Source organism: Onychostruthus taczanowskii, unplaced genomic scaffold (assembly GCF_017590055.1).
Source record: "Onychostruthus taczanowskii isolate IOZ18803 unplaced genomic scaffold, ASM1759005v1 scaffold23, whole genome shotgun sequence".
Classification (NCBI taxonomy): Eukaryota; Metazoa; Chordata; class Aves; order Passeriformes; family Passeridae; genus Onychostruthus; species Onychostruthus taczanowskii.
In genome coordinates, this window is record NW_024499573.1 from 5,692,491 (window position 1) to 5,835,921 (window position 143,431).

General features: G+C 42.3%; 2 protein-coding genes across 7 annotated transcripts; one reads left to right on the forward strand and one right to left on the reverse strand.

Annotated features, from left to right (window-relative positions):
- Positions 1 to 11,862: 11,862 nt before the first annotated feature.
- On the reverse strand, positions 11,863 to 31,743 carry LOC121336319 (histone H2B 5-like). Of its 2 annotated transcripts, none has more exons than XM_041405341.1 (2): positions 31,190 to 31,743; positions 11,863 to 16,448 (listed from the first exon to the last, which is right to left on the reverse strand). In XM_041405341.1, exons 1-2 carry the CDS (start codon positions 31,596 to 31,598, stop codon positions 16,039 to 16,041), a joined length of 819 nt encoding a protein of 272 aa, XP_041261275.1. In that variant the 5' UTR covers positions 31,599 to 31,743; the 3' UTR covers positions 11,863 to 16,038. The 2 variants fall into 2 exon arrangements, with proteins under 2 accessions (XP_041261275.1, XP_041261276.1); XM_041405342.1 differs by lacking the exon at positions 31,190 to 31,743 and adding an exon at positions 30,660 to 30,788.
- Positions 30,793 to 106,567, forward strand: GRAMD4 (GRAM domain containing 4). Of its 5 annotated transcripts, none has more exons than XM_041405336.1 (20): positions 30,797 to 30,927; positions 53,595 to 53,682; positions 54,709 to 54,919; positions 63,170 to 63,290; positions 76,281 to 76,401; positions 83,852 to 83,913; positions 85,815 to 85,947; positions 86,456 to 86,481; positions 88,294 to 88,385; positions 89,929 to 90,020; positions 90,953 to 91,001; positions 91,824 to 91,895; positions 93,187 to 93,230; positions 93,329 to 93,438; positions 94,655 to 94,809; positions 98,540 to 98,687; positions 99,156 to 99,249; positions 100,316 to 100,400; positions 102,082 to 102,150; positions 102,668 to 106,567. In XM_041405336.1, the coding sequence occupies exons 2-20, from the start codon at positions 53,645 to 53,647 to the stop codon at positions 102,767 to 102,769; spliced, it is 1,824 nt and encodes a 607-aa protein (XP_041261270.1). In that variant the 5' UTR covers positions 30,797 to 30,927; positions 53,595 to 53,644; the 3' UTR covers positions 102,770 to 106,567. The 5 variants fall into 5 exon arrangements, with proteins under 5 accessions (XP_041261271.1, XP_041261270.1, XP_041261269.1 ...); XM_041405335.1 differs by lacking the exon at positions 53,595 to 53,682 and adding an exon at positions 32,003 to 32,181 and having other exon boundaries at positions 30,854 to 30,927; XM_041405337.1 differs by lacking the exon at positions 53,595 to 53,682 and having other exon boundaries at positions 30,793 to 30,927.
- Positions 106,568 to 143,431: the final 36,864 nt, after the last annotated feature.

Here is a 143,431-nt window from a genome sequence, read left to right on the forward strand (position 1 = left end):
TAAATTTTGTCCTTGTTATTTTGGACAGTTGCCTATAGTTGACTGACTTTACTCAATATCCCAGAAGGTCTATTTTTCCTATAATAGGTCTATTAAACCTTCCTTTGTGGGTTTTGTAGAAACTGGCTGCTCAGAGGAGCTGCAGCATATGTCAGTGTAGGACTCCAGCTGGGACTCCCCTTCCCTGTGAGCAATGCTGGTGTATTCCTGGGTTTTGCCAATTGCTTGCTCACATGAAAACACTCTCTCTTAATCCCTGGCAACTATTTCACAAGTTGCTGTGGCAGGATTTACCCAATGCCTTTTGAAAATCGAATAGACTGTATCTTTTGGGTTTTGCTTGTCTGTTAACACCAGTTTGTTGATGGTTTCAAAGGAATCTTATGTAAGCCATGACTGCTGATGCTGAGATGAATGTGCCTTATTTATTCACATATCCACATGACCACTCCGCTCCAATAGTTACTTGACCCAGCTGTGAGGTGTGGAAAAAGATAAGTCCTCAAATCGTAAAACCTTAGGGTGCTTTTCATGTTTATATATATTCTCATCCAAAAATACTGCCCGCCTTCAACCAAAACCACCCCTGAGAATCATGCAATTCATCTTCCAGCCACCAGGTAGAGGCAGAAGCCGCTGCAAAAGAACCACCCTGGTGATAAAACGCCCATTTCCAAAATAGCAGCCTGATTGACATCAAAAGAAAGCTTCTGACCAATCTGTCTTCATGGTTCCTAAAATAGGTCTGGACAAATTCATATATAAAAATTAATTTTGAATCTCATTAGCTCTGAAGTCATCTACTTAATTAGAAAGCCATTGCAGTCAATCGCATGAAGCACACTCTAATTATCCCCTTCTACTCAATACATGAAAAATTAATCATGCTAGAGTTGCTCTACCTTTTAATACAATTATAACAACATTTGAATAACTGTTTGATCTCTCAAACAGAGTATCCAATGAAGAGTATCCAATGAAGATCTTTAGAAGGAGGGTCTTTTTTGGAGTTTTTTTTTTTTTTTTTTTGTAGGAAAATTTAATAATTTGCCTGTAAAACATTTTCTAAATCATAGATTTTATAAGTGTGCCCCTACAAAAAGAGTCATTAAAAAGGGTCTAAATCCTGGCACCAATATTCAAAGGTGTTAAACCTTAGATATCCACAACAGTCTATATATTATACTCATTATCTTTTCATGAGTTTTTATCAGTTTTTACTTACACGGAGCAGAAACATTAGCAAATATAAGTTAATGGAAAACTGAGGACAAAGTTTACATAGATCATTTATTCTCTGTACAGGAGCAGCATCAATCCTGAGCTTTCAAAGACATGAATTTTTTGAACCTTACATATTACCTGTACCCATTATCATTCATATTGCAGCAGCTCACTGGTCCTCATGTGGATCAGGACCCCATTATACCACAGACCATGCACACACAAGCTGGAATGAGAGCACTGATAATACATATCTGTCTTGGCAGAGCAAGGCTGTAGATGTTCAGCTGTCCCCAAATTACAGCATAAAGAACTGCTCGTTCACCACTGGAGGAAAAAAAAAAAAAAAAAAAAAGGCAAAGCAACCCAAAAACTGAAATCTTCACGGAATCTTCATGGAATCAAAACTCTGCTGCAAAATATGCCCATGGGAGATATGAGCACCATGGATTTGACCAGTGCTGTTAGGCACAAGAAACACTGGAGGGAAGCCCTGGAACCCAAAGGTGTAAATGCTGGGCCTACGTCTGGAGGTGCTGTGGACACCCTGGGGTGGGGATGTGGGAGGTGACTGCACCAGCCAGGTGCTGCTGCGGGGGTCCAGCGTGGCCACACGAGAGCATCTCTGCCACCCCAGCACAGCGGGCAGCTGGCAGGGGCACATGGCTCAGCAGCACACTGGTGGCACTCAGCAGGGTGACACTGCTATTGAAAAGACTCCTCTGGGTTTCTTTTCATGCTATTCCCCCTTCCACCATAGATCCCTGGGAGCCTGGGATCTGCTCACCTCTCTGGACCAGATGGTGTTTCAGTCTGAAGCCCGAGGGCTGCAAATGCATCTTGTTCCCTCAGCTGGTGATCACTCTGACTGTGCCTGGCAGGGTGAGAGCAGCTGGCCAGTCAGGCTTCCCAGTGTCCTCACTGGGAGGTGCTTGCACCTGTGATGTTCTGCGTTGAAACTTTTCCTAATCTGAAAGCTGCACAAGAAAAGCAGAAACTTATTCTTCATCTGATTCGTTAGTGGGAACAGACCAGAGAAGGGCAGGATGATCCAGCACTCACAGGCTTTGGCAAAAGAAGACACAGGCTATATCTGTCTTTACAGATGAAGGAGAGGGGTGAGCACATGATGATGAGGAGGAGGACAAGGAGGAGAAGAGCTGCTGGGGAGTAGGAACCATTTTTGGGACAGCCTGGGAGGCAGAGGAGAGTGCTCAAGGTCCTTGACAGCTGAGGAGTGAGGTGAAGCAGTGGGAGCCTGTGAGGCTGGTCCTGGCTCCCAGGGAATTTGAACAATGACCCTTGTGAGGGGTGAGGTCGTGGAGGAAAGATGGTAGAATAATAGCAATGTACAGGAAAGGCAGCCTGGTGAAAAGACCTAAATGTTTTCTTCTTAGATTTTCTGAAACTTTGAAATCTTATCTAAGTGATTAAAGGGATTGATTGCACATGTAAAGTCCTTTACATATAAATCATTGACCAATTTTGAGACTAAGTCTGGATCCAGCCGTCCCTAAACTCTCCTCAAAGTAGGAGTTTAGAATGCAAGAGGGTCTTTCTGAAACTCAGGACTCAAAGGGAGTCTCCCTGACACTTTTGTGTTACTCTGTCCTCTATGCATCAAATCACCAAGTGCACCTTGCCATCAAACTCATTACATCACTCTTGCATTTACTATCAAATGTTTTAAAACTCATGTTTTATATCAACAAGAATATTGATACTTTGCTTCAGTGAAGTGCATCACTCCATCTGCAACAAGGTATGCCCAAGTTCTTCACTGTACTTAAAAATAAAGTGCATGTTCTCACATTACAAGCCTGTATTGCCTGCCTGTCCAAAAATCAGCATAGATTTTATTTCTGTGCCCACTTTGCTCTAAGAGCAGGTGGTGTTGAAGCTGTCAGAGGGATGGAGGAGGAAAGCTGGAAGGAGCTGGGCACTCCTCCCTTGGTACACATATTAGAGAGAACAAATATTTGTCATTAACTTGTGACTCTTCAGCCTGAGTACGAGGAAGATTTATTCTACTCAAAGAACTGTGTGATTAAGTGCTACTAATCCCCCAAACTTCCACTGCAGTAGGATCATGTTGGTTTTAAGGAGAGACACAGCATGTCAGATTCTGTTCCCTCATGAAGTAAGTAGCAAAGCATTTGATTTCATTTGCAAGAAGAATTGAAGGGACCCAGATCTCTGGGATCTAAACACAGCTTGCTCTGCTGCATGAGGAAAGCACTATGCTCTGCTAGCTGGAACTGACTCCTTCAGCATCAGGAGAACAGACACAGCTTCAAAAATCTGTGTCCAGTCCCCCTGCTGCCTCTGTGTGAGTGTATAGGTTTGTCTGCCTCAGGGCATCTCCAAATCAGGGCAGAGAAGGGAACCTGCAGTCCCACCTTCAAAATTATTCACACTGGATGAAGCTAACACCCACTTCATGGAACCAAAACTGCTGCAAAATATGCCCATGGGAGAAATGAGCACCATGGATTTGACCAGTGCTGCTAGACACAAGAAACACTGGAGGGAGAGCAGGGATGGCTGGTTACAATGCTTGGTCAGTCTGTGACAATATTTAACCCTCTCCATAAGCGTCAGGAACCTCTGCTCTCCTTTACTCCATTTCTTATGGGAGGCAGGGTAAGAGGAAGGATAATTTTCCTGTTTTGTTTCTAACTAGAAGATGAAAGGGTGTATGTAGGCCATTCCATGACCACTGGCACTAGATAAAGCTGAGTACCTGAGAAGCTGTTGGTTGAATTTGTCCAGCTTTGTGCTGCTTGTGCAGCCCAGTGCAGGAGAGACCCAGCCAGGCAGCTCTGACTTCCTTGTGGTGACAGCCTGATGCAGTACCCAGGTAAAGCTGAAGCTCCTGAGGTACAAGACTGTTCTCAAGCTGCTGCTGCTGCTGCCCACAATCTCCAAACAGCAGAGAGAACTTCTTCCAGGACAGACATGGGAATGGCAAAAAACTTCTGGCAGCAGCTGCAGGCAGGACAGATGGGGGCAGCTGATGTCAGGTGCCTGTAAAAGCTGTCTGCAGAACTTGCACACTTTGGTGTTTTTTTTTTTTTTTTAATTTTTTTTTTTCCCTGAAGTTGTATGTTTCTTGCACTCTGTGGGATTCAGAAAGCAGCACTGAGATTTCTCTTTCAGTGGAAAGGCTTCCTATGGGGAAGGCAAGGCCACTATGCCAGTTGAGCAGGTGAGTAGAACAGATCTGCAGGATAATCTTCTCAAGGGGCTCTCTACTTTTCCAAAAGGGCATGACCCAAGTCCCTGACATCCTGCTTTCAGATAAACCCTGCTGAGAGGTGACTTAGGCAGAATTTCTGCCTAAAATACACAAAGATGGTAAATGGATGCCTGGATGGGCTGTAACTCTGGAAGGGCTTTTGGCTGTCCCTGTGAGCATCAGGTCTGTGGAGAGGACGTGTCTATGCCAGCCTGAGCTGAATGAGCTTCATACTGAGCTGAATCAGATGTTGTTCAGCATCTCTCAGCCCAGCAGCTCCCCATGGCAAACAATTAATAGCTTACACACAGCTGTGGGGGAAGGTCAGGAATGTGACATTCTGGGGGATACACAGCCACCAGACGCTGCTGGATGGACTTTTCATGGATCTTTGTTCCCCCTCAGCTAGGTCTTACCTACTACAGCCTTGCCTAATTCCAGATATTGCTCTTCAAGGAAGGTTTTCAGGCTCCTTCCATGGCAAAATGAGAGAAGTGTGCCCTCCTGGGTATAGGTCACTTTCTGCTAGTGCATGTCAGTCAGCTCACAGAATGGAAATTGCTCTTAACTCCAGTGATGAGAGATACCAGCAAATCAGATACCTGTCATCCAGGCAGAGAGGAGTAAAGCAAAATGGTGTTCCTTTATCCATGCTGGGTTTTTGCAGCGTGTGTGGGGACTACAACTCCTCCCTCAACAGGAGTGTAAGAACTTACCTCCTCCATGCAGTGGCATGATGAGTAATCCTTTGAGGCCTTTTCACCTTTAGATTGTTGTTGGGCGACTTTGAAATGGATAACCCTTTCATTTCTTCAAATTTAATCTACTTCTGGAGACAGGAGCTCAGAGGGAGAGGAGCTGGTACCTCCTTGCCTGTTAGGGAAGAGCCAAAGCCACGTGCAGCGAGGAGCAGAGAAACACTTGGGGGACACTTGAGCAAAGTGCTGGAGAGGGGAGGGCAGCAGAGCCAGGAACAAACCCTTGTCTACAGCACCCCTGGCACCTGGCAGCATCCCCCCTTGGCACTGCCATCCTGCCAGCCTGTCCTGTGCCTGGCAGCAGTCTCTCTGGAAGAGAAGCTTTTTTCTTTGGTGTTAAGACTTGCTCTCCTTTTAATCATTTTAGCTAAAATAAAAATAAAATGTTTGCAATGAAATCTTTCAGGTTTATTTCAGCCCTGACACAAGTTGGCTGAGTTTCAATTAACTGATTTATACCAAATACTGCTCTGCCATACCCACAGCTTACATTTATCTATGAGAATGAAAATAACTGTCAGCAGCAGGTTCAAGCCAGCTTATACAGGAGCTGCTGAAGGAGCTCTGTGTGTGCGTGTTGCCTTTCAGGCTCAAGGCTCTGGACTGGATTGCTGGAGAGTATTTTTGCTGTGTCCAAGGCCTCTTCCCCTCTGGCTCAGTGACTTGGCTTGTCAGTATGTCACAGGTGCTGTTTCAGCTCAGGGCTCAAAACCCAGATGATATCACACTCATTCCTGCAAGGACAAGGTGGTACCATCTTCAGCTGTGTGACTCAGCACCCTGCTGGAAGTGTCTTGGCTGGCTGACTTGAAGGAGAGAATTTAATCACAGATGATGAAATCTTCTTGCTAAACAAGAATCCACCTTGCTAAAAATGTTTAAATTCTTAATGAAATCTCACTTAATTATAGCCTGAGAATCCAACTAGGATCTTTCACTGGAGCTCACTGAGCACAGCAACTGAGCATCTAGCAAGACACACAGGATAGAACACATGATATGGTTTAGACTGTGCATGTCCACAGCCAAAATCTCAGTTGTGAGGGCTCACTGGCAAAGCCAGGGAGATACCAGCACAGGAGAAGAACAGCCCTGCACAGAGAAATGCAGCCTGATGTGCTGTGCCATGAAATCCCACAAGTGAGCAGAGATGTCAGCTCAGCCACATGTCTTCCAATAAATTTTTTATAGCACCCAGTCAAACCTTATCCCTGGCTGACTCCAGGGGCAGAGAAGTCTGTCTGGTATGGCTCTTGCCAATTCTGGGTCATCATCTGATCAGTGCAGGAATGTGACACAACCACGAAATAGAGAGAACACCATTTTCAGTGCTGGAAAGAATTTCACTCTCAAACTGCCTTCAAGGACAGGAAAAGACCTTTTATGAAGGTTGGTAACAGCAGCAACAGATGCTAGTACTGCTAGCAGTACTTGGATCATCAGACCCAGCTAACATACCTGTTTTGAAACTAGAATGAGAAGCAGAGGTTGGATTTTTCTCCATAGCAGACACTGAACTGTGATAAAGAGATGTGTGAGAGATTTAAATAATAGTACTACTGTGTCTAATTTCCATGGAGTTCTCACCCTTGTCTGCCTCCTAAAATTGATCTCTTGTCCAAAAATATAAGTAAGAAAAAGTACTCATGGTGGGGAGCCTGGAAGAGATGGCACTCAGTGGGGAATGGATTTCTGCTCCAAGTCACACACACTTCCTCACTAATCATTAACTTTGTAAAAACAGTTTCTAGGGTACTGCTCTGTTATTCTTTGCTTCAGAAATGCTTGCTTCTTCCTACACTTGTTTTACTTGATTTCTTTTTCCCAAATAGCTGTCCAGGCTCAGCAGTGGGGTAGAAAGATGTGCCCCAGGTTAGGAATAGGAATAATGGCAGGGCCAGGGGTCATGTGTTGGGAAGCAGCTGGCTGCAGCCAGCATTTCCTCAGATGCTAGCAGGTAAGAGTCTTGTTTCCCACACAGCCAACCAGATGGAAGAAATCAGAGTGCTTTTTTTTCCCCTGAGCTATAGCACTGAGTGAGCAAGCAGTGGCTCCTTGCTCTTGCGTTTCTTAAGACAGCTTGATAGAGACAAACAGAGAGAACATCAGCAGAAAGCTGTTCAGCCCTGTACAGGCACAGATGCTTTGGCATCTTTGTTCCCAGAAGCAAAACTGCTGATAGTGGGGTTGCCTTCACATTTTCCCCACCACTTTCAGAGCTGTTGCCTGCTCCTTGACAGTTGTGTAGCTGCGCGTCAAAGCTACCCACAGCCAGGTTAAAGCTCAAAGAAAACATGAACAATTTTATCAAAATGGTAAATTATAAACAAAGCAAAACAAACAAAAACAAAAGCAAAAGAAACAGAAAAACCAAAACAGAAACAAACAAACAAAAAAAGATGAAAAATTTCCAAAATCTGAGTATTTCTTTCAGAACAGTCTGAACTGACTCTTCGTTTGCATGAGTAGGGCAGCTAGGGCATGACCTCCTGTTCTGCCTTTGCCTAGGGAGGGCTCCTTGCCTGGACCAGCAGGTCTGGGCTGTTTCTGAGGATGCTGCAAGCCCCACAGCAGCTGGCAGGGTGGGATAAGATTTCTTCCTGCGGTTTCTTTGTATCTAGTGTAACTTTCCCATAAAGCAGAGAGCTACTGCTGCTTGCAAACTTGCATCTATTCAATCTTTTGTTATGAAAATCCTTCTTGCCATCTATGCACGTCTAATCCCTTTAAAACACGGCTGAGCTTCCCTGGGGCAGGGAGGCCCCTGCTCACCCTGCATGCACATGGCTGCTGGCCCCGGCCCTGCTGCAGCTCAGGGCGCTCAGCATCCTCCTGCAGCTGCATCCTCCTGCAGCTGCATCCTCCTGCAGCCAGCAGGTACCGCAGGAGGTGACCCATCAGCCAAGCCGGCTCTGAAAGTGATGGTGCGTGCAATCCTGAGCTCTCTCTTTTCCATCCAAAGACACTGAAATGCCAGAAAGAGCATTTCAGGCCTTTGTTCAGGGGATTGACAGAATCAGGGGTTTGTAGGGACTTTTTTCCCCTTGTATTTAAAACCTGAGGAGAGGCGTGATGCCAGAGGAGCGAGATGCCTGCTGCTGAGCTGGGAACGCTTCTTTGTGCCGAACCATCCCTGCTAAGGGAGCTTGGGCTCCCTCCTGCTCAGTGACTGCCGGTGGATGCTGGCAGACCCGCTGGGACAGCTTTTGTTGGCCAAGATCAGCTGCAGCGTGAGGTGTCTCGGTCCTTTCACTACAAAACAAGCTGCAAGAGGCACTGGGGGATGAATTCTGATTTTATGCTTTTGCTTCTACTTGAAGCTCCACTTCAAGCGGCAGTTGTTTGGCTCTGACCCAGGGCCAGAGTGCAAGTCAGCAGGAAAGCAGCGTGGACTCAGTGTGAGCACAGTGGATGTAGCATTTGCAGGGTGTTTGTGGAAGAGATGGGCAGATCCTGCATCTCTGAAGTCAATAGTCAGACTTTTTATTACCTTGATGACAGGAGAAATTAGTTGTGAGATACATGCTCGTCCCAAAAAAGCAACCTCCCAACAAAGCAACCATCTTCCTCTCAGCATGCTCAGGCAGCCCTTACTGTCACAGGCTTCCCACTTTGCTATAACTTAGTCATGCCTCAGAAAGCTTTGTGCAAGGGCAGGTTTTATTGGGATGGAGCAGTTCAACAGCCTCTTTCCATCTCTGCCTGCAAGACCAGGCTTCCTTGAATCCCTTGAATACTATGGTAATCCAAACAAACCAAAAGCCTACCAAAAAAAAAAAAAATACCCTCACATTTCCTTCACATTGAATACCCTCACATTTCCTTCACTTTAGTGAAATTCAGTGTGGTGCACTTATGTTCCCTCCTTTTTTGTTTTTTACTTCCAGGCAGTGTCAGGCAAAGATTGCACACTGGGTGCTTGTATCAGCTGTGCTCGTAGCTCTCCTGCCCAGAGTGAGTTTTTCAGAGGCAGGCATGGTATTCATCAGAATGTGTGGAATCCATGGGGCAGATCAGGTCTGAAACACCTCCTGGTTTATTTGAAAAGTGGTGCTGGACATTTTTCTAAGTCTTGGCAAATAGGGCTGTACTTTGTATAAAGAATTCTCTCCACACCTGATTACAAGGAGGTTTAATGGCCCATAAATGGGAGCAGTGCCCAGAAGATGAGAAGGTTTTCCTGACCCAAGGCTGGATGTACCCAAAAGATTGATGAGCAGCCACAGTGTAGCAAACTGAACACAAATCCCTATAGGAGGTGACTTTGTCTCCATGTAGGCAGACACAGTTATTTTACAGCAGCAGCACCCTCATGAGATGGCTGTATCCAAGCTGTCTGACCAGCAGGCAGGATATGCGTGCCCAACTTTGCGATCTGAGCATGAGGGATGATGCCCTCATGTCTGCATCACATTTCCTGTGCTGCTCTTGAATTGGTGACATGTGCTGGCTCTGGATGTGCCTTTTGTACCTTTTCTGGTACCAGCTACACCGTCCATCCTGCCCCAACCCTGGGAGCTACCAGGATTCACTCCCTGTCCTTCATTTCCTGTCTCCAGACAGCAGCACACTGTGTGTGCTGGCATCTTGGGAAGATCCTCAAAGGGTTCCCACCAGCATCTGCCAATCCTGCAGCATTCACCTACAGTCTCCTGCCTTTGGTCCCTTCTGGTGCCTCACACCCACCCATTGCCATTCCTTTCTCATTCCCACCAACCTTCCCATTTCTATTGCTATTGGATTATTCTTCTTTTATTAGAAGACAATTAAATCTGTGAGAATTTTTTTTTCTAAATAAATTTCTGTAAGAGATTTTTTTTTTGACAGGGGATGGAACTAGCATTATGGACATTAAAAGGCAGAAAATGGTGTATTTTTTGTTCAATCAAGTACTTCAAGGGAGAAAATGAGAAATGTTTCTGAGAACAGCTTTCCATTATATGAGAAAGCAGAAGCTCCATTCCTCATTCCCACAAATCTGTGTTTATTAATCCTAACTATTTTAGAAACAAAACATCTCTTACATCTTTCATGTAAGCCAGGGTAACAGAATCACATAACCATCAAAGCAAGTGCAGGAGCCACACAGAAAATTGAGGTAAAAAACTTTCTTTCATGCTTAGATCTAAGCTCCATAGACCTAAGAAAACTGCCTGAAACTCTTTACAGTTCATGTGTGTATGGACCAGCCCTTTGGTGCATCCAACCAAGGATCTTGTTTCCAAAAATTTTGTCACCGCTGTGGCTGTGACAGGATAGGCAAGAAAGACTGTGGGAATATGGCAGACACATACAGTCACTTCCTTTCTATATTCTCTTAGCCTATAATATTTTTCAGCACAGTTTATGTCTTTAGCAAGACTTAAAAGACTTTTTCTCCCAGTAGTTTGTCCTTGAGCCAGTTCTAGCATCTTCAACAGCCATTGACAAAGGCTCTACAGTGGACTACTCATTGCATGAAGGGCTGCTTCTCCTAATTCAAACCTCATCCTCTCATCACTTCTTTTGATGTTCCTGAGTCCTTCTACTTGGTTCTCCCAACATTCATCTGGCACCTGAGTCCTCTTAATGGTCTTTGAATAACCAGTTAGTAATTAGATAATAACTGGATATTTTAAAAAAAGTTACCTCCCAGCATCCTGGAGAAGCATGACCATAGAGTTATGCTGTGCCTTTTATAACCTGGTTTGGGTCTTTGTGATACCTTGGCATCAGTCTGATTTGAAAGTGTGCTGTGGGTGTGTCTCTGGAAAGGAGTATGAAAATGGAAATCAGTACAAGTAGCAAAATTTATTTCCTTGGAAATAAATACTTCAGATCAACTAGTTTTAAGTTGGGATTTTTTCTCTAAATAGTGATTTTCTCAATTATGTTAAGCTTGTATTTCTTTAGAGACACCAGAAACATTTTTAGCTCTGATTTCTGTTATATGCCATATCTGAAGTCTAACTTGTTTCTCTAGTAGACAGTGTCCAGCATGGCACATGCATTTCCCACTCCAGTGGATGCATTATGATGCTGATGTCCAGCAGGTAAGTGTTTCACTGGAGTGTATTCACCAATCATTCTTTAAAGGGAAGATCTTTTTCTTTCTGGTGTTTTCAGATGCTACATCTCATCACATGGTTGTTGCCTATAAACTTCTCAGAGTCCAAGAAAAGATGTTTCTAGTGTTAGCAGTTGTTAATTCAGATCAACAGAAATTCTGAATGTGCATAAAACACTTCAGCCCCAGAATCTCACATTGTTCAGTCCAGACTGTTCCTGCTTGGGGGTAAATGATGGGTGCAGGGCAGAGCACACCCCAAGCAGGAGTGTGGCAAAGACAGATTGCAGGCTCTGCTCTGCTTGGGACAAGATCATTGGAAGGGCTTGAGAAAAACAGATGTTTATGTTGCACTCATGTTTGGGTTGAGTGACACCCCGTGAGGACTCCAGGGGCAGCCTGTGACATCCCTTCAGTGAGGGGCTCCTCTGGTTTTTGTCTGACCCTCTTGTCAGGATCAGCTGTGCTCCATCTCTGCTGGAAGGGTGGTTGCTGTCACCCCAGGTCTGGAGGAAATACCATGGAGAAGGAGAAATGCAGGGCTTGGGGGAACATTAGTGATAAGGCAGAAGCAAAGACACCCCAACAGCTGGGTACCATTGACTTCCAACAGGTTGGAAGTTACATTTTATTTAGACACTTAACAGAAAGCAGGTAATTAGCACGAAAGTCATAACCCAGCAGCAATAGAACATGGATCATACTTGATGTAACACTCATTGTCAGAAAAACTCTGTGTACAGAGATACCATGCATGGAGTAAGCATGAAAGATTGCTCCCCAAGTGGTGGTCCCAGGAAACTCTCCAAATCCTGTCAGTAATTTTATTATTCAGCTCCTATTCTTCCTTTCCCTGTAAACAATTTGATCTGGATGTAAACTGTCAGGAAATGCTATGATGGAACAGATGCTCAGGGCTATGCAGAGGTCATGCCAAACTCTACTCCAGGGGTGGCAGGACTTGGGGCTACCCACAGGGCTGCTTCTCACCAGAGTGAAGAGTGCACAGGCCACACAGCTCCTCTGGGAAGGACTCTTTAGTGTCCCTTTGTGGGGCACACAGTTGTGTCCAGGACAGGCACTCATCCTCCACACTTGTTTTTGCTCCTTTTCCCCATGCCTGACTAAAAACCTGTCTGTCCTGAGCAGGAGCAAGCCTCCCTGCAGGTGGCCACTCAGCTCCTCTGTAGGCTGAACTCTGCTGTGAAAGGCAGATGGACTTTAGGCCCTTCTGGGGAAGCAGGGTGGAAAATCAGAAGATCTACAGCAGCTTGTTTTCTCTTTTAAATTGTACATTGAAACAAATAACAAATAACAAAGACAGTGATATCCTTGGGGTTAATATGAGGTTAGTATCAAGGCTGTATTACCTTTCTCATCTTCCTTTCCAACTTTCTATCTGTAGTTGATTTACTTCAATTGGCAAAACACAGGCATGGCCCAGAGATGCTTTTGGGACTGCAGTAGGAATCAGGTAGGGACAGTGGGGCTTGGTACATTATCTTCAGTTTTAAAACATTTTCTCAATTCCAGAGCTGGAAATATGTATTCTTTAAAAACACTGATCCTGTAGTGCAGAATCCATCTTCTGCAGCAAACCTTCTTACCAGGAAACTGTGAAGCATGTCACACCTCAGATTACTTAGTGGACAATCAATCCTTGAACTTTTAGACCACCTTGTGTTGCCTCTAATACTAAGGCTCAGCCCAAGCTCACCAGATGAAAACTAATTCCCATTTAACTGCTGTGGATGGTGTCCTGTACATTAACTTCCCAAATGTTTTCTGTGTCAGTCCTAGCTTATACCAGCCTTGCCTTTCCTGGATCATCCCTTCCCTTTGCTGGCACAAATATCTGTACAACAGAGCAGCCACCAGAACAGGGTTAAAACAAAGCTTGAAAGAAAGGAAAAAAATAAAAAGGTTTGTTTTAAAATTGATCAGTTCCTCAATCCTCCATTGTCAGGAGTGAGTGAAAAAGAAAAATACAAATGGACAGTGAAGTGGAAATGATGCGTAAAAAGACAACCTAAACTATAAATGCATGGACATGATCAGTCTCAGTCACTTGGCTTTAGACAATATAAAAATCTTCTTTAAGCCTTCAAGTATTTTTGTAGCTCTAAATCACTGGTTCTCCTCTCTCTGAAACAATCTCCAAAAATGGAGAATGACAACAGTGGCAGAAGAAAACGGACCAGTACTCTGAGTATGGAGTTATGGAGTGAGGAGTTCTCATCTGCGTGCCCAGCCTCATTCCTGGCTCCCTGAGCTGCCCAGGAGACCCTGGAGGGCCAATACCTCATTTTATTTTCCTGATTTCTTGCAGCCTGTAGAGACTCAAGTGGGACTCTGCTCTGCTCTTAGAGGCTGTGCCAGGTGATCCTGGGAGATGTGTGTCCTGGCTCAAACACACTGCTTGGACTGCAGTGGGTTCATTCCACTCTCAATTCCTGCCTTCAATAGAACTCCCCACAGGGATGAGTTCTGACCTGCAGCTCATAGGGACAGAAGAAGAGAGCTCCAGCAAAGCCATCCAGCCCTTCACTCCCAACAGTCCCCCTGATGCACCATCCACTGCCCGGATTTCTTGTGGCAGAGGTGCCAAGGATGGTGGCTCTAGGTCCACTGCAGGTCCATGTTAATCTTTGGTGTCTGATTTTGACTATTTGATTGGAAACAAAAGGAAGTACTGAGCTGTCACCTGCAAAGTGTCCTGGCCAAGAGGCCCAGGTTACCAATGGTACTGATACGGAATACAGGTGCTGCTGCTGGGAGCTGCTCCCTGTGGGTGCTGGCACCCAGGGAGCTGGGCTTTGCTCTTTCTGAGAGCTGTCAGCAGAGATTCCTTCTGGCACTGGGCTGTGAGACACAGCTGTGGGGTATCTCAGGGCAGAGGGTGGGAGGAAAGCCCCCTCTCCAGTGTGGGGTGCTCACACCCAGAGCAGGGGTGTGTGAGCAGCCCAGAAGCAAACTGGCCAAAAACACTCCTGCACACAGACCACACAAGAGCCAGGCTGCTCTCAGGCTTCCGAGCCCGCTGTGCCTCAGACCAACTGGAAAAATGACTGCAGTGTGAATCCTCTGGAGCTGCAGAGCCCCACAGCTCCAAAAACAACATAAATTTGCCAAAGGTCCCAATCACTCTCAAAAGTGTAAAGAAACAGGATAGAGATAAATGCAGGGGAAAGCTAGAAATGTACTGCATGGCTGCTATTTTGGGATATGAATTTACCTTTTAATTAAAAACAAGGTCCTGAAGCTCAGGGAGAATCTGCACATGGTTCTGGATCCTATTTCCTTGCTGCTCCTTTTATTTACAGAGTAAGTTGCAGAAAGCTGTCGTTATTTTAGACATGAATCTTTTTTATTTCAGTGTTACTGCCTACCAGAGGCTTTGATTTTTTTTTAATGTTGGCTAATTTTGTGTTTTGAGTAGGAAGCTTCAACTTCACACCAGTTCTACACAGGCCCTTCTGCTATCCAGCAGTCTGGGCAAGATAAACCTGTAACAAAGGCATTCCTCCCTTAACCTCTATGGCTTTATCATGATTTTATTATTGCTCACCTTACTGTGGACTTTGAAAAGATATGGGGAGTATCTGAAGTAGTTTAAAACTATTTAATCTTTTAAATGTCTGGGATGCAGGCAAGTGTCCCTATACATCCACCCAGCCCCCAATTTTGCTTTTGCTTTCTAACTGCTGAATGAATTAGGGAGGACAGGGCCAGGCAAGCTGCCTGCAGTGATCTCTGTGGGGAGCCAGCTTCCTCCCACCCCTCAAAATGCACTAACCACTGTGCTCCCACACCAGATGCCTTCCCAAATCCTCAGTCCCTGCCCAAAACGTCTGTGCTGTTTGCCCTGTACCACTCTATTGCTCACAGGAGAGGGGACCCCCTTGGGCACCACCCCATCTTGCCCACACTTATGGTGGAAGGGAAAACCCAGGCAGCATCAAGGCAGGAAAAGTCTCTGAAAAGCAGCAGAATTAGCAATGTCTTGCATGCTAAAGCAAGTCCTAAGGCAGGCAAAGCAGCAGCCAGGAAAGACAGAGACCCACTCCCAGCATCCCACCTTGTTCATCCCTCCACCTCAGCACAAGGTGGGAGGCAGCTCCAGCACCAGCACCCTCATCCTGCTCCATGGCTCATCCATCAGGAGCAAGGAGGAGGATTAGTGCTTGGTATCAACGTGGGCATCTGCCTGCCTGCCAGGCTTGCTCTTTAAAACAGGCTGTCAAGCAGATAGCTGTTGAATCAATATGTGCCTGGTAGCTGTTGATGCCACTTCTGCCAGCACAGGGTGGGCTAAGCCACTGCACACCAGGAGGGATTCAGGCTCTGAGAGAGAGGATGCAGCGCTGACTCTTCAGTACCCATATCAGATGACTGTGAGAAAGCAGTCAAACAGGAAGACTTCAGTGATGGTGTCTCTGTGTTGCTGCTGCCAGTCCCCCCTCCCAGTGCCAAACATGAATGCTTGCCAAGCACAGAGGAGAGGATATACCACGGCTGGTCAGTCCTTTGAATGAGATGTAAAATAAAAGCAGGGGCCTCCACTACCAACCTTGGCAAATCCTTCCCACATCCTGAACAGATGATGAAAATCAGCCGACATCCAGATTGCTGTCTCCTCTTCCTCTGGGCCATGCCCAGGCTGCGAATTGCTGTGGATAATAGCTGTGACCATTCACCCAGACCATGGCTGCCTACCCGTGCTGGCGTGCAGGGCCCGGAGCTCGACGGTCCCGCTGCACAGGGGACGTTGGCTATTTGGAGCTGGTGTACTTGGTGACAGCCTTGGTGCCCTCTGAGACCGCGTGCTTGGCCAGCTCCCCGGGCAGCAGCAGGCGCACGGCCGTCTGGATCTCCCGGGATGTGATGGTGGAACGCTTGTTGTAATGGGCCAGGCGGGAGGCTTCCCCAGCAATGCGCTCAAAGATGTCATTGACAAAGGAGTTCATGATGCCCATGGCCTTGGAGGAGATGCCCGTGTCAGGATGGACCTGCTTCAGCACCTTGTAGACATAGATGGAGTAGCTCTCTTTCCTGCTTTTGTGACGCTTCTTATCACCCTTCTTCTGGGTCTTTGTCACGGCTTTCTTGGAGCCCTTTTTGGGAGCTGAGGTTGACTTTGCTGGCTCTGGCATCCTGAGAGCTCTTTCGCCACGTCTTGGAGCTGCTTGGAGAGAACAGAAAAAAAATCTAATTCTTTTTTTGACCTTCTACAGAATAATTGCACTGCAAGATGAGAGATCTGAGTTGGAGGCAAGTAACAGCTCAGAATCTGAGACAAACACGCCATGACCCTGAGCGAGCATTTCTGAACTGCCAGCAAGAACTTCTCTGGCTTGTGTTTTTTTTTGGTTGTTTTCTGTTTAAATACCTACAACACTGGCCTTGTCAACATCTCTGAACAAAAGCCTAATTGGCATCTACTCAGTAAATATGAGATGGAACCTGAACATCTTTCTGAGAAGAACACTGCAGTTCCAAGGAAAACACTAACTGCAGCATGGATTAAATCAAATCTTGCTGGAATGGGCCCAAGACTGTTGCAAGGTATCACTCCAGGCACCTTTACATGAGACCGGTCAAAATTATTTTATGTAGTTTGCAATCTCCAATAAACTCTTATTTGCATGTAGATAGAAGTTCATTTGAGGGTGCTTGCATTTCTGTGGCTATTGTTTGACACCATGTTTTCCAGTGAAATACAAAAAATAATACAGTTTTAAGCTAGATGGCTGAGCTACAGGAATATATCAGTATTCACATTTGCTGTCAAAAAATACCAGAGAGTAGAAAAGCTTAGAGGAGGTGGCAGGAAATCACCTGGCCGAGAAACAGAAATGTGGATAGGAGTCAAAAAGAAAAGTGCTTTCAGGCTACATGTTGATGGAAAAAATGATTTCCTGTTATTTGATGCTTTTTGCTTTCGAGAGAGCACGCCTTTGCTGGACAGTTTACACCAAAGATGCCTGATCCTCCCTCTGAGTTTTTCTTCATTAGGTCACAACGTGCAGAGCCATGACCTGCAGCTGACTGCTCTCATCCAGAAGTGCAGTAACAAAAAACCAGTATGTTAACCCATGAAAAAACTGTGTCCCTCCCCTACACTACAAATTTACATGTGCTTTACTTCATGGACCAAGGGGAATAGCTGTGTTGCAACCTGGTAAATGGTTTTGTGTTTCAAAGAACACTTCAAATGCTGCCTTGAAAGACAAGGCTCCTCCAGGTTTTGCTGGAGGATAAGCTTACAGCATCACCCCAGGGCTTGGATTTTACTGCTCTGCATCTCCTTTGAAGATGACCTAGGAATTACAGTCTGCTGGCCAAGAGAGACTAGCAGAGAAAAAAGAGCTTCAGGGCTGATGGCACATGGGAAAATGGATAGAAGTAAACAGAAGAGAGAAAGCTGGGATGTAACATATGGTCTGCACACTCTGAGTATCTGAGAAGGACCTAAACAGTGCCTGTGCCAAGGCAAGGGCTGCATGCTCAGCCCTGCCTCTCCTCCTTGGGAAAGAGTGAGTGAGATGTTTGATTTCCCCATCTGCATTCACAGGCAGATGCAGCAGCACTGCTGCAAACAAGCCTACACGGAGTTCCCGGTTGCTCCCTGTGGGAGGAGACACCTTTGATCCTGAGGCTGGATTTATGTGCCCACCTACACCTCAGTGGGTACGTGGGTACCAGCTCCTGCTTCCCAATCACCTCCATGGCTCCAAATCAGCCTGTGTGATGCTGCCTCCTGCCTGCAGCGAGCACCAGGGCTGGGCTCCGGCACCCACTGGCATTGCTTGGGATGCTGTGGAGAGGGGAAGGGAGGTCTCCACCACAGCCCTCCAAAACACCCTCCTGTCTAGAAGCTGAAGTCAGCACTAGTGTCCTTAGAGCTGGGTTTCTGCTCCAGAAAAGCAGTTCCTTCTCCAAAGGCATGATTTTCACGTGCTAAGTTTTTGACTCTGCCCCTCATGTCCCTTCTTAATTTTTTCTGGCATTCTTCCCAGTGGTGGCATTTAGAATGGCAAGTGCTGGACTGCCCCAAAAGTTTTGGACACCTTTCAAAACTGACACCTGCGTCCTTAAACACAACATTTTCTTCCTCTGGTGAAATCACAAGTTTTCTTCCTTTTTTTACCTATTTGGGAAACAGTATCGGGAAAAGAAATCCCCTGTTTGTAGACTTGAAAGTATGCCTTTTCAATGGAAAATGATTTTTCTACAGGAACACATAACTGTGCACTTGCTCCTTTTTCTTTTAAGCTCATTTTGCTGACTGAAAAACACCACAACTGAAAAATGCAAATGAGTATTTCTTAAGCATTTTGAAAAGTATGTCCTTCTGAAAAAAATATTAATTCTTAAGTGCACTTCTACTGCAGCTTTAAAAAAAATGAATAGAGAACCCAACGGGGACCAGAGTGATTTCATAGGGCTCCAGAACAGGTCACATCTACAGGACATCTCTGTCCATTTGATCAGCCAATACCCTTGGGTAGCACAGCCCAGATCTCACTCCCCTCCCATGTACAGATGCAATGGGGGAAGCAATGATGCTGAAGTTCAGAGATCAGCACAAAAGCTTGTGCTCCTCTCCCTCCATTTCTTTGCAGCTGACTGTTTAACAGGTAAATAACACCTTCTTTGAAGACAGGTTGTGTTCTTTGTGGTTTATTTGGGCAGTGCCCAGCAGGCAGAGCCTGAGTGCATTTGCCAGGTGCTAAACAAATAGTTAATAATGGTCAACAGTATCACCAATCCTTCTGTCAACAGTGCAATGCAACCCACAGCAGCTGCTGCACTGGCACAAAGACAGAAGCAGTGGGACTATTCCCAAAGTGTCCTTGTAGAGAGTTTGAGGAGGAAAACAAAAAAGTGACCTTTAAAAGAATGGTTTATTTTTATAAAAAAAAGTTGCATATCTTTCTTTCCTTAAGAAAAAAAAAAGAAAAGAAAAAAAAAAGAGAGAAAGAGAGGGAGAGTTGGAGGGAGAACGTGAAGAGGTTAATAATTCTTGGTTTTTATTTTAGAAGTGTTGTCAGCATGACTGGCTTCTCTACTGTGAGGCAGACCAAGCATTGGATACAGGTAGCTCAGAGAGGTTGTAGGATCTCCATCCTTGGAGCTACTCAAAATCTGACTGGACACGGCTCTGAGAAACCCACAGTGGCTGACTCTGCTCTGAGCATGGACTGGACTGATGTTTGCCAGAAGCACCTCCAACCTCATCCATTCTGTGACTTCTGGAGACTGAAACTGGGTAGAACACACTTTATGAGCTGTGTACCCTTGACTGACATCTCCCATGGTGCATCCCAAGATTCCCACATGGACCTCTAAGAAGAGATGGTGTTCATCTCCAGGTCCAGGCCACTGAGGTCCCTGGGATGCAGGGTACAGCCAGGCAAGAGAAGGCACTTTCAAGCAGCACATTTGGAAAGTTTCAGGTTTTTGAGAAAAATCTCTGGGAACATTTTTTTCTTTATGGCTTTGTGTGCTCTGAGTTACATCAGATATCAGTGCTGGCAGTTTTTTCCTTCCTCAGAAAACCAACAAGAAAACCAACCACAGTAATTTTTCCAGCCAGCTCCAAGCAGCAGCCTGACTGCTGCCAGAAACCAGAGCGGTGCCGAGTGACAGATACATCTTCCTTTGTGTTGACACTCCTTTCTTCAGCATCATTAAAAGGAAAGTGAAGGGAAAAACACATTCAAAGATACAAATCACCACAGTCTCTCAGATCTGAAATGGGAGAGGAGCCCTGCTGAGAAATCCCACGTGGAACCTGATGCTGTCTCTTATCTCCAGCCTTGATATATCAGTGGAGAGAGACAAGCAGGGAAGCTCCTGCAAGATTTTTGTTCATTTTTGGCATTGCTGCTGAGTCTATAGGACCAGTGCCAAGCTGCTGCCAGCAGTGTGCATGGGTAATGGTGGGTGGACTATGAGCTGGCCTTTTGGACCTCTCCTCATGCAGGGCTGGAAACAGCACTTGGATTTTTTAAACTTTTTTTTCTTTTTGAAAGCTGTCCTTGCTATGATGAGCTCTGGGGCATCCATGTATCCCCATGCCCTTTCTGCAATTTCCTAAACAGCCATAAAAGTTACATTTCTAGAATCAGCATTTTGTTCTTAGAAGGTTTTGGTAACAAGTTAATATTTGTATTATCCTACAAAGCTTTCATCTTTTGCACATCTGAAATTCTGATATTTGTTAATCTTCTGATGTTCTACTTTAATCCTTGCTAGAGCAAATGAGAGCCAACGGGCACCTGCTGATAATTCTGCCCCTTAAATAAGAATGTTCTGTCCATTCTGTCCAATTATTGCCCGTTTCCTCATTTTCTCCTACTATGTAAAGGAAAGAATGCTTGGATTTATTTCTGCATGCCAAGAAATACTAAATGAAATTTGCTGTTGTTTTTTGTTTAATTTTCTTTGAGACACAAAGGGTAAAAAACTAGGGAATGTTTCCACAAAAAGGAAAAGGCTTTCTAATGGATTCACCTGCTCTGAAATACTTCTGAGATCTCATAAATATAGCTAACAAATTACAGTGTGTCAACAAATGACTGTTATTGGAAAAGATAATTTCTGCAAACTGCAAATCCTCTTCCTTTTATTATGTATGGCCATCTACTATTATACAAGAACTTTTTCATCTTTCAGGTGTCATTATATAGTCATAGTTGAGAAAACAAACAGTATTTGTGATTATTTGGTAGCAAGCTCTGCCTCAGGTATAAAGTGGATCAGAAGCATGATGAGTCATTGTGAGACACTGGTGATGTTGCCTCGTGCAAAAACTGATAGTTGTATTTTGGTCTGAAAAGACTTTTTCCCTTGGTATGTTGTCTAGCATGTGATGATGAGGTAATATTTGCTTTGAAGTAAGGAGGAGGAGAATTTCCCAAAATAAGGTAAATTAATCTGAAATGCCTGATTTCTTGCAACGGTGGAGGGGTGCAGAAAACAGTTTTAAGATCCTAGGTTTCCTCCCAAGTAATCCAGTAACAGTATTAAGACCTCATCCTCAGTTCCACATGCTCTGCTGCACTTTATATCTCTGTTCCTGTAAGGCTTTCATTTATATGGCTACCTTTCAAAGTTGGATACACACATGCAGTTTTCTAGTGAACAGAGGGCTGTGACTATAGGTTAAAATTGAAGATGACCTCTACTCACTGACAAAGAAAGAAATGCTACAAACTCAGTCCCTGACACAGACCCATGATGCTCACATAGATCTTTAGATTTCCTTAGAACAAATACAAGCAGAACAGAGCACTGTGTCCAAGCTCTTTGCCTGATACTTATCTTGTTTGTGTTAACCCATTGCTTGGGAGTTCTGTTCAGAATACTACAGGAATCTTTTCAGTTCTTTTCTATAATTTCAATCTATGATTTTTAGAAAGCACGTTTAATCACGAGTAACAGCTGTAATCTCTTGTGCTACTTCTGCCCAAGTTGCAAGTACTTCTTGGGGCTGCAGGGGTATCCATCAGAGATTTTGTATTATTAACTACAAAGTATGGAGCAGGACCCTACATCAGAGTTCTCTGCAGAGAAGATACATTGAAATTTTAAAGAAAATAAAATCTTACCCATGAGTCAAATAGAGCAATAGAGAGACAATGCTGCAAGAACAAGTGTCAGGAGACTAAATACTGCAGTCCTTGTGCTGATTAAGAGAGTGTCTGAAGTCAATGGGGATTTAACACAGGTCTGAAAGCACATGTGAAATGTTTAGAGATGTTTAGCACCAACAGCTGACATTGATTTCCACTGGAATCCAAAAGGCTCATTACTTCACATAAATCAGATCTCATATTCTATCAAGGTTTTGTTACTGTTAATAAAGGAGTAGTTAAAAAAGCTTTATTATCTGCTCTTTGTAAGTGTACTCATTGTACACTTGCTTTGGGACAGCTCCGATCTACATGCCTGAGCAAGTATCCAATAAATACAAAAAGGAGAACGACGTTTTCTGTGGATCCATACCTGTTAAACGTATGTGGGGTTTAACCCAGTACCAGCACCTGCTACAATTACACTCCAGTCAGCTTTCCCACAGAGGGTCAGGGTTTCAGTGAAACCTGTACGAGTTAAATTTGATGATCCCTGTGGGTCCCTTCCAACTTGGAGCATCCCATGATTCTGTATTATCACAACCATCCTCAAGAAGCCCCACAGAGAACACAAGCAGGCTCACTTCCTTCCTGATGTTTTATCAATAACTCAAACCTCACACATAAAATGCAGCATGAGCTTCCTCTCCAAGTTTTAGAATCATCAGGATTTTCTGCTTCTGCAAGTGGAACCATGGTCTCTAAACTAGTAATGACAATAAGCCTAAAGAATCCTTTCCTCAAGCAACAGCCTTTTTTTCCCTTCATAGCCCACTTCAAGTCAACTGGATCCACTGGCAGCCAACCTGTCAGCAGCAACCCCATGTCCAATTGCAGGGTTTAGCTCCCATCCTCAGACTAACTCAGCAAAGTTGCTCTGGAGGTAGGGAGAGGTCAGAGCCTGCTAACCATGTAGGGGCAGCTGATGTCCAACTGACCTGGGACAATCCTGCTGGCAGAAGGAGCAAGGCATCACAGCAGCTCCACTGCTCAGAAGCATCACAAGCTCTACATATCTTTTTGGTGGTGTGCAATGTACAGACTGGTGGAGATGGGTGTGAGAACCAAAATCATAGGTGACTGGGGTATGTAATACCAATGGAAGAAAGGTGCTTTACTTATTCCATAACACCGTATGCTATTGAAAAGAAAAACTGCAGATTTGAAATAAATTGCTCTGTGCTGTATCAAAATAAAATCACTTGCTTTTTATCCACATAATTTCCATTTCTCTGGAAAAGGAGAAGAGCAAAAACTCACTAAGGCTGCTATATCTAAATAACTCCTACAGTGGAACCATGGTCTCTAAACTAGTAATGACAATAAGCCTAAAGAACTGCTATCACATTTAAGCAAACTATTTTTATACATTTTATGGAGTAATGGAGAATTATCGAAATTCTAGACTATTTTCATAAGTGCTGAAAAAGGCAACCATTAAAAATGTGCTAATTCAGCCATTCAGCCAAAAATAGGAGAGAAACTACAGCGCAACACCTGCAGGCCATAGGGAGAGAGTGGGTGGAAGAGGGAGAAAAAGCTTCACCAAGAAATGAGAGCTGCTCTGAGTTAAGGTAGGAGTTATGTGGGAACCAATGCAGACACATGCAGCACCTCTTCCTCCTACACACCCCACACCCAGGCTTTAGCAGGTTCCTGTAACCTTTTTCCAGCACCACAGATAACTGGTGTGGCAAAAAAGAAACAAAAGCTGAGATTGTACCCCAAAATGTGTAGTTTGGCCAAATCACACTGACTGAGAACAAGAATTTGGACATAAACCCATGCTGAAGTGCAAAGCTATGTGCCCATATTAGGCTGAAGACCAGACCAAGGTCATTAAGGGTTTTATGAGTGATGTGATAGGTACATCACAATGTAGTGATCTACCTGTGTAGTTACCACGTATTCTCAATGCCTTGGATAAAACAAACCCAGCAAAACCTTCAAGGTATGTATATGGGTCTAAGGCATGTATGCTCAACAGACCTGGACGTTACCACCACAAACTCTCTCCCTTCATGGGGAGAAAGTGTCAGACAAGGGCATGATGTGCGCAGCTGTAATCAGTCATGACCGACATTCCTTCTAAATGAGTCTCTCACTTCAATCATCACTTCCCAGTTACATTACCCACATTTCAGCAAGTCCTGAAAATGGTTTCAGAAAAAATAGCAGAAAGCATGCATCAAAAAAGTCAGGGATATGTGAAAGCTGCTTTGTAATGGTGGTAAAGCCTGGGAACACAGACTGTAAACGCAGGAGGTGGGGTACCAGACAGGTATATCCAACAGGACTGCATGCCATGCCACAAGCTAAAGGACAGCAAGAGGCACAGCATCTGATTTCATTTCTACAGGATACTGAAAATACTGTAATGTGTGTATTAATAATTAATTTGGCATGGTAAAAGCAATTTTACTGTAAATCAGAGATGTGTGACTATTACTGGAGCCTGCAGGGAAACAAAGATAAATGTCCTTCTCCAGATCTCGCATCATTCAATAACCAGATTGGGAACATGATCCAAGACTACTGACACTTTTTTCTGCTGCTGCCACCAGATCACATTACTACAGGCAGAGAGTCCTCTGAGCATTAGAGGTCATCTTCTGTAGGAAACAGGAAAATGGAGAGTCTGTTAGATGGAAGGAGAGGAGAGGAGAGAAGCAGGACTGGGACAGCCAGGTCTGGCAAAGGTCCCCTGAAGAGGCAAGCTGGCTTTTCACCAGAAACAGATAGGGGCAAGCACTAGAGACACAAGAGTTATTGAAGGTAAACTCTGAAACAAGAACTGACAATAAACCGTTTTAAAATGTTCATGAATAAATTTACACTGGAGATGAAAGGGAACTTCACATCCTTACTTGGAAGTGGGAGGATAAAGGCAAGGGAGGAGGGGAGAAAGACAAAGAAATCCATTCCTTCCATATTTCAAAGACAAAACTTGATTAAAAAAAAATTCTAGGAAATGGTTCCAGCATAGCAAGTAACTGCTCTACATTAACCAGGCAACACTTTCTATGGTGCTGTGCTACTGAAGAATTGTTATCAAAATGCACAGATGTCCTTCACTTTGTACTTCTCTTTCCTTTATTCTTTTATTTATTGTTCCTTCCTCCTTTTTCTCACATCCACTACAAGTGCCAGGAGGTTCAAAGCCCCAGCAGGACTGCTGCCACTTGGTCCTGTCTCACATGTGGTATTTGTAGAGACTACCACAGTACTTTGAACAGCCACAGGGTTGAAAAACTGGCAGCTCTCCAGAAACTTTAAAAGAAATGGCTGTCAAGTTAGCCCATGCCCAAATTCCACACTGTACAAATTGCTTGTGAATAGTGTTTTGATTTACCTCTAATTTGTGATAGCATCATTATTGCTATTGCATTAATTCAGTGTGCTAGTCACTATGCTGATGCAAGCTAAAAAACACCATCTCCCTTCCAGAGAAATCAAGGTATAATTCAGGATACACCAATATTTACATCAGGCAAGGATGCAAAGAGTAATATGCTGAAGACTTGGTTGCAACCACTAGACCAGCAGTGAAGAAAATGAGGGCTGCTGGACAAAATGACAGTGGTCCTGGATGGTCAGTAGCAATTAGAACAATTAAATGTAAAGTTCACTTTTCAAAACTCAGAAAGGCAGCAGGTTTAAAATGCCAGTGGAGTGCCATATTAGCTGTACAAGATTCTTATCTTTAACCATCCTTGGCTCCATCCTCCCACATCCACTTTCCCCCTGAGCTTTCCATGCCCTTCGTTTCCCCACTGCTTTAGTCCAACAGTCTCCCAAGCTGTTTCTTCCTCAGATAAAGTGCTCACTCTTTGCTCTTCTCCCTCCCTGCTGGTGTCTCTCCCAGCATACTCCCTTCACAGAGCTCATTAGTGCCTCTGCTTCCAGCAGAATATATTTGCAGGTGACTGCTAAGTCCTTTTCTTGAGCTGTGTCCCAGTTATCAGGCAGCTGCAGTCGATAAGGATGACTGGAGCTGGGCTGAGGACCCACAGTGCAGGAGAAGAGACAATATGGGGTTAATTCTGGCATGTAAGAAAAAGGAGGGTGGTACTGGAAGGTCCAGACAGCTGCAGCCTCCACATCTTCAGAGCAGAGCTGCTGCACCTGCAGTGCATTTTAGGACAAACACATCCAGAATGAAAACAGCCTATATTTATATTAAATATGGTCAGACAGCTCCTTCCTAACAGGATGTTCTCTGTCTCCCATCTTGTAGAACCCCACTTGTCACTCAGTCAATTTCCAGGTCCCCCAAAGGACCCAAAGAGGACTTCTGCCTTTCTGTCAGCGTGGAAGCAGCCTCCCTTCCCTATGCTTCCTCCTTTGATATTTACCAATGGTTCGCTTCAGCCCTTTCAATTTTCCCCTTTCCTTCCTGTTCCTTGATTCTGCCTGCCTTTGTGATAGGGAAATGAGGAGACTCTTACCAAATGCCTTCCTTGGCCTCTCTTCACACTATGTTTTATCTTTAAGTGCTGAGCTTAAAGATAGGAATACCTTGGCCTCTCTTCACACTATGTTTTATCTTTAAGTGCTGAGGAAAGGAATACCTTCCTTTCTGCCCTTCTCCCACATCATTTCAAGAATTTCTTCAGAAAAAATGTCACATGCTTTCTGCCCCAGCTTTCTAGTGTAACTCATGTCCTCTTTTTAACTCCCAACAACCTGGGGTGGTTCTGTTCTCCTACCCCTTCTTCCATTGCCTCCTGTACATACTACCCATTGCATCACCACCTCTGTGTTTTGTTTTCATTTCTACCTTGCAGTCTTCTCCCATGCAGTATTTTCTGCTTGACAAGTACAGTCTACTTCATATGATCTCTCTCCCCACAAGAGACAGTCACAGAGGTTACACAAACAGGTTATAAGGAGAGATCTGATGTTCCCAAAGGCATGTCTGTCTTTCCTGACTCTGTCTAATATAGCCACTGCCTCTGACAAACTTTGCCCACTCACATCCTTGATCATTGTGGCTAAGAGTGCCCAGTTTCCCCCTCAGCACACACCACCTGAAGTGATAACCTGGGGGATGGTCTTCCACCTTCAGCTCATGGATTTCAACTCTCCAGGTGACACATCTTGTGTCAGAGTTATGTCCTTAGCAAATGGAAACTCTCTCTTCCATCGTCCTCAGGCAAAGGTTATCTTTTAAAAAATAACACAGAAAACCTTGCTGCATTGGACCACCTATGTACTTTCACCAAATTCAGGAAAAAACCCTCACCCTGTATTATAAGAACTTTTAAGGCTGGTTTGAAAGGTAAAGAATTCCTACTCCAAGAGGGTCGATGAAATAATATGCCAAGGGTGGTGATTAAGTCTCACCACAAAGGAAAATGTTGAGTTGATGTAGGTGGCATAAAACCCCCCACTCTCTTTATGAGTCAGGTAAGCTGCCAGAAAGCGGAGGTGGAATCCGTGGGATGGAGCTGTTTTCATTCCAGCCACTTAGTAGTAAGCTCTTTGAACAACAACAAAAAAAGTAGTTTAAATAATGAATTATATTTTTTTTAAAACTGAGACTCTTATCTAAATAGCAAAATCTAACAATTGCCTTTGATTCCCAATGATTATGTTTGCAGTCAATGACAGTCAAGGGAAAAAAATATTAAACAACTCTTCCCCCCATCCTCTGAGGTTAATGTAGCATTTTTGGATTATGCATCTATTCTTCCATCTCCCACCCAATGCATATGATCCTGCAGTCACAGCTCTCTTCTCTCCCTCTGGCTCCAGAAAAAAGGAAAGCTGAGAAGCTGAAATCCCAGTCTCACCCCACACAGAACCCTTTTCAGAGGAAGAGCATAGCTCTGCTGAGGAGAAAGCATTTCTCCACTTTTTGCATTTGTTAAACCACTTTTGTGCAACTATTTCTTCTAATAGCTGCACAAAAGTGGCTTAACAAATGCATAAAGCAAAACAATTGGGGGAAAAAAAGAAAAATGTTTGGTGAGGTCTTATTTTGGGTCAGTCCAGCATCCAAGACATATTTCAAAGATATGGCAGTGTCCCTCACTTAAAATGTAAGTCTTTATTTACAAAAAAAACTCCTTGAAATGGAAAAACGTAAAAAGAATGTCATTAGGTTCTTAAGTTCAAGGGGCTTGAAGTCCTCCTCTGGTACTGTCAGTGGGAACACAACATCTGCTCTGTTCACAGTGCAGCCTCAGCAAAATGCTTTCTCAAGTACACATCTGAATTTAGGAACATTTCCCACACACTTAATTCTTCAGTCTACCCAACACATATGGGATGGGAAGGAGCAGTGTACTTCAGGTGCTAAGAAAGGGAAGAAATAGATCAGACTATCAGCACGAGTAATTTCTTGTTTTCAGCTGGAGAGTGAAAGATGTGGAGTGGAAATATAGGTGTACCTATATATGCATAATATTAAAGTAAAATATATGTAAATGTAAGGGAAGAAAAGAACAGTTACCAAAGGAACAGCTTGGAGAAGAAATGTCAAGAGGAAGGTAGAGTTAGGCAGTGGACAGAAGTGAGATGTCAGAAAGGAGAGACAGAAGGAGAGGGTTTAAAAAGAATGACACAGAGGGGAAAAAAGATGTAAGAAGAAGATATATGAACAGGAACAAAAATGAGAGAAAAGATATGACTGGACAAAAAACAGAGAGGAGGAAGGTAAAGTAATGAGCACAATGTTTGGTAAGGCAGAAATACTTAAGTATAAATAAGACACAGAAAAGAGAAACTCATAGGAAGGGTCACAAGAAGGAAAAAAGACCTTGCACAGCAGAGATGGGAAATGAGCAGTGGGGAAAAAAAATCACCTGCCAGCACAGCACTTCTCAGTCACGGGTGAGAGGTGCTGCTGGCCCAACAAGGGACAGAGGCAAACCCTAGGAAGTGACAGGCTAAACCCAAGGAGAACAAAGGACCACGCTGGGAGAAGATAATGATAGCCTTGTACTAGGCCTTTTGTCTGAAACAGAAATCACAAAGGTCATTGAAATTGCTGCTTAAATCTTACATCTGATACTTGAAAAAAACCTCTTTCCCAATACAATGATTCTTCCTTCTCTCTCAACGCTGGATTAAATTAATTACTTTACAGTTGTACCTCCCTGCTGGGGAAGTAAACCCCAGACACCATTCTGCTCAAAGTAGACCTTCGTCTCTGGCTCCCTTTGCCTATAGAGGCTTCTGTAGAAATCTTTCAGTAGACACAGGTAAATTTCCTGCAGCTCCAAAATTACCATGCTGGATTTGGCTATCATTAGTAAAATGAGGAAAGAAAGAGGAAGGAAACAGGGTAAGCACTCAGGAAAAAAAGCTTCTTTTTTCTTGTTATTATAATTAGGAAATTTACGCAGTAGAGAGGGAAAGAAAGTGCTGCCTGTAAATAAACTGTCACTCCTTTGAACATCAAATAATAGGAACAAGAGGGAGTGTGTGGGAAGTACATTCATATTATCAAATTCTTTCTGACATTAACCTGTTCAATATAATGAAAACATAATCAGGAAAATAACATATTGTAACACAAATACTATGGAGGCTATAGAGAAAAAACACCAGGAAGATCAGTGTTCCCAGGGTAGCTCCAGTCTGAGAAACCAGAGCCTTATTAGTAGTAACAGGAGCAACATATGGAGATGAATGAAACCATGTTTGTAAATGTGATATGCAATTGCACACTCTCATTTGGCTTTCCTTTTTCACGATCTGACTCAGCCTCCACACTCCCCCATCTTTTGATTCATAAATTCTTGATATCAAAAAATGAAAGAGTTACAAAGCCAGCATGCAAAGGGCATGAGATGACGCGAGATACAAGGATGCTGGTGAGCACAGAACGTGCCATCAATCACCAGACTGCAAAGGGACAAATCTGCTGGAGATAAGCAGTGGAGACAGGGCCACCCTGTCCAGGGGCTCGCTGGAGGACGCCGCGCAGCAAACCCCAGCTCATCCCCACTGTGCTAGAGGCGCATGCTGAGGTAGACAAATCTATTACAAAATTGTATAATATTGCTTGTGCTGCACAGCAGCCACTCGGTTAGGCAGCCCCTGCATCACCAAACCCGTGAGACCGGAGGTGAGAGGAATGAGAAATAAAAGGGTTTCCTACGGCATATACTCCCTGCATTTTTTATAGCTATGGAAAAAAGATCAGGGTTAACCACAAGCAACACAAAACACAACAAACAGTGCATGAGCAATGGTTTGCAGCCCTATACACTCAACAATTAACAACCTCACAGAGTGTTGACACAGTGGGGGTCTGTACACAGGATAATCCCTTCCTTCCCTGGGGCCCGGGCTCCTCAGCATGTGTGCGGGCAGGCTGCAGACGGCCAGCCCAGCCCGTGGGCACCGCTGGCCCGCTGCAGGCAGTGCCCGGCTGCGGCCCCCAGCCCTGCCACGGCCGTGCCCCGGCCCAGGCTTCGCCTTCGGCCCCCGGTGCACCGGAGCGCACTGAGCTCCGGCGATACGATTCCCACCATGGCAGCAAAGCACTGGCAAGGCTGACACCGTTTGGGTGCGTTCGCCAAGCCCGGAGAACGACGAAGCCCCGACTCTGCGGGGCTCAGGGTCGAGCAGAAGGCATGGCAGGGCAGGGCAGGGCAGGGCAGGGCTGGTCGCACACCGCATCGCGGTACAGCGGTGCGGCAGCTCGCACGCCCGGGCAGCGCAGCCCCGCTGCGGACACTGCGGCGTGCGGTGCCCACCGCTGCCGCACGGCAGGCAGCCAGCGCAGGGGAGGGTCTTGCCTGCTGGGCGTCTGGACTCCTCCGCAGGCGAGCTCCAGGCGCCGGCGTGGCGCGGGGCAGGTGCGCGCGGCGGGGCTGGGGGGCTGCTCGCTGCCGCTCCGCGCAGATCCGGCGGCCGCCGCGCCGGGGGCTGAGCTGGCCCGCCCGGCCCCGGCGGCGCCCGGCCCCGCTCAGCACAGCGGCGGCGGCTCTCGGGGCGTCGCCTGGCTCCGGCGGCCTGGGCACGGCGGGGAGCGTGAATGAGAGTTTGCTCCGATTTCCGAGCAGGGTGAGTGCCTCGCTGGCCGTCTCAGAATAATAATAGTAATAATAATAATAATAATAATAATGATAATAATAATAATAATAATAATGATAATAATAATAATAATAATAATGATAATAATAATAATAATAATAATGATAATAATAATAATAATAATAATGATAATAATAATAATAATAATAATGATAATAATAATAATAATAATAATGATAATAATAATAATAATAATAACAACAACAACAATAAATTTTTTGTGTGTCCATACCTTTAGCCCGGCGCCACCTCCCTGGGGCAGGGTTGCGTGCGGGGCGCGGTGTCTCCGCCACCCCCGGTCGGGGACCCTTGGGAGGGGGTTGATGTCCTTTGGTCCCTCCGTTCCCTTTTGTTCTACTCTCCCGGGGCTGGGGGGAAGGGGCGGACCGGGAGGTTGCGGGGGAGCCAACGGAGGTCTCGGCCGGTGGCCCGGCTGTCCGGGCGGTTGCGGCAGGCGGGACGCCGTGCCCGTGCGCGCAGGGGGTGTCCGGCTGCTCCCTCCCCGCTTCCCCGGCGGAACAGTGGCCCTCTTCTCCTCCCCGCGCCCCTCCGGCACGGAGGAGCCGCCCTGGGCTGCGGGGACAGGCGGTGGCATCGCCGCCACCAGCCAGAAGGCACCGGCTGTAGTAAACACAGCGCATGGGGCGGCGGTGAACCCGGTAAAGGTCACATCCTTGTGTGCACACGCAGCCCGACCTATCTGGGCTCCCCAGCTGCTGTCTCGGGGCCGGTGTGGTGGCTGCCGGTGGCTGTCGCTGGCAGAGCCGCGCTCCCGGCCGTTGGCCGTGCTCGGCGGGGTTCCCCGGCTGCGAGCAGGGATCTCCCTTGGCGAGGGAGCAGCAGCCAGAGCTGCGTCACACCCTCCTTTGCCTCCTCCCGCCCCCGGCCGGGGTGGCAGCTGGGTGGCATCCGATTTAGCAATAAGAGCTGGGAGTGCAGGTTCTGCTGTGAGGTTTGATTCCTGAGCGGTAGCTGTGCCTAGCCGAGTTCAGGGCTAGGCACACGTTGATGTTAAACAGCAGCCAGCAATGTACTGATTCCTCAGAGCATGCAGTGTCTGGATGCATCTTGGTGTGGAGCAGTGAGGCACGGGAGTGTTGGAGCAGTAGAAGCAGAGGAATGCTGCTGGAGAGCTTACTCCGGAGGAGACGGAGAGGATGGCATGGTAAATGGCTGTTTTGCAATTCAGGCTGTCAGCCTGGACTCCTGCAGACAGGTCAATAGGTATGCGTAGATTTGTGGCCTTCTGTGTGCTCCTGTGGGTCATCGCTCGGCTTGTGTGCACAAATGGGAAATGACAGCTTTTTGTCATGTTTTTGTGTCTTGCCTTGTTGATACAGCTCAGGAGTTTTAGATTAGTAGATGTGGTACTGTTAAGCTTGTGTGATTATGGAATGAATGATGGACAAGTTCTCGGTATCACATTTCCAGTGGTGGTTGAGATGTGGGTGGGGAGAGGAAATATTTAATAAAGTAGGGCTCTCAGGTCCCTGTGCTTTGCATTATCTGGCAGTATCCTGCCTTTACTTTTAACATGTGATAAATAGTTTCATTCCACAGAATTAGAAGTGTGAGCTTAACTACTTTTTTAATGCCATGTTTAGTTATCAAATATCACATCTAGTTGTTCAGAAAGAGAAGGCTTTTTTTAGTCCCAGTCTGTGTTCTTCAGAAGCTGACAGTTAAGTTACCATTTCTGAAACTGATAAAATACAAAATTGGTGTTGTTATGGCACTGAATTGTGCAAAATTCCATGAAAGCCTGAGTTATGTTTCACTATTTTTCATATGGTGGCCACAAGAATGTTTGGCTCATCCCTCTGCCCTAATAAAGGTGGTTTTGGGCTGAGATGCCAGACTGAACTGAAATGAGCCATGTCGTGCATCCTGCTCTGCAGGTAAGCTCTTGGAGCTGGTTTTGGATGGTGGTAGGTGGGACTAACCTGAGTTCAGATATCAGACTGACAGGTTTGGTTTTGGGTTTTTTTCTCATTTAACTGTGGCACTGTTGGGATGCGATCTGCTCACATGTCCTTGGTTGGGGGTGGCTCTCGAGCAGCCTGGGGTTGGCTGCTGCTGTTTGGATGTGTGTGTGCCCCTCCTTGGCATGGTACGGCTTCTGCTCTGGTGGAGGCATCACCCAGGCTTTGACCTGATGCCTTGCCAGCATTGCTGTGTCCTGGTGACCTGACATCAGTGCCTGGTGGGGGGGGCGAGGAATTAAGGGCAGCAGCTGGGAAAAGCCTGTCCCGGCTCTGCTCTTTCGTGGGACCCGGTTTCAAAGAGACTGGTAGAAGGGGAAATGAGGAGGCAAAAATCAGAGGGCTGACTGGCAGCCCTGCTGTCTTTCCAGCTGGAAGCTAATTCCCAGTGATTTACAGCAGAAACTGTTCCCTGCCCCTACCCCTTCTCTTCCCATGAGTGTTATTGAAAGGTTATAGGAATAGAAGTTCATTATAAGAATGAATGGCTGGAGCAGTATTACGTGCCAAAGAGATTCAGTATTTGAGACCTGGGGGGAAAAACCCCAGCTGGAATACTTTATTTTGGCAAGGGAACCCTTTTAGTGTCTGAGAAGTGATTAGTGCTGCTGTTAAAGGTCAGGTTTAGGTATTGGGTGTGGAACGTTGTCTGTGGATACCTACAAAGTACATACATGTGGTACTACATATATGTGGTATGTTTTCAGCATCATTCTGGTACTTGAGTGTTCAATCCTTAATACAGAGACTTCAAAACTAGGGAGAGGCATTAGCTGTTTAACCCCCACAGTGATGACAGATCTGTTGGAAGAATTACAAAGATCTCATTTCTCCTTATTTGTCTGCTGAAAATGCACATTTTATTTTTAACTGTATCACCACGAAATGTATAGGGACTCTTGAACACCAGTCTGTGTTTTGTGTAACACATGGTCCCATTAACAATTTTATAGTGAATAATTTTTTATTTAAGGAATAGTGGATCACATTTCCTGATGTTTTGGTTTTCATAGGTCTGGGTAATAAATACTATTCAGGAAGGCTTGAGTCAAGGGCAGCATATACTTCACTGTTTTTTTTGGGTTAAAGTTATGTAGCTATTCAATGGTTTGTTGTGGTCTCTTCCTCCCTCTCTTACCCCCAGTAAGCCTTAGCAGAAATGCTCTCTAATTTCAAAGTCTTGAAAGCCCTGGCTATAACTAAAATACTCCAGTATTATGTTCAGAGAATTCTGTCATCTTGAATTGGAGGCTCTCTTGTCCAAAACTGTGTCAGGCCCAAATAAAGTACGCAATTTTCTAGCTTTATCCTGTAACGCTGGTTCTATTTCTTTCCTACACAGACTTTTGCAGCATCCATGCTAGGAGGAGAGATCACTTTCTCTAATGTGTTATTTTTGTGACACAGAGTTTGATCAGAGGGAAAGCTTTTGACAGTAAGTGCTTAATCAGGGTTTTTCAAAACAGATTTTCTCTCTGCCCACTGCCCTTAACCTGGCAGATTAATCCATGTAATAATCTGTGCACAGAAATACAGACAACAAATGTAGTGCTTCAGTTGTAATGTTGGGTGCTTTGAGGTTATCATGTTTTGATCTTTGAAGTTTCTGAACATGCAAGTTTCCTCTTTGGACCTTGTGTTCATTGCCGTTGGTACAGGACACACGCTCCCAAACCAAAGAAATCAGGCCTTTTCCTAGAGGTCACAATTTACTAAAAGAGTTATAGTTTAGTTGTAAACTCCCCTTAAAATTTAATGACTTAGCACTGCTTTTTGTTATGACATAAGAAAAAATGAAGTCTTTGAAGCTACTTCAGACTTCATAAATATTAACAGGCTCTGCAGTCTTCAGAGAGAGTACGTTCTGGATGTTTTTCTTCACCTTAATAGTATGGTTTCATTTGCACAGTAAATCGTCTTTACTAAACTGAAAGAGCAGTTATCAGATGCAAATCAGAAATTCTGTATTTGTGGGTGGGAGCCTCTTGCTGTGTTTCACCTTCTCTCTTGAACACCCAGTCTTTCTCCTGGTGCATGCTCTGGGAGCAGTAAATTTAATTCCATGGCTTACAAGACCAGATCTTCAGAGGTACTTAAATGATTGAAAATGCAGATTTTTTCCTTCTGAGGGTAATGGAATGTAAAGATTCACAGCTTGCATTGAAAAAAATCTGTTCTATTTGCATCCTGGGTCACTATATGTGCTTAATATTTGCCTGTGTTAATGAGGAAAAAAACCCACAGGAAGTGTTCTCTAAACATGCCTTGAGTATACTCAAAATTGTCTCTAAGTTTAAAAACTAATTTGCATTTTAATAAAAACTGAAATTCTGTTTGGTTGCAGCTTCCTATAAGTTCATGGTTAAGGCAGAAAGCTTTCTGTGGTTGTCCATAAAGAACACTTCACCTGTAGATCACTTTAGATGAAGTTTGATGTATTCTTTTAAAACTTGCTCTAGGCGTCTCATCAGTAATTGAAGAGAATTAGTCTTTTTATTTCACATCATCATGGAATGACTGAGGTTAGAAGGGACCTCTGGGGATACCTGATCAAACCCTTGGCTCAAGCAAAGCCAGCTAAAGCAGGTTGCTCAGGGAAAAGTCCAGATGCTTTTGAGTATCTCCAAGGATGGACACTCCACAGCCTTCCTGGGCAGCCTGTCCAAATTCTCAGTCACCCCCACAGTAAAAAAAGTGTTTTTTGATGTTCAGAGAGAACTTCCTTTGTTTCAGTTTGAGCCCCTTAGATGTGCTTCTGTCACAGCACCACCGAGGAGAGCTCAGCTCTGTCACCTCTACACCCTCCCTCCTACTTTTTATCCACATTTATAAAATCCTTCCCTTGAGCCTTCTCTTCTTCAAGCAGAACAGACCCAGCGCTCCAGCCTCTCCTCACGGGAGAGATGCTGCAGTCCCTTTGCTGGACTGTCTCCAGTATGATCATTTATCTCTTGTGCTGGGGCCCACAGAACTGGGCACAATACTATAGTTATGGCCTCATGTTTTCCAGTATGCTTTAAAAATAAGAAACTTCTAAAGTAAATGATGCATTTTTTTTTTTTTGGATGCAGGTCCAAGAGGTCACTTCGGTGCTGTAAATCACTGATGATTTACTCTCTGAGTACACTCTGAGTACCTCTGCCCTTCCATAGGAGCTAATGTTCCTTGTCTAAAACTCTTCAGCATTTTCCTGATCCCATCAGTGCAGGCTTTGACAACTCTTTTGACCTGTGATTAAGGGATTTGTGACTAGGTTTGCTGGCTGCACATGCCTAATAAGCGTAACCATTGGATGCTGAGTCACATGGGGACATGTGTTTTTGGGGTGTGTTGGTCCTGTCTGAAACAGAGCTCATCACAGCTTATAATGAACGTGTGCTTACATTTGTGAGGGCACATTCCTGCTGTGGGCTGGTTTGGTTCTCCAGCAGCCATCCTCGTCCTGCCCTGCCCAGCCCTGGGCACTTCTGCATAGCTGCATTTCCCCGGAGATGAGCCTGCAGGCGAGCAGCTGTCTGTAGTCTAAACCCAGGGAAGTCTGGATGCTGTGTGCGTAGATGGGTGATTCTGTAGTTGATGTTAAATACAGAATTTGTAAACAGGGGCTTTATTTTTAGGTCAGCAGGGTTTCTATTTTTAGGTGAGCACTTCTAGGTGGAGAATAAAGATGTTGGTGTAATGCTGCTAACACTGGTCATGGACAGGAGGGAGAGAGAAGAACAAGAAAAACGCATAAAGCACAAAATATCACTTTATCCTTGGGTTTTGCATCAAACTCCTTGAGAGGGGATGGTCATTTCTTTGCCATTAAGTGTTCCTTCCTGTTAATGTTAGTATGTGTGGTTGGTTAAGGTAGGATTTTTTGAAGGTTCTTAAAGAATATAGGAAAATCATGTGGAAAAAACAGTTGTCAGTTGCTTGCCTGCTCTATGTCCAAATACAATGGTTAATAGGCACTTTCAAATTTTCTTAGTATCCCCCCAAAAGTAACTTCACAACATGAGAGGTCTGTACTTACCTTAATTGGAAAGAACAAAACCATACACTTCAGGCTGGCCTGATGCATGCAATTAATGACTGAGTGCATTAGTTTCCAGCTGCTAAAACTGTCTTACCACATCTCTTGACAGGACTATCAGCAGTTTGTATTGGTATCTAGCATTACTAATGCTTGGCATTTTACCATGTTGTAAAAGCCACTTGTTCCTTCAATATTCATGTCAGGTATCAGGGTTACTGACATACAGAACGCATCAAATTCACTGGTTTGGAAACTGACCAATATTCAGTGATCAAAAATTAGTACATGGCTTTTCAGTGAAGGATACACAAGCATCTTTAGATCCTCTCAAGGCAGGGTTTAATTCATAAACTAAAATTTATCATTACCTTAAATTTTGAAAACTGACTTCTTAAATTAGAAATGTGTATGAAAAAGATGACTTCTTAAGAGAATTTTAGCTTCAGAGGTACCTTCAGAAAAAAGTCCTCCAGCCTCTCACTATGTATTTTACTATCGGAGGCTCCACATTCCTTCTACATTTGGAAAATGGTTTACATGTTTTCCTTTCTTTCTCTCTGGATCTCTTCTCTGCATTCCCAGGTGTGCACAAAAACTGCTTTAAAATACCTTGCTGCACTTCTCAAGGTCAGAAGTGTGTTGTAATTCCTGGGGAAGTGTCACGGGGCTATGGAGAGGTGTGCAGATTTCTAACTGTCAGCAGTTTTCAGGAGTGTCACAGCCACAGGGGTGGGGAGACGTCAGGTGTCTGGAGAATGATCTCTTAAAATGTTTGAATTTTTTGGACTTCACTTGAGTAGTCCCTGCTGCTGTGTTAGAAGCCTGATGAGGATATCTTTTTTTTCCATGTTGTTTTTTAGAGCCAGGTGATGTCTGGAGCTGTACAGCTTCAGGGACCTGCCTAGTTATGTTAGGACTGACGAAGGTGTCTAAACCCTGTAATTTGCTGTAATTTGCTCCAGATCACAATCCAGGGAACTGTATGGTTGTGTGCTTTGGGTAAAGCTGCTTCCCATGGCACTTCCCTAGTAGTGGGACTGCTACTACTGTCAGATTTTGTTTCAGGGATAACCCAGAAAATGGGTGAGTTTACGCTTTGTGCGTTGTCTGGAGAGAATGGGATGTCCAATTTGAGCCTTAAAGATCTTTGCAGTAGAGACCAGTCTGAAAATACCTATAACCTCATTCTGGGAGTGCAGGGAACAATAGCCTGGGCTCTTGAGTGTTTTTTGAAATGCACAAGTATTGCAATGAGATACGAGGTTGGAACAGGAAAAAACAATAGCATTTTAAGCACCCAAAGATGAAATGCTGTGAACATTCAGTGTGATATTCCTTGCAGTTACATGGCCCCTGATGAACACGACCTTGACCTGCTTGAAATCAAGTGCAAGATGATGTGTGATCCATGATCCTCTGAACTCATTTTTGTATTAGGGGCTTTCTTCTTCTTCTCTCTTGCTCACCTTTTCCCTAGTGAGGGAGGGAGTAGTGCCAAAGGAGTTGCCTTCATGCACCTTGCTGTGATGTTCATGTACCTTGCTGTCTTTAGCTGAGGTGTTTGATTCCCAGCAGCTGCTGTCCTGTTTGCGTGGAGCAAAGACTGCTGTGAAGTGCGGAACTTGGGAGCAGCAAAACATCCAAAGCGTCCTCATGGGACTTAGACTAGGGTGTCTTTGCACTGATAGGATCATCAGATAATAGTAAAAACCATCTCTGAAGACTACTAAGTCTTGCATCGCCCTGCAAGGATTGATTATGTCATTGGAAGGAGTAGGAAAAAGGGCAATCTGTCTGAATATATTCTTTCAGTAGTCTGACTTTCCAAAGCATTAAATCACTTGCAGGTGTTATTACAATTAGATTAAGTTTATAATTCTTTGTACTTCTGCAGTGCTTTTATCCTATATCTCATGCTCCTTTAAAAGCTAATCTACAAAGTAACTCAGAGGATACCTCCAAGTGTCTGAGATCACTTTTTGTACAAAAATGTAGTGTGACTTGGTTTTGTGTGAAACCCTGCATGGTCTCAGTGGCTCTGTGGGATGACCTGTGGTTGTGCAGTGGGGAATGCCCTTCCCAAGAAGGTGTGAACAATATGGTTGAGCACGTTGATCCTTTAAGAGAACTGCCAGCTGCTACAAGGTGCTGTGCTTGCAAGATTTTCCTCAGATGTAAGAGCTTCCTGGAAACTTGCAGTAAATAGAACTAATGTCAAGAGTTTTCAAAACACTGTAGAAATGAGAACTCTGTTCTCTTCCAGATTATTTGGAATAATAAGCAAGCCCTTTTCTATTTGGAAGAAATGTTCGGAAAACAAAAGCTTTTGATACTTAAGAAGGGTCTCGCCCTATTTTGATAAATCTTGTCTTCCCTCCCTGGCAGAGTTACTTATGGGACTGATGATTGTACATGCATTCAACAGCTCTTTACTTTCAGTCATGGGAATAGCCTGCCAAGGTGGAATACTTCTGACTTCCCCAGAAAACTATATTAGGCAGTATTTTTTCAGCAAATACACTATTTGTAAAGCTACTTCTGCTTCTTTCCTGTTTCTTCCAGTAGCAATTCTTCCCCAGTTTGAGGGCTCTGCCAACAAAGATTCCCTCTTACGCTGGATCACTTATCCCTCTTGAAAATAAATGAGGCACAAATACCATTTCTTGGAATATTTTACAGGAGGAATGTGGAGCTTACTTTGTTAGCAGTTGGAATGTGCTTGGTGAAGCTCTCTGGCCCTTGCAGTTCTCTGTTAAAGGAGAGCAGGGACAGTATATGCTTTTTGAGTACAAAACAATGGCTGACATTTTCAGTCTGGTTTGCCTGGTGCAGTGCAAGCCTGCCTGAGTCCAGTGTCCACTCTGAGTTTCACTTGGGTGGTTGCCGCTAACCTGGTTTGGGACACCACAGGGATCTGTTAAAAATTCATTTCGTGTTTTCTTGTTAATATTTCGAAATCACATAAATTTTTTTTTTCTTTAGCAATAAGCTCTAAGTATTAAGCTGTTGTCTGTGACTCATTAGTCTGTTGTTGATGATAGTTAAATCATGGAAAATCCTTCCATGCAGTTTGTATTCCTTATTGTCTGAAGCATACTACAGCTATTTGTTTTACCCTGAAGGAGGCTTTCTTTTCATCTGGCTAAAAGTTCATAATAACATCTGAGAGCTAATATGAAAGTAAAGCAGACCTCATTCATTGAACAAAATATTTAGTGTGCAGATTTAACTGTTGAACGTCTGTGTTAGATGGGTTTTCAAAACACTGCCTAGACTGACACAAAAAACCAGTGTCTGTTTCCTTGGTTTTTTTACTTCTTCTCATTTCAAACGCTCCAGCAGAGCTAAGTGTTGGTAAGCTACACAGAGTGATGTTTTCTAGAACTTTTTAAGTCAATACTTCAGTTGCTATGGGTTAATACTGCATTCTTGTAAAAGTCAGGTGAAAAGTCAGTTAAAGACCCATTTACTTACTGGAAACACTATGAAGGGGTTTGACCTTGAAGATGACTGAACGACCACAGATTGCTCATTATCTGACATGAGCCATGGGAAACTGTTTAGGAAACAGATGCATTGCTGATGTTTCTGAACCACAGAGGAAGCACCAGACACGAGCTCTGGAGGTAGGTTAGCTACAAGCATGCAGGTTTTCTTTCACATGATTTGATAATTGGAATAGCTTATTTTTATTTTTAAATAAGGACTTACTAGTAGATTCAACTTTTACTTTAAAAGTTGTTTTGAAAAATGTAGTCATAACTAGCAGTGTGATTACAGTCCACTGTGCACCCTTGTGTAAGAATGCCTTGTGTGTGAAGTGGTCTGACCTCTTCTGGATGATTGTTAACTATATACCAAATCCAAAGACTTTTTTTAATGTACATATGTGAGCTCTTGGTCAAAGTTCTTAATGCTGGTTGTATACAAATCAGACCCAGCTTTCTCATCCCAGTGTCAGTTGTGATTCCTGGGCACTCAGAAGCCTTCACACTTACTAGAAAACAGTCTTCTCATTTGGAAAAAACTTGCTTTCATGACTCTGGGTTGTGTGCCTCCCTCTCGTGAATGAAGGGTTTTAGTAAGGAGAAGTTTTTATTTTGCTTGTTGCAGTACATCTTTCGAAAAGCCTGATGCCCTGGTATACTGTGGGGCATCAGAGCTGAGTGCAGCAATTAAAAGCTAGAACAGTCCCTGATTAAAACTGCTGTTTAGTTTCTGAAGCTTTTGCACTATCCAACAAATAGAATGGTTTGGCAGGGATATCCATAGGAGATGAACTATCTCTTCATTGTGTATTTACAGCTTTTCTTTTCGCCCTAAAGACAGCCAGTCCCTGTTACTCATCAACTCTTCTTCCAAGGCTAAGGTGTTGTTTAGAGCAGACTCCCATTTCCAGCCATCCAAGTCCCTGCTCAAGTTTAGTCTGCCTGCCTAGATCCTGCAGCTGGATGGAGGCTCCAGGTGTCTACAACAAAGAAATCCAAAGATGTCATCTTTCTTTTTCTTTCCCTTCACCAAATTTGATGTTTTGTAATTTGCTTTTGGGCATATTTTGCTCTGGAGATCCCTAACATATATATATATATATATATATATGATGTAGATTTTACTTTTCTCTTTATTTTTTTTAACTTTTATGCCAATCATGTAAGCAAATCAGAGGCTAGTGGGAGTTCAGTACTAGCTGGTGGTTCCATCATATTCTGCAGTCTTGAGTATACTTCTGACATTTATGCAAAAAGTCTCAGAATTCCAAGTTTCCATGAATTGGAGAGACTGTGTGTGTTAAAACATTTGTGTAGTGTAAATAAAAGGCTTAATATCCCTATACTGGAATTTGAGCGTGACTTGTAATTCAACTTTTGGAATCCTTCTTGAAAAATGAAATCTATGGTTTAGGTTTTAAAATTCCAAGATTTAAATATGTGAATATTATTTAAGTAATTGAATAAGTTAGAGCTGTAAGAAATCCCAGGTAAGAAACTGACAGAAGTGCCAAAAACGTTGCTCTCTGCTTTCCTTTATATCCATCCCCACATTCTTTAGAGAATTTTCATGAGGTCTTTGGAGGTTTGTGGGCTTCAGCCTGTGATGTGGCTTCTCAGTTGTAAAATGAGGCACCACTGGCTTCTCTCTGGCTTTGGCTTGGAAAAACACACTATTTTGTAGGAGTGGTTGGATAAAGAAAGGTGAGATCTCTCCAGAAATCATCTTTGTGGACTGAGGAAGCTTTGAAATGGGCACAGCTGCAGTGGTTTTAGGTGGCAGGTGGGCGGATGGCTGCAAAGGCTGTGGCTCCCTGCTCCTTCCTTCCCCACTCCAGACACGACTGCTTGGAGAGACACACTGTGTGTGTGCACATGGCTCTGAGCCTCACAGGACTTCGACCTTTGGACCTTTATTGCTGCCAGCTGAAGTGTCAGCATGGCATAAATAAGTCAGATCAAGGAGTGTAATTCTGGCCCTCATCCCAGCCTTGGAGGCAGACGTAAATGCCACCCTCCAGCTGCCTTTTAACTTGTTTGGGCTGATTGAAATGATGACTGATATAATCTTATTTCTTTTCCCTTGGTTTCTTCACTTTGTTACTAAACTCTCTCCTGCTATCTTTGTGTTAATTTAAATCTATTTTGAGTCTGAAGGCTCAACATGTGCCAGGTTGCTATTTGCTGTCATTGGCTTTGGATTATTTTAGCAGCCTGACAGGCTTTGCGTTGTATCTGTGACATTTTGAGACAAGAAAGTACTGGGGTTTTTTTATAATAGAGCATGCAAAAAGTATGGTAATTTAGAGGCTTGGTTAATAAATCAAAAAGCTGATCCATGAAGTGCAGACACCATTGGATTCATGTCTTAACCGATGTTTGGGATCAAATGGATCGATCTGGCAGAGATTTTTTTTTCCTTTTCCATGTGTTCAGTACATATCATGTTGAAATCTGGTAGAAAACTTGCTAATACTGCTGTTTCAAGAGAGGAGCTGGTTCTCTTGGGAGAAATGCCACTTAGCCTATGTGTATACTTTGATGGTGATGCTAACAGCAGACTCCCCCTTTGCAGAGAAGTGGAGCTGGTTTATTGACATGCCCTGCTTTATTTAAAGACTTGGTCTAAGATAATCGTGTTCCAGTTGTTTCAAGCAGCTTCAGAAATGTTGTTGTTAACTCCTGTGCATAACTTTTTGTCATCTGCAGTTATGAGGCAGTAGAATATAAGAGACGCCATTAAAACATTAATTTTTTACAAATACGACCAAATTAGTATGAACTGGGCAAGCTTATGGTAATTACCTCTGCTGTTTGGTTTATTGTTAGGAGGAAGAGGATTTGTATCTTCCTTACAGACTTATGTAAAGCATAATTTCTGTTTTGTTCAAATTACGGAATTTTTTCTTTAGTTTTCTTTGGCTCTGTTCTTGCTTAAGGAGGCCTCAAAATTGCTCATAGAATGTGGCCACGCATCTCCATGTTTTGTCCCTGTTCCTGTGTCAGCCACGTGTGTGCCAGGCTGCTGGAGGTGGGGAGCTGAGCTGCCCTGTGTGTGTGTGTGAAGGTGAGTGGGTTATGATCACTGCTGGAGCTCATTTCCAGCAGTGTTGAGTGTCTTGAGTGATGTGTTATTTTGGATTTGTTTGCAAAATGAAATAGGTTTTGTCAATTAATAAAATTTGGGAGAAAATACAAGCATGCATGGAGAACTTGAGTAATGTCTTTTTTTTTTTTTCTTTCCCTCCCTGACTTCTCCATCATTCTTTCCAAGGTTATCCTACTTCCTCATAGGCTATGGTCCCCATCTGTAACTGCTGGTGGGGTGAGGGGATGTACTTTGCCCAGCCTCACCTTCATACTTCTCCATCAGTTGCCTGTTTAACTCTCAATACTGCTCAGCATGTATGGCAGCCTTTTCCTGGGCTGCTCTGGTGTCCATCTTCAATCCTCTTATTGAGCAGTTAGTGGTATCACCCAAATTGGCTTTTTTGACAGCAGTTGATATTACAGGCAGAGGTTGGGAAAGATGTGGAGGAGATACCCAGACAACAGCTGCTTCTAGGAAGAATCAGATTTAATAGCAAAGATTTCTACTGAGTTTTGCTGTCCAAAGCATGTAAAATCAACATATGAAATGAAAGATCTGCAGTTATGGCAGAAGACCCAAGCAATTTACTGAACAAAAGAATTAACTTTCAGGATTGTGGTTCTGTTCTTTAGGAATCTAGTTGCTCACAGGACTGTACCCTCTGCTCCCTGGTATGGCTTTACTAGCTGGGGGTTTGGTTTGGGTTTTGTTCCTTTAAAAATTTAGGATTTCTACTGTAAGCATGGGGACAAAGAGCAGATATTCTGGCTACTGTGGAAATGATGCAGTTTGAAATGTGAGAGAATAGAGGTTTGCTCCTGTAAGGAAGATTACCTTGAGCAGCAGGGCTTTTCAATCTGGAGCCTGCCATTTCACTAGGTTAATTATTTAAACAAGGAATTGCAGTTCAGATATCAAACCCGTATTTCGGGTACAGTGATTTCTTTCCTTTTCCAGCAAATGTAACAGCGTTGCAGCTGGACTTACATAAAGGGTTGCAGTCAGAAGAAATGCAGGAGGGGTCTGTGATAACTAGAGACGAGGTTCGGTGCTTTCCTGTGTCACACAACTTCCTCTGCTATTTCCTAACTCTTCTATGTGGAGTAAAATATCTCTCTCATCTTTTGACAAGCTGCGTGGGTGGAATGAAGGAGGCTCTTTTCCAGAGTGCTGCTTTCCAGCAGAGCTGCTGTCAGTCTGGTGGGAACTTGACCTTGACTTTTTTACTCTGTGGTAAGATTTCAAGGAATAGTTTACAGGGCTTTTACAAGTGGCTGTGTAGTACAGACAGTGCCAGAAATTAAGCTGGTGTCTGAAGCCAGACTTACTGTGTAAAACTTGGTCTTTCTGTGTTACCTCTTCATTTAACTTACTCTGATAAACCCTGTCTTTGTGTGTTGTGCCTGTCCTTTTACACAATATTTGTGCAAGTTTTTACACAATATGTTATACCCCTTCATTTAGAGGCTGACATAAGTAATTATAATTCTGCAAACTTGTGTAATCTGTGGTGTGTTTAAACTTTTTTTCCCCTTTCCCTCTCTTGTGTACTTGTAGCACCAACTTCAGAAGCTTTTTCAGGTTTTTGTTGGGAGAAAGGGACAAGGAATGGAATGAGCAGCAGCTCTGCTTCTTGCATGGAAATGTCTGTGTTTTGGGGATTATACACATTCTTTGTAAACTCAGGGCCAGTATGTACGAAAGAAATAAAAGATGCTGAATTATAGTGGTGGTTGTAATTGCCATGTGCTAGCTCTGTCTTTATAGTTCTTCATGGAACGGCAGTGTTATATTTAACCACAAGGGGAGAAGTTAAAAGTCTGTAATGGATTACCATTATTTTTATAACCGTGTGGCAGTTGGAGAGCTACTGGTGTTTGGTAAAATGCTCAGTTCTTTTCCTCAGCCATGTCTGTCTTTTGATTTTTGTAGTCAGCAGAATTGGAACACTTGATTTTTTTTTTTGCAACATGCCCATTTCAGAAGGTTAATAAATTCTCAGATCAGCAGTAGGATAGTTAAAACTTTGAGAAACAAGTTACAAAGTGTTGTATACAAAATTACTGCATCTTAGGAATCTTTCACTGAAAACTTGCATCCGGATGGTTTCGTGTTAACTGGATACTCACTAAGTTCTAGTGTTGGCTGCTACTGAATTGTCTCCCTAAATTGAGGGAAGATCCTCAAAATGGACCATCTTGCTGTACTCTGGCCCTTATTCTTGTTCTCGGTGAGGTGCCTTGGTAGGTATGTGATGTGGGAGGTATGGAGCTGGGCCTGTGGTTTCCTGTCAGCAAGGTCGGGGGGTTAATTTTATCGCTGCACGTGTAACGCAGCGGTCGCAGGCCTGTGGTCTTTTGCACATTGGCTTGAGTAATTCCTTCTGTGTGGCCTTGCCCTCAGTGAAATCGCAGTGCACGGGAGGCTTGGCAGTGTGGCTCAGGCAAGCGTTTCTCAGATGTGTGAGGTGCAGAGGTGGTGAGGGCCGGGACAGGCTTCTCTTCAGCCCTGGCTCGTGCCCTCAGCTGTGCACGGCGCACACTGGTCATTGTTAGCTGTCAGCTGGGTCCTGCCTGGGTACATCTTTGTTTTTACACACAACAAACAAAAAGGAATGCACAGGCATTCTTCAAAACTAGACAATGCTATGTACCTTTGCTCTGTTTTCATAGGTTGCTGAGAGAGCTATGATCAGACACCCTGAGCTGATGAAGTACTTCCTTCTGAGAGTCTTCTCAAAGAAATACCTGCTAGGACCAAGCCAGTCTGTGTAGACCTTGGAAAGCTGTTCTCAAAGAATCTTTTTTTTAAGCTTGGATTGCAGCGCATTTCTACAGTGTCTTTTTTTCTTAGCAGTACCTTTGTTTTCTGATTTATCTGTAGTTACTCTCTGAAGATGAACATGCAGTTGAGATGATGAAAAACTTTGCATCAAAGAGGTGTCAATAACTTGTTCTTTTTTACCTTGAAGGGATATAATCAAAATTCTTCAAGGCTGGCAGGGCTCACAGTTTTTATAAACAGTCAGTGATTACCTCCTTAATAAACTTATTAGTCTGCATAAGATACTTCTGCCAGTATATGTACTTCTAACTTTAAATATTTATTTTAAAGTAGGTTGCAAAAGCCCAGCATTATTCTGAGTGTTGTGTCAAGTTAGACTTCTTACAGTTTCCATTTTAACAGTGGACGAGGAGATAAATGCAGTGATGACTTAATCTTACCCTGTGTTAGTTGTGTCCTGTCCTTCTGCCCCATTTGTCACCCCCATGTCTCTGTTTTTATAGGCAGAAGCTGTGCTTGCCTATAAGCACTTTTTGTGTGCCCCAGCTTCTTACCTGTTGGAAGCCCATCCAGTTCTGAACCTGCTTGTATGCAGAGGCTCTTGCTAAGCTGGTGATGCTCATCTTCCTCTCTTCGTCATCAGCTCTGCCCTGACTAGTAGACAAAATTCAGAGCAAGGGAGCAGAAAAAAGCCTTCTGTCAGTGCCAAACTGTGACAAACTCTTCCCTGTCCTTCAGAGTAGGGAATGAAGCTCTTGAGTCCAATTTCCGAAATGCGCCTTGTGGCAGTTTCATAAACACTGTCTTTAGGGTAAAGCTTTGCAGTTGTTTAACCTCATTTAAGTGCAGGTGGCTCCTTTAAAAGGATGCTTTCTCCTTCTGCCCACCACCACAATCGTTTTCTGTGTGGGAGTAGCAGAATCTCCAATAGTCTGTGCTTCTCTGAGTGAGACTGCATGCCTGTCTGCTCTGATTAAACTGACCTTGCCAGAAAACAAACACAAAAATTAGTTGCTCAGCAATGAGCTAATAAACTGCATGAGTGATCAAATGACACAAAGGCTGTGGCAGAAATTAATGGGGTTGCTCCCTTTGGTGTCAGCCTATGATCTAGTGGGCTTCAGGCTTGGCTGGACTCCTCTGGGATTGGGATGGGAGCACAGCAGGGGAGAAAGGAGAACCCAGTGGGTGACCTAGAAGGAAGAAGTTCACATCAGCTATAGCCTTTGTCACGACATGCTAACCCTTCTGCAGGCTGTCTGCCATGGCTTGAACTGGTGGCTCCTCCAGTCCATGAATGCTGCTGGAGATGCTCTCTGCTGGCAAAGTCTTCATGCAAGGTTTTTTTGTGCAGCTCTTCTGGTGGTATAACCAGTGTCTCACTTTTATTGTCTCCCACACAAGTATCCTGAGGAAGAATGAGTTTTATTTTCCTGTTTAGGAGTTAAAATTCTCAATTTACAGACAAATTAATTTAACAAAGTTTGTTAATTTTAGGTTTCACAATGAGAGACAGAGGTCTCACGATGACAGACAGAAGAAGTGTGTATGGTGGCTCTCTGTTAGCAGAAGAGATGTTAGGGTAAGTGGGGAGTTAAGGATAAAGTACAACTCCCTCAGATACTCAGTGGAAACAATTACTGCCTTTTGTTCCTTGACACAATGGGGTGCAACCTGGATAAGTACATGTGTGTGGTTTGGGATTTTTTTTTTGTGTACCGGTCCACCCGCAATTTTCCAGTGGTGGTCAAGTCAAGGGCCCCAGTTTGAGCTGTCTTGGACATGGAGCAGCAGCTCCCCCTTCTCCATCCTTCTGTGGAGGGTCACTGGTGCTGCTGAAGAGCTGGTCCCCAGGTGCTTGAGGGATTAAGGTCTGCAACTCTGCAGGAGCTGAGCAGCTCATTTTGGGAATGTCTGCCAAATATGTGTGAAGTACTGTTTGAGGAAGGTACAGAAGAGAGCCCTACAGCCCCAAGCCATCATGTTCTGGGTCTTCTCTCTTCCCCCAGCCCTTTTGTTTCAAGCTGCCAAGCTGAAGGTTTTGAAGACAAGTCACTTTTGCTGTGCAGTCCTGATTTGTCTCCCTGGGAGCTTCATGTTGTGAGCTGAATGACACGTTACTCCCTTTTGGGGGAAAAAAAGATAGATTTTAGCATAATGCATATTCATGAAGCTGCATTATGGTTGCTGTGACAACCTCGCCAGTGGTAGTCGAGATTTGTATGTTGAACTTCATCTCCAGTCCCCATATTGAACCATAGAACATGTTACACAGCTTTCCACTTTTTTCTTCCTCCCCTCCTCCTCCCAGTGGACAATATAAATTGTTTGAGTTGATGCTTAATTAATAGCTGCATCTGTTTAAGTCTGCAACAGCAAAGCACAGCTTCCTGTTGGTTTCCAAACTGTGAACTGAGTGTTGCTTCTGCTGGGAGTGTGTAACACAGAGGAAGTGATTCTGGTGGGATTTTTTTGTTCATCTCCCTTCAAATTTATAGGCGTAATAATCCTGAGTTACTAAGCATAATGTTTCTTCAAAGATAGCCTGATAACTTCATCTATTATGAAAAGAAACAACCCACCAGAGTCTATCCCCCTAGTCTATCCCTGTCTAGCCTAGTCTGTTCCTGGAGTTTTAAGGGTTCCTGACCCTGAAAGGAGCTTTTAATAGATGTTACTCAAAACCAGAAAGGAGTTTGTTCTGGATATGTTATGGCCCTGAAGCCAAGGGTGATGTAATTTGAAGACTTGACCAGACTATGACGCCGAGGCAGTGAGTATTATTTCAGGATGAACCTGTTGTGATGAGTGTGCAGAGAGCTCAGTTGGAAGATATTTTTGCGTGTTTGTTGATGTCAGAAATCGAGGGCACTTGCACAATCCTTGTAATTTTCAGAGAGTGTTTGTAAGCTGCTCTTGGCCAATCCAGCTGAATGTTTGGCCAAAATATTGCAGCCTTGGTTTCCAATGACAAGTGATGACATCCTGTACTGAGAACCTAAAATGTTGTGTTGTCCTGGATGAGCTCAGTCTCATGTTGGGGCTGTTCATGAAAGGGCTGTGTTGAGTGTGACTTGTGCCCCTTCTGTGTGCTAAATGTCTTTGTTGAGTTGAGCTCAATGCAAAGTTTTCTTGAAAGGTGCAGACTTCACCTTTACAAAACCACTCTCTGTTGTTCAAGAAGAACTGTGGATAAAGTTTGGCTTTCTTCACTGATGTGAGCCTTCTGGAGAGTAGTTTGAGAGAAGTCTGTACACACAGGGAAGAACAGTGTCCTTTTCTTTTATCCTTTGCTCTAGGATGACCCTGCTTGAGTAGGGAGGTTGGACCAGATGACCCACTGTGGTTCTTGCCACTGTGACCCATTCTGATTCTGTGAAAAGCTGAGCAGACAAGGAGCTCTAGTGCAATTGATCTTTCTCTAGTTAGTTTCTTAAATATTAATAAGTACAAAATGTTCGGAAAGTGACTTGAAATGACATTCCATTCATTAAAATGAAAAATTGGGGGGAATAATTCTGTAGCAGGAGGGAACTTTTTGCATAGAACATTACACAGAGGACTCTGAATCTGTATTAGGCTTCGATAGTCTCACTGTTCCTTCTAGTTTTAGTTAGACATGTCTAGAAAAGAATACACCAAGCTTAATTTTCAGTGTATGTGGATGGATTGAGTTTGTCTTGTGTTACTACTCTCCTGAAAACTCTCAGGGTTATTAAGGAGCATTTCAGTGTAGAAGTAATGAATACCAAATGCAGTCTTGATAGTTTCCACTTCCTCAGTTTGCACATCCCTTCCTTATGATAAAACCAAAATGTCCTGGTGTTGACAACAATGTCTGTATTTCTTCATCCACACACAGCCTGGCTTTTCTTAAGTACCAGGGCTCTTACACTGGACTTCTGCAGAAATGTATTTTGAGAATGAAAGGACAATATGAAGGAGATGGAATGTAAAGATGAGAACTAGGATTATGCTAGATTTGCAGGTCGTCTTCAGTTTCTGAAAAGCTATTTTTCTAGCAAAAGGAACATGGGTGCTTTGAAGATTACTGTACTGTGTCATAGTCTTGTAGGGCCTTTTTGACCTGGAATGAAATTCATCCATGATGTTTTAAGTGGTTTCTTTGTTTGTTTTCCCTCAGGCTTCAGACTAACACTTGCTGAGGCAATGCTGTTTGACTTTGTGTAGCAGGTTTGTGTTTTGTTAACAGCTAAGGAAAACTGACTGAACCCTCTGTTGTGAAGCAGAGCCCTTTCTCTGAAAAGTGCACATGAAGATTTAGCTGTTCACTCCCTGCTGGGTCTACCAGGCCACAGACTGTACTTGTGTAAAAACTAAATGCATCAACAGAAAACCAAAACCCATGAGCTACTTGTAGGAGACTCTGGGGTGAGTTAAGGCAGGTTTCAGACAGCAGTGGTGCATTGAGTGCTGCACTTCCCTGAGTTCCCTATGCCTCCCAAACTCTTCCACCTCCATGCAGGACTAGAAATGGGGTAGCAGTGGCATGAAGGGGTGGGAGGGTTATTCATTGGAACACATCTCATAAACAAGTCCCTGCAGATGGCAGGGATGGCTGTCAATATTCCCTGGAAGCTGGTTGTCTGCTTATTGAAGCGTCTCTATAAACGTAGGCTGAAAAATTTGTTGTAGATCTCCTTATGATTTTCATGTGGAAGTTTGGGAAAACTTGATTTTTCTGTTATTAGTATAAATTTGGAATGTGAGTGTATGTTGGTTTTGGTTTTTGGGTCTTGATATATTCATTTGAAATAAAGGTCTGGCAGTTGTTTGAGGGTTATTATATATTAGGTCAAAATAAAGGCATCTCTTCCCTGGCCCTCTCTAAAAGGAATAAAGCTTCTGGCTTGAAGAATTTGTGTTAGCTGGTAGATATTAATGGCAGTTAACAAGAAAAATATTTAAAGATTATTTTAGCTAGGAGGTTTTTTAAGCATAGAAAAAATAGACCTTTTTCACTTGGTTATTGTCACATGTATGACGGTGTTAGGAAATGCGTGTTTGGCAGTGTTTAAAATGCATGAAGTTAAAATACTTGTATTTTTATTAGAGTGTTATAGTATTTGTTACTGCACTCTGAGCTCCTCATGTGCACGGTTGCATGGTGGTTTTGATGTAGTGGGTATGGGGAGTTACTAGAAACAACCTGAAACTCACAGCTGAACCAGCTGAGCGCAGAATGGGTGTTTGGGTAGGGATGGGTCTAGGATAGGTAGTTGGGAGAAGGTGAGGGATTAATAGCTATGATGGTGAAGAAAGTGTTTTGATATTTAGTTGCTGTATTTTACAGTAAATCTAATTCTAGATCAGATTGTGCTCTTTCATTTTGCAAAAGCTTCCCCAAGCTTGTCTAAATTTGACTCGTCAGTTGGAATACAGAATCTCCAAGAATCTTTTTTCCTAGTGAAACTGCTGAAATGTCAGCATAAAAAAAAAGTTTCTGGTTGCAGGAACAGGCTGCTGACATAAAAAGCCTGTCTTAGATCCAGCATTTGGCTGGAGGCCAGATAATGAGTTTTCATAGGAGCTTGTTGGCAAGCTTACATTTCTGCTTAGGTTAATGTAATGTAACTGTAAGTAATTTGGGAACCTGGTACATGCAAAACAATTTTTAGACAAAATGATCTTATTATTTTTAAATTTCAGCTGAGAAGATACTTTTATGAACCAACTTCTTGTACTTTAAGCACTTCAGAAATGCCTTGGAGTATGGTTCTTTACTATGCCCTCTTTTAATTATTAACCTACTGAATAATTCTTTAAAAATATTGACCCTCGTGACATACCTGTCAAATCAGAATTTATGCTGACTTCATTCAGTGGAATGATTTAAAGAAAGGTTTGCATTTTTAAAAGGCTAGATGGTAACATACATAGGGATAAATAACCAGTTTTGTGAGTAAAAAAATACTGTAAATGTGTTACTGGGTAATCTGTTGACCCGGTTATTCTGTGAGCTTGGACTGAAATGCATGAACCATCCTAGGATGAGAAAGGAGCTCAGTTTCCCAAAATGATGCCCATCCCTGGCAGTTATGCCAGTGGGCCTCTTTACTGTCCTTGTGGCTTTTTTTAGTCTTCATTCGAAGGGTTGGAGATGTCTTTGTCTCAAGATGTTTTTGATGCTTCTTATTTCTTATGTGTGCAAGTGAATGTGAATTTATGCTAAAGGGAAAGAAAGCTGAATTCTGATCTTGAACCATCTGTGGAAGTGCTGGATATACCAGGCTATAAAAGATGTCCAGATCCAGCCCTGTCCTTTGAGGAGCAGTGGATAAATGTGATTTTAACAGGAGAATGCTGAGGACTCCTGTTTCTATCCAGGACAGCAATGTTCATCTGCAGTAACTGCTCCATCTCTAAGAGGGATAGAGAAGGCATGGGATGCATGCTTGTCCTCCATCGTTATGGGCTGCCAGACACTCCAGAAAAGGAATAACACTCTTCCATGCTCTATTATTTCCTGCACTGCTGTTATCATTAGCAGTGACAGCGTGGATGATGAACAGACTGCTGTGTACAGCTGCTTTGCTGTAGGTCTGGTACATGGTGTGTGAATCTGGTTGAAGGTAGATGGAGATCATTGTGATGGGAGAGAGAACAGTACAATTGCTGGTGCTTATCAGAGGTTTAAACGTCCCTCATACCATTTGTTCCTTAGTTGCTATTAATAGTAGGGCCTAGAGATATTTCTGGTTATGATAGCTGACAAGTTTCTTCATCAAATAGTCAATGAATGAGCAAGAAGTGTTTCTATTTTAAGCACAGCTCTGACAAGTAAAAGAACTTGAAAGAAAAGCTGTTCTTAGAAAATAACCTTGGTGTGAGTTACCACAAGTGTTTCTCTATAAGTGATAGATTAAACGCAGGGTTGAAACTTTAAGCATCTCTGATTAAGGAAGAATGTTTTGGGATTTTTTTTGCCAGCTGTACTGTAAGGGGTTTGTATTGGTTTAAAACTTCTGTGTTTAATTGAAAGGTGCTAATAAACTTTGGCAGAGGTGCAAACTAAGACATATTTGAAGGGAATGATCTGGTTTGAAATTGGTGTGAATAGTCAGTGCCAAAGCGTTAGGGTAAGTGGAGAATCCATAGGGAAAGTTGAATAGCTCTGTTGAAAAGTGGTTTGTCCTAGGAGGTGAGAATTGCCATAGGTACAAAGGCTGTGATAGCAAAAGGTTTTCTATTTTGCTCTTTATTTTTACTCCTGAAGTGATGTGTGTCTGAATTTACCTTTGTACTTTCAGCTCACACCAGTGTCTGGGACGATGTGCCATGAAGCTGAGCATGACTTCTAATGCAGAGGATGGTAGTGCTGACCATAGAGGACAAAAGGGTAGTACCAGGAACAAATGCCTCAAAATAGATTTTTTAAAATCCGTTTGTTAGAGCATGGCATCATCCTCCAGATGAATCTCTGTGTGCTGACATGATTGTGGCTGTTTTGTTATAAACTGACAGAGCAGGAGCTTGCTGGTGCGACAGGATCAAGGAACTAACTGTTTGGTTTGGCTTTTGTTTTATAAAGATGAAGCTTGGCACCTTTGGTAGTGAGTGTGATTCCTTGAATGGGACCAGTTTGGCAAGTCTGGATTAAATCAGAAATTAGGCAGTGCAGTGTCTTGAAAAGCTGCCATTACAATGAGTTGATGCACCTAAATTAAGCTTTCTTCTGTTGTCTTTTAAAAAGCAAAATGCTTCTCCTAGTATAATTTCAGGGGTATACAAGATTGTCAAGTTGTGGTAATTTTAAGGATTTTGGCAGTGTATTTGAGTATGATTTATGGTCTGTTTCAACTGTCTAATTTTTCATGAAATCTTCTGCATGGATCTGTCTGTGGCTTTTTTCAGTAAACCCTTGGTACTTTCTGCTTTGTAAGCCTGAGGTCGTAGGGAGATATGATAGCATCCTTACTCCTTTGTTTTAGTTTGTCTGGGAATTTAAAACTTGGTTGTGAAGCTTGGTGGATTTTCCTGTCTTTGATTAGAAGCATCACAAATTGAAGAATATTGACTTTTCAGCTAAACTTTTTTTTGTTTCAAGTAACCTGTTAGGGACTGGCTTCCTAATCTTGCTTTGGAGTGCAGGTTGTTGCTTTCTGCCTATTCTGACTTGCTTTAAAAACTGCCAGGAGAGAGGGGCCATGGTAGTCTGGGAAGAAGGTAAGTGATCAACTACTGCAAACTAAACCATGCATGTGTTACACTGTGCAAAAAACTCCTGTTAAGAAGCTAGGTGTGTTTTTCCTCCAGTGGCAGGAAGGCACTTGAAAGACTGTTGGGAGTAGTTAGTGATAGGAATGTGTGTATTTAGATTTATTGCAAGCTTTCTAAAATACTCTTGATTTCTTGATCTTGCAGAGACTCCAACCGTCATGTTAAGGTAAAGCAGAAAAGTGCAGTGCTGAACATGCTAAAGAAGTTGGACAAAATAAGGTTCAGAGGTCACAAGAGAGATGAGTTCCTTGATTTAGCAGAGTCTCCAAATGCTTCAGACACTGAATGTGGAGATGAAATCCCGGTGAAGATACCTCGAACGTCAGCTCGAGACAATGAAGAGTTGAGAGACCCTGTAAGTACTCGATTTAGGTATTGTTATATTATATTATTTAGTTTTCAGGCAGAAAAATAACAGAAATTACTAACTGTTTATCCTTATATTACAGTTGTAAAACTTGAAGATTGTGGGCTAGGAAGCAACTTTCCAGTAATAGGCCTTCATTTTGTGGAAAGATCAATTAATTTCTCAATACTAGAGTTCCCTGTTCCTACTTCTAATTTTAGGTGTTGTGAGTTGACAGGTTTGTTAACTTTGGATGTTCTTCTGATTGCTCTCTGGTTTTTATTTGTTTTGTTGAATTACTAATGAACATGTAAAAGAGAAAAGGTAACTTTTCAGCTCAGATGTGCTCAAATGACACTGTCCAGGACTCTTAAGGATAAGAGTTCTGGTTGCTTCATTAGTTAGAGGGTCACACCAGCTCCTCCTCCACTGCAGTGTTGTAACCAGTAGTGCTTCCATGCAATTAGAGCTAGTTTAAACCTGTGAAGGGGATGCTAAAATGTTTTGGTGCTTGAAAGCAGAAGCGCCAAAGAAGACCTGCCTTTTTCAAAGACGCTGCTTGAGGAAAAGTTAAATATTCGTTAAAAAAAGTAAAATAAAATCCTTCTTTAAGTGTTAAAAAATGGCTGTAGATCATGAGCTTGGAGTGCTGCAGTATTAGTTTTATATAGATTTGTCTGTATAATTGTATTGTGGAAGTGACTTGGAATTCAGACTTTATATCACCCTATGAAAACTTCCTGTGCAGTTTTTATCCCCAAAATGTAATCAGACTGTTGTCTGAAGGCTCATTTCTAGGAGCATGGAGCTTGCTCACAGGAAGCTGTAAACTAAAAGATTTTAAACTGTATATGCTTATGCATGTCCTTTGGGGTTGGCAGCTTGTATCTAGTTCTGTAGCTATTAGCTTTTTTAAATTTAAGTGGGCTTTCATGGTACTGCATACAGCCCTGCTTATAGAGAGCTTTTTTACCAGAATGTTTTTCCTATGATCATGGAACTAACAGGTGGTAATGACAGAGCATGTTTTGGTCACAAAAAGTCTGTTATATGTAAATCCTCAAGCTTCTCAGACAAGGAAGTCTGTTTAATGCTATTCCTTTGCTCTTATTCTACTGAAGACATTTGTCATTTGTTAAGATGTAAGTATTGTGCATACTGGGACTAATCTCTGATGCTGCCCTTCCAATGCAGTATTTCATGAGTTTTTCGTAGGTAAATAGTGGCTTATTTTCATTAAACTCCAGGCTTTTTTTCATGTTGGTATATATGCCTTTTGGAATTAATCAGAAATACCTGGATGGCAGAGCTAGAGGCTACAGAAAGATCTGCCTTAAACTCCAGGTACCATTTTCTGTATTTCTTCAGGGGAATAGTAGCTCCTGCGTGGTATGGAGGGTAGCTAAAGGCACAGCAAGGTAAACTTGTAGTTTTGAATAGTAATAAAGCCTTAAAAGCTGCACATCTGCAGTGATGGTCTCTGTTTTCTCAAAATGCTGAGCTTTGTGTGCTGAGAAGGGAACTTGGAGAAGCATTTGCTTTCTGGCTGATTACGTACTGCACTAGGCTGTTGTAGTCTAAGTCCTTGGGATACAGTTGAGGGCTGTGGTTTAAAATCAGGGAGAAAGAAAGTGAGGAAAGCAGAAATGGCATCAGACTTGTTTTGCCCCACTCCCGATGTTTGAGAGCTCCAAGCCCAGTGTGATGCTGGACCAGCCTAAGAGCAGTAGCTGTGTTACAGATATGAGCAAAATAAGCAAATTGGTATGAGGAAGAAGGTTTGACGTATAAGGGATAAAATTCAGATGGGAATTTTGAGATATTAACAGTTGGTCCTCACAGGCATCTGCGCACTCAGCGCTGTGGCCCATCTGTAAAATGAAGGGAGAAGAAATAATTCCCTGTGCTGCAGGGGTGCCAAGAGTAAAGAAAGTAATGCTTGTATATTTAAATGAATATTAAAGTAGTGGTATCTGAGAGTGTGGGAACAGTGAAATTCTGAATTATTTGTCTGTTTCTTATTGAGATTATATAGTTGAGTTGTGCCTGAATTGGTTTTAATTCAGTGTCTGAAACTCATAATTTAAATTGCTTGTACAGGGTGTTTTTCTTTTATAGGCTCTGTAAGCAACTTAGTATTATACTTCTATTACACTGATCATGGGAAAACCAAGCCTTATTGGTTTCTTCCTGTTTCATGCCTTTGGGAAACTGTAGAAAACACACAAAAACCAATGCAAGTCTTCTGTGTAAATGGAAGTTAGGCTACATGTCTTTTCAGGTAGATGTGAGCTGTACTGTGCTTCCAGTTCTGTTTCTTCATTGTTTCTGGGTACAGAACTCATGGTCTTGAAAGAGCAAGGTTGGTGGTTTGGAACTGAACATAGGCACCCAAGATTTGGGTCCTAGTCCCCTTATCTGCATCTTTGCTGTCAGCCATTCCCTAGACAAAGACTTAATCTGTGCCCCCTCTACTTCCCTCCCCCTGCCCCTGTCTGTGTATTAATCATTGTGGAGGCATTAAGGAAAGATCTCTGTCTATTAGAACAGCACAGTGCAGTCATATGAATGAAGAACCCTTCTGTGCTTCATGGGTTTACAGTGCTCTTAAAAATGTACTCTTCTTTAGGTGTGTATCTGAACTTGACAAATGGGTGCAAAAGCTTGATACAAATGGAGGTTGCAGAGTAAAAAGCCTTGTCATAAAAGCTTGTGATTGCAGAGCCCTGACCATCTGCCAGCAAGAGCATCATCCTCTGTTGCACTTCCAGCAGATGAAGTGAATGTTCAGTCCCAGGCCACAGATTGTGCAGTGGCACTTAGTCCCAACACTTCACATGCCTTACTGAAATCACACATGTAAAATTCATACCCTGTGAAAAGACAGAAAGGATGGCCAGATGAGGTCATTTCCTATTCTTTATCTTTAAACTGAGCTTTACCTATTCAGTTCAATAATAAACATCCTAACCTGTGTTTGGGTAAAGCACACAGCTAGCTCCTGGTCAGAGGACCCTAGAGGTGGAAGAATTTATATTTTCCTTTGAATTCTCAGTGGTTTCTGAGATTTTTTGTTCAAAAGGTGTCTTGATTTGAACTAGTTTGGATTCAGCTTGCTGCTTGCTTGTGTGGGTTTCCCCCTCTCATTTAAGTGCCCCAGCTACCAGATACGCCTTGAATAGGAGATACTTTCTGAGGTCCCTGTGGGTGTTTGGATTCCTTGATCAGATCATTGCCAAGACAGCAGTACTGCTTAACAAATTTAACTCTTTGCTAAATATGTCTTTCAATTTCTGAATGGCTTCCTAGATTTCTTCCTTTGTTCCCTCTTCAGCATAGCTGGTTGTTTGGGTTTTTTTAAGGCAAGGGTATTAGACACCCCATGCAGCACTGCTCTTTCTGCATAGTTTTGTAAAATCACTACAATTGCAAAATAGGTAGAGGGAGGAACCTGGTCCTTTCCAAATCAATTAGCATGTGATTTGTTGTGACGTGAGAAATTGAGGGAATGTTGCTTGCTCAGTAATTAAAGTCCCCTTTATTCCTTCCCCTTCCTATTTGTACAGAAGGGGAGACAAGATCCAGTTCTACATGCAGGTGTATGAATGAATGTGTTGCAGAGAGATCACATCCCCTTACAGAGCAGAGAAAGAACAAACTGTTTAAACCTGTAGAGGCTGGCACTAACCTGGCAGTGAGAATTACTAGTAAAGCTCTCTTGTATCTGGCATATTGTGCTGAAAGCGGTCTAATCTACTTACGCAAGTTCCCTGCCAGTATGCTAGGATTAAATCTGAGTTATTGTGGTACAGAAAACATTACTTTAATTGCTCTTGCAGTACACCTTGGTTTTCCTGACACATGTCAATTAAAACCTCAAATGCTGCTCTGTTGATCATCTCATTTACAGTGATTGGAAGGTATAAAGCATGATGCAGACATTACAGTTAAGAAGTTAAAGTCTCTGAACCTGGCTAGCACCAGATTTTAAAAAATGTATGTTAGAATATAGCTGTGGTTTAGAAGCATGCCAGTATGGGTATGCTTCCATGAATAGCTACCAAGGATTAACTATTCATGCAGATGCTTTCATCCTTAAGCAATGTTGTTGAGTTTTTCCTTTTCTTACAGCAGGTAATTGCAGTATTCATGGGGAGCCCTTTCATAATTTGAAGTAAGAAAATGCACATGAAGTGTCAGATGAAAAACTCAGGAGGCTAGAACTTCACGAGACAAGCTGTGTAGTTTGTTGTATTGCTGAAGACTTCCCCCCTCCTCTTTTTTCCTCAAATGAACGCAAGTTAAAAATTTCTATTTTAAACTACCCCTTCCCTGTGTTGTGTCCCAGCCACTTTCTGGGCTCTGAGGATTGACTTGAGTGAATATTTTTCCCCTGGCATTGGCATGTTGTGTCCTCACTGCTCCCCATCCTTTGTGTTTGAGAACTGCTCCTCTCCAAGGAAACTTGGAAATTAGGCCACCATTTTGTTAGATATTGCTAGAAAAAAAAATGATCCACATACATATGATGTTGTGGAAGGAAATCAGAAGCATAGAGTTGGGCAGTTGTGTTTCTGTGATACTGAAGAAGTGCTGTGCTGCAGGTGGAGAGGACAGATCCACGTTCCCTTAGCTGGGAAGTGACTGGGACCCTTCTTGTGCCTGTACAGCAGCAGTGGCAGCACAGAGAACAAAATCCCAGGGCTCGCAGGATGAAGGGGTTTTGGAGAGGGAGGGCAGAGAAGTCTTGGGCTGGGAAGTGCTGTTGTGAAAAGCCTGAACTGCAGATGGCTTGAAAAACACTTGTGGGGAGATGTGGGTTTTAGATCTGGAGCTGGATGGCGATTGGACAAGCAACCCTGAGCTCTGTTAATGGGTTACATGCAGTCTGTCATCATCATAAATTCATTTAACCCCTCTGTCTGTGTTCACCTCGGGCATTTCTCCGTCTTCCTAGGCACTGCCAGGCCTTCTTGCTTGTGGTCTTGGCTAAGTAATAACAATTGCCAGCTTTTTAAGAGGGCTCCTGTGTCAAATACTGTCAAAGCTAGAGAGGCAGAAGGAAAAGCAGAGATCTGTGGAAGCCTTCAAGGCTTTTACTGTGAGTCAGAAGCTAGAAAGGACATCTGTATAGTGCAGTGTAGGTAATTCAGCCTGAGTCCCAGCACTGTCCTACAGAGGCAGCTGAGAGGAGAAACCTTTACCCAGAAAAAACTGGAATTAATATAAGGATTTTGTTAACCTATGAATTGAGGCAGATATGCTAGCTTCAGACAAGGGGACTTCTTTGAATTCAGAGTCTGGCCGTTGACCGTCAGCAGATGCAGAGACCTTATTTCTTGTTTTCTTAGGTGTGTTGGTGTGGGGAAAAGCTTGGGTGACAAAGACATCTGCTTGAATGTTTCCCATATCACTGTCCTGGGTGTCCTCAGTTTTTCTGAGTGTTTTTAAATGGTACTCATAAAATGTTCTGGTGATGCTAATTTTGGAAATTGGGTGCACTGCCAAACTTGTGTCATATGTATCTTAATAAACCATTTTACTATTACATGTTAATTACAATAATTAATTGCTCCTAGTATTCTAGTGAGCAGCCTTATGTTTCAGCTCAGTGGATTTCTTTCTCTTCTTTTCTCCTCTCTAAGTTAGAAGGTAATTTTAACCTTTTGTAGCTAGTTTAAAGATGTGTGCCTTCTGATTTTTAACCTGTCTGTGGATGTCAGGCTGATTGGGTCCAATGCTTTAGCAGATAAACATATTTGGAAACTCTAAGAATGAGAGTGTTACCATGCTAACTGGTATCACTTTCCCTGGTTTTTTGCACCTCTTGGTCTTTCCTTCTTCCTTAGAGGCACAGTTAAGATATCCTGAGCTTTAATTATTGACTCAACAGCTCTGAAGAAGCAAAAGCAGAGCTGGTTCTCTAGGGATATTTCTGAAATAAATACATCTTTGGGTCGAATATCTTGAGTACCTTCAATGAGGATGAAAACTTGAATATGCTTAGGTACTTGGTAGCCCCTTCCATTTTCCTGTCCTCCCTCACCTGGGTGGGGACCAGCTGCTGTCTAAGAACAGGGCTGATGCCCAGAGTTCAGGCACGTTCCTTTTGAGTACAGCACCTTGCTCTTTGTCCTGTATGTGACTTTATTTATTTATCAATAAAATATTTATGCAGTGGCACTGCTTCTTCAGACAGGTCCCTGTGAAATCCTGCATGCTGGGAGCAGAGATTATCCCTATGTGCTGGATGTGGGTATACAATACAGAAAACCATGCTTTAACACCTGGGCAACAATCTGTATTTTAATAACACTTCCCTTGTGCCTGCCCATGGAGTGTGTTGTAAGGGTGCTGCTTTTCAGCTTCAGCCACACCATCCTCCTTGGTGTTCTCCAAATATCTGGCACGTGATAGCACTAAATCTTGCAGCATAAATAAATACAACACAGCTCTGTAGATAAGAGATCAACACAGAGGTTAATTTGCATCCTGTACTCATCTGAAAAGAGTCTCTGATAATCTTCTGCGGTGGCTGGAGCAGCTGCAAATGGCATCTCTCACTGCACGTCGCTGGCTAAAGGCAGGAGTGATGGGAGCTGTGGGCATGGCGAGGAGGATGCTGTGCTGCAGCTCCCGGTGTGAGGACTGCCCTGGGTCTGTCCCTCTCCGCTGTGGCGTGATTCGTGCCAGCTCCAAAATGGGAAGTAGCCCAAGGCTGCTGCTGAGCTAACAGCTTCTGCTCCTCATCAGGGCCAGCAGTGTTGACAGAGTGCTGTGTGGGTGGGTGCTGCTAGGGGACTGGAAATAGCATCTCTGCTTGGCACTGCATTGAGCAAGCCCAGGTGGGGAGTTGGTGCTAGGTAAATGCTGGGCAGAAACTGCCTACAGATTGCTAATATGCCTGTACAGACAAATTCTGAGGCTTAAACTCAGGATCTGTTCTTAAACTCAGGTTCAGTTCAAACAAGAAAACAGATGTTTAATAGGCATTTCCACAGTGTTTGATCTTGAAAGTGCAAATCAATCCCAACTGTGAAAGTACTTTGCTATCAGTAAGCTTTCTGCACATCTTTCCTAAGACATAGAAAATGTCTTAATTTAATGTCTCCTGTAGATTACTTGAATTCATATATGTATGTAATTTAAGCTGTCATGGTTAAATGCATGCAAACAGATGTTTGAAAGGAATACAGTTCCTGTATGTTTTCAGGGTTCAAACAAGGAGGGGGGAATAGTCAGAATATGTAAATAAATTCCTTTTTCTCTTGAGATAATTTTTGATATGTAGGTTTCTGTAATCTATCCCTTTGGTTTTGAGTATAAGCTGCTAGAGAAACTCCTGTAATTCTCATTGACAGATTTTTTCATCCCTGGTGGGGACTGTGCACCAGCACTGAGCAACCATTACCCAGGAGATGCCCTCATCCACCCTTTTCCCTGCTGTCTGAAAATGCCCACTTTATGAGAGAAAGAAGGCATCACCTGCCTTCTGCTCTGTTAGCTTGGGGGTTTTTCTGTGTTTACTTCATGGAGGTGGTGGTTGTCAGTGGTCTCACTAATCAAATTGCTTTTTAATTCCTGCTTTCTGCAGTATTTTCACTATTCTGCTGAGTTCATTCAAGGGGTGCTGGTAAATCTGGTGAGGCATGCAGTTTTCTGATTTCCCACTCTCCTAGCCTGCCAGGATGAGCTCCTGGACACCAACATCCTTCTGCAGTAACTGGGCTGTGGGAGTGGGGAACCCCTTCCCTGCTGAGAGACTGTCATCTTGAAAATTACATTCCATAGATGGATATTAAAATATACAATATGCGTTTCCCAGTAGCTCAGTAATTATCTAGAAAAGTATTACTTTTGCCAGCTTCACAATTTTATGTTTAAAGTGTGTAGCATTGACCATTCATTCTGTGGGAAGAGGAGAGGGGTAGTATGAATATGGCTTTTCAGTCAGCAGAAGAAGGCATTAAATGATGATGCAGTAGAGCTCAGGTGAGGTGAGGGTGGTGGTGGTGAAATACTTGTTTTCTGTAGCTTCCCAAGATTTGCAGAAGTGTGTTCTGTAAACTCACATTTGATTACTTTCATTCACTTATTTTGGTAATCTGATGCTGAAAGAGGCATGTAGAGTTGTTAATACTTGCATGTTTCTCACATGCTTGTTTCTTTATTGCCCCAGAAATCAGTTGATGTATTTAAATGACGTACCAAAAAAAAAAAATCCTTCTGAACTTTCAGTATGTTCTGGCTTTCTTATAGGCTGGTCCAGGGACCATCAACATGGCTTCAGGAGTCCAGGATTTTAACAGAACGGAGTCTGACAGACTGAATGAGATCAAAGGTCACCTGGAAATAGCCTTACTGGAAAAACACTTTTTACGTAAGTATGAAATGCTCTGTGGAGAGGAATAGTTTAGGACTTCTGAAATAATGTTTCTCTAACTGTAGGAGATGGCATCAGAATTTTGAGGTGTGCTGCTGTGCAGATAGTACGTGGGTTTATGCTTCCCTAAGAAGAACTTAAAAGCATTCCCACGGTTTCTGGGTCACCTGGGTATTTTTTTCCTCATTGCATTCCTCACAACATACTCACTGTGTGACAAAAGCTGCGTAGTTGGAGTCTTGATGTTGACATCTGCAGGTTGTCTTAGAACTAACAAAGTCAACCTTAATGTGCCTGCAATAGGTGTTTTTCTTTCTAGTAGTAATTGCTAAGAAGAGATTTATGAAGGGGAGACCAGTTCATTTTCATGGCAGCTGTTCCAACAAATAATGCGCCTTAAAAGACGTGTCTCTTAACATTATGTGTATTGTTGGTAAGTGGTGTAAGAAATTCAGAGAAGAGTGTCTGGAGATTTAAAGTGCTGCTTTTTTGGGTTTATGCTTATATATGTGTACATATGTGTGTATAGTAAGAAAAAGTTTTCGTTCGTGGCTAGAGGCAGCTGCAAGATTTTGGGGATTTTATCTCAGCAGGTCTGAACTGTTGATTTTTAAGACAGGATAGTTAAAACCAGAAAAACAGAAAACAAAATAACTTGATAGAAGTAGAGATCTCTGTAATAAACCAATGAGAATTCTTGCTCAGTTGCTTCCCAAAACGGCCATTTAAATATTTTGATTTTGAACTTCAGAGTATGAGGGTTGTTTTTATGTGTATGAGGGTTGTTTTTATGTGTTCAAAGCTTGTCAGATATTTTCTAAGGAGTGGAAATAACAAGACTATAGATTCTGTTCAATTTCTAGGCTATAATCCAATGACAAGACTTAGGTTTTTATCTTCAGCATGTTTTCAAGGATTTGTCATTAATTTTTTGTGACTTGTTTTTCACTTGGCAATGCTTCTTTGATATGTTTTCCCCCTGATGTGTGTAAGAGGGAGGCCTGATAAAGGAGACTGGGCAGGAATTTATAACAAGCTGCTGTCAGCTTCCACCGATACCTGGAAGAGGTATCATGGTTGAAATGTCAGGCAAAAACTGAAAGATCTGTTTGACTTACTTTGTTAGTTTCAGTGATTTACTTGATTTTTATTTAACTATTTGTTACAGAGTTACCATGCACTCCTTCCATCCCCAAAGATGCGTTGCTGAAGCTCCTGTTACACAACTGCTTTTTGGGCTAGGTTGGGCGCATGTGATTTCTCTGTGCAATCTAATGTGCAACAGAAACTGTAGGACTTAGCAGAACTGATTTCTGATTTGAAGTAGGATGTGCTTTTTGATGTAAAAACATGATAGCGCTCCCAGGCACTTCCATGGCTGGTGAATTCATTCTTCCTTGTAGTACATTCTTAAAGTAACTAAACAGGGCACACAGGTTTGTGAATATTGGTAGTATTCAGGTTCCTGCTGTAATTTGAAATCCTTCTGATCTGTTACTTGTAGCTGAATCATTTTTCCTTTGCACAGAGTTTTGTAGTGAACTCCAAGGTGAAGGATAAGGAGGATAAAGTTTAACCCTTTGTGTAAACTTTGAGCAGACATTTGGGGGTTCAGGCCAGTGGGGTGGTTCTGCTGGGTGGCTTCAGTCAGCCAGGGGTGTCTCCAGCTCTCACCTCTTCACCAGAGCCTGATGTTAGCTGTAGTTGAAATTACTGCATTGTCCTGACAAATTGGTTGTAACTCTGTTCATAAAAACAAGAGTAAGAATCATAAACTGGTTGAGAAATAAGTGAGATAAAGTTTATCCCTTATTTGGCCACTTTCCATTCAAAATTTTGGGATGAAATAGGTCACCATGTTTGGAGTGAAGTAGGAGTTCAGCTTTTGCATATGGCTCCTGAGTTCTTACCTTTCCTTTTTCCTTCTATTTTGAGTTAGTTTGATACTAGAAATGCTTCATTATTGTTTTCTTCCCAAAAGTGAACTAACGGTGTGCAGAAAAACATTTTTGAAATGTACAGTTTGTTCACTTCAGTTTGCCCTTGAAAGAAAGCCTTGTCATTATTTTTTTTAATCCTATTGCTGCAGTAGGTGTTTTTTAGGAAGGCTAGTTGCTCTGCAGTATTTCCATACTATTTTTAACTATGGAATCCCTTAAGGACACCTTGCTATGATTGTGGTTTTGTATAAACTCTTTGCCACGTCCACATACTCCATTTCCTCCAGCTGGGCATGCAAAAATCAAAGCAATTGCTAGTTGGTGAGGGAAGTATCTAAAGTTTCATGCATTTGCTTTTTAATGTGCTGTGGTTCTGCATGGTGTCAGCTTGATTCTGACTTTTTTTGGGTCTCTTCTATACTTTAGTTTGTATTGGTGTCATCAGCCAGGAGGTTTAAGGAGGAGAGATTTCCTCTCAGTTCTATGTCGTGTGTAATGTACACGTACAGTAAGTACACAGCTGTAGGTCAGTGTGGGTCTGTAATTTGAGGTGCCTGGCTAAAGTTTTTCTCTAAACTCCATTCATCTGTTAGTAGGCACCAGCAATGAGTGCGGTTTGGCTGAGTAGTACATTCAGTGAAGCACATCCAGACCTACCTGTAGCCTCTACAAGCTGCAGGGGAAATCCGGAGCAAGTAGGTATGGAGACAAACTGTTGTCTCTAAGGAGAAAATATCTTCATCTGAGATGCCAGATGAATGTCTTGTTTAGAAAAGAGGCAATCTAAACACCCGGAGATGTGAGGATGGGGAGGATTTGCTTAGCATGTGCAGAGCTGTAAATGCAAATCAAATGTGTCTGGAAACGCGAGGGATTTAAGCTCCAGATTGACAGGAGGGTGAGGCACGCAGAGAATGGGATCTTGGATAATGTCTTAAGCAAAGGGGAGAGATCATCTGATTCTCCCAGCTAAAGGGGCTAAAGTTGCTTTTCCTGTCTCTGTGGGAATGGTCTTAATCTCTTTGATCTAATGGCTCATTTTGAGCCTTATTGTAGGAATGCTGAAAATGTGCCTGTTGGGTTTGTGGTGTTGGTGTGGGTTCCTTCAGAAAAAGTCTTGGAACAGCTGAATGAAGAGTGCAAAGGGCTTAGTCTGCTGGAGTTTCCAGTGCATGTGGTTGGAAAAAGCTTTGTCTTGGAGCTGGGACAATCAGAATCATTTATTTCTATAGGACTTCCTGTTGTTACAACCCAGTTTTTAATACATGTGAACACTGCCTTGGGCTAGTTGAGGACTCAGTTTGGGAAGGCAACTACTGACCCAGGGCAGTTAGATTTATATGCTAATATTAGTAGTGATTTTAGTGTTTCCATTTCAAAATGTGGTTGTATCTTAACAAAATACGAAATTGTATTTGCTGCTGTTGCATTTGAAAGACAAAACAACCAACAAAACAATCTTTCTGCTTTTGCAGCTTTTTTGTTTGAGGTAAAACATTGCTTCCTGTTACTCCTGTGCTTGCTAATAGAGGGCAGTTTTAGAGATATCAGTGCTCTTGTCCTGGTGCCACAAGGTGCTTTGTAAGCACACACGCATCCTGTGGTTTACGTGCAGTATTAGCTAATTCTGATTCAAGGGCGTTCAAGCCTTTTGCAATGCGGAATTCAGCAGCTCAGGAAAGAGGAGTTGGTAGCAGCAGCTGAGAGTGAATAAACCAGGTGACTCTTAGAGAAGTGGGTTAGTCATGAACTGGTAAATCAAAGGAACCTCACATGAGGATGAGGAGTACTAGAAGGAAATGTAATCCTCTCCCACAAGGGTTTTTACATTCCACTCCATACAACAGTCTGTGGCAGGAGACTTTAAGGTCTTACCAAATCAGTGGTCTCAGTCATGATGTTTGTACCACATGACAAAAGAAGTTGGGATTATTTTGCTTTCCCATTGAAATTTCTGCTCTGGCAAAAATTTCCTGCCTTTTTGAACCATTTATGTGACTAACTCCACTGTATTTTCTCTGTCTCCCACTTTTTGATATAAATGGCCTGATGATTCTTTCTAAGAACAATCTGGAAGAATACTGACCTCATGGAAATAGAGCTCTAGAAAACTATACATGATTCTCAGGCAGAACTGGCATATTAGAAAGTGTTAAACCTCAGAGGCCAAACATGTACTGACCAGCAAAAGACCTATGCTGAAAAGTCCAGTTCTATGCAGAAATGCTAATACCTCCTCAAACAGTCCCAGTCATTCTATGCAACAAATAGACAGTGAGGCTGGGCCAGAGTCCAGTCACCAGCTGTGTCAGAATACTTTGGTTTAATTTCTCCTGATAGGAGGGTCACACCAGCTGCAGTAGCAGAGCTAGAGAAGAGCAGAAGAACAGATTCACTGCTTTGGTTTTGCTGTTTTCCTACTGACCTAGCAGCCTGTAATGTGAACCTTACCTTCAGAAATCTTGAAACAGAATCTAGAGCTGATTTGAGCTGATTTACATAGCAGGTGAAGACCCTGGCAAGAGAATAAGCAGCTGCTGTGTTTGTCTGAGAGACCCAAATACCAGCTGTGGGCCATAATAGCCATTCCTTGCTACATGGTCAACCCTTGGCCAAATGATGCTGATGCTGCACCATGGGCTCTGAAATAAAGTGTGCCAGTGGTGGTGAGTGCTGAGGGTGCAGTGCTTACCCTGGGTTTCTCACATCCTTTACTCCTTCCTCTAAACTTCCTTTCAGTGTAAAATCCTGGACTCCCTAGCACTAAAAATGTATCCCTGGGAGATTGACATGTCTCTTTTGAGATTGTAGAGATGAAGACTGGTTTGCCTATGATGACTTTTGGGAAATCTTTAATGTTTATCCTGGGCACCCAGAGATGACACTGTAAAAATATGTGAGTCCAGGCTTAGCTATAGTGCTGTCTCTTTACTAGAGCTGCTCTCATTTGCTTACTAACAAATTTTAAAGTTTTTCTAGGTCTGACTTCTGACTGGGAGACTTCTCAAAAACTACAGAAAGTTTCTTAAGAGGTATAGGAAAGTTTTTGCTTATACCCAAAGATACTTACATAGCGTGTTTGTCGAGTTCATTTCTAGCCTTCCTGGGCAAAAAACCCCAAACCCTCCAAAGCTCTGACTTAATTTTCTTGGAAGTGCTGTTGGAGGATGCAGTTGTGAGCAGTGTAGAGCATTTGTTAGGGGGTCAAGAGGCCTCAATACAGACTAATGAGCATTCAGATCTCCATTTCTCATCTCCAGGGACTCTGCTCTAACTGGTGGAAGGTTGGGCTTTTGCTCACTCTGAACTTGGCTTCCAAGAGCATGAGGTTTCTGAGACTAGGGGAGAGGGAAAGGATGTGTCTTCCATCCCACTACAGCCGCAAGCTGGAGTCCTGGGCTGATTCTTGGTCTGAGCCTGGTTGTGCAGTCTGCCCTTGTCATTGTACAAAGCATGTACTTGATGATGTAGGTGATGGTGCTGTACGTGAAGATGCCCAAATGCTGCAGGATCTCATGTTGTCATACTGCCTTTTCTTGAGACGGATGTACCACAAAAAATGCAGCACAGTGCTCAGAGGGATGTATTGTTAGAGCTGCTGTGGAGCCTTGAGCAGATCCCACCTACACACTGTGTTATGTGCGTGGGCTGTGCCTGTTTCTGCCTTTTTTTTGTGTGCCCAGCTTGGCAGAGATGGTGTGAAAACCCAGGAAGGGCAATGGTCAGCACTGTTGTGCCTCTCCCTTTTGTGTAACTGGAACAGAGATTTTAGGAGCCCCATGTGGAACCTGCATTTCCCTGCTCAGCTTAGTAACACAAAAGCCTTGGAAGAGCCTGCTGCTATTCCTAAGCCAGACGTTATTTCAACATTTGTAGACTGTTTCACTTCTGCCAAAACCACAGAGTGAAAACCATTCCTGCAATAATGACAACATTTTTGCAGCTCTGTTTATTTTAGGTGGGTTTTGCAACACTTCTGGCATTTTTATTCTCTGAAATTTCTGAAAATTCATAGAGGAGCAGTATTTTTCATTACTTTTAAGCTGACCTTTTAAGTATATCTAGCAATACAAAACGTTCCACTTGATGTTTTGAGAAAGGGGTCTGTCTCAGTAAGCTATATTTTCAGGAAGTGTAATTTAAAATCCTTCCCTAATGAAGGGGAAATGATCCAGGTCTGTGTCTATTACAACATGATAAAGCTCCACTGAAAGCACTACATATAAATGTGAAGTTACTAATTGGTAGTTAGCATAATGATTTTGTACAAACCTTGGCAATGGCATCTTAGTTCTTTCTAACCTCACCCACTCCAAGTAGGACATAACAGGAATGGTGAGAGGGGAGGCTGGAAGAGTTTGCACAGAGGAAGAAGACTTTGTCAAATATTATGTGTTTTGTCAATCAGTCTTCCTCACCACATGAAAGAGAACACTTTATATGAAACTCTTGCTGTTCAGGTGAGGAGAAGAGTACCAGTGAATATTAACTGACTGAGAGAGGATGGTGGTTCAGGCTCTGCCTTCCCTCCACTGTCTCTGGATCGGAGTTGGCTTATTTCTTATCAGCAGAGCAGGACCCTGTCAGCACGCTGCTCCCCATCCTGTAGGCGTATGCAGAGAGGCTCCAAAACTGGTCCTCCACAGCTCTGTTTAGTGTAAGCACTGGGGCAGGAGCTCTGTCTTTGGAAGAGCGAAGGGAAGCACAAAGGAATGATGGAAACAAAACAAAGCAAAAAGTGATTCAATGGCAGAAAAACTGCCAGACCTGTGTTAGTTTTTAAAGGGAAAAATTGGCACGACTGGTTCTGAAAATGCCAGGTCACTTCTTTGTTTTGATGTGTGCAGACTTAGCTGGAGAAAGGTCATATTGAGAGTGTGGGGTTTATATTTATCCATTTCACTTTTCCACTCTACCAAAATGCCTATATAAAACAGGGTAGAGAGGAGGGAAGGATATGCACTCAGTAAAGATACTTAATCTTTAATGATTCTGTCTGCCTTTTGGCTTTTTATGACACCAATATTCCTATTAGGAAATCTTTTTTTCTGTATGAGAGATTCATGCAAATAAGCAAGACGCCTGACCACAAGGGAAAGCCATTGAATTGACAAATCAAGGTATTCACAAATGCAAAAAAAAACCCCAAACCAAACAAAACCAACCAAAAAAGAGGAGTTCTTCCAGACCAGTTGTTGTTCATCCCTGGAAGAGCTATGGAGAGCAAGAATATTGGTATCCATTTTGACAAAGGACATTTTTAGGCTCTTCCTTCATAAAATCCTTGGAGTAATCCTCCTAAGCAGTGAGCTATGGGATTCCCAAGTGAAGTGTAGAAATCCAAGCATGAAAGATGACATGACCTTAAGAGGTGACTTAAAGAAGAAAGGACAGTTAATAAAGTGGAGCTGCTAAAGTGATGGCTTAAAAAAGCACTTCACCAAGCGTCTGGCATGCAGAGAAGTAGAACATCTCACAATGTCTGGGATCAAAAGGTAATGTTTTATCTGAAATCTTTTGGGTAGATTTATGATAAGTTCTTTGGCAGTCTCCATGGTTCTCAAGTCACTGATGGAAAAAACATATGCCCTGGAGAAGGAGAATCATGGATTAGAATAAGAACACGTAACAAATAATGCACAATTAAGCTGTATCTAGTTACAGCTATGAATCGTGAACAAATCTTCAGAGGAGTATGTAAATTGCAGAGGAAGTGTAAGCAGAAAAAAACAGGTTAGGGAATTCCATTCACTAACCTCCATCACTGCTTGTTGGTCAGGCAATCTTTGTTTGTCTTTGCTTTATCAGAAGTGATGGAGCTGTTCCATGTCTTTCACAGCACTGCCATTTGCTGCTGGTTTTTACAGCAAAGACTAAAAGCTCTTCAGTGTCTGTGATAATAAAAATATCTGATGTTTTCAGACTCCTGACATTTTGTTGGTAGTGTCATGTAGTGGTTTTATTTGGGACAAAGTTAACATATTAGCTTTCTGTAGGAGCTGGGAGTCTGGCAAAGGTGGAAGCTGCCTGCCCTGGAGACAACTCCCAGTGTGTAGCTCCATCAGTACTACTGGTGAGATCCAGATTGAAAGTGTGTGGTTGGGATTTAATGTGTTTAGTAACAATTAAATAACATACTTGAACTCCAGTAATGTTCAAAGGGTTGTAAGGAGATTTACCGTGATTAACATAGATGTAGAAGGGTTATTTTTGTCCTGTTAAGTACTGGTGTTTCCCCATGTAAATATGACAGGGTTGCACGCATGCTTTTTGCCGTTTCTAGTTTTTAAGTCAGATTAAATTCCTTAGATTTAACACTAGACTGAATTCAGGTAGCTAGAAACAGTGACTGGTGGTCTCTAGCTCTGCTCTGAAAGAGATTTTTGGTCACTTTGTCCCAGAGGGGGATTTTGCAGCATACCTGTAGGTCTAGGAAGAAATGGTATTATATAAAACAGCTACGAGGAGGCTCCCTAATCTACCTCCAATCCTGGGATTAAGGGAAACATCCGCTTTACTGCACAAGCAGTTTTGAATTAGAAATCCAACATTCTGCCACGCCTTTCTAGCCTGATGTCTCATCCTTCTTTTCTAAACACTACTCACATTCTGTTCAGTCTCACCAGAACTAAATGCTGAATACTAAATACTTGGATGTTAAAGTGCTTTCTATCAGAACATTTCTTACAGGTGAGTATTCTGAGGAGCAAACTGAATTTTCTCACTTGCTGTAGTGGCTGTAACATGAGGCAACAAACCAGTGGATGCTGCTGTCTTATAGCAGTTGCATGGTATCAGCTGAGCTTTTTGAAATGCTCAGTCTTTCAATTTCAATTGTCAAATCCTAAGAGTTCAGGTTCCATTACACTCCATAGCGGATAAAATGCTGTACAAAAACTGAAATGGATAAGTTTTTTTGTAACCTGTGAGGTATATCACTGATGATGGTCTTTACTATGGGGTCAATTCTCCTAGGGTTTGCAGTGCATTAAGAAATGTAATGATTACTGTTATTGAAACACCACTGTTGCCTTGTCTCACAGACTTTTATAGCTCATTTTAAAGGAGCAATAGCATCCAGATATTGTCCTGCTTTTCTACACAAGCTGACTTTGCTGGAGAGCTTCTAAAGCATTTTTTTCAGAGTCACACTTGCTGTCACAACCTAAACCCAGTGTGTAGGTATTTTAGCAAGCTGTGACTGGGTTCACAGGCTTCCCTAAGACTCAAGGGCATGGAGGTATTTTACTCTAAATTCTCTGCTTTATTACAGATTATGACAAAAATCATGGCTAGCAACTATACCTATGATTTATATTGCAAATATACATATATATATATATATAAATATGTATTGAGCTGTTAAAAATTCCTGGGAGCAATCAGTAGTATGGCAGCAACCAAGTAGGTGTATACTTGGTTGCTGCCATACTACTGAAATGCCTTTTCACTAATGAAGCAAACTTTCCAGTAAAACCACAGAAAATGTAAGTATGATGGATTATTTATATGCACATAAACAAATGTTTGCATTAATACCAGGATCCATCTTATTGGACAGATGTCAGAATGGGCCAAACCATCCCAGATGTTGGAGGAGACTGTCCTGGGTGAGGGTCCAAGATCTCTTAGAAAGTTTGTGTGAAGGGTTCATCCTGTTTAGGAAAGGAAAAGTATGTGCAGCATGCAAAGTTCTTGGAGTGAGAAATTGTGTTTTGGATAAAAATTAAGTCACATCAGACAGAAATAAGGAAGTGTAGGACATTACCACTTCAGCAGCCAATAGATGCTCTCAGGCCAATTATTATTTTTCTAGACCATTTTCTTTTTCCTGCAGATAAAACAGCTAATGGCAATTACCAAATCTTACTTCTTCAGGATGTTTCCCCTGTTTTTGGACTACTTTTCACCTTTTCAGATGATAAGTGGCTGCTGTGGTTCCTTGTTTTTGTGTTTATCAATGGTATTTCAGTGTGTCTCAAGTTTCTAGGTACCAGGCTGTGCTTTTCAGAGAGACCAGCTACACGTCTCAACAATGCTTCTGGTTCTCAGGTCTAGTTCCCAGGCACACCAGCATTTTCTCTGTCAGTATTTAATCAGACATTTCTTCTTTTAGTAATTTCCGCCCTCTAACCAGGTCACCTTTATGGCTGCTCACTTCACCTGAGTGTCCAGCTAAGACATGCACTGAGCCTCCAGCAATATTTTAATGTTTCTTGCCCTGGAGGAGATAGTGAGCCGTGATGGATGTGCCTGGGAAGGAAATTATGGAAACTGATTAATCTCTAACCTTGAAGCTTGACATTTTATGTTTTATCCTTTTGTATGTGTGCAGACTGGGGAGGGTGTTTGAATTTTGACTGACTGAAGATGAAATCCAAGGAGCCCTCCATTCTCACCATCATGGAGGGTACTCATCTGTAAAACTCGGCAGATAGATACCATAGTGATATATTCTTATATATTCTTCTCAGGGGTCAGTGACCTCTGCTCTTTGTAGACAGCTTCAGTCGTTCTACAGGAGGGCTCTTCAGTGACAGAGAAATTTGCTTTAAAAGTGTAGTTCAGCTTGGCCAAATGGTAGATCATTTCAGGGGAGAGAGCAAGGAAGAACTTTCCCCCCCTTCCCCTCTCTGTGGCTTCTGTTGCTTAGCAGACTTAGGAGTATTTAACTAACTGAACACGAAGGTTTTACACTGCCAGACCACACTGCTGCCAAAGTAGCAACAAATACTGCTTTAAGGACTTGATGAGGTGGATTTGAATTGCAGTCATGTATGGGAAAGTTAGGAAATGCTCTGGAATGTGAAGCTATGACAGTCCTTAAGGATTGGGTGTTGTATTTTTTTTTGTTTGTTTTACAGGAGTTCTGCCTCTTTCACTGTGCATCGTTTAACTCTGCCTCTTTCCTTAAAGAATATTTGGCACTGCTTGTCCTCTTTGGAGGACAAGAGGTAGAATTTCTGGAGGTTTTGTTTTGGTTTTAGTAGTACAAGATGTAGCGCAATCAGAACAACTGGAATTTAGGAAGCTGGAAAATCTGACTTTCAAGGACACGGAGGTTAATTTATAATGTGTGTGGTTTTCTTATGTACACAAAATGCATAGTCACTTCCTCTTTAATAAAACAAAAAATGCGTAATGAAGACATGACGAATTTTTTCCCTTTAATGGTCTTGAGAAGATAACGTCTCTGTCAAGCTTTGGAACTTTCTGTGATATCTTCATGATATTGCACAAGCTCCAGTGCATTTGAAGTGCAACAGATGTTTCCCCTCAGCTGTGTGCGGGCTCTCCTTCTGGAACAAGGCAAGCCCTTGAAAGTAGGGTAAACTAATTATAAATGTAGTTTTCTTGTTGGATTTAAAATTCCTTGTGGATGCGTAATAAGGAACAGCTCGGTGTAGAAGTCTGCCCTTAGATCCATATCTTCCCATTTATTTACAGGAGAGACACATACCTTCTGCACCAGTGACATTTCCCTAGCCCAGCCTTGGGGATTCTCAGTTTTAGTTGCTGGAGGGTAACGTGGTGGTTTCTGTGCTCTAGCTCTTCTTCCCAGGGTCGCTGTCTCTCGGTGGAGAGATGGGTAACAGCACTCCTTTCCTCTTGGTGGAGTTCAGTCTGTAGCCTCACAGTGGAAGCCATAGTGCTGTCCCCTTGACTCATGTATCTTCTTCCCATCTCTCCTAATTTTGTGCTGTGAAGCTCCTACTCTCCTGCAGGAGTGCAGACAATCAGCAGATGAAGTGACTGGACACCGTGCTCAGGGCTTCCTGCAGGGCATAGAGAGTGTCCCGTTCCTCTGGACATTTGCCATGTGGCTTCAGACCTTCTCAAGAAGCGTGGTGTCTGGAGTCAGTGAGGCTCAGATACCAAAATTCTCTGATTGTCAAAGATATAGAAGGCAGTATGTGAGAAGAAACAGAAGACATTGTGTAACAACCCTCTGGAGAGTATAACATAGTATTCCAGTCTTGTAAAACAATGTAAAAAGCCTAAACCCGCTGTGTTTGTGATGGTAGTGGAAATAGAAAGTAGTTTCTGTTCTGGTTTGCTGTAAACTTGAAATACACCTGCAGTTCTGCTGTTGATTGTTCTGATTAAAAACCATCCCAGAGAAAAAAATGTAAAGTAAATTTTGGCTTAAAAATAAAAATAAAATAAAAAAAAAGAGGGATGCCCAATTTTATTTTTGCCATGTCTTATGTATGCCTATCTGGGAAAAGTTGTCAGTAATAGTGACCCCATTTTAGCTCTAGAGTAAAATAAGGTCATGAGCAAGGACACTGCCAGTGACAAAAAGCAGGGCTAATTAGCCACAAAAAAGCCTTATGCATAGTTGATACTAACTTCTTGTGAAAAATCTTGTGAGAGTGTGTATGTGTTTGTATAAGTAAATATGTGAGTATATTTATGTATTATAATTATTACATAGAAGTTAGTAGGGCACACAATAACCTTGGAAAAGTGTAAAAATGTTAACGTAGTTTCTTGTTTCACAACCCTTTCTTAAAATTATGAGTTGCTGAGGCTCATAGAGGGACCATCTGGTTTAGTGCCAGAAATTGATGGGCATGGGTTTATATGGAATCATATAACTTCTTTTGAGTTTGTGGTTTCATGTTTTTCCACCCACAGACATGAGGGAAGAAATCAATTTTTTTTTTCTTTTTTTTTTTTTTTTATGACCACTGGATTTAGCAAGACAGTCTTTTCTGCTGATAATTTCTTTGGGGTATGAAGAGTATGTCATGTTTAAGTAAAGATAGCTTGCACCGAGGGCTTATTTTGCATCTAGAAAAGAAAACTTTGGAGTTGTTTTCCTCCTTGCTTAACAACTGTAATGAAACATTTTGTACTTGATACAGCTGTGTGCTTTTTATGAAGTCTGTCTAGCCCTTGAATGCTTGTTTTTTTTTCTGGTGAACATATTTGGTATAGCACAGCTAAAAAACCCCCCACACTGAATCTGTCGTAATTAGATTTTAAATTTCATATAGAAATACTTCAGGGTAACTAAATCTTTATCTTCTTTAATTAACAGAGGAGGAGCTCAGGAAGCTGAGAGAAGAAACAAACGCTGAAACGTTAAGGCAGGAGCTAGAAAAGGAACGGCAGAGGAGATTAGAACTAGAACAAAGAGTCAATGAAGTACTTAAAGCAAGGTAAGACAAACATCTTCACTGTAGAGCTGAAAGCCGCTTGAGATCTCTGACTGTCTCTGGAAGTGCTGGTAAATGCATATGTTTCTAGCCCAGGTGCTCTTAAAATAAATTACTGGTCACAGAGAGGGCAGCTGTCTGTGTTGTCCTGTGAAATGCCATAATTAACATCCATGGCCATGCATGCTGCTGTAGCTACAGAAGTGCCATGACACTTTCTAGCTGAGATATTTTTCTTTTCACCTCTTCTAGTGCTCTCCCTCTGGGATCTTACCTTCCTGGAGCTACTGAATGCCAGAGCCTTTGCCAAGCCATTGCATATGCTTATCCTTCTCAAAACCTGTGTCTTCTCCAGGCTGCCCAATCTTTGTTACTCTTATTCTAGCAGCAGCAAGGATGTCCCAGTGCCGCAGCAAAGGCCTAAATGTATATGAGTAACTGGAATTTGAGCCTTTCTTGCTGCTGCAGTGACAGATGGAAACACCTCTCCATGCTCCTAGGTCCTTTCAGCCTCAAGGGCATCCATCTTGATGATGCAGAGCATCACATTTGATGTTGTCTCTCCTTACTCTGCTTAACTACTGTTAAGTAGCTCTTAAGACCACAGCAGTTGCTTGGGGGCCTGGTTGTTCTAGACCCCTTGTGTATGTAGCTGCCTGTTTTATCTTCCCCAGCTGAGATCACTGGGCTGAGCAGCCAGATCTGTGGCTTGTCACCAGGCGCTGTCATCAGGAGACAGTGCAGGCTGAGTTGGTGATCACATGCTAAGCACTGCCACTTTCTTAGAGGTGACAAGCGAGAGCAGTCAGGCAAAATGTTTTGCTTGGATATGTGGTTTCCCAGTGCCATGCAAATTCTTCCTAGCCTCCGACTTCATTCTGTATTCAGGTGTAAAAATACCTTCCTTCTCAGGCCAGTCCACATCCACTGGTAGCAATGGAAGTAGGAGCTATTTATAGGAAACATGTGGGCCTAGTTTCTTTCTGTTCCCTGTCTCCCTGCTGCTCCCATGGAATCATAGAATTATTTAGTTTGGAAAACACCTTTAAGACCATCAAGTCCAACCACTGCCAAGGCCACCACTAAACCATGCAGTCCAGAGCCACATCTGCATGTCCCTTAAACACCTCCAGGGATGGTGACTCAACCACATCCCTTGGTAGCCTGTTCCAGTGCTTGAGAACCCTTTTGGTGAAGGAATTTTTCCTAATACCAAGTCTAAAACTCCCCAGTGCAATTTGAGGTCATTTCTTCTTGTCTTATAGCTTGTTACCTGGGAAAAGAGGCTGACTCCCACCTGGCTACAGCCTCCATTCAGGCAATTGTAGACAGCAATGAGATCTCCCCTGAGCCTCCTTTCTTCCAGGCTAAACAGCCCCTGTTCTCTCAACCACTTATTGTAGGCATACACACATACTTTATTTACGGGTGTCAGAAGGTATATTGTCGTCTTTCACTTCAGTCTCTGTTGGCAGACCTGTTATCCGTGAATTTATTTAACACTATGAATTGCTGGAGCTGTCTTCTTCTGGAAACTATGGAGACAACACATTACAGAAGTCCCCTCTTAACTCTAAAGAAGCATTTTATTTGCTTTCCTTTTTAACAGATTTTATAGTGCTTTCAAGAAGTGCCCCGTAGTTTCAGAATTGTAAGATTTGGTGAATTACTCTTCAGCATTCAGTTTATTTGCCATCTTTAATGAGTCCTTTCTTCTCTTACATCCTCTCCAGACTAAAGAGTTCCAGCTTTTCCACTGTCTCTTTAAGAGTACTCCATCCCCTTCATCAATTCAGTTGCCATTCTCTAACTGTTTTAAGAGTTTGAACAGTATTCAGAGTACTGGTGCACCAAGGTTTTAGATCATAAAAAATAGATTAGGACTTCTCTCTTATTCTCAGTACCCACCACAGTGGGATTTTTTTAGGTGATATTTCGTAGTGATGGTTTTCCAAAATCACTGGTTCTGTGCAGTGTTGGTCTGTGTGAAGTCTTTGGCCTGTGCTGCCAAGTCAGCTGAGAAGGACCTCTCCAAGGTCCTTGTGGAAGAGTCTGGTTCCCAAGCCACAACTGTGCAGTGGGAAGATGGCCCAGACTGCTCTGATCTGGACTTCTTTTGAGTGGCATTTTAAAGTTGCTTTTATAGCTGGGATGTGAGAGTGCATTTTCACTGCCTGTGCTGGTGGGTCTGGCTATGTGTCTGGGCTGCTGCTGCCTGTTAGAGTGGCCAGCTGAAGAGGAGAAGCTTGCATGCTGAGAGTATCAGTGGGCACAGTAACAGTTGTACAAAGCACTGAGCATTGTTTCCTGCTCCTGGTGGATGAAACTGATGCTTAGGGAAAGGATACTTTCCCACCTGTGACTTGCTATCTTGAAGTTGCTTGAGATGCAAATTCCACGTGCTTGTCTTTAGAGCTGGCACAGGCCTTCAGCTTTGACTCCAGGTCATGCACAGAGATGGGGGAGAGGGATCTCCACATGGCTGAGAGTCCTGGAGGAGGATGAGGAGCTCTCTTCTTCTGCGTGATGGCACTCGTCATTCTGCTCTGATTCAGAATAATAAGGCAGACTCAGAGTCTGATCTGGCCCACTGCAGCTTATCAGCACAGCTTTTACAGAGAAAAGAGATGGAAGGTCTTTGTTTATCAATATTTGTGTTTGACATCTGTACCTTGTTGGGCTGTGAGCAACAGCAAATCTCTAGCAGGAGTGACATGGCTAAATGAAGGTAGGATGATATGGCTCCCTGAGTGCCATTTAGATATCCTAAGGATTACATTAGTCCTGTCAGCTTGGGTATTCCACTTGGGGATTACATTCAGCCAATTATCCTCTCTACCAAAGTGTTTCTCTAACTGGTCTTACTACTATTTCAACCTCTTTGTGACAGGCAGGATGCGTAAGGTGACAACAAAATAAGACTTTGAATTTTTTTTCGGTTTTTACCCAGGAGGAGGACAATTTGTTTGTCCATGATTTTTCCTTAACTTGTGCTTCATTGTGTGAAATTCTTCTCTGCTTACTATATTTTGCACGTCATTGTGAACACGTAAAAACACTTTTATTAGGACTGTAGGGGTAATGTTGGCTTACACAGTCAGATATGTAATAGGCCATATTTATGCCTGATGGAAATTTAATTTTATTAAGCAAAGTAACTGCAGCAAGTTCTGTCTGGTTATGTCAAATTCACCCTGCTTCTGAGGTAATTAGCCTTAGCAGTTTTAAAATAGATATTCATATGTCCCCTGGTAGGGGAGAGAGCAGCTTTGTGGTACTGAGTTGAAGGCTGGGGTTTGCCTGTACTGTTCTTTTTGCTTGCAGAGGTAAACTGCTAGTGAAAATCAAACTATGCCATGGTATAAGAAAGAAATTATTTTAAAAGTTGAAGTATTCAAAAGTGTTTATGAAACAGATAATACATGTATCAATATAAAACATGATGAAAAATGTTTGGCAAGGAGAAAACAAGTTCAAAATCTAATTTTTTTTTTTTTTCTAGTGAAGAACATGGGCTTCCTTCATTGAGGTCACATTTGTGCACAGGGAAGAGGGTAGAGTGCAAGAGGAGGATTTTTGGTGCTTTTGTTTGTCATGGTGTTTATTGTTTGTTTATCTGATTATTCAGAAATACAGTGGTCTCAGCTGAAGTTTTCCACAGATACAGTTCCGAACATCCCAGCATTTGGTATGGCAGCTGAAGTTTATGACATATTGCGAGCAGAATGATGCATAAATAATCTGGAATAGTTTGTGTGAGCTGTAACTGCCATATTTTGCAAATTGTGATCTACAGTCATGCAGAAAAGAAAAATAACAAAAAGTTTTGCAACAGCACTTACCAGCAGCTTGTGACTTATGCAGCACACCCTGTTATTATTGTGAACTATTACATTATATTATTAGTATCATTGTGAACTATTTTTACAGGGACCAAATAAGCAATGCTTCTGCATAAATCACTGTTCCTTCATTGTAGATGAGAATAGCAAGGGCTTCTGAAATGTTTGGCGTATTTTAATGGAAGGAGTTGGAAAGCATGAAAATTATTTGACTTGGTTTTTTAACAGCTCTTCAGGGTAAGAAGCCATGCATATCTGAAAGATACGTTTTTAAACTGAGCTAAGAAAATACCTGCTTATTTTTGCATGTATGAGGTTGCAATGTGATTTTGATGGAAGTACACACAGGTATTTCCTGGTACTATATTCAGGTTGCTTTTAGCAGTAGGAAAAGTGTTAACAGCCTTGAATGTCTTCTGCAGCAGTGGTTGAAAAACTAGTGGTGGGTTGCTTGTGAACTTGGAGTTAGCCTGTGGGAAAATTGCTTTGAATATGTCTGAGAACATCATGGCAGTGACTGCACCTGTTGTGTCCAGCAATTTTGGTCTGTATCCAGTTTTTTGGGGCAGTCTGTTGATTCACAGATACCTCTACTTGCAGTTGTATTCAGGGCTTAATATGCACAAACAAAAATGTTTATTTTAGGGAAATGGTTTTCAGTGTCTAGGTTCCCTTAACTTTTGTGTTATGCTTGCAAATAAATAATTAAATAACACTTGGGAGCTGTTCTGTGGGGCAGCACTGAATGGGCACTGCATCAGAGTGTGCTAGTTGCTTTTGAGAGGTACGTGTGTCCTGGTCATGAACAGCTCTAATATTCATTAATATTAATGCTACCCTGACCTCTGTATATTAAAATAAAAGAGAGAAAAACAAAAAAGACAGTTTGTGTTTGTCTCCTCCATTGCCTGAGGTTGCTCTTATCTGTTTCAAACAGCCTGTGCTTTAAATGGCTGCAATCTCTAGTTGCATAAAGATGACCCAGCTTCATGTTGGGGATGTGTTGGTGTTACCATTTACACCCTTTTTCTGGGTGGAAAGTGTGTCCAAGAGGAATTAATGCAGCTTGTTCTCTTAGGTTCAGGCTGCGGTTAGGAAGCCCACATAGGAACACAGTGTTGTTCTGGGAACTGTTTATGTTTTTCAGCCTTTTAAATCATCTCTGGCATGAAGAGTGGTTCAGAAACTTGGAAAGATAATTTCTTCCTTCTGTTAGTGGTCTTGATGAACTGGATGCTTTTACATGACCTGGTTTTGGAATTGAACTTCCCAGTAGGTGTGCAAGCCCAAACAATGAATTCTGAGCTTCCTGTCACAGATCTGTCTGAAGTGGCTAATTATAACCTGATTCACAGGTGCAGTAATGAGCTGTCATTAACCTGATGATTCGTAAAGGTCAGGTTCTTCACGGGGAAGAAGTAACAGGCAGATGGCAAGTAAGATATTGCCAAAAAAATGAAACAAAAGCACCAAGAAGGGCCAAAGCCCACTGTCATGTGCTCCTGATGGAGCCCAGTAAGGCTGCTGTACAGAGCTACTTCTTGATGAGATTTTCTTGATCTTTTGCCTAAGAAACGTGGGGAGTAATGACGCTGTGCTGCTTTTGAAAATACATCCCAGCATGTCAAAGGAAGGCCCAAGCTGAAGGCTCTGACAGCTGACAGTGGTGGGATCTTGTCTTGGCTCTGTCCCGGGAGTTCTGGTGTGACACCACCCCAGTCAGTGCCTCCACACGGCTGGAATGGGTTGAGTAACTGGCTCCTGCCTGCTTTTAATGACCACATTCTTTGCACCTAAATGTGGCTGCAGCTTCCATGAAGCACAGTCCAAACAGATTTCAGTTGAAAATGCTCAATATATGGTGTAACCATCTTGTGTGTGGCTGATAGAGGAAAACAAGACACCACTGGATAAGAGTTGGTGCAGATTTGATCATGTTTATTGCTGTCTGTCTTTTGAGAGCTGGAAATGGAGGAGATGCAATAGTATGGGAGAAGAAGCAAGGATAGGAGGAGTTTTTAGGTAAGGAACCTGTGGCTTATATAGATGCTGGGGTAAAATGGCATGGAAACCAAAGTTAAAGTTTAGCTGAAGAAAATAAACTGAATTTCAGATGACTTCAGATGTATTTGCAGAGTTGCTGCAAATACAGAAGCCATGGGGAAAAGTCCTGACAAATCATGAAAGCAAGTGTCTTTCAAAGCAAAAATGATTGATTTCAGCTCATTAACACCAATAAATGTTGGGCTGTAATTCATAAATCAGTAAATTACTTCTAAATGTTCTTTTAGAAATGAAAAAGGATGTGGAAAGCTCATTAGGGATCAAGAATGCTTAGGAAGGAAGGGAGGTAACAAGTTCTGTAGTTTCTCCATCATGTTCGTTGATGTGTGGTAATGTTGAGCAGCACACAGTAGTAATGACCTTCTCCGTGTGCAGGCAGTACAGGGACATCTTTTCCTAATGTCCTTTCTAGAGGAACAGCAGGAGAGAGCTGTATGTCCAGCTGTATTGCTGCAATCTGCCCAGTGCAGTGGGATCCCTCTTCTTGCTCTTCATTTGCTAACCATGTTTCACTTGGTTCCCTTTCTGAGGAGCAAAAGATGAAAGGAACATTTGAAAGTGCTTACATTGCCTGATAAATGAGTGATCATGAAATTGCACAACTGACACATTTATTTCAAGAAGTAATCTTTTCAATCATACAACTCCCTGTGAAGTAAAGCTTGCTGTGGCTGGTGTTGTCAAAGCTCCTGTTTCATTAGAAAAATCTTTCTGTATGATATCTGCATGGATGACTGAAGACTTTGGGACTGAAGCCTGAAGTATTCTCAGCACAGGTTGGCAGTTGGAGGCTGTGTACAAATGTAATTTGAAGCCTTGCACATGTACGGAATGCCAAAAGTATTTGTGTTTCAAAAAATCTGTTCATTGTTAATGGGTGAGAATATTCTTGAGTCATTTTGAAAGGTGAGACCAATGATGCCAGCTACTTGATATATATTTTTAGAACATTTTTTGTTGCAGTTTTTCAGGCTATTTCAATTTCTCAAGTTATTTTTCAAATTGGTTGTGATCTGTGCATTTTGAGAGTTTACAACATAACATTTTAAGTAATTCTGAACACCTGTTCCTCTTGTGAAGTTGTTTGACCCTAGTAGCAATGGCAGGATTCAAGATTTGTGCATTAAATTGTGGTTTTGTTCTACTGCTGTGGTTATCAACTTGTGATATGGAATCCCTTTTAATTTATTGCTGTGGGAAAAGTCACGGCTCTGAAGAATTTTCCTGGCAGGCATTGCAATGAATATACCACACAAAGGCATAAATAATGCAAGAAATTTAATACTACTTTGTTGAGCAGTTGTAAGATGAAGTGGAGCTGTTGGTGACAGGAGTGGCTAAACCCCACCTCGCAGTGGGTGGCGTTTCCCAGGATCCCAGTGCAATGAGTATTTTGAGTCTTGTGAAAGGACGTAAGCTGGGTTTTCTTTTGTCGTGATTGTATAAGCTCAGCTATGGAAACCATGGAGGTTCTGGTGCTTCCTTTACCTAAAAGGGAATAAATTCTTCCTCTGTAACATTTCACATTGTTTCTGTTTTCTTTGTAGGGCAGAAGAGGTGCCTGCAGCTCAGCAACCTGCAAAGCCACAGGCACAAGCCAATGGAGCAGGTGAGCTTGGTCAGATCTCTAACAGTACTTCAGTTCAATTGGATTTTTTATTTTTTATTTTTTTTTAATCCTTAGAAGATCAAATCTTGCTTCTGAAGAAGCTAATTGTAAATGACAATGCGAGCAACTTCTCTCTCTGTACATGATTCTGCATTTACTTTTTGTAGTTGGCTTAGCATACCTGTTGTGCATTGTAAGGCCTTTAGGTAGAGTTAAGTAATGAAACTTGTTGGCTCACTTCATCATTCTGGCATGCCTTGCTGATCCTTGACTTACCAGAAGACTGCTATAACACATAGAAAAAATGTTCTATTTTGTTCTCAATTGCAGAAGGTCTGTTATGCCACTAACCATATTACTACTTCCTTCGTCTGAAAGAAGAGACATTCTGGAGAAGGAGTAAGATTAAGAGTTATTAATTGGTGGACGCCTACACTGCCATATACATTTCTCAAGCTGATGCTAATTATGAATTCAATAATGTACTGATGTCTGAAAGAACTAAGGCAACAGTCAAATTCTCAGTTTTTCAGTACACTTTTACATCCCTTCCTACAGCTTGTGATTGAGACTTAGGCTTTTAAATCTGTGCACTAAATCTGAAATTTCCCTCCTGTACTTCCATAGTGTCAATGCTTTCTGTTATGTGAGTGACAACCTGACAGTTTTTTCCCCTTGTCAAAATTCTTTCTCAGTATTTTCTGAAGTATTAGCATGTGGGAAGCTACTTCATATTTTTATTCTCAAATGGAAATGTTGTCCCAGCTGTAAACAGTCACTAGATTCCTTGTTTTTCTAGATTTCATTGTAAATCATTAATAAATTGTTTGATTCTATTTTCTGATCACCAGTGGCTTTTTCTCATGAGCTTAAATGCATCATTTTGACTGTTGTGATTGGCTGATGAATCTTCCATGCCTCTGTTTAATCATATATTAATTTAATGGAATTCTGTACTAAATGTGGTCATGGAGTAATTATGACCAGTATCCTCTTGCTGACATTGCTGTACTGAGTTATGTTACCAAACAGTCTGTCTGTTCCTTCTGGACCACAATTTTGTGAATTACGGGTGATTGTTTTGTTCTCACTTGCAGTGGCTTAAGACTTTTAGCCTGATTTTATTTCCATGTACCCCTATATTATGTTATATTTTTCCACTGAAACTGATGTACAAAAAGTGTGTGTCACTTCATTATTTTGCTGTGTAAGACTTCCCAGGTAGTATTATGACTGTATATTCCATATATAGAAAGTGGTATATGCAGCATAATTTCTGAAGTTTGACTTTAGAAAAAAAGAAACTGTGTGTTTTTTTTGTATAGCTCTATAAAGGTGCACACACACAATCTTTATGAACTATCAGTGGTTGGAAAGTGGAAGTAAAAATGCCTCTATCAGAATCTTGCTTATGTTTCCACCTCCCTTTCCCGTCAAATCCCTGTGGCTGCAAGGTGGTTGTCCAGCTCTCTGCTCAGGAGTGTTTTGCTTTGCATTTGCTTTTCTCAAGGTGACCCTTCAGCACAACAGGGAGCGCTGGGATTTACGTCAGCCTCGCGTTTACAGAAGTCTCTTAACTAGAAAATGTTTTTATGTGTTTGCTAAATATTACTGTTTGTTAGGATGTTTTACTCTTTGTACTTTGGGTAATAAGACACTTCCATGCACTGTCCTAAGAGCAGTGCAGGCGTCTCCTTTAGTCTTATTTTACCAGTTTAATGCAGTCAGGTTCCTGTGCAGCAGCAGAAGTAAGTTGCAAGTTTCCACAAGGAGTGTTGGTGAAGGATGAGGAAGCTGTGCAAAGTGTGCTTCCCAACAAAGCATGGTGTGTGGGAACAGGCTGGCATTGGAAAAACATGTCTTTTAGCATTATCCTGATACTTAGTGCTTCTTTTTTATAGATAAGAGCTGTCACACAGTCTCCTCAAGACTCCAAAAGTGGTTTTGTGACAAATTTGGGGAGTATGTTGAGGACTTCAGATTTCAGCCAGAAGAGAATACAGTGGAAACAGAAGAGCCACTTAGTGCTAGAAGGTAAATCCCTAATGTCATTTTGAGAAATTCGTGGTGCCTTTACAAGTTACTTTTCTCCTCACTTCTTTTTTTCTTTTTAACCAACCTTTTGTATGGTTTGAGCAAATGTTTCAATAACAAATAATAACACAAAATAGGGTTAGTAGAGAATAGTACAGAACTACCTCAAAAGTTTTTTGACTGCTTTGGACAAAACAAAAGATTTTAAGTTTATCTGCTGTCTCAAATAAAATAAGATTTGTATTATTTACCAGGTTTTGTTATATGCCTCCCAGAAACAGTGAACAACGTCTTGGTTAGGCTGGAGAGCTTTTAAACTTCAGTTTTCAGTCTGATGCAAGGTAGACTGTATTAGTTACTAGAAACACATTTTGTAACAGGCAAGAATGAAGCTTTACACACATATAGTTTATAAATGTGAATAGTATTTCTAGGATCAAATGTACACAAGTGTGCACTTATAAATAGTTGTCTATTTAACAAGTTGCTTTTATCTATTATTTTTCAGGTTGACTGAAAATATGAGAAGATTAAGTAAGTACTTGGCAGTATTTTATTCATCGTGTTTGTTCGGGTTTCATTTGGGAGAATACTTGTGATTTGTTGTTAGTGATGTACATGCATTGCCTTCAGAATACCTTTTAGAAAATAGTATTAAAGTTAAATTTTGGGTGGTTCCTAACTTTCACTAGGTTAGCCACAAAATCTAGACCCCTGTTGTCCGAGGAGCCTGACTCAGAGCTCTCCAGAAAGTTGTCACCAGTGATTTCCAGTCTTTCAGGTCTCAGTCTTCTCTGTGGGCTTGCTCTAGGCTGCTGCAGCAGAGCAGGTGGAAGCAGCACTTGAGTCCATGAGCTCTTCCAGTGCTTTCAGTGTGCCCTTACACTTACTTCATCTGCTGCTTTGGTTGTGCTGCTAATGCCTACGGAAGTCTAGTGCTAGTTGCTTAATTCTCATAGGAAGTGTGTTCAGGATACCTCAGTCTCAAGCCAAACTAACTGGGACAGCAAGTCAGAGGCTCTCTTGAAGAAAGACTGGGAAAGTTGTAGTTCTTCTGTAAAAGAGAGTGAGAGCTTCTGAGACTCTCTGTGCAGGAGGTATCATCATTCTTCTCATCAGGAAAGGCAAAACTGGTGTGGTCCAACAGGGACCTTGGTGGTCTTGCAGCAGCCCTCTCCTGTTTCCTTGTCTTCCCTGGCTAGTTTGCCCAAGAAGTGAAAGAGGGTAAAGGATAAGAGGGTTTAGGGAGCAGAGGAGAAGCCCCTCTTGCTCTTGCTGGCTGGGTGTGTCTGTGTGGGCCTCTCCCAGCACAGGTCAGTGTCCCATGCAGTGGCAGCAGGAGCACAGGTCTGCAGAGGTGGCAGACAGGGAGTCATCTGCTGGGTTGCTTGGCTTAGGAAGAGTAAGCAGCAAAGTGCTACCAATGGGTAGAGTCCTGCCAAGAGATCTAGCCTGGCTTTAATCTAGCTGGTGAAGCAGCAGCAAGGGAGGGAGGGGCTCTGGATGTTGTCTACCTAGACTGTAGTAAAGCCTTTGATGCCGTTTCCCAGAGCATTCTCCTGAAGAAAGTGGCTGATCATGGCTTGGGCAGGTGTACGCTTTGCTGGGTAGAAAACTGGCTGATGGCAGGTCCAGAGAGTGGGGAGGATGGAGCTACATCCACCTGGAACACAAGTGGTGTTCCCCAGGGCTCAGTATTGGGGTCTGTCCTGTTCAGTGTCTTTATCAATGATCTGGACAGTAGGATGGAGTGCTCTCTCAGTTTGCAGATGACACCAACTTGGATAGGAGTGTTGATCTCATGGTGGGTAGGAAGGCTCTGCAGAGGAAATCATTTAGGGGCATGGTTTAGTGGTGGATTTGGCAATGCTGAGTTAATGGTCAAATGCAATGATGATCATAAAGGTCTTTTCCCACTTAAATGATTCTGTGGTTTTAAGTTGTTCCTTGGTGGCTTGTAATTCAGTCAGGTTAATGTACATTGTTTTACAGGGAGACAAACTGACCTGTACAGTGGTCTTTGGGGTCATATGAACATGGCTGAGAACAAGCTGCTTTAAGCATCTAGGGTACCCTTATAAATGATGTTGATATTTTTCCTTTGTCTAATACCTAAGTGTTGAGACGTAATCTTTGTCTTGGGTAACACTTCATTTTTTGGAAATGCATTCTTTAATTATTCAGCTACATTGGTGGGTTTAATTTTTTTTCATTTGGATAAGCCTTTTTATCATTACATGTTGTGAATATTCCTGTAGTTTCCTAATTTGATTGTTTGTAATTTACAAGTGATTTAACCACTGCCTGCTAATTCTAATGCTGTGCTTTTTCTCAACTTCCATTTAGAGAGAGGTGCCAAACCTGTTACAAATTTTGTGAAGAATCTTTCTGCCTTATTAGACTGGTATTCTATCTACACTTCTGCTATTGCCTTTATTGTAAGTTATCCTACTCCTCCAGGAGTAGTAAGAGCTTGAAAAGATACATTGTTTGCTGAAATTCTTTGAAACTGCCATACCTGAGTAGGGGTTGTGCTACAGTTCAAGTCCATTCAAAAAGTGTAATTTCATTTGACAAAAAATGTCAGTAGTGGTCACTGCTGTAATATATAAAACCAGTTAAATTGTGTTTCCTGGGTCTCTTGTAGCATAGCTTTGTAATTGTTAAAATAACTTAGTACTCTCTGGGTATTGTTCACTCCTTTCTTGGTTTTTGTCTCCCAAACCTGGTAATTCAATGGTTACTTCAGCCTCTGTGAAGTCTCTTCTTGTCTGGGGCTGAAGTGCTGATAGTGGTTACATTTGATGAGAAGCTATTGTCCCCATCAGGGCTCTTTGCCATTTGTTAGGATCATACTGATGAGAGGCAAAATGCCTTGATTTCAGTAGGATTCAGTGTGCAAACATCAGGTCTGTGAGCTAAGTTCAAGCATTTCTATGTTATCTTAATGAGGTTTGGATGCTGCAAAGAGACATAAGTATCTAGTGGAGTTTTGATTTTTTTTTGCTTCCTCCTGTTGTTAATTCAATTATCTAAATTCTTTTGGTCATAGTGTATATGAAATGAATTTCTGCCAAAGGAATTGGCAATAGCTGTGTGGTGAAAATGTCACACACCTTTTTATTAAATAATACCTCCCTGTAAGTTATAGACCTTCTGCTATTTTGCATGGCACAGCTGTATGAATATTGAGGAGGAGACTTCCCTCCTAGTGCCCTCTGTCTGTCCCTTTTCCATATCTGCTGATTTTTCGCTTGCCTCACCTGGTAAGCCCATATTTCATATAAAAACTGAAAGAAGAAACTTGAGCTGGTTTTTTTGAAAGCTCTGGGACCTGGGAGCCAGAGCAATGTTTCACGTGGGGGTTGTCAGTAAAAACCCTAGTGTCTCTCACAGAGAGACTGTAGTCTCTGTTTTCAGAAGCTGGATACAGAACACCTTTTGAAGCTTTTTGTGTTTGTACATTTTACATAAAATAAAACCTGTTTTCCTGCAATCTTTTTAGTCTTGGTAAAAATTTGGGATTTAATTGACCTGAAATAATAGAATGAGAGTTTATCCTTTTGCCCAGTATGGGGCTAGTTGCTCTAACTCCACTTCTATACCATGGCTTCTGTGCCATTGCTGACCATATCATGGTCATGGAGCAGATTCACAGACTTGAGGGTTTACCTCTTTTTTTTTCCCTCCAACCCCTTCAAGTAATTGTAGTGTTGAAAATACCCGATACTCTCTCTGAGGTAGCTGAGAACTAGTTTAGTGTCATCTCTGGAGATGTGGTTCATTCTGAGTTTTGATTTTGCATTCCTGAGTGTGGGGCCATTGTCAATTACAGCGTGACTAAAATTTATTAATTTTTAAAAATATGAATTGCATGGTTCTGAGCCCAACAGCACAGTGGGAAGTGGTGTTTCATGTAACTCACTGTACCCCGGTTTGTAATCCGCATCTCTCTGTTTGTTTTTTCTTCTTAATCTGCAGATTTACATCAATGCTGTGTGGCATGGCTGGGCCATTCCTATGTTCTTATTTTTAGCAATTTTGAGGTTATCCCTAAATTACCTCATAGCCAGGTATTTGCATAAATACTAGCTTACTCTCTTAAGTAATGTTTTGTTTGAAAGATGTTTTGTTCTTCTTGCACTGAGTTATAAACTGATACCTTTTCTAATACTGTGAGTTACATTTAACTTAGGGAAATTCAAATATCCTAAGTGTCATTGCTCAGTTTCTGTAATCTTTTACTGTTATTGGGAATTATCTTAGTATCCTGTGTCTTGGGTTATCATAAACAATGTTTCATGCTCCCAGACAAATCCCTCAGCACACTAAAATTCTAATATTTCTAATTCTGCGATGTTGAGAATACTCGAGGAACGTCACCTTCAATATTGAAGCTTGCTGTTTTTCCCAGCAGAGAATGTTCACCTAGGCCTAAAATGGCAGTTTTGCCTTTTTCCATAGCTCTTGAAATACTTTATCCAAAGTAACTTGCAGTTGTAAAGTCAATCTCTTCTAAAAATTAAGTCTGGGTGTTGTGTTTTGTTTTTTTTAATGCACCTTAAAATGGTGTAGGAGACCTTAATGTGCATATTGTAAGCTAATTTTCTGACTTCTTAATTGATACTTTCTGTTTGACACTGTATTCCCTGGACAATGCTGGTAGCAAATAGGCTCCTGAATAAGTTGATGTCATTTTCTTCACATGAAAAAATAAGAGAAAAATATCCCTAATCCTTTACTCAATGCACACCATTAAGTTTTGTTGTAAAACCCACAAGTAGTGATTCTGTTTAGTATTTACTTAGCTAATATTATTAAAGTTGGCTGTTGTTGTCCACTTGTGCTTCTGTTACATTGTGGGTTCTTCATTAATTTGGGGATTATATTGTTTGCTTTTAAGCCATAAGTGCTTATTGCAGAAAACTGCTTTTTAACATTTTACAAATAATCCCTGTTGATGGATGGAGTTCTTGCTGTCTTTAACTATTTCCATCATTCCTAGGGGTTGGAGAATACAGTGGAGCATTGTGCCTGAAGTTTCTGAACAAATGGTAGGTCTTTGACCAGCTTCACCTGTATCCCTGCAGAAAAAAATTGCAACTTTAAACCCTCCTCTGTGTGGGTGGCTGGAAAGTAAGGAAGAGCAAGCTGCAAGTGAAGACACTACATTTTTTTTCTTTCTCTTGTAATTTAGAAGTCTTTAGTAACAGCACTTTTGGGGTCAGATGCTTAATGCTAGAATATTCCAAACTTTAAACACATTTCTGAAATTAATTTTCATTTATCAGTTTGTGACAAATCAGGTCCTGTGGGATCTTAAAGAAGTCTTGCATTCTGTTTTCTTTAGGAACAGCAAGTCCATCTGTTAATTCAGCATTGCCAGCCCCATCACTGGGTCTGGGTACACATCCCTAAGTGACAGATCTATGTGTCGTTTAAATATTTTGGGGATAGTGACTCCACTTCCCTGGGCAGCTTGTTTCAAGGCTTGACAGCCCTTTTAATGAACAAATTTTTCTGAATAGTTGATCTACTTCTCTCCTGGCAAAGTTTGAGGCCATTTCCTCTTGGTCTGTCACTTGATACCTGGGAGAGAATACTGACCCCCACCTCATTACAACCTCCTTTAAAATATTGTAGAGAATGATAAAGTCTCCCCTGAGCCCCCCAAAGGATTGAAAACTAAAAATAATCAATGCTGAAAGACATAAAAAATAGCTCTGAAACAAGGGAGGGAAATGGTAAATGTAGAGACTATTAAAAGTCAGATGAGTATTGCTAAGAATGTTGAGGGGTCACCTTGTTCTGACAAGTTTTGTAAAATACATTTTATCTGAGCTGCAAATCAATGGATTGTCTCTTTCTTGCCTAAGGAGCCCCCAAAAGAGGACCTGACCGTGTCTGAAAAGTTCCAGCTTGTTCTAGACGTGGCTCAGAAGGCTCAGGTACTGTGCTGCTCTCTGGCTGCCCCTAAGGAACAAGGGGGTTTGTGCTCCAATGGTCAAAGGAGGTTTTTAGGCAGCATGTGAAAACAAATGCTTAAAGAAGAAATACTTTTCTTGCAAAGAGAACTTTACCTGTGAGCAGTGGAGATCTCAGTAAGATTCCTGCAGTTTCTGAAGTGGCATGATGCTTCAGAGAATGGGTTGAAGTTCTCTGACTGCAGCTCTGAGCAAGCTCTGGAGAGGAACAGAAGCAACTTCTCACAGTTTCCTAACTTATATATCATATAAGCTTCTGATAATGTAGATTGGGTGGTGAATCTTCAAAAAGTACTGGAGTGTGGATCCATATCACAAATCTGCTAGTCACAAAACTGATGTAGGAGACTGTTCCTTTAAGATTTAGCTGATGGCTGTGGTCTGTTCAGCTGTGTTAATTCAGCAGTTTGCACTTCATCTCTGAAACAGCATGTTTTAAAAAACTCCACCCCCTCCAAGCCTTGAAATCTGCTGGTGTTGGAGAGGCTGAAGGAAGGTTTTCTTCTGTGAGTTGGATGAGGTAACAGCTGAGTGACTGCAGCCCCCAGCTGAACTGCAGCCTTGTGCCATGCTTGATGAGGTGCTGCTGTCAGAAGGGGTTTAACCTTCCCTACTAACTGTGACTGCTCAGCTCCTTCCTTCTGCTGGGGTGGTGCATTTGTTTATATGAACACCTTTGGAAATTTATTGGGAAGGTGAAATTTTCAGGTGCTCTGCCAGTAAGGATTGGTCAGAGAATATGGCCTGAGTCCTGAGCAGGGATCCCATTTGTTGGAATTAGTTGAAATTTGCTGTCTCTAGTGGTTTATTACAAAACCTGATAATGGTCTGTTTCCAAGAAGCTAATAGTCCTTTTGATGAACTAGTTACCACTTGCTGAAATTTCAGCACTCAAAATGTCTGAAGAGACCTTCCGTTTTGTTACCTACTAACAGAGGCCCTTTACTCTTAGATTGACAGCTTAATTTAAAATACTTGCAGTAATGTAAATGCTTTCCAGTCATGACAGTGGGATCAAATAGTTTCTTCACTTGTAAGGATCAATCACAAGTTACAGAACAAGGTTAAATGAGATGGAAGTCATCATGTATTTACTCAGTTGTGAAGTATATAAATGGCTAAAAATTAATTTTAAAAAAATCACTTCTGGGAATTGCTTACCAACAAAGTCGGAAAGCTATTTGTTTTCATTATGTGGACAAAAAACCCTAAAACAATGCAGGACTTGGTTTTAATTCTCTTGCTTCTTATGCAGAATCTTTTTGGCAAGATGGCAGACATACTGGAAAAATTTAAAAAGTAAGTTATCGGATGTGAGATTTTCTTCTCTTTTAAAACAAGACTTGACCAATATCTGTAACACTGGTAATAAAATTTTGCCTCTTTTTTGTTTTCAGTTTGTTCATGTGGGTCCAGCCAGAACTAACACAGAAGCTCTACATTGCTCTATGGGCAGCTTTTATTGCATCCTGCTTTTTGCCCTACAGGATTCTTGGGCTTGCATTGGGTAAACACAATAAATAATTCACCTGTTACAGTCTAGACTAAATGGTTAAAACTTGCATGATCTTTAGAGGGAGAATTTTAGAGTTTAAGAGGGAAAACCTGCATTAATAAATCATGCAGTGTTTTAAAGTATTTTCATTGTGCTTGGCATCATTTGTCATGACCATTTTGAAAACCATCTCAATGTATAATAGGAAAAGACTGGATAATGCTTTTGCTTCTTGAAGAGGAGAAGTCTATGATGAGCTGTTAGCAGAACTTCTCAGACTGTCAGCTCCAAGGCTTGTGGAGAATCCTGTATGTTGAGGGTTTTTTACTCATACATCCTTGTAGATGAAGTATGTGGCATGACACAGGAGGCATGAAAATGACAATGTAGGAAAAAAATAAAAGTATTAGTGGTATTTCTGGTAAAATTTGGAGGATGGGCTGGACAAAATGAACAGACTACTGTGGGTCTGTTACAGATACTCAGTCTCAGCTGGGAATTGAGAAAAGGGTTCTCACTACATCATGATACTCTTTTTGCTAAGGTATGAAGCCCTGTACTGTGAACCAAAAACTCTCATTTTTTTAATTAAAGTAATGGTGTAATCAAATGAGTATTACTTTTAGTGGCACTGAACTTTGAATTTTGTTAGCTTGAACATAAATGTAGGTTTGCTTGACTCAGCAGTTGAATTTAGATGCGTGAGGAATAATTAATTGACTCTTAGGAGATCTGAATTGTACTCAGTAAAGTTTTGAGAGAGTATTTTAAGCCCATTTTGAATGGCAGAATGCAGGGAAATAACTTGTATAAGATAAGAGTTGGGACTGGAAGACAGAGTTTTATGTAGTACGTGAGAGCCCTCTGTTGCCATTAAAATTCTTGCAGGAGCTGCATAGTTGAATGCTGTGGTGTGTTTTTTGTTTTGGTAGTATATAATGTTTCCAGAATGCTTCTGGTAATAAGGAACATATGTTTGAATTATTCAAATGTTCTTCTGCATAATAGTGGCCGTGTAAATGTTTAAAACAACTGGGGATGGGAAGGAAAGAAAAATAATTTTCTGGTGCTGGAAGAAGAAAAACAAAATAGTAAACCTAGGAGAATGGTTTCAACACTGTGACTGAATATACAGAATTCTGTTTCATTTGTGAACTTTTGAAAATATCAAAACAGTGATATTCTTAATGCCTCTTCATCATTCAAACTGAAGTGACCTTTTTTTCAGGACTCTATGCTGGAGTCAAGTTTTTCCTTATTGATTTTATCTTCAAACGATGCCCCAGACTAAGAGCTAAGTATGATACTCCTTATATCATCTGGATAAGTCTCCTGACAGATCCTCAGCTCAAAGAAAGATCTAATGCTACAGTGTCGAGACGGGTAAGGGTAATGAATCTTTTTGTCCCTATGTTCTCAGCCTCTGAAAATCAGATCCCTTTCTCCCTTTTCCTTTTCTCCAGTGGCTAGAGCACATTAAAGAGAAGATTAATTAAATCCTTACAATCAGTGTTAATTGATTGTAATATCCCTTTTTTATTGTTTTCAAGATTTACATTTCTTCTATGGATTCTGTTTCTTGTATGAAAGTAATCAGTAATCAGTTATCAAAAATGTGTATGTATGTATAGATATACTGTGAATCATGAAGCTAAACACACAAATATAACCATCCATATTCATATCAATTTATTTAATCTACATTCTGTGTAATTCTGTTGTCAAATACAATCTTTTTGTATCCACCTTCTCTATTCTTAGACATCCTTTTTTCAGTGGAAATTTACATACTTACTTAAATTGAAGTGCAGTTAAAAAAACAGATAAAGGCTTGAGTATAATATGCAGTTTTCTAATGGGATAATCACTAACAAAGGTAGTAAGGTAGTTTACATATTTAGACATGATGTCTCATGGTTGTTTATATTAGGTGACCTTTTAGCATAGTGATGATAAATGACTTCATGTTCGTCCTCCATCAGTACATTTTCTGTTTTTTTAAATGTCATAGTTAAATCACTAAGTATTGTGTTTTGTGCATCTTGGTAAATTCTTTTGGGGCCTGACATGGTATCTGAGTCAGGGTTTTCCATATCCCTGGACTTGTCAATGTTTATTAGTTTAAAAATTAAAATAGGTGTAGTAAACCTTGAGTCTAATGGCATTTTAGCATTTGCTTAATGCTTCTTAGCACAATATCTAATTGCATTCATGGAGTTTCTGAGTACTGTGAAGTGAACAGTACTGAGCAGTGATTCAGCCTGGGCATACAGCTGGAGAGTAAAAGGGATAAGATATGAACCCTCAGTTGTTAACAGGAAGTCTGGGCCTTGGGGGTGGTGGAGTGAGGGTGGTAAAATAACTGCAGCACAATTGAGTATTTCAGAAGGAAGTAGACAAGGACAGTTTCTTACAGAAAGTGAGTCCTCTGTTCCTGTTTTCCAAGGGATGAGATGGGTAGATAAGCGCTTGGATAAAGCCATCCATGGCCTGTATTTCTCTTGCTTGCAGATGATCTTAAAGTCTTCAGTGCTTCTCACTCTTACAGGTTATCTTTCACATACTGTGGTAGTTGTGACATCATTTTGCTAAGTCTCTCTAATCTGCCTTAGAGGTGGAAAGATTCTGAATTGTCAAACTTGAGTCCATAAACTTAGAGAGTAATGTGGGCTTTTCTTCATGGCTTTTGTGTTGCAAGTAGAGACAGGGGTTTTGTACTACCAGGTCTGGCTCGGTGGCCTTGGCTTGTCTTCCTGGAAAGGATGTGCATGACTGCATTACCTGCTTCCAAATGCCTTTGGAAACATTAACTTCATCTCAGTAATTTTAGAGAAACTTTCTTACTCCTTGAGAGATTTCTGCAAACCTTATAGTATGGAAAATAGATTTTTGTACTAAAAGGTAAAAACCAGAGAGGGTTTTAAATTATTTTTCATAGGAAAGAAGGGCAGAGCCCAAAAGCATGTAGTGCCAGCATGTGTGCATTCACTTCGGCTTCTTATTATTAAACAGCGTACAGGGCAGAGTAAACTTAGACACAATGCAATATTAATTGCCTCTGCCACCACTCTGACCTTGTGTACTTAGAGAACAGTCCTGACAGCAATATCTGATGAGTAAATGTTGTATATCAAAAGCTGATGACAGATCAGGTGAAAAGGAATACCTCCAGGTTGGTGGTGACATTTTTAGACAATCAGGACTCTTCCAGCATTACAAATCCAATCCCTTCCAGTTAGATTTAAGGCTTATGGAAATGCTTTTCTCTTAGTAATTGACCACTGGTTGTCTCAAGCCTGAGTGGTAAGAAGAAACATTTGCATGTGTTAGGCAGGACTAGAAGTAAGGGCAGAACTACTCACATTTTCAGCCACCAGATGGGTAATGGTACTGAAGTTTAAACTCCATTTTTTAAATCTCTTTATATAACAGGTAGGAAGGAAGCAGTGTAGCAAAGAGCAGAAATAGTCCTTATTCCAGCACAAAAAGCATTAGACCTCTTGCTTTGATCATTTTTATATTTTGGGCCATGGTGCTTCACCTGGTTGTGTGCATGTGCAGCCAAATAGCTTGTCTAAGAAGGCCTTCAGAAAATTCTTTTCATCTTCAGTTGCACACAGATTGTTGAAGAAGCTGTTACTTTCCTTGGTTCCAGAGACTCAGCACTGCAGAAGTGATATTAGTTACCATGAACCATTTGCTTTCCATGTTAACTTTATTTTTTTCCCCTGAGGCATCATTGTCTTACAGATACCCTAAAAAGGCGGATGGCAAATGCCCTCTGCTGTGCCAGTTTTGTCAGTCTGGTTTCTAGTTAGCAATTGCAGTTCACAAGTTTTCATTTGCTTTGGATTTCTTTTCCTAGTGTGTAAATCCTGTGAGGTGTTGAGTGCTGCCAGTTGAGTGCAAAGTAACAAAAAAGCAGCTGAAGGCTGCTCGGCCTTTGGCAGCACTGGGCCTTTACAGAGGCAGAGCTTAGTCCTGAGCTTGAGTGTTGTCATTTTGCCACTTGTTTAACTGCATGTGCATGGGAGGATGAGGAGCAGAGCTGCTAGTGCCAGCTCTTGGAATGATGTGGGGCCCCACCAAGATGAAAATGAAAGTGCAGGCGAGCTGTCCAAAGGAAACTGCCTGCTGTCCTTCCTTCCAGAAGCAAGGCTTGTTGCCAGACCAGTCTCCAGTGACTTTTAATCTCTGTTTAAAAGTAGATTTTACTCAAGTGCTGTGGTTTTAGGAGCTCCATACTACCTTTTTTCCTTCCCAAGGGTGCCAACAACCATTCTGATTTTGTTTTATGTGTCAACACTCTCAAAATTCAGTGCAGCTTCAAAGCACAGAAAAGATCACTCCTTCTAATGCAACCTGAATAAATTGAACTGGTGTGCTCTAGCCACTCATAACTTTTTTAATTGCATTCATTGTGTGTAGTCTCTTGGTTTGTGAGCAAAATCTTGCAGTGCCAGTTCATGTTTTATTCTGTGTATTATACTGTTAAATAGATTTCACTTTTTTTCTTTTGTCACTGTCACATTTGTGTTGTTTGTTTCTTTTCCTGCTAGCTGTCAGGGCATGAAAAGGTATGGATCATAGTGTGGAAAACTTCCTTTCATTTCCAGCATTTGTATTCATAATGAGCTTATGTAGTTCTGTGTGGCTTTTTTTTCCCCTCTTTTTTCTTTCTAAACTTCTTTTGTGCAGTAATACTTTGTTTATCTCTTGAAAACAATCCAATATATTGTCTGTTAGTAATCCCACTAGTTACAATCATTTGAGCTATTTTCATTGACTTAGCTGTATCTAATGAGACATAGCCTTTACTGTAGAAAAATGGTATTTTAAAGGTACATTTAGCACCATGTGCTTCACCCCAGCAAAGTGTGTCAATCAAAGGGCAGCACTTTGAAAGGTTATGTTCAGGTACCATATAAAGGCTTCTGCTCTAGTAGAAGCATAGTGCACTAGTCCAAAGATAATTTATGGAAGTAGTTAATGAAAATTGTTGCATTATAGATTTTTACTTTTTTTTTAGAAGGAGTAGTTAGCTAAATTATTTTTGAGAGTCTAGCTTAAATGTTGCTGCTCAGATTTTGGAATCGTGTTTCTTTTTCTGTAGCTTCAAACAGCAGCTGCCAGGAGTTACGTGGGCTCAAGTGCCCCAACTGGAATAAGCAAAGATGAAGACACGAGTCGTTTTCATACCACCAAGAGAGGAAATTTCCATGAAGTTTTTAACCTGTCAGAGAATGAACGTCCTTTGCCAGGTATGATGCCACAGGAAGGCTACATTAGTAGAATGTTTTATAAAAAGCCAGTGATAGTTTAAAGTTGAATTCCTTTTCTGTGCATTGTGTAGGTGTAGGCTTTTGATTTAAAGGTCTTGCTTTAAATTAGGATGAATGGAGAAGGTCTCTTACATTCCATAACCTTGCAGCTCTTGGAAAGAGTGCACAGCCTAGTGTTCCTTTTATAGTTATGCAAATCCAGTAGTCAAAGAGAATAATTGTGTGGGTGGTTTTATTTTGGGTTTTTTTGTTTTTTTTTTTCAAAATGATTGTTAAAACAGATGTTATGGTGTCTGGAACACCTGATTTAGGCTTTTCGTTGTAAGCACTTTTAGTTTTAAGTATCTAAAGTTTAATATTCAGTTCTTTCTAATGTATAAGGAGACTGTTGGGGATAGTGCCACTCTCTCTTTTTTTAAGTCAGATTTCTTGTTATGACTTTTTCAGTGTGTGAAAATGGCTGGCGCTGTTGCTTGATTAACAGGGATCGGAAGATGCCCACAGACTACATCAGGAATGGAGTTCTTTATGTCACAGAAAAGTGAGTCATTGCACTCCACCTTTCTTAGGAGGGAAATTCAGGACATTAAAGTGTTTGAATCTAAAAAGGGTCCTTTAATAATGTTTTGAAACAAAAATGCCATTTCAAGGTGCTTTGCAACCTCAAGGAAGCATCATAGGAGAGGGAGAGCTGAACTTGGTGTGTGGCTATGCTTAACAGAGGAGATTTTGCCTTGGAAAGGCTTGCATAGGAATGCAGAGTAGCTCTGTACAGACAGCTGTTAGAAGCTGCAGTTCTTGATGTGGATAACATACTAACTGTATAGATACTAGAAAAGAAACCTAAAACCTAAGTGAACGTTGAAAATTGTGATCAACAGCTATTTGACAAATTTTCTTAGTTTGGGCTTTTATTCAAGCAAGCTGAATGTGTAGCTTCCTTGAAATAACAGCAACAAAAAGGAAAACTGAAAAATAAACCTTGGATTCAAATTTTTATGGGTGAGTGGTTGTTTCTTAAAATTTCCTTGCTTACCTCCCAGCCTCCCAGGACTGAATAGCTATGGTCATTACTGTTTGGGTCGTGCACTGAAATTCCTTTGGAATGTAATGAAAGGAAGTAAAGCTCATCTGTATGCAGTGTCACCTAGTGATGGAGGCTGCTCTCCAGTGTTTAGAAATCTGAGCTTTTGTCTGCAGCACAATAACATGAAACTAACACAGTGTATCTCATTAATCTTCTTTTAGGATGGTGAAAGATGTATAAGCCTTTTGCCATTTGGTATTTCAACTGTTTAAGGATATATGTCCCTTGTGTGTCTTTAAAATGCTTGTCAGGTTTAACCATTCAGTGCAGTAATACAAATACAAGAATTCTTGTGTGTGTATGCATACTGTATGTTCTGGGCTTTCAGACACCAGCCAGCTGTTAGAATTTATAAATGTTTGTGCTAAATTAGAAGCCATAACTGAACTGAATGTCTTTTTTTATTTTGAAAGTTATTTGAACTTGTGAGATTTCAAACTCCAAAAGAGACAAGAGGATATTGGAGAAATTTATTTTAAAACACGCTATCAAAATGAGCACTTTCTTTTCTTGTTTTCAGTTACTTGTGCTTTGAAAGTTCAAAATCTGGTTCATCAAAAAGAAATAAAGTTATAAAGCTGTCGGACATAACAGATATCCAGAAGGTATGTCTTGTTGGTGTTGTAAATAGGGGAGAAAACTGGTTTTCTGTTCAGCTAGTTACGTTTTGCATTTGTGCTTTTGTTATCTTGGAAAAGCATGCCACTGATAATTTGTGTAAGTGAAATGTAATTCTTTGATTATGAAGGTTTCACAGAACTGCTTTTTCAGACTCAGCACAAACAAACTTGCTATGAGCATGAAGACAAACTAGTTTACTAAACCTTTACATTCCTGCATTTTTTTTTTTTTTTAGAAATTTAAGTTATGTTTTTTACAAACTCCATTGTTGACCAGAGCTGTGTAGGCCTTGAGAAGTTCTATTGGTAGCATGAATTGTGTATTACTAACTTCAGTTTGGGTGTGGATATTGATAGATGCACCATCTTAAAAGTAGGTGCCTCAGAGGGAGGCAGGATTGTTGTCCGTGGAGAAAGGCAGATCATTAGAATAGCCAGACTGGGATGGGCTGGAGTTCCATTTAGTTGGGACCCATTGGTAACAGAGGCAAGAAGTGGAAGGTTGGAAGCATAACAATGGCAATGTTGTCCTTCCTCTGGTTGAGTTTTATCAGCCTGTGGTTACTAATGGCTTTACTGGTGCCTTGCACAACTCTCTATGGCCTTTAACATCACTTTTTGTTACCCTTTCTGAACTTGTCCGTATCTTGAACACAGACACCCTTGCTTTCTGCTGCATCCTTATCACAGATTAAATAATGTTGAGCAAAGAAACACCTCAGCCTGGTGTCTGTTACTGCATAAGTACCTCCAGATTTTCAAATTAATTCCTTCTATTTTTATGACATGTCTATAAAGCAGACAGCTTATTCTCAAATTGAACATTCCTACTGGAATTAATAATTCATATTAATGGATTTCAAACATCATACTTCAACTTACTTTGTTGTTCATTAGGCCTTTACTGCCATAAAGTTTCTTTTGCATCTGTGTAGTGTTTATAACAAAGATGAGACAGGGATCTTGCAGTCAAGCATAAAAAAGTACTGTGATTTTATTTGGGAGCTGGGAAACCCAGGTCTGACTTGAATGTCACTTTCTCCCTGTGAATACTCCCAAGTTCAGCCAACTGTATTCCTCCTTATCTTTAAGGACTTTTTAAAAAAACAAGCAAGCAGTCCATGTGTGCACTGGGTGCTGTGGTTTAGCTGACGTGATGGCGTTTGGTCAAAGGCAGGAGCTCTTTTTCAACCTGTTTTCTGTCGGATTTTGAAAAAGAAACTTGTTCTGGTCTGCTTGCTGTTCCTTAAAGAGTGGGTGGGTGTCACCTGCGGGGGAAGCTGTGGGTGATGCACTCAGGCCCATCGCACATGTGCCCTGCCCCCCCGTCCGGCTGCCGGCGTTCCCCGCGCCACGGCCGGCTCAGCTCCCGGGGGCTGGAGCAGGACTGGTGCTCACATGGGGCTGGGGCTGCTTCCAGCAGCTTGGGAGGAAGTGGAGAGGAGGGTCCTGGCTGTCCAGGTGAGGCTGTACCCAGCTGGTCCAGGAGAGTGAGACTCCAGAGAATGGCAGCTGGCTTCATCCTGGTTTTACTAGAGGTCTCTTAGCTGTGGCTGGGGGGACATGCCAGTGATGGATTGTGTAACCTCTGCAGCATCTTTTGCACTTGTTCCCTACAGAAAGTATCTTATGTCTTTGTGTGTGGCTTTTTCTTTGCTTTTTTTAGTATAAAGTACTCTCTGTTCTCCCGGGATCAGGGATGGGTATTGCTGTATCAACACCATCTACGCAGAAAGTAAGTAGCTGGCTGTATCTGTATTGCTGTGTTGGATTTCTTACCTTCTTTTCCTCCTCTGGTTAGCACCAGCAGAAAGGCTTTTTTATCCCCTTAGGCCACTGGCTGGCTTTTTTTCTTTCTAAAAAAAATCACTTTGTCTATTGTTCAGTATGTTTGTCTTCAGAATTTTAATGAATTAAATATTCAGCTTGGGCTAGTGCATCTGGAGTGGTTTACTGTAACACTTCAGAAAGCTTTTCCCCAGCAGTCTGCATAAAAAAGCTGTTGGCTTGAGAGTATCCGTGGGGGAGGAGGCTTTCAGGTGGGAGGGCTGACCCTCAGATGAAGTTTTTAAGGAAGTGAAAAATATTAGAAAATACATCACATGGTCAGTGATTTAATAGAGAAAATTATTATTTTGTCTTTATCAGTGCATTTCTACTACAATTAATCTGTTCCTAGTGACTTGACAAAAAATATACCTAGAGGAAATTCTTTTTCTGTGTGTGACATGATGTTTTTTTCTGTCATTTAGCCTTTGGTGTTTGGTGCCATGGTACACAGAGATGAAGCTTTTGAGGCAATTTTCAGCCAATACATGAAAATAACATCTGCATCATCCAGCACTGAAAGCTAGTGTCTTATCTTGGAGGAGCTAAAGGAAACTTCCTTCTTGTATGACTTGGTAGTGAAAAAATGAACATCCTCATCTATTTTGCAATAATTTTTCTTGTCTGGTGGTTTATATTCTATCTGTTACATAAACCAAGTGTATTTTATATATGCCTTCATGTTTGTTTTTAAGGTTTTTGTAAAAAAAAGACAAAAAAACCAAATGAAAACAGTGAAAGTGCTATCATCACTATTAGCCTTGCACATTAAGCACTTTTAATGTTTATTTACTGACATTAAAAGCTGGGAAGATGCTCGGAGACCTGACTATATAACAGATTGATCCCTTTATCTCCACTGATGTCACTAGGGTTTCATTTGTTCCTTTATCTTAGTTGTTTTTCCCTGAGCTGTGAGAATGATGACTGCAGCAGCCTGAAGTCACCTTCTTCAGCTTGGAGTTTTTAATTGGGTCCTTTACTAAAACTGATGGCAACACCAAGGAAGTATTAGCTTCTTAGTATTTCCATATGAACAACTGCATTTAAAATAACTCCTCCTTGCTAATTTTTGCATTGCAGAAGGATGTTTTATTGGTTTGGTTAACTTCAATTTTTCCTGAATAGAGATGTTTCAATTACTTGTACAGTGAATTGGAGGAGAAAGTTTGTAACTATATCTTCCTTTCCTCATTAACCAAAGCAAGAGGAAGGAAGGCAGGCAGATACTTTTTATAAAAGAGGGCACCAAAATGTTGTTCCTAAAATGTTAGGCATCTTAAAATTATATTTCTATAGGTACTTGTCCTAGAAGGGCTCAGCTGTTGTACATGTTGCATGTACAAGGCCTTTGTATGTTAACGCATTAAGACTTGAAGGCTTTTTGTGTTGGGGAGGTGGGAACAATTAAACTAAGCTCAGATGTGATCTTTTTTAATTTGGCTCTTTTCTTGAGTTACCTTGTGATAAAATTATGCTATAATATAGCACTGAAGGCACTAGTTCCTCTCAAAGCATAATTTGAGGAGCGTTGGTGTGCTTCTGTCTTCCCCCTTGCAGAACTAAATTTTAGTAACAATTAAACCTAACTGCCAGGTAAAACAGGAAGGCTGCACTCCTCTAAACTCTCTCAGGCCTGTCTAGCAGCAAAGCACATATTGACCTTTGTCTTTAATATTAGAGAGCTTTTATACTCTTTATAATAGCACCCATCTGAGAGGTTTAGAGTTTTATTTGCATTTTCATGAAAGCACAGTAGGAGTTATGCCAAGCCTTCCAGAATGTCTTTTCCTTTGCTATGTCTTTTGAGTTGAGTAGTATGGATGTGTCCATACATTATATGAATGGCCCTAAAAAAAAGCAATGGTGATGCAAATTCTTATGTAAAATGAGACTTAATTTCACGGGGTTTTTTTCTCTGCTTTTTGAACAGGAATTTCCTTTCTTTGTAAGGAAAGGGGTAAAATGAAGGAGGGAGGAGGGTAGCAAACACCAAAGGGTGTTTAATTCTTAGCACAGTTTTAAATTGAAGTGTGTCAATAAGTGCAGAAGTAAGGAAGAAGGCGGAGGTCAAACTGTACAAACCTTATTTTAGTCTGGCCATAAAAAGATAGGATATGAGAACTTAATACAAATTTTATGCGGAGCAGTAGTGTTGAATATCATAATTTGAGTATTGTAAAGTGAGGCACTGATGGGGTGTGCCCTGGGTGGAGATGCAAGCAAGAACGGGGAAGAAACCACTGTAATGGTTAAAATGCAATTTTCAAGTTCTCACTTTAGAGTAGCACTGGAACATGTCTGTACATGACCTGAAAAATGGGTGCATTTCTAAGACCACCTTTGGCATGCTGTAACTCAGGGCCTGGAAAATTCAAATACAAGTGAACTGGTGGGAAATACATTTTGCCACCGTTTAAAGTGGATGTAGCTTGACAGTTTATGGTATCATAACTTTACACATTCAGGTTATATGTTTAAGAAAAAATTATTGATCTTAAATCTGTCTCATCAAAACTAAAATCAGTTAATATCTTTTTTGTAATTGCTACATATTATAATTTGGCTTTTCTTTCTAGAATCTTCCTTGAATAGCAAGAGCAGCTAAAAAATAGGCATTAAAATAGCTTAATGTTATATAAATCTTAATCAGATTCATTCATTTTGTCTTAATAAAAAAAATCCCTTGGGTGTGTTTTAAGGTTATCCTTTTTTTTTTTTTTTTTTGAAGAAACAGAAAACTATATTTTTTACAGAGAGCATGCTCTTTTTCTTATTTTTGTATCATTTTTCAAGTGTAATTTATACCTTCACTCTGATCATAACAGCAGTTTCAGTAGGAGATCAGTTGACTTGCACTTATTACCTCCTCCCCTGCCACCCTTCACTGGTGACCCTTGTGTGCAGGGTTGTCCTGGATTCTGGTTCCTGGAGGAGCTGTAGGATCCATACTGCTGGTGCCAGGACAATTATCCATACCTAGGCTTCCGAGAGGGAGAAAAGACAGCATTATCCTGTCCCAGACTGAAATGCCTCATGTGTACAATATACTCTTAAAATTTATTTTCTGAATGAAGAAATTAGAAATGTCTTACAAAATCTAATGTGAGGATGTTTGAAATGAATCCACGCTTTAACAGTGTGAACTTAGAAGTTAGCAATCCTTAAAGCAGCAAACCTAGTGCAAACTGCAATGCAACATTGGTTCTAGTGTAGAGAAAACAGACTGGATTTCTTTGTTTTGGGTTTTTTTTTTAAATAGAGTTGTAATATAATTGACAGACATCTGTGTACATACTTTGCAAAGTTCACTTTACATTGGGTTATCCGGTTTCCCTGCTGCACAGCTGCTCCTGTGGTGTCCCTGACTTCAGAGACTGAAGGTGACCTTTGGGTATTTACTTGTGCTTTTCTCCCCTGCACCCTCCAGCGTGGGGAGGCAGGAGGGGATGGGCAGTGAGTGAATGTATCCTTGACTTGTGTGATCACACTGAAACTCCCACCTTAAATTCCAATCTTCCCACTTAGTTTTGCAGTACAGCCTGGTGCACTTCAGAAACAGGCTGGGTCGGAACACTTAATGTAAAGTGCTTCTAAATAGCTGAAAGTGATGTTCTTGTCATTCTGTCTGTCTGATGCTGTTTATATTTGCAATTCTGTTCATGTCTGTGGATGTCTGGATCATTCACGTGTAATTGGATTTAACTTCTTTAGAAGTTCATTGGTTAGTTTGAGTCCCTTTTAAAGACAGTAAAAAAAAAGGGAGATGAAAACTGACTAATTCTTTATCACTGACCGTTTAAATTCAAAAGCGAAACAAGCTGAAATATGAAATCATGCCTTTCTGTGCACTGTAGCTTTTGTGAGGCAAGATTGAATGAAATAAGCTATTTATTAGTAGCAACATCACACAGGATGCCAGCAGCAAAACTCTACCCTCATTCTGCAGACAGAGAGAAGAGGAATTTTACCCGACTGTGAAGAGATGAAAGGATGCACCTGTTTTTTGGCCACTTAAACCTGTTTGAAAACATTGGTAGTTTTTATTGAACTCTGTACATTTTGGCAGATGTTTAATTTCTACTAATCATTGAAATATAATGGATGTTAAAATTTTTATGTCTGAAGTTTGAGTCTATATTTTGAAATTGTAAATAATTCATTATCAGTGTAACTTTTGTTCGACAGAAGACTTATACTGTATGAATAATTGAAATAATGAAATTATTTGCCCTGTACATTTTTTAAGAAAATCTTGTTTGTTTAAAAAGTCTTGTATAAATTATAATTTTTATTTAAATAAACCTAAAAATGCTTTGTGCTAACGCTTCTTGCAAACTTCAGTTATTTATCTGTTAAAAGTACACCTGATTTCTTGGAACAAAGTGAGAGTGCTTTTTGGCAGATTCACAGCCATCTCCTGGGGGAGGCGGGTGGGTGTTACTGCTTTTGAAACCCAAAGAACTTGATTTAAAATGATTCTATTACTTCATTGGAGAGTGTACGTATCTTTTTGGTTAGGTCTTTTCTGTGAGTACATCAGTCACTTTGTAGTTACTTGGTTAATGTGGTGAATGAAAAAGGCAAGCAGTGATTTCTAAGATGCGCTGCGCTGCCACGGGCACCGGGGGTAGGGATAGACCTTTGCATCCCGAGGGTGTGCGGGAGTGTGCTCAGCAGCAGCACATTCCCTGCTCAGGAGCGGCTGTGCTGCAGCCCTGGTCACAGCAGCCTTGGTCACAGCAGCCCTGGTCACAGCAGCCACCCTGCAGTGCCGTGCCTGTGTGTCCCCTGTGCCCCTGCTGGGGTCCGTGGGCAGGCTCCCCACCCCTGCTGTGGTCCAGGGAAGCTGTCCCGCTGCATTTCAGACCTTTGTCTGCCCTCAGGAACGTAATCCCGGCACTGAGCTGCCGGGTCATCTAATCCAGACCAGTTTGTTCGTCTCTGCAATGCTCCAAGTGTTTGGCTCGGCTGAAATAGCTCAGTCTGGGATGGATCCTCCACATGGGATGTGTGCTGCTCTCCTTATTTCAATATTTAGTTTTCTCCTGGTGGCAGCAATGCAGCTGGGGATATAACGTGTTTTAGGCTGGTATTTTAAGTGTTCTGACAATACTTAACTTGTTCAGAGAATGCTTAACTTCCCTCTGGTATTGGTTTAATGTGTTCTTTGTTAAATGTTTGTACAAGATGAGCTGCACCTGCAGCAGTATTCACAGAGGCTGGATTCAATCCCACCTACTGTGGAAGGAAAGTGGAGCCTGGGAGTCTGGTTTTGGCTATGGACACCATGGGATGTGTCAGGGGACTTGGTCTTTGTGAAAACAGTGCTTGCTGTGTCAAGGTCACTTCAGCAGCCCCTGAAAAACACAGAATTGAGTTGAACGAGCTGTTCTCCTGCTCTCCCTGTAACTCCAGTTCCTACTGCAGAAAGGCTTTCCAGCCAGCCTGCAGTGTCACCCACACACGGTGGCTCAGTGCACGTGAGCAAGGCATGGCCTTGGCCCGTCCTGGATCAGTGATAAAGGGCAGTTACAGCTTTCAGCTTGGAGAACCTGAGGTTTTTTTGCTGTTACTTTTAAGTAATTTTCATGTTGAGTCTGAGTTCTTCTACTGAATCCCTGAATTCACTGAATTGCTCTTCTTAGTTTTAGGTTAGGCTAAATGTTTAGTACATTAATTATTGGCTCGTCTTAAACTTTGGAATATTTTTATTTCAAAAGTAAGAAATACAGAAGATGTGAAAAAGTTAACTTTTTGTCTTAGAGAGGTTGGGATACTGCAAGGGGATCAGTCCCTTGCAGCAACAGTGTCCTCACTGGGCTGTGGATGCTCCAGAAGTTAGGTGGGTGTAATGCAGTGCCTGAAGGATGTAGTTATGAACATGTCTTTAATACTAGATTTAGCTTGAACTGATTTAGCTTGAACTGTATTTAGTCAAGTTGGCTTTGACTGGGAAGCAGAGAGATGAGGATAAATACCTTTTTCTGTTTTTTAAATAGCTGGCACTTCACCTTGAAAGCTGAAAAGCCTAGTTGAGATATGCATTAAGCAAAATTTCTGCTTTTATATTCTCTACTGAAGTTCCTTCCATCTTTGCCAATTTCTGTGACACATAGTTGCATATGGATAATGACCTCCTTCAGCTTTCCTTTTTTCACTGTCCTTCCCTATTTAATACCAAATATTGATAAAAGTTGCTCTTTTTTCATTCCTAATTTTCCCAAATTTCTCCTTTGCTGTCTATGACAGTTTTGAATTCAGAACTTTTCCACTGGTTCCTCTGACTTTTGTTTTTCTCCTTCAGTGTCGTTCCAGTTTCTTCCTTTCACAAAATTAACTCTGTAATTTCAGTTCTGATTATTTAGAGATACTGATGGACCATGTCCCGATGAACATGTCACAAGTTCACTAAAGCTGCCTTCACCTCTTACATCTTCCATTTTGTATAAATTGGAGCTAAATTGCTATATCTGCTGGTTTGGATTACTCAGTGGCTTCCATTCTCTCAAGCTAATTTGTCATGTCTTTGCTCCTGATCATATACATGACTGGGAAAGAAGATGCTTCTTTAACTCGTTGAGTGAGCTCTTCAAAGCAAGCAATCTCTTCTTGAAAAAGCCAGTTTTACTGGTTGCAAGCATTGGTTGAGCAAAATATGTATCTGCAGAGAAGCAAATGTAGATATAGATGATTTTGCTTACTGCAAAATGGTGTTTGGGAAGGAATGTTTGAGCCTAAGCTATTTGCTGAGGCATCTTCATGCCAGTCTCTTGAGCACAGGGCATGAGGTTTTAACCCATCATGGCTAAGTCAGTAAGAAATTCTGCAAATCCTCTCCCTAGGTTGTTTATGTCAGATGAGTATTTGGGAAGGATTCCTAGTATAAAGTTTGTAAACAAAGCAACTGTAATTCAGTGTTGGTTTTGCTTTGTGAAAAAATGTTGCCCCTGACCAGAAACGTCTTTGATCAGTCACAAATATTAACCAGCCACGCAACAGGAATAAGAGTCATGAGCTGATTCTAAACCTAACAATCCTTAAAAATATCATGCAAGTTACGTATTTGTAGAAATGGGATCTATACAAGAAGTATTTGGGGTGAAAAGAAGCTCTTTGCTAAAAAAGAAAAAATGGAAAAGGATTAAATCTTCTAGATGTTATTTGGGAAAAAACTGTTGATGGATCCAGGAGTGTGAGCTGACAACAGCCTCCTTTAGACATTCCTCATGAAGTGTGAAAACGTATATATCTTTCTTTGCACTCATAATGCAAGGTTTTCCTGTGTTTTAGATGTGTTTTTCTTGCAATACCCTGCATTTTGGATGCCTGCAGGAAATGTGTTGGTGTTGGTTAGTGGACATGCTCTAGAAGTTTCCAAAGCTACACAGGATGTCATCATTACTCCCAGCACTCGCCTGGCAGGGGAGATGCCTTTAAAAGCTCTTTTCCTGCTCATAGAGGGAACTTCACATTGCTCTCACGGGGTGTTGACCCCTGTGACTTACCAAAATAAGCAGCCCTGATGCACAGCTCATGGAGTGGTGGCAGCTGTGTCTGTGCTCAAATCCTTCTGCAAGATGAGTGGTGCTGGGCACTTTCCAAGGAAAGCAAAGCACAGCTCAGCCCTGGACTTTACCTGTGTGGTGCAGGGCTGAAATGGTGAAGGGAAGACAGATGGGATATGAGGGAGAGGCAGCTTTGAGTCCAAAACTGGACTTGTGATGACTGTGGGTGCTCCTCACACCATCTGTGGCTGAGCGGGGTTCAGGAGGGTTTTTGGGAAAAGGGGAGATACTGTCTTCAAAGCTGTATAAATATGTTGAGACTCTTCATTTTAAATATGCCCAAAAGTATATAAAGAGTGTCTATATGAAAAATCCAGCTTTACTGTATTGCTCTAATACAGACATTTTCAAATATGACCACTGTGGTCATATGCAAGGTCACTGTGTGGGCAAATCCCAATTGTATTTGGTGACTTCTCGGGAAAATAAACACAAAATCATCTAAACCTCAGCAAACGTCTTGAACTTGCTGCTCTACTAACTCCTGCTTAAGATTTATTTCTATTATATGAGTAATTTTACTGTTTTATATTCCTGACAATGTGGACAGCTTAGTGAAAACTTATTGTGCATCTCCTGGCTTGGAGGTGACACGAGACTGTCAACACTTGCTTCTACAGGTGTGCCAGGCTCCATGTCCAACTGGGTGAACACCTGGAAAAACCTGAGCTCTGCTCAAGCAAACATTTTAAGGTGACTGTAGTGTCATGCCGAACTAAGAGCTCCCTGCCTTCTGCTTCCTATCTTATGCCAATGCTGGGGCTCACCAAACCTTCCTGAAAAGGCAGGAGCCCAGCACAGGATGAGAGCAGTGAGAAGAGCAGTGCATTCCCACCTTTCCAGAAAGCACAGGAAGCTGTTGCAGGCTGTCTTGGCTGCCCTGGATCTGTAGCCCAGGTATGGTTTTGGTGGCCATAAGGGATCAGACATACAATTACCTCTGTGTTCCCCTTTTTAAGTTTGCAATGTCCATCAGATTTCAGAGGTAACTTGGATAAGTGTTAAGGTCTAATTCTGAACATACAGTATTAAAGAATAATGCAAAGAATCTGACTTTAAATGTCTGTGTGTGCAATCTGCACAAAACCTGATTGTGCAAATATTTAAAGAGTTGAAATGCTGTTGTTAGAAGTATGTTTAATCTGCTAAATCCACTTCCTTCAAGCACTGGCTTTTGCCCAGCTCCTTCCCTCAAAGCTTCAACTAGAGCTTGGAAAAAAAAAAAAAAAAAAGGTGAGGAAGTGGCTGTTGCTCATCAAATTTTGGGGCCATTGCAATAAGAGCAGGGATGGTAAGAGAGGAGGCAGGAAATACAGCCAGGAGAGGTCATGGGCTTTTTTGTTTCAGCATGTTGTCTCAGGGGCTGTGCTGGGTTAGACTCATCCCTCATGGAAGCAGGAGCAAAGAGGGGATGGCTGTTTCACATGCAGAAGGCATGTTATCTGATGTGTGGCATGTTTTCACCATAAAAACCATGAATAAGGATCTTGGATGATGTTAAATTTAAATTTTAAAAGGTTTTGATTTAATTTGCATTTTTAGCCCATGTTACTCTTGTTTTACCTTCTTTATTCATGTGTGCCTGTGGACATGTAGCTGTGTGCACTGCAAAAAGGGCCAAAAGCTTAACCTCTCTGTGCACAGCAGGTATGTTCACATGAAGGCTGGCAAACCTTAGCCCTCTTTTTTCCAGACCCTTAGCCCCACCCAGCCTGCTCCTGCTCCCCACTCAGTCCATCCTGCCCCTGCAGCTCTTTCCCACTTCTGCTCCCAAAGCTGCCTCCAGCCACATCACGCTCCCACAGAGGCCAAGCACCACTGTCTGCCTTGGTAGGTGGTGGCACTGCTGAGGTGGTATAAAATGCAGGTAGATACAGGAGTGAGTTGTTCAGCCATGTAAAAAAGTGCTGCTGTCCTGTATCTTTGCAAAAAGTCTCATCTTTAAGTTGTAAGACCTGCTGTGGGTTGTAGCAGCAGCAGCGGCTGCTGGGAGAGCTCAGGCTTCCCAGATCCCAGCCAACAAATGCCTGAGTATAATTTTTATGCAGGTATACACAGTTTCTAACGTTTGCTATTTTTAAAACCGAGAGAGGATTAACTCACATTAGATGGGGGATGTCCTGCTCCTGTTACACCCCATATCCTCAGCCTGCAAAGAATGCTATCTTGCACTTAAACACCCCCAGATCTGCATCCTTGCACTGGTGCCAGAGATCCCAGCTTTTGCTGTGTTTATCTGTCTTTATGATTTTGTCCCCTTGCTTTTTGAGAGCATGGGCTGCCCGAGCTGTGGAGCCCACCAGCACCAGAGCAGGGTGGGGAATGTTGGGCTGGCTTGTCTCTCAGTGCTGCTGAGGTTGAGGGGTTCCTCTGACAGCTCTGGGAACCTGATGTGTAAGCCCCACATGGAAACACATCGCACTTTATAAGCTATTGCTGTTATTCTATGGCTGAAATACTTTGTAACACTGTATTTTAATCCTCCTTGCTGCTAACATTTTTGGTGGGGAATATATTATCAAAATATAGGTGCCAGGTTTCAGTTACTTCTAATTTTTTGTTCTTGTTTTTAGGAATTATGGGGTTGGGTTTCTTCCTTCATTAGGCCAAGAAAGCCCTAATGAGAGGGACTTTTCTCCTGCTTTCAGGAGTGTTATTTTGGTGATTGCATTGGGTTGCTCAGGGGTGGATGAACAAAGACCTGAGCACCTGGCAGGAGAAGACTCTCCTTGTGTCAAGATTGTGAGAGCAGTCATGGTGAAGAGAGAGGGACACCATTATGAGGAGTGTCTCCCCTGTCCTGTGTCTTTTATCCTCTTCTATTAGGTTAACTTTCTGTCTGGTTTCATACTGGTTTGTATAGTTCCTGAAGTGCAGGCTCTCCTTTTGGGGCCTAAGCCTGCAGATCTGAAATATGGCTGTCAGAGCCAGGGGGACTGTGCTGTGCCAAGCCAGTCTGGGCTCAGGGGACCCTTGCTTTCCATTTGCTCTTACTATTGATGTGGTTGAAGTAATTGAAATGCCCTTTCCCTTTGCTAGTTTTTTTTCTGAAATAAGCTGCTGAGTGAGGTTTCTAACCAATTTAAAGGGAAGCCCCTGTGGGAAATAAGAGTATTTATCAGATGTTTGTTTTGATGCTCTCTTTAGGAAAAGCAACATTGTGGTCTGTCTAATTTTATCTTTTTAATAAGCAGAGGTATTGTTTTCTGCTGTGGTGGGTAACATGCAGGAGCCTGCTGAGCTCTGGGGGTGACGTGCTCTGGGCACAGAATGGGGAAGAGCTGCTCATCCCCATGGGATGCAAGGATTGCACTGTGCTGAAGCTGCAGGTCTCCATCACCCACACCTGGGCACTTCTGAGGCTTCTGGGGTGGGTTTTTTAACAATGTGTTTTCTTGTGACTTCTTCTGGTGGAGAGCATTCAGCTCATAGTTGAAGATAACCTGCATCCTTCCCTGAGCCCTGGGCTGGTTCCCTCTGCTAGTATTTAAAAATAAAGGGAAGGAACTTGGAGTAAGTGTGCTGCTTTAGATCTCTTTGGCAGTTTCTACTTGCTCATCAGCAATGAGGTGAAAATAGCATCTGGCTACAGATCAGTGTGCAGGTCTGGGAAAAGGTCCCTGTGCCTAGTGACTGCAGCGGCATTGAGATGCAATTTTTGGCATGCACCTAAGTTCATTATAGGCAGAAAACTCTGCACGTTCCAAGAAGAGAAGCAATGTTGTTAATCCAAGTGCTCCGTAACCCTGGAATGCTTTTGTACCAAGGTGGAGGCTAAAGGCTGAAGTAAGCTGTCATCCCACACCCCCCAGCACAGCAGTCTGGCAGGTGTAGGCAGGAGAGGGACGGAGAGGCCTCAGCTCCAGCTGGATGTGTGCTGGTTCCTTAGGCTCCAGCAAGGAAAACAAGTGGAAAATGGCTTGGAAAATGTCTTTACCCTCAAGAGTGCAATATCTGTTGTCTTTAACAGGTAACTTTATCAGCCCAGGGGCTGGCCATGGTGGCTGGGAGTAGCTGCCTGCTGCTTCCCCAGCCACCCACAGCTCCATCCTGGGCTCTGATCCCCGCCGGGGCTGCCCTGTGCTCTGGCTGGCAGGACATGGCTCTGAGCTGTGTGCCACCGTGGCACACCAAGGAGCAGCCCCTCCTGAGCAGAAAACACTGCGTTTTATAGGGCTGGAAGGAGCTGTGCACTGCCAAACCCTGTGCCCTAAGGCTGCTAAATGAGGCCTGCATGTAGGCAGGAGTGTTGCCTGGACCTGCTGTCTATATTGCCTGTGTACTGGTGCCAGGCATTCTGGGGAGGAAGAGCAAAATAAGGTAAGTAAGGGTAAATATCTGCCCAAGCAGAAACTGGCCTCTGGCTTTCCTCCTGCTTCCCAGTCCTGCTGCCATGTGCTGGTGAAGGGTGCATGGAACATCCCAGCACTCCAGCCTCAGCTGCAGGTGGGTTGATTTTCACAGAAGGGGTTTTTATTGAGAGGGTTTTTCAGACATATATGCAGATCTGATTCAATATTTAAAAAAAATACAGTAACAATTTTTTATATCTCTGACTTGATTTGCTTTTTCCTGAGACACATCACGTCTTCCAGAAAACAGGCAAGGATAGGAAAGAGACAACAGATAATGTCATTATTGATCTAAACATTTTTAGCCAGGCAGTAGCAAACATTTAAAAAGAAATTATATCTTGTCTCTAATATAATTAGCCGTTGCTGTCAGTATCTAAGGAACAACTGAAATAACCATGTTAGACTGTGCTGTTTACTGTAACAAGTAATTTTAAGCGTCTTCGAATGTTTAGCAATGGAAGGAGGATGTAGAAGCAGGAAAGGTTATTTTAAAAAGTCTCTGAAGACTGAGGCTCAGCAAGACACTGTGGCCTTCTTGCAGACCTCAGTTGTTTGCTTTCCCAGGTACAACACTGTCTTTTTGCAACTGGAATGCTTTTTTTATCCCAACACGTACTTAAGTCCTTCCTGGTGAACTAATTCCTACTTGCTTCCCTATTCATGCCCCCTAAACTTTGCACCAATAAATAAGAAGTGTAGATTTGGGGATATTCAGTGCTATTATGAGAATGTGCATATTTTCTTCCTGGTTGTTTCAGGTCTGTTATCTGGTCCAAAGTCAGAAAAAGCCTCCAGATTTCATTGAAAAGATGTAAAAAACCCACATACCCTTTTAAGACATCAGATTTTCTTGGTAGAAGTCCTCCTGAGTGCTGCTTTGTTGCTATGGTAATTACTAGTCCATTTAAGCCACTTTAAAATTGTAATGACGAGCAAGAAAACCAAATTCATAACAATGTCATTAGCATAGCTATTTTCGTGTGTTGTGTGAGATCAGGAAATGACCAAAGTCTGGGGAATAATAGCCTGATTATTTTCAATTTTTATGGGCTGCTAATGATTTAACTGCAAACAGATCTGAAGCAAGCTGCTATCAAAGACATCAGCTCAGAGCTCAGAGATGATAAAGCTGTGGGGCCTTTGTGATCCACTATGGTAGAATAAGCCAGCCTGAATTAGTTAAAATCCCTTCAGGGGCATCCTCCACCATGGTGTGACACCAGACTTGTGCCCTGTGAGGAATCCTGCCAGGGAAGGGAAATCCAAAGTTAACTTGGTTCCCAAACTTTTTAGGCTCTCGGGTCCTCAGAGGCGGTCAGCTGAATGGTGATTCCCTGAGCCAGCAGCCTGGCACATCAGCTGAGGAGCAGCAGTAGTGATGGTGCTGGTGGGGCGGTAGCTGAGCTGGAAGTTAAATTCCAGAACTGGCATGTCTGCAGGGGGCTCAGTGTGTGCTCTGAAGGGGACAGACAGGCAGCAAACCCCAGCACGCACCACAGGACCTCTCTACCTGTCAGGAGCTGCTTTGGCTGAGGCTTTGGGTGAAGGAGTGAAAGGCTCACGCTGGCCTGGGAAGGGCCTGGGGAGCGTCGCTGGCCGTGCCTGTGGAGGGGACATGGAGAGGCCACTGTGCCGGGGCTGGGACCAGCAGGACAGGACCTTCCAGCAGCACTGATGAGGCTGTCCAGGCACACCTGCACTTCCTGCAGTCTTTTGGAGACTGTTTCAAATTATGATTCACTGAAGTGTATTTAACCCTTCAGCGAATAAAGTAAATGTGTTTCTTATTCTTATATCCTTCTTATTCTTATCTCTAAGTATCATTGAGCAGGGCTGTTTTGGTTTTTGGTGCCAGCAGGAGTTGTGATGCCCTCCAGCGGCAGGAAGGATGCTCCCACCCAGCTGACAGGTCGTGTGTGAAGACCAAGGACACTGGATGCCATACCAGAGGGGCACACAGACAGGTGACATCACCCCTTGGCCAGCAGCAAGGTCTGATCCAGGGATGGGGGCACCCTGCAGTGCCACCCCCTTGAAAACTGGGCCATTAAATATTTGTCTTTGCTAAAGTTATACATCAAGGGCATAACTCCAAAATCTCCCGTTTAATGAAATATGGTCTAAAAGATATTTTAGTGATTGAAAATCGCAAAAATATTGACCAGCTGGCAGAGGAGGGGAAGAGCTCAGATAAAATAATAAAAGAGATGAAATGGCAGACTCTGTGCTGCTGGTGTCGCTGATGCTCCTTTGGTTTAACACTTGTATGAGGCAAGAGGAGTCTGAAGTCCCAGATATGACAGACAGGAGTTATCAAAGTAAAGTTACTGTGACTATTTTTATAAGGTTCCCAGAAAATTAAAAGCCTCTCCTTTCCCTGTTAAGAAAAAAAGTTTGAGCTGAAATACAAAAATATCACCTGCTGTTCAAGGCCGAATTCTTTTTCTCTTCTGAAAATGTGGAACTTGTTATATCCTTAGTCACCCAACAAGTGATGAAACTCTAATTTCAGAGGCAAGAGGCTTGTGCTTACAGCAGCCTTTCCATGGCAGGAGGCACAACAGGCACAACTGGAAATACTCTTGTCTCAGCACCTGGCTTTAGAGTCTGACTGCCACTGTTTCCAGCTACAAGGAGTTGTAAAATAAAATAAAATTAAATTTAGAAAAAGCGAGGTATTGATTTTATGATATTTTTGCCTGACCTTCCTCCCTTTACCTAGGGGTAACTGTGTTACTTGTTGATTCACATACAGTGCTGACAGCCTGTGTCAGCATGTGATGTGTAGGGAGCAGTCCCTCTCCAGAGAACAGGCTTTCAGAAGCTGGGAGTTGGGCAGCATGTTCCTGAAAAACTCTCTGGTGTCATCATGGCCCAGCCTTGCCTTGCTAGTGCAACACTTGCTCCGTGGTCCACCTTCTGTAGGAGATGCTTGAAGTAAACCCAAAATTTTAGTAAATCCAAAATTGAGACTGCCACCCTTTCCTTATTTTATACATATACACATATATATATATATAGAGTATATGCATTATTTTTATATAACACCTGGTCTGACTGGTTTGAAGAAGGTAAGTTAAGGTACCCAAAAAGTGCTGAACCTGATATATCCTTATAATTTGGTATCAGTTTCTGCGAACTGCAGCAGGCTGCTGGTGACCCTGATGAACCAGAGATCCCAGTGTTCTGGCTCCCACTGGGTGGAGATGCCCCTTGCAGTGGCACAGGCACCACAGAGGATCTGGAGCTGCCATTTGGAAATTGCCATAACCAGGGCCACGGTGGCAGGCTCATGTGGAGGGGCTGTGTTTAGATAAGAAGTTTCCTTTGTAGACAACAAGAGATACTAAAATTACTGAACCTGTTCCACTCCAAAATTGTTGCTGCTTTCACTGACAAAAATGAACTCACTGAGTAATCCCTCTTAGAAAAGGGGAAGAAATGCAGGATCTTTCAAATGTTTTGCTCCATGGAAAAAAATATGATGCAAGAACTTTATTTTAATTCAAAACCTGCACAATGTGACATTTTCCTTTATCTCCTTCATCCATATGTGGCTTCCATGTGAATAGCAATGCAAGAAAAACACAAAATTAAAAAGAAAACCATAATGTTTTTGGCCTGCAGAAATTTCATCAAACAATTAATCACAGAAGGGACTGAGTGGAGGCAGACTCAGCTTGTTATTTTGGATGCAGGCAAATGGAAAGGTAAATGAAAGGCGAAAAATGAAGGTGTTGGGTCACTATCTCTAATAACACATCTAATTCTGTTGTTATTCCATCTCCAGGTTGATCTGGGGAATTTGTTGAACTATGAATTTCTGTACACATATAGGGTTCATGCTTCAGTGCACAGTGCTGATTGCTCATCAGAAGCCTGTGAGCAAAGGCAGCTACTGCAGAAATTCAGTTCTCTTTCTGTAATGAGCTTGTCCAAAAGAAAGGAGAAAAAGGATTAAAGTCAGTTATAAACTGTGTGTGTTTTATTTTCCATTACAACCTTTCTTTGCAAATATCTTTGGTTTCCCCCATATGACTTCTGTATAAATGAATATATATATACATATATGTGTTTTTCTTCATTTAAACATAACACCAGATGAATTATCTTTTGTCAGAGTCATAGAGCAATGAAGAGAACAAACAAAAACCCACTGAGTGGTTATTTATTGCCTGTGATGTTTCAGTGAGGAAAGATTTCCTGTTACCAAATTAACCAGCTTCCCTCTCTGTTTATTTGACTAACAGATGAACAAGACTGAAAGGATTTGCTATTGCATCTTCTCCCTAGTAATGCATCAGTGTGGAGCAAGAATGCAGCAGGAAGGAGCTCTGTGCTTGCAGGGGGTCTCTGGCTGTGGCACTACTGTAAATGTCACTCTGGCTCTCTAGGAGGGAGATTTAGCCCAGCAAAAATGGAGCTTTAAATAAGTGGGCTGTTTAGAAATTATTCACACTAATGGAATGAGCCTCAGAGTGTGTTTTAGAGCAGCAGCAAGGATGAGAGTTTCACAGAAACTGTTTCCTGTTCATCTGCTGTCCTGTTGGAGGCTATTAATGGCTTCTTATTGGAATGTGCATTGCTGAATAGCACTGAGCTCTGCAAGGACAGCTTTCATTTCACTTGTGAGCCAGGCTTAGAGCAAGCGAGGGTCTTCCTTGGAAGGTTCACAGCAAAAGTTCCTTTAAAAGAAACTTGATCTCTGCAGGTTTTAGTGTAATTTCTTTAAAATCCTGCCACTGTGACCTCTGCTGAGCTTTACTGCATTTCCCATGAGGTGTTCAGCTGCATCCCTGCACAGTAAGTGTCTCAGATCCCTTGGCTGTTCTACCAGAGGTGCCAATACATTTTGTTTCCACCGTTTCAGAAGCACTTCTCTTTTTTATGAGTTCTTAGTTGCAAGCTGGTAGTAAAAACACACAGCTCTATAAAACACATCTTGTTAAGGTAACTTTTTTTGTCCTGTGCATCACTTAAGTGCTTGTCTAAGTTGTGTTTATCTCCAAGGGTTCCATCAGTAAGGGTTGTGTTCCCAAAGCCTGGCTGCTCTTCAGAATTGCTTTTCTTTTTATACTGTCAAGTCAAGTAGGTTAGAATTTTGGTTGGTTTTTTTTTTCTTTTTTCTTTGAATTGCCCACAGAAGCCATTGAAAAGTCGATGATTGCCAGTTTTTACCACAGGTATAGCTAGCTTTTAATTAAGCCTCTAAGCTACTGCAGATTGTTTGTTTTCTACTGCCAAATACATATTATGTTTTATATCCCAGTGGGGAAATGAGTTCTTCAACATTTGTTGTTTGGCCTGATGCAAGTTGGAATATTCACATGAGCACACATAAAAATGTGAACAAATTGTTCAAAAAACACCATCTAATTTGAAAACATCTTGATGGTTTTGTTTCAAGCTTCAATCTACAGCACATACCTGTTCCCGAAGCTGCAGTGCTCAGGGCCATGAGTTTAGATTCCCTTCATGCCCATTTCACCCTGTAGCATTAATCTTCAGGCTTAGCTAACTCACAGACAAAAATCCTGGGGAAGAAATGCCAATTAGGCAGCAACCTACTTTGCTTTCTCTCAACCCAGCTTCTCATGGATTCTCGTCAGCCTCCTGGGACCACACGAAGGTCTGGGAGTCTGAGGATCCTCTCTTGGTGTAACTACATCCATCATTTACCCACAATAATGCTGAATCAAAACCTTCTTTTGATAGAAAGCTGCTGCTGGAGAATTGCAAAATATTTTGGTAATGGCACCAAATTCCCATTTAAAAAAATGAGACTAAAGCAACCCACCACATTTCTATGTGGTCAATTTACCTGTGCTGTGTTACCTTTAGAAGTGTGTTGACTCCCACATTGCTCTCACATTAGACAGGACCCAATTAATGTATTAGGTTTGGTGGGATTTCTGCCAAATCACTCCCTGTGAAATGACTAAAGAGATTTCTGGGTGCAATCAGGCAGGAAGCAGGCAAATGTTCTTATGGCTAAACTCAAAGCAAGTTTTCTTTCCCTTTCCTTCACTTGTTTTAGTGCCCAGCTCTGCCAAGGCTCTGCAGCATCCATCACGTATTTATGCTCATTTCAGATCCAGAAACAAAATTAAAAATGCAGGGAGAGGCATTAACATGATTCACAGAGTTTCTAAAAGCATGAAGAAAGCATAAACCAAAGAGAATTTAAAATTTGAGTGACATGAGGATCTCCTGAAGAAACTGAGTCTGATGCAGTGCAGGAGGGATGTTGATGGGATTGCCTTTAAATATTTTCATGTCAGCAGATTTAGAAGTTCAAGAGTTCTTCAGAGGTGGTAAAGCATAAAAACAGGTAGGTTACAAACCTCAGAGTATGAGTAACAGACTAAGGCATGGTGAAATAGGGAGCTGAGACACTGGAAATGCAGGCACCTAGTTAGATGAAACTGAAGAAATGGAGGATGGAATGATCTTGTAAAATTATCACTGACAACAAGGGCAAAGTAGTGTCTTTTACCAATTTTAAGACAATTGTTGGAGAAAACAAACCCATTCCTTCAACACTTCAGAAGCAAACCTGGTTTTTTTGTGTTTTGTTACAATTTCAGCATTCAGTGTGTTACAGATTTTAAAATAAATAATTAAAAATAAATAATTATTTTAAAATAAACTTTAAAATTACCAATTTTTCATTTAGAGCCATGGGTAAAACACTATCACAGCTCATTTGGATCTCAGTGCTCCCATTTTGGACAGGCTACAGCCAGGCTAAAATTAAGAGCATCATTTTGATATACATGGCCTCATGTGAGTGGTAAAGCTGCTGGTGGGTCCACCCATAGGATCAGACTCTAACTTTCCTTTAAAAAAAATGAGACCAACAAACAAGCTCACTGCTATGCTTGTGAATCACAAAACTTGAGCAATTTCTTGGTGTCCGAGATTTTTTTTAAGGCATAAAGAAGTAATTAAAAAAAAAAATCAATATTAAGTTGTTTTGTTTCCCACTAAATATTAAGAAAAGACAGCTTGTTCCTCCAGGGTTCAGGTCTCCTATACAGATTTTCAGCAAAATCCTGGCTGAATTTTTTATTATTTTTGGTGTTTAGTTTTAGTTAGGGTGGAAGTCTTTGGGACAGGTTTAGTTTTGATCCGTTAGAATGGATCAGAATTTCCATGCCATCACTGTGTGAGACACCTGAAAGGTGTAAAACTATTTGGGTTTGGAATCTATTATAAAGCCAACTGAGTCCAATTAAACCTCTTTGAATCACAGCTATGTAAGGAATCCAGAATTAAAAACAATAATAAAGAGGAAAATAATTTTTGTAAAATTCAATTGAAATTAAATAATGGAGATAAATTGAGGCAAAGATTTTTAGTTACTATCATCTTTAAAATATAAAACACAGCAGCCCAAAATCTAACACTGAAACATTGCACTCAGCAGCTCCTTGCAGCCTCAAGCTGCAGTGGGACAGCAGCTAAGGACAGAGCATTCAGGTGCAGTACAGCATCCTGGCTCAGGTGCGTGTGGGGATGTGAGTGCTCATCAGGGAATCACAGATTCATGGAATAATTTGGGCTGGAAGGGACCTTTAAAGGCCACCTAGTCCAAGCTTCCTGCAATGGCACCTGCAACTAGATCAAGTTGCTCAGAGCCCCATCCAATGTGGCCTAGAGTATCTCCAGGGATGGGGCATCCACCACCCCTCTGGGAAACCTTACCAGTGTTCCACCACTCTCATCATAAAACATTTCTTCATTATACGTCGTTTAAATCTGTCCTCCTTTAGTTTAAAACCACCACCTCTTTTCCTATCATGCAGTTGAGCTTTGTGGAGGATTTTTGATTCTACTCCAGGAGAAAGGGAAAGCTGGGGGATGTGTTTATGTAGGGGGGATTTGTGGTAATGGGAGATGAAGGCTTTGGTGCTCAGGGAGAGCTGCGCCTGTTGGGACCCATGCTCCTGAGGATGGGATGAGCACTGGAGTGCTGTGCCAGGCAAGGAAAGGTGATCAGGAAAACTGGATCAGGATAGCTGAGAGGTTTCCCATATGCCAACTTTCCTGGTTAAACACAGCTGTAGAAGAAAAAAAAAACCCCTATGTTTCCATTCTGAGGCCAAACTCAGCTGGGATATGTGTAGCAGCTCAGCTGCATGTGCTAGAAGTTTTACATGGGGAATTTATATTTGTATCAGAAAGTGTTTTCTGGGTCAGCTTTTCCCTTTTTTGGGCTCTCATTTTCCCAGTTCACTTCTATCTCACCTGGACACACACCAACTTCTAGTATATATAACTTTCCTTTTACCCTTTACTACCCAGCTCTGGTCTGGAATACAGATACCAGAGCAATGAATGTGTTAAAAGAGGTAAAATTTATGTGTTCATCTAACACTTGCTTAGTCTAAATCTGAGTATTGATCACAGTAGGCTTATTCCAATACACGAAGCATGTGCTTGAACATTTTTAGATGTAGGAAATATAATTATGTGATATTTATGAATGCTATTATGAGTTTCTGTGTCATTAGAGATTCATTATCTTAGTGGAAAGTGAAAGGTGGTTAGCTCATGACCACAATTAAAGTCTTTGGCTATAATTTTATTGTCATGTACAACTTTTTCCTGTGTCTGTCTAACATTTTGTTTCAGGACAAAGCTATGTATTGCACCACACAAAACCAACTTGCTGAAGCTGGAAGCATCTCAGAAGACCATCTAGTCCTGCCCCTGCTCAGAGCAGGGTCAGTCACAGCAGGGTGCTCAGAACCTTGTCCAGTCAGCCCAGGGTGGACACCCTCCAGCCTCTCAGGGCAGCCTTTCCAGTGTTTGATCTCTCACAATAAAAATAGTGTTTAAGTGCTGTATACTACAAATTCTGGCTTCCTTAAATCACCATACAAAGCAAAATAGAAATCAGTTTAAATAAACAAACACACATTTCATCCTAAGTAGGTTTTTACCACAATGTATTATCTTATTGCAGCAAGGAAAGTGCCACTAGCTGGTTCCAATACAATGGCTGGATACATAAAACTATTTGGGTATCTCATACCCAACCAAAACAAGGAGTGTGTACAGAGCTTCCAAAACATGGTCTGAGTAACTTGGCCAGGATCAAGGTTGAGTCTGACTCCCTGGCTCACTACCCTAAACTTCTTGTTGCACTTGGTCTGTCTTCTCTGACTCTCCCCATGAGATCTGAAGTAACAGTTTTGGCCTTTCCAAAGGCTGACAGTTTATTCTTTGTGGAATTTGTGGAAGACATTCTATCTTATTAAAAGGAGTATAATATTGGAGTAGCATTATGTTGTTGCTAAATGGATAGTTCATTATGAATGCCACTCAACATTTCATGAAAATATGAAAAAAATGGATATTGTGTAATTAAAATCTTTACTATTTTAACCTTCTTACACATTGCATAAACATGAGCAGCTCTTATGAAGTGTGAGTTTGGTCCAAAAAAAAAAAAACCCAAAAAACCCAGTAAAATGAATGCTTTTCAAGTATGGAGTTTTATCTTTCAGGCAAGAAGAAGCAGTGAACACTGAATACTTGCAGGCTACAAAACACAAAAGCAAATTGTATGCGGTGAATTTAAAATACAAAAAAATTCATGGAAGATGAATATCTTAAAAAACAAAGCAAACCTTTATTTAAATTTCTTATCATGAAGCATTTTCTCTTTGACAGCTGTGAAACAGCAGCTCAAATCAGCCCACTTGGAGGTCAGGCAGCCAGGGTCTGACTGCAGGGTTTGGCAGCCCAGTCCCACAGGATGAAGCTGCCGGCATGACCAGGAACCGCATTTCAGCCCTGCTGCAGCACAGCGATGGCTTATTGCTGTAAAATACCTGTAGCACTTCTCCAAATGAGGTCAGTGAGTGCCTTAAGAGCCAAATATTCTTGCTTTGTGTTAGCTCTTAATAGTGGATGGTGGAGTCATATCGCAGAGAAGCACTGGATGGCAGTAAATGCCCGACAAAAACCAGGCAGACAAAGGCAATTAAATAAAGCAAGGCAGGGAGAAGCTGAAAACTTCAGCTGCTTCAATGATCAGTTCTTTACAAATGGCTATTATATAATATAATAAGTAACTGTAGTTTTACTTATTCATTAGAGAGTTTTGTGCATGGCTACAATCCATCTGCTTTAAATGGCTTGAGAGTGAAATTGGCTGTCTCAGACTTTATAGGAGTTGCTGAATATCAGGAAGGAGAAAAAACCTTTCTGTTTTCAGGTGCATTGCAAACGGGATGAACAAAAGATTTTTCTTTGAAAATTTAAATAACTGAATATATTTTCTTATTTGCCAAGGTTTTGCAGATTGATTGCTTTTTTGTATGTATAGGCAAATGAGCAGCGCAGTATTTCTGTTGAACTTGATATTGCTTTTTCTTTGAGATGCAGTTAGACTGATAAAAGCAATGGCATTGCCAAGCTTGACACTGTAAGGCATTTCATTTGATAATGGATTACATTCTGCTGACAAAACCCAGCATTTCTGTACATAAAGCATTACAAATCCTTACCAAAAAGCTCAGAAATCAGCTGATGGACAGATCTCAGAAGGTAATTATATCTAAGAATGCTGTGTCCCAGTGGGGTGTGCTCACTGGGATTTCACAAGGTCCTGCTCTCATCAACATTCTCCACAGCCAGGGTGCAAATACACCCCAGTGGACTTGACTGCAAAAGGCTTTTGTGGGGCAGAGGAACAAAATGCATCCCTTCAGAGCTATCCATTGGCACAGCAGCTCGGGCTCCCTTGGGTAGCACACATTTTAACTGAATTGGGCTGAATTGCTGGAGATGGAGTTGTACCACTGCAATATTTTTATGCAGGTACCAGTGGCAGGACTTAGGAGTGTATTTCAGCAAGCAGTGGCCAGGAAATGTTTTCACGGTGGATAGCTGGCTGCTGATGGGCTCACAGACTAGCCAAGTGGTTAAAGTGCTAAAGTAATCCATGGCTGCATGGGAAGGAAATACTCATGAGAAGTGGGAAGGGAAATTATCACTCTGTGAGGCATTAGCAACAGCTTTACTAGAACAAACTGACCACTTCTTGGATCCCCAGTTTAAAAAATATGCTGATAAATTGGAGAGGATACACCAAAATACTGCAAGGATGATTTGAAGTCTGGAAAAGCTTAGAGCATGCCAAGAGCTCAATATAATTTATCCAGAAAAGCTTAAGTGCCTTGGTCATGGCCTGTAAACCCCTGTCCAGGGAAAAGGTTTCTGAAGTTTCTGAGTCTCTAACACAGCAGAGAAAGCCTGGAGTCAGGGTCAGAGGAAGGCTGAAGATCAAGGATGGAGAAAAATGACTTTTTCAAAATCTTTGTACATTATCCATCAGGACCCTGGGCTCAGCCATGCAGGGACAGGCATTACTGAAAAAAAAAATGAGCATTCAGTGGAGGAGTTTCTCCTCTGGTACAGCAGTGGGTATCTAGATTAGCAGCTTAAGTCAACACTTGTTTTAGATTTAGTCAAGTGTAAGTAAGAGCAGATTTTTGTCTGCCCTTCACCAGATAAACAGCAACGTTCCTGATTTTTCACAGCAATATTAACACAGAGAATTATGTTGCCATGAAATAAATTATATAGGGCTCAGAAACAACATACTGTAGACAGCAAGGTCCTTAGGATAAACAGATATTTTTGTTGCAAATGCAACAGAGTTCTTTTTATATAAAGAATACCATAGATATGTCAGATAAAAGCCTTGATACATAGCTAGATAACAGACCGTATTCAATAAGTTTTCCAAACATCTTGTTCTGTCTGTCAGATCTAATGATGACTGGTGACTAGACACTTCAGCAAAATGCTGCTTTGCTATTTATTTCTCATTTACTCTCTTGAGAAATTGCAAAACATTTCCAATTTGATTTAACAAAGTTTCCCAAAGTCAATTGGACATGCTACAGAAAGCAGTTCACTTTCATGGTCAATATGTGGTCTATAAAGAACAATAAGGAGAAGGTAATTTCATTTTGATCATGCTAACCTTGTATGTTTATGCTCTGCTTAGATTTTAGTACTCCTGTCACTTGCTCTGAAACTTGTGTAATGTTGAGTCCTTTTGTCACATCCAAATTTCACTTGGATGGAGTATAAGGATGCAGCCACATGAAGGCCAAGCTAGTCAGCATCCTGGGAGGCCTGAAATGGGAGAGCCCACAGCCATGAGTGGTGGTAGAGAGCTGTGCTTTCAGCTCATCCTGCCACAGTCACAAAGGTGGATGTCCTTTCTAAGCCTTATCTTGGCTGTGTCTGAGAATATCACCAGGGAAATTAACTATTTTTGCCAAAATAATTGGATGGTAAATCATTGTCTTCCTCAAGCATCAAAGACACTCAAGCCATAAGGCTACTTTTGCATTGACAAACTGACCTTCTAGACCACCTTTAAATCCATAGCCATCCTCTGGACAGCAAACATGCAGGTCTGATAGCCAGTGTCCAGCAGGGATGCCTGCAAAGCCCAGTCATTCCTATGGCTGTCTGTGGAAAGGAAAAGCTGCCATTCAAGAGGCAGCAAAGGGTCTGTGTTTAGCCTAGGAAAACATGGAAAGAGAAAGAATATATTCAATATTCAGAGAATGGTCCTCAGGGATATTTGATCTGAAGGGCAGCTTAGATATGGGCTATAGACTACATAAATATAAGCTGGAAATTACCAGAAGTGTCCCAGTCTATTAGAAGAATAAGAACCATAGTGTCCTAGTGGAAGAAATGTATTTACCTTAAGAACTTTAAGGTGGATCTAGGTCAGTTTATGAAGGTTATATTACATATATAAATGAGCTGAAATGCACGAGGCTGACTGCTTGACCAGGGAGGTCCAACCAGCCTTGTCCCCCAGCCTGTTCTTCCAAAAGTCTCAGGCCAAATGGCAGCCTGGTGTTTTCTGCTTTCTCCCTCCCACAGAGTGTTTTTATTTACAACAATGATAATAAATTTTCAGTCTGTGGTTTCCAGACATTGTGGGTCGAGTGAAAAAAAAAAAAAACCACAGAAAAACCCGTAACCCAGTAAACAAGCTATAGTTTTGCTGTGAATTTCAGGCCTGTGGTAGTTCGGTTTTTGGGGTTTTTTTTTTGTGGTTTGTTGCCATATTAACTTTTTTCCTAACATCATTAAGTGCTAAAATTCCATGATTTAACACTAGAAAATTTGTGTGTGTGGACAAGCCAGCTCTGTGTTTTAATGATTCTTATGTATATGGAATTTTAATGAATATTGCCTTTAGTGGGCCATTTGTCTAATCAAGATTATGTAAAATGCTTCTTTTCCTGTAGCATCTGAAGAGCAGTGAAAGACAAGAATTTGACCTGCCCCCATGCAATGAATGGCGTGAATTTCCATCTACAACCAGACAGGGGAAATGGGGACAGACCCACGCAGCTGAGCATCCCGAGGAGCAGGAGGGAGTGGCTTGGGAAAGCTGCTGTGGCCTGAGGGTCAGGAAAGGCTGTTAGTGCTTCAGGCATGCCTCTGTGAAAAGATGAAAGGATGCTGAGCGCTGAAGATTGCTGGGGTAGGGTTTCTTTACTTACCAGAGACAGAAATGCAGCGGGTGGTGTTATGTTCCTAACTCCCCATTCCATTCCCTCCATCTCTGGTCCTAAATAAATGAAAGTAATTTCATAATGACATTCACAAGGCACTCAGCTCTTTGCAGATAAATGAAAGAATTTGTAGCCTTTCCTGGTGGTGCTGCTCATGGCAGTGCCTGTTCCCTGGGGACCCCTCTGTCCTGTGTGACAGTAGAGCTGTGGGTCCGGGCGACACTGACAGTAGAGGGTCCTTTCCCCAGCCAGACTCTGGGGAAGCAGAGAGCCTGCTTTTCCTGGGCAGGGAGCAGAGATTGTCCCTGCCTCCCACCATGCCAAATTCCTTGTGACAGGGTTAGCAAACACATCTGCTCCCATCTGGCTTCTCTCAGGTACCTTCTGGCCACCTCCACGTGTCTCTCCCAAGCATCCCTCCCATGTGCTTTCCTGGCTGACTGCCCCACTCCCATTCAGGTGAGGGCTTTTGCAAGGCTGCCTGCACCTCCACAGTGGTAGACCAAGATTTTTTTCTGCAGGTGCACAATGCACCTTGTTTTTCATATTTCTGAGGTTGCCCATTCCTAAAAAAGCGTAAAGAACCTTTATGTGAGGAGAGAGCTTCTTCAGCTGTAAGTAAGTGAAACCACTTTCCAAGTCACCTTCCTGGGTCTTTCTCTGCTTTCTCCTGGTTTCAAGCCCAGTTTAAGTGTCAAGTTACAAGAAGATGTAAAGTGAAAAAACATTGGCCCTAATACTTGTTTGGTTTGAATAACAAATTTCCCCTGCATTTTCTGGCAGTTAATGGAAGGCTGACATAGAAATATTTTGAAGATATATATTTTCTTGTTAATTCCTCATATTAAACTCTTCTGCAAATCCGAAATCTGGTGGTTTTATCCTCCAGGATGCTGAGCCTACATTCTCATTCCCCAGAGTACTGCAGTCTCCCACATTGCAGGGTGAGCACTTTATGCCATTTGGCATGGAAATGGTGTATCATGGAAAAAGTGGGGCTGAGTGATCAGGCAGACAAGAACCTTGCTATCTCTGGACAGATTTTAAGCTGTGACAGACTGTTCACTGTCCTGGTGCCTATTGGGTTTGGAGCTGAAGGAGTTAACAGTGTCAGCCCTCCATGCCCATGGCAGGGGGCTGGAAAACATACTTTTTAGCATAACATTGCCTTGCCTCCTGAGCAGCATTTGGAGATCTATCATATTTCTGTTTAAAATTCACGTCCTTTCTTCAACAATATGCAATGCCTCCATCTCCATGGAAATGCTGGTGTTGTTCAGCATTCACAGCTGACGAGGACAAAACACAGAAGATGCATTTTTGTCCTGTAAAGAACAGGCCCAGCTTCTGCTGCAGCTGCCAGGGGCTCCCCACTGCTCTTTGCTTATTCAGTATCACAGCTCACCTTAAAATGTTTTTAAACATCAGCTCTCCAGCCTTTCACTGCCTCGAAACACCTTTAAGGAATCCGTCTGTGTGGAAGACCTGCAGGCAGTACAAAACTCACTGCAATACGATTGCCCCTCCCCTGGCAGTGCTTCAACACCCCACAAGTTTATGTAGTTGCTGAAGGGATGAATGCCAGAGGGTTCTGAGAGAATTCCTTGCTCCCTATGTAGAAAAAAACAACTGAATTTTTTCCCCCTATGCTTTACTTTTGTGTATGCATATTATGCATTTATAAGAAAAGACAAACAAACCTGGAGGTGTGTTTTATCAACACTGCACTAATTGACTGTTTCATTTTTTACCAGCAGGAGAGAGAAAACGCTTTTCAGGCAGCCCACCTTGAGAAGCTGGGATGATGCCTTTGCCTGGAGAGTCCTTTACCTGCCCCATCCAGCATGGGATCCCTGGCAGCAGCCACACACAAAGTTTGCTCCCATCCACTCAGGGCTGATCCCTTTCTGCCAGGCACTTGGGGGAGGAGGGCATTGAGAAGGAACCCAGCACAGGTCAAGCACACCAGGACAAGTGGTGGGGAGGACAGCACGAGAGAGGACAACCATGGGAGGCTGGTGGGACATGCTGGTGAACTTGGTCACGTCCCTTCTCCTCTCAGGCGAGCACAGAGAGTGACAGTAATGTCCTTTTGAGGAGGATTTTGAAACCTGCAGATGAAAAGCCTGTACAAAATGGCTACGTACTATTATTGCCACTTCTATTCCCACAGTATATGCTTATGCTTGCAGCACTCTACTGGTTCTGCTCTCATTTTTAACACAAACAAGAACAAAAAAAAGATACACCCAAGAGTATTGCCAGCCTATGGTGAGCTACCTTACATGAAATTATGGTGGTTGGAAAGAGACACTGTTTTCTTGGCATCAGCCACAGTTTGTCCCCATCTGATGACTCCTCACTTGCAGCCTCTGTGTGCCATGTGTGATGGGCACCTGCAGCCTTGTACCTGGACAGGCTGTAGAGGAGAGAGCACTTTTCCCTCCCATTAAGCTATTGGTTTGAGAAGTGACTTCTATTAATATATAGTTTGTAATAAGGAAGACTGGATAAGACATTGGACCAACCATAAATATTAGTAATGTCAGATTAAAACTAAAACAAACCACTTGGAGCTTAGAGAGGTTTAGTATGTGACCAAGAATAAAACAGGCAAGAAGTCCCCCATGCTGGTTTTGTTGCAGTGGTTGTCACCACCCTTAGCAACACAGATTTTGCTGTAAATTTGCATGCTTTTAAGTACAGACCCTTTCTACACTTTTGAGGCTAACCCCAGAGGTGCCTCTGCGGTATCAAATACTGTGAGCAACACTGCACAGCATCCTTTCCCGCCACAAAAGAAAACATTTTTAAGCAACTTCCTTTTGCTGTGCTGCTGTGTAGAATGATAGCAGTTCCCAGAAAAGGCCAAGCCTGCAGAACAAGCTGAGAAAAAAGCCAAGGCAGAGCAGAGTAATCAGCAGTAATGAGCTAGAAGGATGCTTGCCTTGCATTTACCTGACTGTCCAGCAAATACTGCAGTGGAAAAGGCTTTAAAGGCTGATAGACAGAAAGAAGCCAGGCTTTCTAAAATTGCTACACAAATACAAGCTAATGCTTACTGAGAAAAGCTGCTTATATGAGGATGAATATGGTATCACGTATAACAAGGAATTACTTGGTTTATTTTAAGCTGATTTATTTTAAAATTATTTCTGAGCTCCCGAGGAACTACATAAATATTTTTCATAGCATTTTACAGCAAAAGCAAAAGATCTGGGTTTTAATAGAACTTCAAAGTTGTCTCCAGACCCCACTGGGTTTGTATATCTACTGGGCAGCTAACACATCAACTTTTTCACAATCTCAGCCCAAAAGGGAGCCACTAATAACAAAGTTACCATTAAATGGCTGTGGAATATTTTAACTGTGTTTAATTGGGTTCACCCCATAACACTGGCAGCCTTGGTTCTCCCCACTGGGACGGGAGAGAGACAAGAACAGATTCCTTCTACCCTACTGAGGTTGTCTGCAATGACAAGTGGCTGTATCTGAGCCAGCCCCAGGGGTTCCCTGGCCACAGGAGATATAAACTGGGATATAAACTGGGTCATCCCAGCTGGCAGAAGACATTAGTAGTGGTTCAGATGCCTTATGTGGCCTGAAGCACCTCCCATCAGTGGCCCTGCAGTGGTCAGTGAAAACAGGGATTGTCCTTGTGACTCTGCAGAGACCTCTCCAGGTGCTGAACGTGGCCCATCCAGCCGAGACGGTCCTGCTGGGAGAAGGTCATCCACTGAGCTTCATGGGAGGGGGTGAGCTCCAAGAGGGGGCCAAGAGTGTCTCTTGTTCTCTCAAGCTGCTTCCTTGGTTGTCAAATAGAAAGTTCTGCACCTACGCTGTGCTGCAGATCTGGTGGGTAGTGACAGCTTTTGGAAAGTTTAAGGCAGCCAATTCACAAAGTGTGGCTACTCCAGTGACTTCTACAAGTGACAGTCCCAAACTTATTTCAAATGCAGAAATTAGTACCTTTGTCTCCTTAGTCTCTGAAAACCTGATGGAGTTATTTTTATAAAGGAGTTGCATATTTTTATGGGCTTAACCTTTTATCCTGAAATTTCTCATAACTGTTTTATTAATGCTCAGGAGATCTGAAGTACAGATTGCTCAGCTTAAGTAGGTAGGAAATTTAAATTACAGTTAAGACTTGTCAGGAAAATTAACCTGAGCCACAGCTCCAGCTTGGAATGAGTGGCTGGTGAGTTAGGTACGTGCCACTGACCATCCACCAGGACAGCCTGGGTTTTGTACATCCAGGCATAAATGAGGGATGATGTTGCAGAGGGTGAAAAACCTGCTGGGACCAAGATGCATTTAGGACCCCCATGTCCCACTTGCTGCTTTTCAGTGGACTGTGCCCAGGGACACACAGGAGCGTGAGAACTGTGAATCCTTCCTGGGATTTCCCACATGCCATGTCCCTGGATCCTCAATAAAAACACTGTGTAAGCCCCCATCCCTCTGGAGCTGAGAAGGACGCAGTGACCCAGCTCTGCACCAGGCTGAATTTTAGCAGAGGCAGGAGCTGGTTTTGCTCTGAAGGTGAAACTCTTTCTCTATTAAAAGGTGTAGCACCAAGAGAGCAAATTAAATCAGAGACATTCCAACAGCATTTGATTATTAAATTAGAGTTGACTTCTAACTTGCAAGTTTTTCAAAGAGTTATTCAAATGCCATGTTAATACTGTAATTGTCATTTTTTTCAAGAGAGCCACAAAGGTTCTCCTTACTCTCTTTCCTGAGAAAAGGAGATGACTTTGGGAAAAAATTAAACCTTGAGCTTCTCAAAAAGGATAGGCACAAGGATAAAGTCAGTAGTATGCACTGCTGTATCTTGGGTGAGGGACTAGAAGTAGAGAGCAGCAGTGTGGCTCAGAGTCACAAGGTACATGCAATGGCAGGGGACAAGGAGCCACCACACACAGGGCTGGACAGAGGAGAGTGATCAGTGCCTTTCCCTCTGTGAGTCGTGGAAAGACAGAGAGATGGACTGGGCCCAGCCAGAAAACTTAAACCCAGCCAGCCAAAAGGCCCATACCAAGTCAGAAGCATAATGAGGGCTTCAGAAAACTCTAGAAAAGTGTAAATGAAAGGGTTACAACATGAAAGCTGAAAAGGACCCATCTTTCTTTGCTTATGTAGATATAGAAATGAAAAACTTTCAGAGCCCACAGGATTCAAATGTCGGCCTAGGAAAATTGTATGGGTTGATTGTACTAAAAGCTTGGACCAGACAGGACTCACCAAGGTTTGCATTTGCATTATGGTCAGGTATCATAGAATCATAGAATGGTTTGGGTTTGAAGAGACCTTAAAGATCATCCAGTTCTAACCTTAAAGATCATCCAGTTCTAACCACCCTGCCATGGACAGGGACACCTTCCACTAGACCAGGTTGCTCCAAGTCCCATCCAGGCTGGCCTTGAAAACTGCCAGTTATGGGGCAGGTAGATAAAGAGATACATAATTTGAGTCCTTGGCTGCTGTTACAAACCCAGGTGAGAGGATTGTGTCAGGTGAGTTTATGTGCACAGCACTAAGAGCTGGGGCTGACGCCAGGAGACCTTGACAGGTCAGAGTGAGGGCTGCTTCCCTGGTGATGCGTCTTCTCACAGGTTGTGTGTCAGGCTTAAAGCTGAGGTCATCTTTAAAGGCAGGAATTAAGGGCCTGAGGGAGGGCTGTGCACTGACATCTCTCTGAAGTGCCTGTGGGCTGGCACAGGTGTTGTTGGACATTACAAGATAAATGTAAATAAAAGCAAAAATAGATAGATAAGCAAACTGCGAGTTGCACAGGACTGTGCTTCAAAAAAGAAAGTGACGGGGAGTGAGGCATGGTCTGCAAAGCGTGGAGTGGAAGGGAGCATGTCTGGGTGCTCTGTGTCCAGGTTTGACTTTTTCCTTAGGTGTCTCTGCTGCCAGAATATCAAATGCATCTAGGAAAGTGATGTCCTTTCCTAGCTGAAATTTCCAGTTCCAAGAGAAATGGTATGTTTTTGAAAAGGGGCCAGACATAAAGTGACTGACCTTTTGCTCTGAATATCAGACAGTGTATTTTTGTTGTGGGGAAGTGTCCATATACAGCCTTGATAAAAGGGTGAAATGGAAGCCTTCATATATCACCCACTGTAAGTTTCCTGACCACAGAGGGCAACGTTCAGTATTTGTGCTTTGGATGTATTAGAAGCTAAAATATGAATCAAATAGCATGACTTGAAGCTGATTTGTTTCAGAAGAAAGTAGAAGTTAAAACTTTTATACATCTGCACATCAAAGTGTTATTACTAGCTAAGGTTTCTTTTTATGATTTAACCCCATATCTGAATTGAATTTCAGTGGGCTGGTTGTGTGGTGCACTCCAATCAGCTGAATTTGATGAACACCCCAAAGCTCAGTGGCTGAGAAAGAAAGAAGAAAAGCTTGCTTAGGAACATCAAATGGGACTGCAGGCCTGATATCTTTTGCCAGTAGAAAGATTGTTTTAATACCCTGTCGGTCACAGTAATAACCTTAAACAAATAGATCACTTGTATTTACTTTGTAATATCAGTGCTTTTACAAGATTGACTACCTAGTGGGATTGTCTGTACAAATTCCACAGTTGTCCCCAGGCAGCTCTGTGAAGAGGACACTTTAACTCCATATGCCATAGAAAGATGCCTTCAGTGATGCTCCATGAATTAATCATATCCCTGAGGGCTGTGGGAGGATAATGGTAGAAAAGCCCTGCCGGAATGACTTGGAGAGCTCCAGCGAGCTGTCACAGCACCTGGCCACTTTGTGCAGCGAGGAGCAGTTACATCAAACAGGCTGTACCTGCATGAGCAGACAGTGCTGAGCCTCACCGAGCTGCCAGCAGGAGAGAGGGAAGCACCACTTACCTTGCCTCTTGGAATGGGCTCCCCACTGCCTGGGGCCACAGGGGTTACTGCAGAGAAAAGGAGGTAAACATTTATCTAGCGGATTACTCCTTTTTTCCTAATCCCCGCTCTTGAGTTGCAGAGGCACTGTAAGGATGAGCCCTGTGTATTCTTTTTGATGATAAAATTGCCTAGCAGTCAGCTGAAGGTTTTGTGCACAAGTGTTTGGGGTTTTTTCTTTATTGGCTATCTATTTCTTCTTCCCAGCTTCTAGGTTCCTACTCTCAAGCCAATGGCCATGCACAGCAATTCCATGTATGCAGCATGTGCACCTCAGGGAAGGTAGGGATAATGGTTTGTGATAATAAAGTAAAATTATCACCAAGACCACCTTCTGTTTTCTATTCTTGCTATTTACAGCAGTCTATGTCAAATCTGGTTTAATATTTTTTCTTATTTTCTGGGCAACAGGTTTCTCTTGGTATGAATATAAATAAAACCCTTTCAGAGTAATGATATTTTCATGGAGGGTGTGTTAACCTACAGGAGTGTGAAGTAGGTTTACATTCTGAGAACAACATGTGCATAAGGATTATTCCTTCTCCACTCCCCCTGAGCGAGACCTTTTGTTTCCATTTGAGCCAGGTGCCAGTTCATTACCCTCAGACATTTAAAATACATCAAATGCAAGTAATGTATCACATTTTTTTCCTAAATGTTTTGCAGCTGATCTGTTTCTGCTATATTTTAGACCTTTTTTTCCTTGTCAAGACAAATCTTGCCTGGATAAATATGAGCAAAGCTTTTGTTTTGTATTTCCTTGCACCTTGCTCTGTAACCAGATCCTAGCTACAGGGTCTTATTAACCTCTCTGACCATGCCAGGTGACTCCCAGCAGACTGCTGGAGAAAACACTAATTTACAGTCACGGGAGAAAGCAGGAAATCAAATCACTGCTTAAAACTTTACACATGCCAGGCACGTATGATCTGACCACACAGACATTTGAACAGCCAGACAGGTGAGACAGATCTAGAAAGATCCAAATGCCACTGTACCCTAAATCTGTCTTTTCTCCTGGTTGTTAGGAAGGGAGACTTGGTGAGGTTAGTTTGGATGCTGCCCTCAGTCCCTCAGTCATTTCCATGGCAATGAATGAGCTTTCCATGCTCCCTTTTCCCAGGCTGTCACACTTGCCATTTGCCTTCATGCAGGGAATTACCTTTTAAAGACTTAAGGGCTGAAAACCAAACTACATCATGTCCAAAGTGTAGCACAATAGGCAGAAATTCCTCAAATGCTGTTGGCTGCTTATCTGGTTGATAGCTTAAGCCAAAACATTCTGGCTTGAAGAAACAAGAAAGAAATTCTTATTTGCCCAGGTCAAGCTCTCTGGGTCAGGGGATGAGGCCAAGGAAGCAGCTAAACCTGCTCCAGAGACTTAAGAGAAGATTACAGAAACAATGACTGCCAGTTGATCTCATCTCATTTTTCTCATTTTGTGCCTTTTAGACAGGGCCAGGTTCATCCTCTGAGGTACTGAAGGGCTCTACACCCTAACTGGAGCTATTCTGCGTTTTTCACCTGCTCTGACAGAAGAACTGGGGACATATTTTCTCCAGGTTGCACTGCAGGGATCTGTGTTGTACAGAATTTTACAGCAGTTTTGATGAGTCTTGATTTTTTTTCTTTAAAGTTTTGATGGATCTGACCTTTTATCTCTAATGCCCTATATGAGATTTCTGTCTCCTGTCCTTTTTGGATAGGGTAATGGTTTTTTATTTATGTTGAACGGGAGCGGGCTTTGGACTGATCAGTTACACAACCCATTTTACTTCTACTGTGAGTAAAACTCTTAAACTGTTTAGTCAAAACCTGTCTTCTCCAGAGAAACGCCTCATTGCCTGGCTGTTTCATTTTGAAGCCTTGTAGCCATGAAATCTGTTGGGAGAACACAAACAGCTGTGATTGCCTGACAACCCTAGGAAATGGCATAGAGACAAGATATGTCTTTGAGATAAAAGTGCTGATTACAGGTGGAGGCTGCAGGCAGATCTTTAAAACTTCTCTGTAACATTTGGGCTCTGGTGAGCACCAAAGGGGAAGATGCCCTGCCAATCTGTATCAATGAGCAACAGCAATTTGAGACTGCTCTTCTGCCCAGCTGAGAGTCATTAGTTTTGTTAGAATAGGATTGAGGGTGTCTGTAAATGTGATGCCGTTATTCTTTCCTAATGTAATTACAGTTCACCTAGAGGATCCTAGGGATAACAGAGCCCTTGGCCTTGTACCTGCTGCACGTGTCCCACCCGAGAGGCAGGTCCTGACCTGCAGCCCACCCACTCTGCAGGGGGAGCATGGAGAAGTGCACATGGGCAATTTTGCAGCACTGCAAACAGAAAATCCATCCAAAGGAGTCAGATTTTGGAGTGCTAAGCCACAAATTCTTCCTCATAGCCATGGCTGGGACTAGCTGCCTTTGTGCCTGGTTATTCTGCAGTGCAGCTCACTGGAAATACAGGAGGCAAGTTTTAGCAGCAGGAGATGCAGGCAAGTGTTGCTTCTTGGGGGTCTGCTCACTATCTCACTAAAATTTATAAAATCCAGCATTTCCCTCTTTTTCTCTGATTCCTGTCTCTTGCTTGTGAATGTATTAGTCCTGTTTGCAAGGACTTTCACTGGCACCAAGCCAGGACTTGGTGGGGTTTCTCAGCCACAGATACCATCTTCAGATCTGTTCATTTCCTTTTCTCCTGCAGCCTGTCTCCTTCCCTTGTGCTTTTCTACTCCCTGATCTTTCCTTTCCAATTATTTTTGGCAAAGTTGTTTTACCAATCAGTCTCCAAGCCATTTGTTACTGTACTGCAAAGGACCTTATGCACTCTCCCTTTTCCTTTTTTTCCCTCTCTCTCATATTTTTTTCTTATTTTCTCCCCAAAACAACATTCCCCCTTAAAACTGATGTGCACTGCCAGCTACAAATGCTGCCTGCACACCTGTACCATGTGTGATGGTGCCCCAGCTCCCTTTGTGCCACAGGTGGGTGGGAGACAATTCAGTCCTGCAGGATACTGCCACACTGAAAACCCTGGGAATATAAGCAAATCCCAGTGCCTTACTCCTGCCACGTAACAGTGGTGGGTCTAGTGATGGGGTAACTAAAAATGCTAAAATGCTTTTGTTGGTTTTGCTTTGGAAGAATGCCATAGTGGAGCTGCAGTGAGACCCAAACAGGAAGGCCAGAGGTGTGTGACTGTCAGGTGGCCTGGTCAAAGCAGTCACAGATTCCACGCCCTCTGTGCTCTCCTGCTGCTGCAGAGCAATGCCAGGCCAGCTTTTCACTAATTGCCTGTAATCACAGCCAGGCTGTGGAGCTGTGAAAAATCAGGACTGAATAAAGCCAGCTTCTGAACTGCCCTTGTCCCACCACGTGTGGCTCAGGAAGCAGCCCTGCGCTGTGCTTACCCTGCAGCTGGCTTGAGTTCACCTCTGCCTAAATCTCCTGATAGCACAGCACCAAGCAGAGGCAGTAGAGGAGGGAGTACTGATCTTTCAGTAATCCAAGTCATTATTAAGAAGGAAGGGAGAAAAAAAATGATGTGGACTCATTAGGATTTGACAACTAACCTAGGCTGCACTCAGCTTTAAATTCAACTGTCCTGGAAAATATCCTCATGAGATTTTTGAACAGGAGAGTCAGAGATATTACAAAATGGAGTTGTTTTCTTAAGATTTCTACCAGTTCTGGGCAAAATCCCATGAGAATTGTTGTTCTTGTGAGGTTTTTTCTGCATCCGAACAAGAAATAAAATATGTTCTTGAAGCATTACATCTCCCAGCCTAGTGGAGTGGTGTATCTGGAAATTCAATTCGGACACTTCACGAAGACTGCAAAATGAAGTTGGCTGAATTGAGTGAGACTCTTTTTTACCCCTTGTCACATCCAAAATATCTTCTATGTGTGGGACAGCTCTGCTGCCAGGAGCTGCCAGCTCTGCTGTCCAAGGAGCCCCCCAGCCCAGAGGTGGCGTGGTGGGATATGACTGCTGTGTGAGATGAGTGGCTCTTTCAGCCCCCCATCCCTCTCATTGCTGCTCCACGTGCTGCAGAGCTCCAAAACCAAGAAAGAGACGAGACCAAGCAGCTGGTTACTGGCAGGGAGGTGGCAGAGGTGGCCACAGACAGCAATTGGAGAGGAATAAACAGTATTTTAATCTGATTTTGTAGAAAGAAGAGGGCTAAAAAGGGCAGTCTTGTAGCTGCTGTGTGCGAAGTGTTCAGGTATGTTGGGTTCTTGGGATAACGGGCTTTTGGGTACCACCACCAGGTTCAGACTTTGGGGAAAGAGAGCTTCTCTGTGAGAGGTGGAGCCGTGAGGGACCCTGGTGGGGGACATGCTGCCACTGCTGGGGACTGACCCACAGCCCCTTAGCAGGCAAGCAGAACTGGGGGGTGGCAGCAGCAGGTTCCATCCGTGAGCCAGGGATGGGGCTGGAGACAGACAGCTCTACAGGAGGAGCTGAAGTGGGCTTGAGGGGGTACAAGAATCCTGCTGAGAGATGTAGCAACCTAAGTCAGCAAGACAATGTGCAAGATCTCCCTCGTGACTACAGGAGAGGAAATTCTGATGGCTGAAGGTCCTGCCTGAATTTCTTTGATGGTAAGACTGCAAAGAGCACTAGTGCTGCCTTGGGCTGCAAGTGCAGGCCAAGAATTACATAGTGGCATCCAAGTAGTGTTCTCTTCTCCTATCCCATGCCTCTAAACCCTCTGCCTGGGTCTCCTGGCTGTGGATGTGGCCTGGCAGACTGTTTATGCACATTTGTGCTCCCTGGGCAGCTCACTGAAGCTGCACCTTTCTCCAAATCCATTCCTAAGGTGTGGTAGGATCAAATTAAGAACTTCCAGTAACACTGGCTGACTGTGAAGCTTAAACACATGACTTTGGAATAGCACAAGGTGCAGGCAGCTCTAATGTGGCCAGGAATGGGGTCCATACTCCAATGCAAAGTGGGTGGGGATTTATGCACAGCTCCACTCCTCAAACAAAGACTAGGAGCAGCTGGTCTCCAACTCAGCTCAGTCCGCCCACTATCAGCATGGTGCACAAAGCAGCAGCCACCATCCTGGGATATGGGTGCTGGTGATGGAGGGCGTTGTCTTTGGTCATGATGTTGTGCCACATGGACTGCAGCTCAGAGTCAAGCACCTGGAGCTATGGTGACACCAGGGTGGCAGGGGCTGCATACCTGCATGGCTGTGCTGCTCTGACATCTGAACACTAGCATTTGCTGGGCACTTTGCCCCAAGGGCATATCCCCAAATTTCTCACTGAATTTCGCCAGCAGCAATGGGGAGGGTGATGCTTCTGGCAGAGCTGCCATCCAAGGCACTTCCACAGGGTCTGTGACTGAGAGGATTGTTTGCAACCAGCTCAGATAACAGAAATTTCAGGCTGCTGATACATTAGAAAACAAACAAGGCATAGTTTGCTTTTGGCTTTCATAAGGAGGCTAGAAATGGCCTGAGGTATGCAAATACCTTGTGATGAAGAGAAAAAGATTCCAGGACTGTGGAGGTGTAAAAGCTGACAAATTAGGCAGCATTATGGAATAATACTAGATCTTTCTGCAAATCGAGGAACAACAGCTGTTAAGCCTGTCAGTATTTTGCAAGCAGAGGAACAGAAAGCACTGCTGACACACGGAGAGGAAAGGAAGTGAGTGCAGCAATGAACAGGTGAGAGAGCCTCGCGTTGTTATCCACAGGAAGATAAAAGCATCAAATCCTTATTTAATCCTTGCAGAGCTATTTAAAATATTAAAAGTGGTAAGCCTCAAAGGGGATTAGGAATGGTTGCAGAGGGTGAGTTAAATTACAAAGCTAGCATTTGAGGGTTTTGTAATTATTTGCAGGAGTAAAGCAAGTACTTATTCTTCACAATTCTTCCTCTTTTATTTTTGATTTATGAAACAGGCACACCACATAATTATCAGTATTTGTGTCCTTTAAATCCAGAGTGTGGACCTGGAATCTCATCCCTGCTCCCAGTGTTCACCCCGCAGAAGTGCCCAGCCCCACTTGCCTGACCTCTGTTTCTGCCACTGCTGAGAACTCACATCCCTCGCAGGTTCTCAGTCAGGGTTAATCTCTTACCTTCCCTACTTTTTTCCTCCTGGGGTGTAAGCAGTGATCTGATTTTCCTTCCATAAAGGTGACACTGGTCTCCCCTGCTTTTTGACCCCACTTTTTTATACCCCTTTCTCTAGAATCAAGGGAGGAGTTGAGTCGTGTCTTCTAACTTCACCCTTATTCCTCCTAGTCCTTCCTTTGTCTTCTGGGACTTGTATCACTCAAGTTGCTAATGATCCCTTGTGAGAAACCGAAAAGTTAGTGGTTAATGACTCAAACAATTGTCCATTTGCTAAAGCAGCGGGTGCTTTGCTGTTGCCATGCAAAGTCACAGCCCCGCTGCAGAGGGGTGCACACCCACCACTAGAGGCTACAAGCTGGACTTTCGCCCAGATAAGGAAAGAGGCCAATAAGAAGCAGACCCTGCAGAGGTGGGATAATGCTTTTTATCATGCCATGTCCTCTCTTACGCATCTGGCTCAGGTGTAAATCTCTCCCCGCTCCCCAGCGGTGGTGTCAGAACATTCACACACAGTCCTGAAGGTGTTCATCCCTCCAGGGTGGACTGAGCTGACAGTCTGTAAGTGACAGGGGCATAACTGACTCAGCTACGCTGACCTGAGAGCAGCTGTGGTGTCCCAGAAGGTGCCATAAACCATCAAACACCCTGAAGCACCCCCAGACTCAGTGTGAGACCTTCCACCAGAGGTGTGCATGTGATGCACAGCGTTACACCAGACAGTGCAAAACTCCCTGCCCCAGGAGGGGTATCTGGGCATTCCCACCTGAACCTGAACCTGCTGAACATTGTGTTTCACAGGCTTCCCCTCCCCTGATCCATCTAGACTGTGGCCACCACTTTAATCAATGAACATCAAAATTGCAAAAATAAAGTCTCACATTGGATACATGGGTGGCAATATCCTTCTACTCTAACCCTTCTTTTTCTTCCTTTTCACTATACATTTTCTTAATTGCTATTTTTGTGATTTTATGTTGCTATAGTTCTACAGATAATAACCAAAACAGCTACATACCTACTTTCCATTGCAAGCAGATTGTTGTGAAATAAACCTGCCATATGCATATAAACACTTGTCATTTGGTGGTGTTTCACTCTAATCTGCCCCAAGGGATCTACTAAGAAGAATCTCAGTTACTCTGCCTTCAGGGATGGGTCATAACATCCCTGAAAAGCTTTACTATTCCAGTTTAATTTACTTGCACTCATCACAGACTTATAGTAACTTCATATTAAGGTGGACTTTAAGCAACTGGATCTGGATGGACTGCTTGAGCAGGAGGCTTGGACACTAAAGCACTTTAGCTTAAGTGTGACACTTCAGCAGCTGAAATACTTATCTTCAGCACAGGATGGTGTCAGTTTTCCCACATAAGCTGGGATGAGAGGGCTCCTGCAGGTGCTGGAGGATGGATATTCTGGAACATCTGACTTCAGTACTCAAAAATTGGTGAGCTATCCAAAGATAGGGCTTGGGGAGTGCCATCCCCAGGACAGGCAGTGGAAGGTGCAATTTAAGTGCCTGTGTTAGGAGAGCACAGTTTGGAATGTTCTGTGTGTACCTGGAACAACTTCACCAGCCTGGCAGATACAGCACAGAGTGGCCATGTGTTGCTGCTGTGGAATTTGAGGAATGTATTTGAGGAATAAGATTCTTGAGCACCTCCAATATCACTAGAAGCCTCTGTTTAGGCCACTGAATTCAATTAGTTGACCCCTGAGAGCAAGTTGTCCTCCCAGCTGTTGAGGGTGCCTAAACAGAGCCACTTGCATTATTGTAAATGTCCCAAGTTACTTGGAACTCTTGCTTAAGCTGGTGAGCATGGCAGCAAGCCTGGGAGGTCACTGCAGGAATGCCAGCAAGGTGCCTTCAGCATCTCAAATGGCTCTGGGTGTCTGTGAATCACTGTAGATGTGACTGTGATAGCTGAACCACTCTTTGTGCTCCACTGACTCTATTGACTAGGCTCCCCTTGAGTGTAATACAAGCTTAAACATGCAGCTTAAATGATGGCACCTTGATTTAGTCTGGACCTGAATTCTGTCTTTAGAGCTGACAGTCTAAATGTAGCCCTATATTTTTTTTTTCTGTAGAGAATTTAGCAGGAGCTAGCATTAGCATTTAACTTCAGGGGTTGAAAGTCTTAATAATAATGGCAAAGTAATAATACCAGTGAAATAACATCGTTATTCTTATTCTAATTTGCTAAAAAGAAAGTCCTATTTGTTATTCTATTTCTATGGCTCTGTAGTAAAATCGTGATAAAGTTAATTTGGTCTCCAAAGTTTATCTGTAATTATATTATGTATATTTAAATGGCATTTAGAATATATTATATATTTCTCACATTAAGAAATAAAAAATACTCCTTGGCAGAAGTAGAAGATAGAAGATACTGACTACGTCCCCCTTGGAGCAATGAAAGTTCAGGGGCTTCTTTGGAACAAAGCCAATTTGTTTCCTCCCCTCCACCTTGTGCCTTCAGACACACAGAGGGCAGACTCCTGCCCAATGCCAAGTTACCCAGCCTTGGAGTTCTGTCTCAGCCTCCCTGCTCTTGGCTGCTCAGCACTGTGCTGACTTTGTTTTTGCTAAGGCTGGGCCAACGGCACTCTGCCTGGGATTTGCAGAGCTGCCTCTGAAAGCCAGGGAGGGTGGAGAACCTGGCTCTGTCCATCCTCAT

What these genes read in the sequence shown, in the direction of transcription:
- LOC121336319 (XM_041405341.1), bottom strand. Translation starts at nt 31,598, where the DNA reads ATGCGCTGTGTTTACTACAGCCGGTGCCTTCTGGCTGGTGGCGGCGAT. An exon ending in GAGGTGGCGCCGGGCTAAAG is followed by an intron (nt 16,449 to 31,189) that starts GTATGGACACAC and finishes CTCTCCAAGCAG; the next exon opens with CTCCAAGACGTGGCGAAAGA.
- GRAMD4 (XM_041405335.1), top strand. Translation starts at nt 32,006, where the DNA reads ATGCAGTGTCTGGATGCATCTTGGTGTGGAGCAGTGAGGCACGGGAGT. An exon ending in GAGCCACTTAGTGCTAGAAG is followed by an intron (nt 85,948 to 86,455) that starts GTAAATCCCTAA and finishes ATTATTTTTCAG; the next exon opens with GTTGACTGAAAATATGAGAA. An exon ending in ACGTGGCTCAGAAGGCTCAG is followed by an intron (nt 91,896 to 93,186) that starts GTACTGTGCTGC and finishes CTTCTTATGCAG; the next exon opens with AATCTTTTTGGCAAGATGGC.